Source organism: Haliotis rubra, unplaced genomic scaffold (genome assembly GCF_003918875.1).
Source record: "Haliotis rubra isolate DU_JTF1 unplaced genomic scaffold, ASM391887v1 Scf1536, whole genome shotgun sequence".
NCBI lineage: Eukaryota > Metazoa > Mollusca > Gastropoda > Lepetellida > Haliotidae > Haliotis > Haliotis rubra.
In genome coordinates, this window is record NW_025765488.1 from 24,856 (window position 1) to 157,801 (window position 132,946).

At 40.5% G+C, this 132,946-nt stretch overlaps 1 protein-coding gene and 2 long non-coding RNA genes across 3 annotated transcripts; 1 reads left to right on the forward strand and 2 right to left on the reverse strand.

The window, feature by feature from the left end:
• Positions 1-3,209: 3,209 nt before the first annotated feature.
• LOC124270677 lies at positions 3,210-19,808 on the reverse strand. The gene is made up of 3 exons (XR_006896857.1): positions 19,797-19,808; positions 16,997-17,000; positions 3,210-3,478 (listed from the first exon to the last, which is right to left on the reverse strand). It is a non-coding gene; the product is annotated as an uncharacterized LOC124270677 (long non-coding RNA).
• On the forward strand, positions 6,493-118,171 carry LOC124270676. Its single transcript, XM_046705708.1, has 3 exons — positions 6,493-7,164; positions 52,539-54,588; positions 115,669-118,171. The coding sequence occupies exons 1-3, from the start codon at positions 7,048-7,050 to the stop codon at positions 116,127-116,129; spliced, it is 2,628 nt and encodes an 875-aa protein (XP_046561664.1). The 5' UTR covers positions 6,493-7,047; the 3' UTR covers positions 116,130-118,171.
• On the reverse strand, positions 43,562-55,173 carry LOC124270678. The gene is made up of 3 exons (XR_006896858.1): positions 54,878-55,173; positions 45,108-45,112; positions 43,562-43,573 (listed from the first exon to the last, which is right to left on the reverse strand). It is a non-coding gene; the product is annotated as an uncharacterized LOC124270678 (long non-coding RNA).
• Positions 118,172-132,946: the final 14,775 nt, after the last annotated feature.

A 132,946-nucleotide genomic window follows, 5' to 3' on the forward strand; every position in this document is an offset into this window, starting at 1 on the left:
CAAACAAGAACTTAGTAACTGGCACATGTTGAGCACACATATCGCCGTTCTCTCTACCAACAACGTGACATAAACCTTCGCGTCGTTTGAGCCAAAGGTCATAGGTCACATGACCCAACAAGGCCAAAGTGTCAGCTGACAATTAAATCATCGACTTCCAGTCTGATGTATTGCCTTTAGCGCGTGCTTTCAGTGCAGCGTCTGCACATTTTGATGCACACATACTGGCCTTGACGATAGATTTCTGAATGTTACAAAATCGTAAATCTTTTCTCTTTTCATTATTGATCATCCTTTTCCAGATTTCGATATTCACTTTAGGCACAGTCAATTTCTCACAATTTTTGGGTCGATGGTATTTCTCATTGAGATCTGTTATCTTATCTAATGACAATTTCCCTGAAAAGCGTTTGTCAACTATTCTCGACAGTTCATCACGGATTCCGAGGTAACATTTTCAACGACATAACTTCGACCTATGTCCTCCAAAAAAGAATCACATGTGTCTTCATCTCCCGCGTCGGGAACCAGAGAAGACGACCTACAAGGGTTATTCCTCAATAATTCCGTGACATTGTCATCATCCGACAAAACAACTGAGTCAGTTTTCGGCAACTTATTGGAACCGGTATCTGTATCTATCCTAGCGCGTTTGCCCGGGTTGTCACTATGAGTGGTTGCCGACTGAGAGGCTTCATTCATGTGCGCCATTGAGGCTGCCATCATCGACATACTGTCGCTCATCTTTCCCACGAAACCCATAATGGCTTTATTTTCAGAGGATTTTGAAGTCGGTGAGTCATCCTTCAACAATAAATCCTCATCGGTGGTAACACACATCTCCTCCGCCCCAAGCTCAATGTCCAAATCAACACACGCAGTCGAGGGGCCCGCCATTTTCTAGGCGTGTTCACGTTGTACAAAAACCACGGTTAAACAGTCAACAGTGCTGGCAAAAATACCAAAACTTCACAAATAAAACCATCTTGGTAGTGTCTACCAACGAAGTTACTCGCAGAGTAGCATCTACTGTCTGATTCAAGAGGCTAAGCACGACGGCTAGCTTGACAGCCGTTCAACGCACTCAGGCATGCAGCTGGAATGAGGCTAGCACGCATGCGCTTATCTCACGTGGATACTAATGACGTCAGAGACGTAGTAGAATGGTAAGTTTATTTCATACAGCTCGCAACGGGCTGTTGACCGAACACTGTTAGATCATGAAACAAAATTTATGACATCATTATGGAGCGTGACGTTACCTGCCGTGAAGTTATTTGACAACAGAACTGATAACGGCCCATCGCTGAGGAATCAGCAGGACGTTATCAAAGACATTCCTTCCCAAACTCAGAATGGAACCCAGGAAATGGTCTCAAAAATGCAACCTGATCTCGGAGATGGTACAGTGTTCTCTATGTTTTTCATGCAACTCATGCTGCACGTGCACGTCACAAGGACCAGCCCTATAAAATGCATCCCCATACTTGGTTGAAACATTCACATTACAACGTCAGCAGGATGCCGCGACTCGCGACAGCTCAGAGGAACCAGGCGCTAGGAAGACTTGAAGCTGGCCACACTGCACAAGGCGTTGCCAATCACTTCCAGGTCAACGTTCAGACCATCTACAGGCTGCAGCATCGTTTCCGGGCCACCAACACCACAAATGATCGCACCCGTATTGGCAGACCAAGGGTTACCACAAGACGACAAGACCGCCATGTTATGCGACAGAATGTACAGAATCCCTTCATGCAGGCATCCGAAACAGAACGCCATACAGTGGGAACACACGGAAGACCAATCAGTACTGATACAGTACGCCGACGTCTTAACAGCAGGAACCTCCATTGTCGTAGAGCATACCATCGGCGTGAACATCTACAGTTTACCCTACAACACCAAAACTGGCGATACTGGCAATGGAGAACTGTTCTGTTCACAGATGAGAGTCGGATGCAGATGACAGAACAAGAATATGGCGACGACGTGGCCAGTGTTGTGTTATGGAAAGAGACTCATGGGGAGGTGCAAGCATCATGGTATGGGGTAGAATAGGTCTGAACCAGAGAGTGGATCCTGTGGTTTCCAGAACCTTGGTCCAGGGAGAGGAGGTGACATCACAGCGGTGCGCTACATCGACCAAGCTCTCAGACCCCACGTCATACCACATTTCGCACGTTACCGGAACAACATTTTCCAGCATGATAACGCCCGGGCCCATACTGCCAGAGCTACACGGGACTTCCTACAGCACAACGGTGTCAACATTATGCAGTGGCCAGTCCTTAGTCCTGATTTAAACCCAATTGAACATCTTTGGGATGAAATTCAGAGGAGACTGAATAATGCCATACCAAGGCCGAACACTGCCGATTTCTTTTCGCCAGGCCTTTCTCAGAGTGTGGTTCCAGGTGCCAATGGCCTTCATAAATCGATTGGTGCACTCCATGCATAGACGCTGTGTTGCAGTAAAAATATTGCCGCTTGTGGTGGTCACAGTAGATACTGAAGTCAAGAGTCTGAATGGACTGCAACCATTCACGTAATGTCTTGAAATTCTGCTGAGTTATTTACTGATGTGTCAAGATATTGATCTGAAATAATTTGATTACAGTGCCTACCTCATTTTGAATTCGTACTGACGTGTTTTATTTTTTGCTGCTGAGTACAGTATGATATGGGCACAAATATAATATTCTGTTTATTACCGAAGTCGTCAAATTGAGGAAAATAGAACCAAATCCATTTCAAACAAAGGCTGACTACCCGCCGTCGCCGCATGTAGAACGCAACGTCACAGAAAAAATGTGACGTCATAGCCTTGTTCATGACGTCACGTCACCATGACAAAGTGATATTTTGCCCTGGGGCATCGTAGGAAAAATGTGAACTCCGATATGTTCGCCCTCGTAGGTAATAAATAGAGAACACTACACTCAGTCTCATTACATACGAATAATACGAAACGAGTGTCCTTCCTATGGTATCTGACCGAGCGAAAGCGAGGACACTCGGTCTCATTACTTACGAATTATACGAAACGAGTGTCCTTCCTATGGTATCTGACCGAGCGAAAATACGAAACGAGTGTCCTTCCTATGGTATCTGACCGAGCGAAAGCGAGGTCAGAAACCATAGGAAGGACACGAGTTTCGTATAATTCGTAAGTAATGAGACCGAGTGTGGTATTTTATTATTGTAACAGCGGTACCCATGTCATCTCAAGAAACAAGGGAGTACTTGTAGTGGTTCGAGGGATTTATTTGGACAAATGGAAGTCCAGATCTGCCCTAAAACATACATAATTCAATCATAAACATCATGGCAGTACATAGACACAAGATAACGATATTACTTATAACACTTTTAAGATTTACAGTTCATTTCTGTATACTTTACAAATCCCTTTAGATAAAACATATTACACTTTATATAAAGATCATGCACATGCAATTGGACATCAATATATTACCTCGTCTCAGGGACGCAGGCTGGAATGAGTGATCGATGTGCAGTGATAAGCCCTGCACAAATAAATATACTATATAAATATAGGATAATAGTTATGGTACACTTACGTTAGCATGTACAGAATACATGATACATTCCCAAAATAATATACATACATACATGATACATAGAATACTTCTAAGCCGTTTACACATACAAAATGTACATACATACATGTATATCCCATGAAATACACTTGGCATATACCTCTGTTGAATACATAAGTAAGTTGAATTAAACCTACCTTACAATATAATACACTACTAGCTAAAATACTACATATATATATAACAATGCTTAAAATACATAATAACCAAACCTAAGATTCCGGATACAGTAATAAATGAACTTACCCTATGTGATCTTGTGCAAAGAATGTGCTCACTGGCAGAAAGGAGAAATAGGCTGACTGACCAGCAAAAGTTTGAAGCAGTCACTCCACATGACTAAAACAATCATGTGGCCCCAGAGAACAATAAAACCCTAATAACAGGCCAAGCCTGTGACTGCCCGAGTGACAATACCCATGAACCTATATACAATGAAAAGGCTGAACTATCCAAGCTTACCTATGAGTTAGTAGATTTGTGCAAGTGCTGAAGTTAACACAAGTATTTAAGGAAAGTGAATTTTAAATATCTAGGCTTAGGTTATTAAATATTTAGGTTTAGGTTATTAATTTACTTCATATAAGTGTACTATGATGATGATTAAAATCTAACAATATACTATTTACAAACATACTGCTACATTATTACCCACGTCTTACATGCATTGAATTGACAAAATAGCGTATTTTTGTTATTGTTATGGTTTTAAACCGAAACCGGTTTCATAAAGAGGTTGCGGAAGAATTTTGTTCTGAAGTACACTTTTGCTGACGTCACACTGTATTGACGTCACTACGCCATTCTCGTCTGCCCCCTTGGTAACCGACGTCACGATGCATGTCAGTTATCATCGCCTCTCGTACAGCCTCCTACAGTAAACTACTCCGTAGCACCCCTTGGTTTGCAACTGCTTCACTCGGCTAACCACTCTCCTCCGTGCGGCAAGCATCACTGGTGGAAACATTACGTAGTACCTCTGCCACAGGCCAGAAAAATGTGACGATTCGTCACATCTTGCAATGTCCATTCAATATAATGTACAGATTTCTTAGCTCTTTTATTTTTTACGAGTCTACACATCTAACTAATCATCTTTAATGGAATGGTTTAGTTTCACTGAGAAAATATCCAAAAACGTGTAACACTATTTCGATTTGCGTAGCGATCCTTTATTTACATAGGTTGTACGGCTCAGCCTGCTGTCAGTGAAGCTGATGGAGAGCAAACGATGCAGCCAGTTTGATATCTAAATATGTACTGTCATAGACCTCACTGTCGCAGTTGTGGAAGAATATATATGTACCAATGTAAAACGTTAGGAAGAGAGCGCCGAAAAGCTTTCGTGAGTCCAGTCTCTTCTTATATGAATGTGCGCGTTTGTTTTCAAACAAGAGAAAAGTCCGGTCACGTGATATGCAAATTAGCCTGTGGCAGTGATGTTATGTTAGTCATCACTGTGCCGGAGTGTGTCGGCTAACATCACTGGTGGAAATATTACGTTTATGTTTTTCGACGGATACAAGGTCTCAGTTCGACTCACAATTAAACAGCGACACGGCAACGTTCGCAATGTTTACATTCCCACAATGCATCTCAATCTCCTACCCAGAGTTCCATGCGGCCAGCCAACATAGTAATGTTATGCTAAGTCATCACTGCTCCAGAGTGTGAATGCATCTAAGTTGTAGAATGAATGAATTCACGTGTTTGTTATAAATGAAAAAGTAGTTCTGTCACAACGTGACCTAACTGAGAGGTCATCGGTTATCCAATCAAATCGTTAGAATCTCAGGTCAAGTCATTACGACACAGGTCAACGCGATACGACACTCTTGTGACGTACGAGATTAGTATGCAACTACCCATACGTTGACCACGTGGGTAATAATACAGAATACTCGACTCGCTTCCGTGAAAAACCATTTTTATCAAATTCGCGAACGATTTAGTATCAAACTCGCTTTCGCTCGTTTGATACCAAATCATTAGATCTTACTCGTTTAATAAAAATGGTATTACACGGAAGGTCGTTTATTATCATCTATCTATAACATATCACAGACTTAAAATACGTAATGTTCAGCGAGCAAGTGCTATATAAATATACATTCAATCCTCAACACACCGATTTGAATATTTCCGAATATCTTTGCAGAATAATTCTTAAAAATAGTAAGAATTAATGTGAAAATGAGGATTGTAATCAAGATCAGTGTTCACATCGTGTTTTTACTTGTTTTGTTTCTTAGATTAATTGTCGGTAAGTTTTATCCTTAGATTAAGCTTTGGTTAGTATTATATTTGCCATCTTGGGAAAGAAATACAGTTAACCCTGACCCGTGAAGGTCCGGGTTAGAATTGATCTTTAGTAACCCATGCTTGTCGTAAGAGGCGACTAACGGGATCAGGTGGTCAGGCTTGCTGACTTGGTTGACACATGTCATCGGTCCCAAATTGCGCAGATCGATGCTTCTGCTGTTGATCACTGGATTGTCTGGTCCAGACTCGATTATTTACAGATCGCCGCCATATATAGCTGGAATATTGCTGAGTGCGGCGTAAAACTAAACTCACACACTCACTCATAGTTACCTCTACCTCCATATATTGTGTAATAAAGTACCCTGAACTATAGTTCTTAATTGTACTTAAATAGTGTAATATAGCTTCAATGTTACGTGTGAGCAATGGAGCAACATCGGCGTGTTCACAACATAAGATGGAAATATTATCAAGTAAAAAAGATTTCATCTTTGTTGATCAGTCTATACTTATACTATCAATTGTGCATGAGGGTGGCGCAGCACAGGTAACGAACCAGTCATGAATTCTGGGATATCATCCGGGTACTCACGGGAGAAAAACAATAACAAAAGCAGTAACCAGTCTACGAAATTGCTCTGGATCAGTGCCCCTTTAACTGTTTGTGTGGCTGTTTTTGTCAATCATATGCGGCACCGTTTTGGTAACCAGCTGGTTTAGCAAGACCCCGTTTCGTCCGAGCACATCAAATATGATGTCAACAACTTGTACCCCATACGACTTGACTACGACTTCGAAGTGATAATTTATAGGTCATTTATGTTAATCGGAACTTTGTTTCCAACTCAAGATATCGTGCAAAACATTTCAAGCCAAGGTGGAAATACACGGACATTCGCAGTGAAAAAAGTGGAAGAAGAACATTGGACAGCTCTACTGGCTGATAGTAACACAAGGAGGCAGAAAGATATTGTGTTGAACACAGACTACAGTTAACGTTACTGTTGAAATGTGTTTGTTTACTCTTCTCACTTTGCATGTTTCATCTGGACACGGAGGCGCCATGTGAATAGATCTACTGTGTTAAGAACTAAAAGTAGAGATGCCTGAATCATTCCTTTGACAGTGAACAACTTCAAAATTATACATCGCATTCAGCATGAACTTTCATGGGCTAGTAGAAAAGACTACACAAACAGATCAGACAAAAAGCAAGATTATTTCTGTATGTTTGTTTATTTTGAAGAATGGTGAATTCGATGATGTATCTTACAGGGTGAGTTGATTTTTTATAGTTTTGACAATGAAGGTCAGGCAGAACGACACAAGTAGTAATACAGATTTATTTACATGACCATCATATATATTTATTACCCACGTGGTCAAATATGGGTAGTTGCATACTAATCTAGAACGTCACACGAGTGTCGTATCGCGTTGACCTGTGTCGTAACGACTTGACTTGAGATTCTAACGATTTGATTGGATAACCAGTGACCTCTCAGTTAGGTAACATTCTGACGTAACTATTTTTTCATTCATAACAAATACGTGAATTCATTCATTCTACAACTTAAATGCATTGTGGGAATGTAAACATTGCGAACGTTGCTGTGTCGCTGCTTAATTGTGAGTCAAACTGAGACATTATATCCGTCGAAAAACAAACGCAATGTTTCCATCAGTGATGTTAGCGAATGAAGCAACTGCAAACCAAGAAACGGGGTGCTACGGAGTAGTTTACTGTAGGAGGTTGTATGAAGCGATGACAACTGACATGCATCGTGACATCGGTTACCAAATAACGGTTAGTAAATAAAGACAAAGGCCTAAATTATTTCCCCTCTATGCTAAATAAATCTTAACATAGGCTATTTTTTTAAATATGGGCATCTGGAACATGTAATTGGGCTTATCAACACCATGTCTCAGAAGTTAGTGTTGCTGAGTGCGGCATAAAACTAACCTCACCCACTCAGAAGGTAATATTCAGACACAAATCTGCAAGAATTGCCAGTAACATTTTCTTGTTGAAAAGTTTGAAACATAGACTGCGGGGTATTCACAGTACACATATTTACTGCAATACACCTGTCAAACAATATATCTCATGGGAACTGGTATATTGGGTAAAAAATCTGTATGAAATGTTTTTATTATCTATTTTGTATAATTTGGAACTTCCAGAGACTGACATTCCCAACTGATGTTTCTCTTCTTATTAATTGACAAATTGGCACAATTTATATGTCAGAAATTGTACAAAAATGAAAAAAGAATCCCAAACTATCCAACCTGATTTGGAGATTGCTGTTATCAGAACCATAACATCTATTTTTAGGGCCAGAGTATGTTGGAAAACGGACCTGCAGGCACAATCAGTGTCATTCACTGTCAAACAATTTAGCTCCCAATGTGTCATAAGTATCACAGTGCAGCTACCTGAATCATGATATATTGCAAGACAATATATTTGCTAATACGTAACCTAACATTTGTATACCATCCTAAAATAACATAGAATATATTTCTGGTCCGTATTCCAGAATCATGGACTCGGTGACCTGCCAGAAATTTGGTGTAGGCATTTCACAAAAGAGGAAAACATTCAGATGTCTAAAATGAGGTCATCACTTGCAGTTGGAGTTTGAACAGAGGGTCTGCAAGTTAACAGAACAGAACAGATCATTTCTGACATTAAGGCCACTAAATATGAAACTCAATGTACAATATTTAAAGACATGCATGGTGGTAGGACAATGGGCTATATTTATGTACATACTAACCAACAATCTATTAAGTAGCACTGAAATAAAATACAGCTGAAATTAGAATGGATTTATGTTTAATTCAAAAGAATTGTCATGTTATGTACGAACAACATCTAGTAAGTTGACTAACGGTTATGTTGATTGAACTGAAGCCAAAACTATTTACCTCGTCTGTGGTCTCTATTTCCATTGTCCAATGATGTGCAACACCAGGCAATACAATACCCCATCTTACCAATTATAAAAAACAACAGAATATATAGAGGATATTTTGTTAATATTGTCAAATAACATGTATATTTCATCTCGAGGTCTGACAATGTTGATATGTTCACATGTGGCGCACCAACAATCAACTTTGTCAGACCACAAGATGAAATATACATGTTATTTGACAACATCAACAAAATATTCTATTTATTATATTTTGATCATTGTTTATAAATGATCGAGACATCGAGTAAGTCTGCATTTTATTACGCAACCCAGTTGTAGTTCCAGGCAAAAGTGATATTCTACACAGTGAAATAACATGTTATTCTACTCAGTGAAAATACCATTTTTATTTTCACCAATATTTACAGTATTTCACCCTTAAGAATATAATAAACTGGTTACTATACATAGTTTCACTGTATTATCACACATGAAATATTCGTGTGTGTGAAGTTCCAACTATTCGACAGAATACAATGACTGCGCACCAGATTTATACCATCCACAGGGAATTACTGCATTCTGCGAATTACTAAAGAGAGCAGTGAGGCGCAAGCCAGGCAGCATTATAGTGAGACAGCTTGGTAGATGGCCATGCTGGCTTCTATATATACTGAGTCAAAAAAGAAACTTCACAAAATGTAATTTGAAAAATAATGAATATTTTTTCTCTGATGATACATCTATGTATCCGAAATGGGATCCCTATCTTTCGACTCCAGAAAAACGTTAGCAAAACCCACTCAAACCCATCCATTTGTCGTGCAAATGACGTTAGTGCCAAATCAGGTTTTGTACGTGCAGTCGATCACGTGATCTTCGCATCGAAGTTTTCTTCATATGCACGTGTTTGCATTGGCCTCACGAATTAAAAAAACCCTTTTAAACCACAGTTCTAACGGTACTTGAAATGCCACGATTGTCAAATGTGCAACGTGAACGTGCCGTTGGCATGTTGCAAGCGGGAAGATCAGTTATTGACGTCACAAGAGCAATGGGATGCAGCCGTCGTACTGTGTATGACTTGCAAGGTTGTCTACAACAGACTGGCACCACTTCTGATCGCCCAAGGTCGTGTCATCCACGTGTGACGTCACGAGCAGAAGATCGTCAAATCGTCCTATGTCACCTACATGACAGATTTCTGCCGGCTACAGGAACCAGGGCTGAGATGTTTAGAGGTCGACTGTCCTCACAGACCATTCGAAATCGGTTGCAGGCTGCCAATCTCCATTCTCGACGTCCATATCGTGAGCCAATATTGACGCCGTTTCATCAACGTCAACGTCTGTTGTGGGCCCAACGTCACCTCCGATAGACCCAGAGAGACTGGAATCGAAGTAAGTCTTTAGTGATGAATCCAGGTTTACCCTCAGATTCGCTGGACTGCAGGCATAGAGTCTGGAGACGACGCCGCGTGAACGGTATGCCCAATGTTGTGTACAGGAAGTCGACAGATTCGGGGCAGAAGTTGCATAGTGTGGGGTGCTTTCTGTGGGAACAACCGTTCCGACTTCTTGTCATCCGTGGAAACCTCACAGCTGCTGCTTACCGCGACCAGGTGCTCACCCTGAACTCGTTCCTTTCATGGCGGCTCATGGCCCAGGTTTACAGTTCCAGCATGATAATGCTTTCGCCGCGATACCGCGATGTTGACGAAATTTCCTTCAAAAGCGCTGGAATCAACGTCATGGACTGGCCATCGAGGTCCCCTGACCTTAATCCAATAGAGCACGCGTTTGGGATGCACTTGGGAGAAGGCTTCGTGGTCTTAGGAGCCAACCTCAGAATTTGCAGGAACTGGCGCTGCTGCCTTGCAAGAGCAATGGCTCAGAATCCCCAACCACGTGTTCACAAGCATCAGGCAGTCGATGAGGAGATGGTGTTTGGCAGTGGTGAATGTGCGGGGCGGCCATACACGATATTGAACTGAGAAATTTCGCATTTTTATTCTTGTGACTTGACATTCTGTATACCCATGTTTTGGAACGGCGGTGTAGCCTAATGTAACTGATTATGGCACTGTCAGTGTATCGAGTACATCACACAGATCTCAGCAATGAAATAATAACAATTTAACCATCTTACCATCTCTCGTTCTTTTATTGTGCCCTGAAGAAAGAATGTGAAGTTTCTTTTTTGACTCAGTATAGTTATCCACTGTATATGACATTGAGTATTTGTGTGTATGGAGTTTTGACCACATATTCGACTATGTGCTATGCCTGCGCACCATATCTACAGGGGACTTCTACATTTTGCGAAACAACAAAACAACAAATAGCAGTGAAGCACGAGACAGGCAGTGTTATAGCGAGAGAGCGATCTAGTTTTAGTGCGGCATTCATTTCCCAGTACATTCAGTGGTGGCTCACCGAATCAATGCATCCCTCCTGTGGCAATTACTGTTACAACGGCCAGATTTCAGGCAAACCAAAGAAAATTTTCCCACTGTGCAGTTAAGCCCACATTAATCGTGGAAATAGCAACATAAACATAATACCTCGCTACTGATACAGTAAATCGGCAGCGAAAAACTATGAAACTGCAACATTTTTATATCAGCGAACTTTGGCCTCCACTGCACATGTGCATTACGATCCGGGCTTCTTTCCAATTTCCGAGCAACCATGAATCGCCTCACGTCGAGAAAGTATTAAATATGTCGAAATAATTGCTGTCAGTCATTTCATACAAACAAGTGTGCACACAAGTATCATGATGATATGCCAAATAACACAACAGAAATACTTAAAAAGGGAATGTAACTTTTGTCCAAGCTGGAAAATGTCAACATGCGATCGAGCCTTCCTCTTCCATGTGTGCATGCGCAAAATCGAAGTTGCAGGCTCTTCGTTTTTTTATGTAGTTTTAGCGATATGAAGTTGCTGTTTTTACTGTTTCAGTAGCGAGGTATTATGTTTATGTTGCTATTTCCACGATTAATGTGGGCTCTTCTGCATTTTTCTGCACAGTGGGAAAGTTTTCTTTAGTGGGCCTGAGATTTGCTGGGTTTACTAATGTCAGCCTTAGCTTTCACATCCAGTGGCCGTATGCACATGTCGGGCGTAGCTAACGTCAGGCGTAACACACTACGTCGGGCTTAGCAGCGCCCTCCTCTTACACATCATGCATAACGTCGGTTAAGCCGAGGCGTTACTACGCCCGACTTAACGGATTTACATCGAGGCGCAGTGTGCTATTTTTAGATTTTCGAACGTTTTTAAACCACCGGTAAAAAGCGCGGAACAACTTCGCGGCGCATCCGTTTCAGCCCTAATCATGGAAAACCAAAGAAAACCGAGAAAACACAACTTTACCAATGGATCCTAATGGAGAAATAACATGGACTTTCAAAATATGCTTCATCATAAAAGTCACGATTTTTGACACATTACGAAATCACAATTCACAGCGATATTTGGTTTATGTTTTGAAATGTTCAAATCGGATAATTACTACTAAGAAGTATTGAATTTCAAAAATAGCATATTAATGATCACTGATATCAGGCTTTCATGAAATCACTAATGATAATTCTGAAAATACACTTACACGAATGCCAAAGTGCGAATTCCGCCATAATATTGGATAGTGTTTACAAAATCACGTTTCGCGAAGGCCGGTTTTAGACGCCAATACATCACGTATCATATTCAGCTGCGACAAATGCATCACTGAGCTCCCCATACATTTTAGAATCAATGTCTTTGTCACCAATACCAACTGTCTTGATAAAATGAAACGAAGATATATGGTGTGAAAAGTCCAAACGAACGCTCTGCTAGAAAGGCTGTGCTTGTTTGAAATGTTAACAAAGACAAATTCCGATTTTACACTGCGTAGCATTTTCTGAAATTTTCCAACATTCATCTGTCTATTCATTGCTTGCAATGGCTCAATACCTTTGTAATATGCATGGGAAGAGTATCGTAGCAAGAAATAGGAAATTATAAATAGATACAATGCAATGATTTGATAATTAAAATGAAATTGTCAAAGTTTCTGTGCAGCGTGATGCCATGACTGTCGCAAAATCATGCAGAACGACAACGGTAATTATCTGCTTTTCTGGCTTCTCCTCTTACTTATAATGAAAACGATAAAAACATATCACAATACACAGAAAGTCAGAATCATTCTGATTACTTACATTTCATTTTTATGTACAAACGATAACTGAATCAATGGAAGGGTCCTCGCAAAATCCTTAGTACCCTTGTCACCAAAGCCGCCATTTTGTAAGAAATTGGTCGGCGGTAGCGATGTCATACGTCAACATTGTTGTACATATTAGGCAATTTCTTTGAGGTGAAGGTCGGTTGAAAACACAATCGCCCTATCCTTCCGATTACACTTTCAGATGTATATTTTGCGTATCATTCAGATAATGTTTCATCAAACTAATTTCAGTATATACATTTAGCCTTGTTCAATACCATATTATACGTAGATATAGGGTAGGTGTTTTTTATTCTTTGAAAGTTTTTGATTGTTTGAAAAATATTTACATAAGAAATTGACGCATTTAGTGTAGTACACCATATTTTAAACCTTTACACAAGTATAAGAAGATCCTCCGTAACCATAACTACAAAATATTTAGGTGTTGAGATATTGTTATTTTTCATATGTTAAATTGATGCCAAACAGGTGTGCGTGTTGCTCACAATTAGATACACAATCAAACCGTCAAATTGTTGATATATTCAGGACGCTATTTAAATGGTAAAATCATTCATTTTATGTTTTGTCTAAAGAGTGTGAAATTCTGACATAGAAGCCGAGACCTTTTATACAAATAATGGAAATTAGGTAAGATATATATATACTAATCAGCAAGCCAATGTCGTCTTTTTCCGACGTCGCAAAATGCATAAAACAAGCCATGACGTCAACTAAAATGTTGTATTATTATCAGTAATTTCATTACATCTGCAGATATGGGTAGTACTCAATTAATAACGATTCAAAATTACATCTACACAAACAGAAGAATATGGGAATCTAACAACTAACTTACATATCGGATAGGGCCGTCCAAATCTCTTTTACCTGCTTTCACATGTAGTACGTTGTCATCTTTTCTTATAAATTGTGTAACTACCAAAGCGTATCCGCTCACATTGGGGAACTTTGAGCTGAAATAGTTTGGTTCACAATGAACAAAACATAACGGAAATATAGTGTCCGTATCCACAACAACTTTTCTCCATGTGATCTGACTTATATTGACCTAGTGTTTAGCATAGCGGAGTTATGCCCCCTTATCTTTATACGGGTATGACCTCTCTGTCGTCGGTTGACGTCACAGAAGAAAATCCTTTCTTGACACTTATTGCTAGTCATTTTTAATGTTGAGCGTGTAACATTATGCATTAGCACATAAACCCATTTCATATACACTTATGTCGTTCAGATATCAGGCTGTATTTTCTTCGCTCACACTTTCTGTAAAAATGCCAAATTAAAAAAATCGTAGCAGAGTGCTTTTATCGGTGCACGACAAAAGGCAGAGAAATTGACAGTTTTTCAACGCGTAACACAATTTTTGACAACATTTAGCAAGGTCTATTTCTCAAACCGCCGAGGTAGTCGCACTTATATTTACACCAACGGATAGGAAATGAAATATTTTACATTTCTGTGTAATTTTATAGCCGAACGCAGATCCAGGACCACGCGAGCGCAATTCTCGCACAACGTTCACTTTTCAAACCTTTTGAAACTGTGCGCCTGAAAAAAGATTCGGCATCCAGTGACACCCTTACAAAGCTACGCCTGCTGGGTAGGTGGCGTAAATATAGAGCGCTACGACTGGTGTGACTTTAACTACGTCTAATATGTGCATACCGGTTTAACGTTACATCCGGGCACACATTTTACTTACTCCCGGACTAGAATTTACGCCCGACATATGCATACGGCCACAGAGTTTTACGACGACTACGGATGATCCAGAGGTTTCTACAGCCGTTCCTAAGGATCGCTTATCACCAAGCACCAATCCTTCTACCTTTATTGATTCTTCATCCTGCATTGGTGACTCGACGAATGTCTGCGGGGATTTTTTCTTGACTTGGAACTGGAGTTCAAGGCAGTTATCCCAGCTATAACACTTTGCCTTACTTTCAACCAGTCTTCTCATATGATCAGACAACTCGAGTACTTGGTGGTGGTGTGGAACATCAATCATCTGGTTTCTACATCCAGCGACTTCACCAGTTAGAATGGTTTGTCAATTTTAAGAAGTCGGAACTGATCAGCGCCATGCTCGACACTGGGGCTTGTTTGTTATCCGAGACTGGTTTGTCAACATTCAACGACTTATTCCCCTTGCACTGACTCAACCAAGAACTCTTTGGCAGTGGCAAGAGCTCCTCGGTCTGCTAACTTCAGCCCAATCTCTTACCCTCAAGAGACAACTGCAACTTCGGTTGTTACAACAGTTCCTCAGACCTTGTATCAGGATTGACGATCCCTACACGCCGATCCTACTACCTTCAATGCTCCATCCCCATCTACGATGGTGGCTGGTAGAATCGAACGTTTATGGAGGAGTCTCTTTGAGGCCGTTCGCTCCCTCTCATCACCTTTACATGGACGCTTCTCAGTCCTGTCACATCAATGAACTAGAGTTCTGGATGGTTATATTGGCGATAGCCAATTGGGCTCAACTTCTACGATCAGCCAGTCCACTCGTATGATCGGACAATGCCACAGTGGTGTGGTACATCAACCAGATGGGGTTCTCAGAATCACCGCAACTTCTTCACTGGATTCAGCAGTTCTTCCATCTCATAGACTTTCTGGACATCACAGTCAGAGGCTTGATTCCACACATGCGTACCATGTGTGAAGCCCATTCTGGTGTTCCCCGCCGTGATATTGCTGAAATGTTGACTAAATCGGCGTAAAACTAAACTCACTCAACGTCAGAGAGAATCACTTACCAGTGGTGAAAAATGTCATTGCTGATTCACTGTCCCGATCAGCTCGGCCATCCCTGACAGAGTGGAAGCTACATCCTCAGATATGCATGACTCACTGCTTTCCGATTACGAGCTCAGCGGTGGACTTGTTTGCAACCAGATTCAACACTCAGCTACCCAGGACCATCTGTTAGCATACCCTGGGAGAACCTCAACGTGTATGCATTCCCACCACCGGCGTTACTTCCAAGAGTTCTTCTAAAACTACGATCGACACAAGAGTTCACACTGCTTATGGTCGCGCCTTATTGACCATCAAGAAGTTGGTTTATCGTTCTACTAGAACTATGCATCTTCATAAATCATTGATCGCTAAGGGTTACTCAAGCGAGTGGCTACAGGTATTACTACAGCTCATCGTACCTCTACACAAGCTCTACGATGACAATTGGAACAATTTTTAGGCTTATTGCGAGACGAAGCACATCACTTTCCCTAGTACATCATCACCTCAGATAGTTGCCGAGTATCTGCAGCACTTATGTACTTCCAGGAAACTGAAGGGTTCATTACTTTCAAGACCTTCTTCCTAGTGGCCCTTGTCACCGCTGCAAGCATCCTGGTACTTCATGCCTTGGATGTCAAACGAGTGTGCTTTGAACGGAAGAGGCTTGGCAAAGTCTTTCTTGGCCTGAGATGGGACTTCATCTCAAGACCGACGTAGGCTATGCAAGAGACTTTGTCTACAGACATACAGACTATAATTATTCATATAGCCTCAACTTATTAAATTACATATATGATTGTAAAAAGTTTTGTTTATTTGAACATCAATATGTAAAAAAGATGGAAATCTTGTTGTAGTTAATAATTACATTGCCATTGAATTAGCAACATGCGACTTGATATCTCTGCAGCACAATTAATTTCAAATTAATACCAGTATTTCATACTGGAGAAACAAAGGGGGAAACCTCTCGTCAGCTATGACAGGGTTTACTATAGAATGTGCAAAACCCTTACTTTGACATATAGTCAGGTTTACAAAGTTTATAAACTGTATGAACGCAAAATCCCACCGACGTGTGCAAAAATACAAGATGAGATCAAAGATACAAATGTCTCGAAAACAACACTTATTGTAGCTCTGGTAGAAATGGGGCTCAGGTACACCAAATGGGGAGATGACAGAGCTGTGTTTAGAGAAAAGTACTCAATCCTGTCCATGCGATCAGCTTATCTCAGAACAGTTGAAGAGTACCGCAATTTGGGGTTTCAAATTATATACCTTGATGAAACCTGGTGTAATAAAAATCACTCAACCGATCGGATGTGGCTTCCTTCAGATTGTTCTAAGGCACCAGTGTTACCATCAGGCAAAGGTAGATGCCTGATCATCTTGCATGCTGGTACCCGTAGCAAGGGACTAATTGGGGGTTGTGACTTTGTTTTTGAGGCCAAGAAATCTAATGGTGATTACCATAGAGAAATGAATGGGCAGGTATTTTTGGATTGATTCGAACATCAGCTTTTACCGCAGCTGGACGAACCAAGCGTTATCATTTTGGATAACGTCAGTTACCATAACCTGCGTGTCCCTGGTACCATCACACCCACCATGAACGATCTCAATGCTCAGTTGCAGGATTTTCTCACTTCCTGTAACGTGCCTTACAGGCAATCAGAAACAAAGCCCCAGCTCATGGAAAAAAATCCGGCAGCACAAAAAGCCAATCCTGTACATACATACATACATACATACTAACATTTGTATAGCACCGATATCCAGCTCAACTCAGCTGCTCAAAGGCGCTTTGTTTTTCCCTCGTTCACTGGATGTCAATCTCAACGGCACATCGTATTGTCAACCTCAACTCCCTGGAGAGCATACAACTGACGAACTAGCTGCAAAACAAGGCCACATAGTTCTGTGTACACCAGTACGACACTGTGAGCTCAATCCCATCGAGCTGATCTGGGTAACTGTAAGAATTTTATTGCTCGCAATAATACCACATTCAAGCTTTCAGATGTTTAAGAGCTTGTGTATGCTTCTCTTGTGAGAATTACCCCAGAATTGTGGCAAAAGGCTGAAGACCGTGTTCTCAAAATCGAGGTAGAATATCGTCTGGGGGATGGCGTTAACATCAGCCGAGTTTCACATGTTGTAATCCCGCTAGAGTCCTTGACCAGCAGTGATACTGACACTTGATATTTTGAGACAGTCCCTGAGATGCACTGCCCGTGCGTTACATAACGCTGTCACCCTGTCTCCCTGCCAGGTGGGTCACAGTATAGTTTGTTTTTTTGAAGTGTTTCTACCATGGTTTTTGGATATTTTACAAGTAATCATTATGATTAGGGAATGGTCCATCGTGATTACTCATATGCCATATTAGGTCAAGGTGGTATGAATGATTATGTATTAGTCTTGAATCTGAAATATCAACCATTATCAAATAATTGCCAGAAAGCATTTTCCAAGTATTTTTGGCTTTACTTTAGCTTAGCTGGGGCACTGTAGTACTGTCATATACATGACTCTATGGGCTGTGAGGCCAGTCTTGTACTTCATGCAGAGAGGATAGACACTCGACTTACTGGCCTCTACTCTTGCGAGCAATTACGTCAGTGAAGTGTTGATTTCTGAATTCCTACGGGTTTTCAAAGCGTTCCACTCCCAAGTTCCTTTCTCATCTTATGATGATTGATTTGTACTGAACGTTTAACAAGATGAGCACCAGTGCGTCTTCCCTTTCTCCGCTGTCCTGCGTGTGATAGATGGGGATGGTTTCGAAGCAAGGGCTGTCCAGATTATGGGTCTTAGACTTTAATTCACTGTGGTCTTCTGATAAATTGCAGAGAGGCGGGGTCTACTTGCCAAACTGTGTCCTTTTGTCTTGAATAAATGTTACGGCTGAAAACCACATCGATTCAGGACCGCCCACTTTTTGTAATTGTAGTTATTTTCGCGTGCAATTAATTTTCATGCTTTTAGCGCAAAAAGATTGTGCGTCAATAATCATATCAAGCGAAATATTCATGGTCAAGTCAAGACAAATACTCAAGTAGGAACATTATGCAATTTGTTTATTCTCTCAGATACCAACATCAAAACAATATATAAAGGAATAGAGGCATATATATGTCTGCTCGAAGGTGAGAATTTGCACGAATTTCAACACTTTCACACATGTGCAAAACCATTACCAATAGATGACAACAAATAGCAGTTTAAGACTTTGCAAGAGTTTTAAACGCAGACAATTCTTGTAACTTGAGATTGTTTGTGCTTAAAGGTCACATGCAACGTAAAACACAACTTTGCAGATTCTGATACCTTCGGTATGGACTTACCGAAACAAATCATCAAAAATGCAAATTCAACTTATAAAATTGAAAAATAACGCGATGAAAAAACCCACGCGAAATCGTAGTTCAAACGATTCACTAATTTACCCCCAGCGTTTGGGGGGAATTCAAGTGGTTTCAACAGCTGGGCTGTGCTCATAGCAAGTGCGCAGTGAAATAGGTTCGCGCAACTTGGAAGCGGGTTGTCTGGTGAATACTCGGTGAAGGCTTTGGTGTGAGCTATTTTTCTAATGTTTGGTTGATATCTCACAGGCGCAAGCTTTTTATATGTTATGACAGTAAATTAACTGTTTATATAATTTCATTTGTCTATTTCACCACACGTTCTCCTTACCGAGTCACTTTCTCAGTTCGATACTTAAAAGCAATGTCATTATTTAGCGTTGACAGAATTTCTTACTGTGATATTAATATGTCGTTGTCACAGACAAAACTCAATGTCTTGTTTTATTGACACCTGTGTGTCTGCCTGCCTGTCTGCTAATGACTATATTCAATACACATCTGTGATCACTGACCACATGCAATTTGAACTTAACACCGATCAGGCTATACACCATAAACAAAATGCATTGATTTATGGCCCGAGTTCGGTCTCTGTCACATTGTGAAATTACACAGACAGGCAGGTGTGATACTTGAACACATGACATGTTATGATGTCTGTTGATTGCAAAATGTTATACACAAAAAATGAGCATGTATTTACAAAACCCAACATCTCTATACATACACACGCAATGAGCATTGAGGGCATCTGCAGATGAACCAGCCGTTACACTTGAGTGCACACCCACCCGCTCTGACTGGGTTCGGTATCCCGGCTGCTTCGTTTCTTGGGAAGTATACCCAAGTACACAATATTGCACTTTTGATTTGCGATTGTAGGCTTATAATTTTGTTTATATGTTTTTTCATAACCAGCAATGTATATTATATGTCATGAATAAGTGATAATTATGTTTTAATTATGTTTGATTTTTTGGTTGCATGTGACCTTTAAGGTTTTTAGTCAATACTGGGCATTCAGTTGGTACACCATCAAGCTGAAATGAGACGGGCGAGAAAGCCATCACACAATGTTAACAATCTGACAGCGATCTCATTTCGGTTAGGGTAGACCGAAATAGCAAAACTTGTTACATTAAAGGACAATGTGGTGGATATTGTTGCCTTCGCCCTTAGATATTCTTAAATTTGTCACACATTTTAGGATGTTTTAAAGTTTCAAAAGCCTGAAGGCCTACAGTACAGTATCTGTTATTCGTGCAAAATATTCGAGGAGTAATATTTTTTTTATTCAAACGGAAATATAGTCAGTGTCAGCAGTTGCCTATTATGCAATATCCAAATATCAAAATTAACTGAAATGAGTGTCTATAAAACCATGCTTTAAATATTTCAGAATTTCTGTAAAGAGATATGGGACCTTGAATTGAATTACCTTACTCCATGTGGATCGGAGACAAAAGCTATGTAGTGACTCTCTGGAATATTGGATGGAGTGAAACAAAAGTTTATTTCTTAACTATGAGAACATTATTTGTTTTGATTTTTTTTTACAACATAAATTGTTTACATGTAGGGGAGGTACATTGGTACATTTTAGGAGTAATAACATAACTGTCATGTTAATTATGATTCACTGGAAATAATAGCAAGGTATGTTTTAAGAATCTTGTGTCCTTTAGTAAACATGGAAAAGTAATAAAATAAATAATAATCTAATCAATTATGAATAATTACATGTACTTAATTGACTGACATATCATATTCATGTGAATTTAAGGCAGAACTATGCAAACAAACACTATATACATATCATGGCAGAACAATCACTTGGTACCAACTTATAGTTTGTTGACTCCTGCTTCAAGATATCTTTGGTTTTTTTAAATAATATATTTGCTGATAAGATTATTCTGAAAATGATTGCTGGTATCATAACTCATAATAAGGTTATTTCCGCTTTATATTTTCAACTATACTCAGCAGCAAACAAAACGACAGTACAAATTCAAAATTAGATAGGTACTGTAATCAAATCATTACAGAAATTGACATAATAAGCGGATCAAAAATGTTTTTTGTGTACAGTAGCTTGACACATCAATGAATAACTCAGCACAATTTCAAAACATTACGCGAACGTTTGCAGTCCATTCAGACCCTTGACTTCAGTATCTAGTGTAACCACCACGAGTGGCAATAACTGCAGCACAGCGTCTATGCATGGAGTGCACCAATCGATTCATGAAGGTCATTGGCACCTGGAACCACACTCTGAGAGAAGCCTGGCGCAATATTTCGGCTGTGTTTGGCCTTGGTATGACATTATTCAGTCTCCTCTGAATTTCATCCCAAAGATGTTCAATTGGGTCTAGATCATGCTGAGTAACGCTGGCCACATCGTCGCCATATTCTTGTTCTGTCATCTGCAGTTGATATGCAGTACCGACTCTGATCAGTGAACAGAACAGTTCTCCATTGCCTGTATCGCCAGTTTTGGTGTTGTCGGGCAAACTGTAGACGTTAATGTCGATGACGAGGGTTGCGGATAGGTCCACGGTAAGCTCTACGGCAATGGAGGTTCTCGCTGTTAAGACGTTGGCGTACTGTATCAGTACTGATTGGTCTTCCGTGTGTGCCCACTGTCTGTTGTGCTGTTTCGGATGCCTGCATGAAGGGATTCTGTACATGCTGTCGCACAACATGGCGGTCTTGTCGTCTTGTGGTAACCCTTGGTCTGCCAGTACGGGGGAGCTCATTTGTGGTGTTGGTGGCCCGGAAACGTTGCTGCAGCCTGTAGATGGTCTGAACGTTGACCTGGAAGTGATTGGCAACGCCTTGTGCAGTGTGGCCAGCTTCAAGTCTTCCTAGCGCCTGGTGCCTGTGAGCTGTCGCGAGTCGCGGCATCCTGCTGACGTTGTAATGTGAATGTTTCAACCAGATTTGGGGGTGCATTTTATAGGGCTGGTCCATGTGAACAGCACGTGCAGCATGAGTTGCATGATAAACATGAAGAACACCGTACCATCTCCAAGGTCAGGTTGCATTTTTGAGACCATTTCCTGGGTTCAATTGTGAGTTTGGGAAGGAATGTCTTTGTTCAGGTAAAGTTGGAGATGTTGTCAAAAATATACAGTCAAAACATTAAATGATTTTACAGTTAAACGTTTCTGTGAAGGAAAATTCCAAACTGACGTTACTTTTGCTGCTTAGTATATATCCAGAGAATTTGACAAAGAACAAAGGCTACGTTTTGGTCACACCCTGGTCAGGCATTTTTCAGTCTTGGAACAGATTAACTTACAGAAGTCTCAGATGACTATTCATGTAACTGGAATGGATATTGTAACATATTTTTTGTTGTCTTTCAGTGGCATTTAGAAGTTGTACATTGATGTCCAAGATATTTTTATGGATTAAACGTTTCGAGACCATTCCAGGTCCCTTCATCAGGTGAACAGTTCACCTGATGACGGGACCTGGAATGGTCTCGAAACGTCGTGAGAGAAATTAAAAAAGAAGTTTAATCCATAAAAATATCTTGGATATTTTTTGTTGTAAATATACTTCTTAGAAATCATCAGCTTTTGAGAAGGTTATCAATATTTGAGGACTGAGCCAATGTAGTGTATATTAAGATGTTGGTTTTGGACAAACTGTTCAAGGTTTGTTGATGCTTATTTAAAAAATGAGCTTAAATTCATATTAAATTGCACACTGGATTGCAGGAGGTGAAATCTTCAGGACATTTTCAAGTGTGTTTTCCTAAACTTTTGTTATGACCTTTACCAAATTTTGAAGCAACTTTAATATATTTTTGATGACACTAGTAAGTATCTCAAAATAGGAAATAGATCAAAATTAGTGTTTTGTCCCTTAGGGATAACGTTTCAGATCTAACAAAATGAAGATTATCATGACAAAAAGCTTTAAACTTGGAATATTTTCTTTGCAACCTATTTACATTAGTAGTGAGCAGTTAAATAGTTCTGAAGAAAAAGCAGTATATCTGTATTTTGTGTAAAATTGTATTTCAATCCTAGTTACTTGTTTGGATAACTGTGGATCCTCTGTTAAAAGATTTTGCATCACAGGTTTCCTATTTCTGGAAGAAGGGTCAGTGTACAGATGCAGACTGTATCTTGGATCTTCTTTATGTTACGGTGGTGTGACATACCTGCACATAAATGCAGGCAGTTCATGAGTTCACTCAGCAATATGGCGGCGGTCTGTAAATAATCGGTCTGGACCAGACAATCCAGTGATCAACAGCATGTGCATCGATCTGCGCAATCAGGAACCGATGACATGTGGGTCAACCAAGTCAGCGAGCCTGACCACCCGATCCTGTTAGTCGCCTAGACATAGTCATAGTCACCTTTTGTGGCAAGCATGGGTTGCTGAAGACCTATTCTACCCCCGGATCTTCATGGGTCAGGCAGTTCATGAAGTCCAGCATTGTAGAAGTTTGTAAATTAGCCTTCCCTAACAAAGTACACATAGAAAAATAAATTGGAAATGATTATGAAAACATGAATTTCCTTATATAGTATGACCAGAAATTATTGAGAATTTTAAGAATATGTTTAATTGCATTTCTGGTATAAACAACCTTGACCAGCTATCAAGTGTTTGGTTTCCTTCAAGTTAGACACCTCCGTTAATCCTTTTTCATTAGTTTGTGAAGAGTTATCCCCCTTTGTTTACTTGCTAGCAGACGGCATTTTCAGTGATGCTCAGTATGGATGATTTAGAGAAGAGGAAGTTGATTTTAGAGTTTTATAACAAGGACATCAGATCAGCTAAAGTGATTTCAAGTAGAACAGGCATGCCTTTGTCCACTGTTTATCGTGTTTTGAAAAATATTGCAAATGGATATGACATTGAGCACCAGGGAGGCGCAGGTAGGCCCAGAAAATTGACTATTGGTGACAGGAGGCGGCTTGGTATTCTTGTTTCTAAAAACAAACGAAGGGGTTTAGAAAACTTAAGGCTGGATATGATTGATAGAGGAACTGTGGCTGTCTGTAAGGAGACAATTAGAACTGAGCTGCATGCAATGGAATTCCATCACCGATCATGAAACCTGAACAAAGGGAGCGAAGGTTGAACTGGGGCTTACAGCATAGAAATTTTAACTGGGACAATGTGATTTTCTCAGATGAAAGTTCTGTGTGGCTGTTTCCTAATACACTGAAATTCTGGACCAAACAAACTGAAAAACCTTTGTATCAGCACCCAAAGTACAATCTGAAATTTAACGTGTGGGGTGGCATATCTGTGTTAGGTGCAACGCCCCTCTGTGTATTTGAAGGGAATATGAGCAGTGAGCGGTACACAGACATTCTCGAGGGACATTTACTTCCATCTGCTCTTGTGTTCTTTGGAAGTGTTTGGATTTTCCAGCAGGACAATGACCCAAAACATTGTTCAAAGCATTTACAGGCCTGGTTTCGGACCCAAAATATGACATTATTAGATTGGCCAAGCTATAGCCCTCACCTAAATCCAATAGAAAATGTTTGTGGACTTATGAAAGAAAGTGTCATTAAGAAAAACCTGACAAATATTGCTGAAATGAAAGAAGATGTGGTCCGATATTGGGACAGCATGGACCACGACTTTCTAACTTCTTTGATCAGTAGTATGCCCCGCCACATTGAAGCCTGCATTGCTGCCCATGGTGACTTGACAAAATACTAACTGTTCACCTGTCTTTGAATCTGGAGTTATGTTCTGCTAATATTCACATTTAATACGTGAGTAATGAGTGAAAAAAATTAAAAATTTACAATCTTTAAATTCTCAATTATTTCTGGTTGTACTATATTCAGTGTTATTTTAGGATGGTGTACAGATTTTGAAGAGAGAAGTTTTACTGAGAATTGCTGCAGATTAGCTGCTGAATATTTGCTTCTGGAAATGTCCAGATACATCCATGAAAACATACTGTTTACAAGCCCCATCACCCTTTTCAAGATTCACAAGTAAGATCAAATAGGTTATGCTGTGATTGATTTGTTTACATTAATATATACAGACAAATATGTTGGACGAAGTAGTAGACAGGATATATTTGTTCTGCTTTGCTCATTAAAAGGTAGAAACCCATGTTTTCACATTTTTGCAAATATATAAATATGAACAATGAATAAATAAATAAAGGCGCCACGCACAGTTTTGACAATCTATTTTTAGATACTGAAACGATCTGCAACTTGTTGTCTTCACGGTTTTTATTACGATGGGAATTTTTGAGAAAAAAAACAAACAACATAATTCAGTTACCCTTCCCCTGCTAATATCTTACTAGATGGTCGTGAACTGCCAGATATGTTATTTGGTCTGAAAGAAAATACGCTTCCCACTCTGAGCAGCTGGCCGAGACGATTCTCATCGGGCATGTAACTCCTTTTCACTCGCCAATTACAATCTGTCAACTAAAATATATTAAAAATAAAATACGTATAACTTTCCTCTTTAAATATCATTCACAAACGACGGATATCAAAGTACCACAAGCAGAATTCATCAACAACGTTCACTATCACGTACGTTTTGTCGGCGGTGACGCCATTATGATTAATCAGTGGTTGTCCCCCCTAACGTCAAAAAACGAAGTGGGCGGGGCTTATGGGCTGCGACAATTTTTCGGTACCACTCAGAGGGACCAAACACATTTATGTTTTTTGAAGTGGTTATGGTCTCTACATATGAAAAATGTATGATGGCCATGACAGTTTGGTAGCTGAAACTCAGAATGAGGCTAAATCCAAGATGGCCACCCAAAAAACCCCAAATTTTCAAAAAAATGTCAATTCCAAGCTTTAATCATGAGTAGAATTCAGCAAATAGGTTGAAAATGAAAAAAAGGAGGTAAAATGGTGCTAACACAATTATACAGATTTAATTAACTTTTTCAAAAACTTATCATTTCATTTATACTGAAGATAGCTCTTTAATTTCAAAGGGTGAGAGTACCTTCAATTTCCTTAATTTGCGTAGTGATAGTCACTGTTCTGCATCATAGACATGGGCTTCATCAGTGTCACTCTTCGGCATGTCATGGTCCACGCATACCGTGTTGTCACAAGTCTGGTTCTGACACGTCACAGTGCATTTCAGTCCATTGGGAAGGCACCATCTGTTGCCCGTGGAGTTGGAGATACAGCTTCCAGACATTTGCTCCATATTGCAGCTTGATGGTTTGCTCTCAGGATGTGCATAGATAGACAATCAAAGCAGGGTGGCAATTGTTCTTATTCAGTTGCCCCTTTTCCCACTTCAAATAAGTGGTAGCACGATCGATTGCCATCCCTTATTGAAGAACCTGAGGCATACAGGTGGCATGTGAATGCTTGAAGTGAGTCAATCAAACCTGGTGGCACAGTCCACTCATTCCCAAGTTGATGGAAAGCCTCTTGTTATTCCTTGCTGTTGACAAGAAGTTTGAATGCACTGACCTTCCCTCTGCCTCCAAAGGAACTGACAGAATCACATACAGTGTGTGCGTATAGTCCAGGAAGGGCCTTGCAAACGCTTTGACCAAACGCCGCTACAATTTTCTTCATATCAATGAATCTTTGGCATTTTTTTGCAGCAGCTTTGATGTAAATATTGATTGCAATGTCACTGCTCTTTCCTAAGTACAAGACAAAGACATCTGTGACATCTGAGGAAATGACAACTGATGAGGATTCCAAAGATGCATGTTTAGCATGCAACAGCATCAGCGTGTCTGCGTCTTCTGGCATAGTTGACAAGGATTCAACTTCAGCTGAAGATTCAGAGGTCATTCTGTAGCACTTGCTTCCACATATCACACACCACATTGATGCGGTAGCATCCTGTTCCAAGGGGCAAAGCTAGTCTCTTCACATATCCAATTTCCTGCTTTGAGCGACAAGTAACATATGACCAAATAGCTTGTGATCTTCTTTCATCATTGTTGAAGTATTTGTGCTTGGCAGTTGACATGAGTAAATGTTTTCAGACTTTGTTTTGAAAGATGATTGTAAAACCTCTTTGTCTGGTTCACAGCACTTTCATCAGAAAATTCAAGGTATGTCTCCTCTCCAAGCTGTGTGGCTCGCTGACGATCTTGAGCAACCGTTTCAAGCCATTTGCTGTAGTATCTTACCCGTACCGCTGAACATAGAAGCATAAGTCTTAGCCAGCTGAGCAGACACACAGAGGTTCAGGCACCTGACCTTAGTCACCATGAATTGGAGCATTCAAGGATAGTCATCCATTGTTAATCTGAGGGTAGATGAATGGATCAACCCCTTTGACAGCTGCCCATCTAATCTGAGCAGCATGTAGACAGGGTCGTATGCTTAGACAGATAATGCTCAAGATCTTCAGCAAACCAAACAGCTAGGAGAGGAGGCATACCTTCTATTTTCTGATAACCGACTTGAGAACCAGACAAAGCAGGAAATTAGACATGCGGAAGGTACTAGCTTGGCCCCTCGGACAATTACCATGGGCACTAGCTAACTGCGATGTTTCATCGCTAGAGGTAATTCCTGGAACATCAAAATGCATCATAAATGGAATGAGTCTAGTACAGAAAACCCATGGTGAGAACAAGACGTTCGGCTAACTGTCACAGTCACTTCTAACATCAGCCCTACTTATTGGAACAGGAACCTACCGCACTGATGTGGTATTTGAAGTGTACCATAACAACTCCATCAAGTCAGCATAATGAGTTAGCCGATGATCAGAGAACAGCCTAGTCGACTGTAACATTGCTTCAGGAAACAAGATACGACAGTGGGGACGGCTTCTTACTTCATCAGAAAGCAAAACCCATATCATCCAGTTCATTGTTCAAGACTGGCAGCTTCCTCATTCCAGGGCCAAACTTGAAGACAGAATACTGTATGTGACATGTGGAAACAAGAGCTACAGAATGACCTCGGAATCAATCTTCAGCTGAATTTGTCAACTACAGCAGAAGAAGCTCACATGCGGATGCTTCATGGACTACACGTATACACTGTACGCGATACTGTCAGTTCTTTTGGAGGTAGAGGGAAGGTCAGTGCATTCAAACCTCTTGTCAACAGCAAGGAATAACAAGAGGCTTTCCAACAACTTGGGAATGAGTGGACTGTGCTACCAGGTATGATTGACTCACTTCAAGCATTCACATTCTGCCTCTATGCCACAGGTTCTTCAATAAGGGATGACAATCAATTGTGCTACCACTTACTTAAAGTGGGAAAAGGGACAATTGAATGAGGACAATTGCCACCCTGCTTGATTGTCTATCTATGCACATCCTGAGAGTAAACTATCAAGCTGCAATATGGAGCAAATGTCTGGAAGCTGAATATCCAGCTCCACGAGCAACAGATGGTCATGGATAGGTGGAAGAAACTGGTCACATAGAGATTTGCTGGCTGACAGGATCTCTAGGTCCAGATGCTGTTCTTGAGTTTCTTATTAGTACACAACAGTCTGTAAACTGCCAAGTTGTCAATGCCTTACCAATGGACTGAAAGTGCATTGTGACATGTCGGAACCAGTCTTGTGACAACATCGTTTGCGAAGACCATGACATGCCGAAGAGTGAAACTAATGATGAAGCTGATGTTTATGATGTGACTATCACTGCACAAATTAAGGAACTTGATGGTGCTCTCACCCTTTAAAATTAAAGAGCTGTCTTCAGTATAAATGAAATGATGAGTTTTCGAAAAAGTTCTTTAAAATTTCAATTATGACTCTTACAAAATCAGGTAAAGGTATCAAATAACACAACTTGATATTAATTAAATCTTTATAATCATGTTAGCACCATTTTACCTCCCTTTTTTCATTTCCAACCTATTTGCTGAACTTTACTCATGATTACAACTTGGAATTGACATTTTTTGAAAATGTTAGGTTTTTTTGGTGGCCATCTTGGATTTAGCCTCGTTCTGAGTTTGAGCTATCAAATTGAGATGTCCAAGATACTTTTTTTATATATAGAGACATAAAGGAATATAAAAAGCACAAAAACTGTTGGTCCCTCTAAGTGGTACCAATGTATCAATTTTCAGCTCCTGGCTCATGGCCTAATTCATAGTTGATTAACGATTTCACCATGTGAACAACACGTGTTCATAAACAACAAACACTACTTTATGATTTCTCTGTTTAATTATCGTAAGTACTAGTATACACTCTTCCTTAATTCGTTGTCAGTTGATCTCGCATATGGAACAGGTGTTGTCATGTTGACACAAGTATTATCCCACCTCTCTCTCTGTGATCGTTTTAGTAAACACGATTCAGTTATGGCGGCTAGCTTTGATCATTGCATGTCTATCGGTTGTGAAAACTTTGTGATGGATGCCATCACTCAGGTGTTTGAAATGCGCGAAAAAACAACTGCGCAAACAGGTCTTTTGTGAACTTTCCATGAAAATTGCACCCTCTGAAAATGTATATGATTACAGTATTGGAATATAGCCATAACCTGGAAATTTCCAGGCCTCCTTATGTGTCATCACAGTTGTTATACGTTAGACACAGGGTAATCTGCAGCCCACTGTCCAACTGTGGGATAAATGCATACCGTGAGAAAAATTTGACAATTTTAACTAAAAGTATACAGGGTTCCAGTTAACTTTTGGGGTTTGCGAGTGTACTTACACATCATATTGCAAGTGGAGGTGTACTGAGAATTTTGAAGGAGTACTGACATGTTTTTGTGTGAGCAAGTTGGTGATGTGGTTTGTCTGGACGATTCATCAATCACTATTTCCAACCATGTATTTGTATTTGAAGACCGTGTGATGCGTGAAATTTCAGGTCTGACTGGATATAAATAGGAACAGTGTAGTTTTTAGCCAATCGAAAAATAGTGACGCATATCGTTGCATGGCAAAGCAAGTGATTCCTGCTGTCGGGGTTTCCTCATGTGTCAAATCGTGTTTCGCAAAAGAAACTTGACAAGTATTTATCCGAAATAGATTTCCATTTGCACGATACGCACGGAAATTAAATGTTAGACGTACAGAGGTATTTATGTGCGTACACGATACGCTTGAAATCTTATATTATGTCGTACTTAATTGATTTTGAGGCGTACATTACGCCTGTACGTACGCCCCTTATCTGTAGCCCTGAGTATATTTATAATACTCATCCGATCTCACACGATGGATTCCCACCTGACCTTCCCCACTTTGCAGAGTACTACGGTGCTCCAATACGAGAATGACAAGAGAGTTGTGTCATGTGACCGGCCTGGGCGCCCTGCATGCTTTCCAGGGACTGCTGAGGTGTCTGGGAATGGGAGCAGTTGGGAGTAATTATAGGCGTAAACATTCCCTCTGGGTTGTGTTAGCCTTTTCCTCCGTCACTTGGTGATGTGTTACAGCCTCCCTTAGATAAAAGTTTAATAACTAAGGGAAGTAATCTTTACCTAGATAAAACCTGGTCCTGCTTGATTACCTCCCTCGACTTTCTCTTCTAATAGTGGTATCTTTTATGCCTCATATTTTCCTCTGTACTCACTGGGTGAACATGTGTTGAGACTTCCTTGGATCATCATCGTTTTCTTCTTCAAGTTCAACCTCATTCAGCGACAGACATGGGTTAGTTCTGCTATTTTGGCCACGTGCGTTATCAAGGCACTACTACATAATGTCTCAGAAAAAGTGTATAGGATGCCAAAGGTATCAGTCTGATAAGGACCCTCATTCCTTATGTTTATCTTGTACAACAGACAATCCATGTGCATTATCAGCCAAGACAAGACCGAAGAGTTGAGGTTTGCCGGACCGGGTGTAAACACAACCCTTACAGGTTCAATGGCTCCAGATTCCGCCGTTATCACTAATCCGTCGGACACCACAACTGTGGTTGAACCATCTGGCTTTGAGCATATTGACATTAATAATCAACCGATCATTCCTATATTTCCGGATGTCTTGGACTCGGATCCCCATGGCATTTATCCGGTAACGGATGCTCAAGTCTCTCTCCATGAAGACATTCTTACGGTGCCGTCCATGGATACGGACGCTACAGACTTTACTCCGGGTTTGGCCTATACGGATAAAGTTGCCTTGTTACATGAGTTGAAACCATGTACAATACCGCCGGTTTCCACAGACGTACCCTCGGACCTCCCAGCTGAACTGGGCTCATCGGGATCATTGGCTCCTCAGAGGATACCCATGTTCACCCTACCGCATTCCACGGTAGTGCGCTCTTCTTTGAATTCTTTCAATGAGACTATTGCCAAAGTATCCAATGTGCAATAGCTTCCTAAGACAATGCTTAAGCAGTCATACGGAATACATGATTGGTTGTTCCCATCTGCTACTCCGGATCTAGATAAGGATTTTTCGTCTCTGGATCCAAGGGCCTCACGTTTGACGACTTACAAAGTACCGGTAGCTCACAGAGATTTAAAAGATATTGATCAGGCGGGGAGTTCTTGTGCCTAAGAAAGACACACCAAAGATGAGGATGGTTATTGACCTTAAGGTATTAAACAAACAGTTCTTACTCCGACCTTCGAAATTCACCATGGAATCTCTTCGAAATGTCCGGAAATTGATCCGCCCAGACACCAAATTCACCAGTCTAGACCTCAAGGATGCCTATCTGCACATTCTGATACACGCTCAATCTAAAAAATATCTCCGTTTTGCCGTGAACGGTCGCCGCTTTCAGTTCCACGTCCTCCCATTCGGGATCTTCCATAGCTCCATGGTTGTTTACAGTGGTGATGAACCCCGTGCTCAACTTTCTACATCTCAGACACATACAATCCACGGCTACCTGGATGATTTTTGGCACGTCACATTCGCACTCTGATACTAATGCGGCATACGAACTTGATCATCCATGTGTTCACGCACCTCGGCTTTCTCATTCATCCAGACAAGGCCGAACTTGACCCTGCTCCTGGCATAAAATTTCTCGGAGCCATCCTCGATGCACAGTCATGCCGTATCCTTCCGGATCACAACCGTTGGATCACGGTCAAGGATCATATTCTCTTTCTCATGAACACTCCGCCGGTTTCTCTCCGGACATGGATGTCCGTAGTGGGATCACTCACATCGATGCAGGATTTTACGTGCTGAGGCCGTCTGAATCTTCATTTCACACAGTGTTGGATAAATTTATGCAGGTCAGACGACCTAGATTTGGAAGTTGCACCTCCTCCAGAGGTCAAGCGAGAACTCTCTTGGTGGACAAAGGAACACAATGTTCTCCACGGCGCTCCATTTTGCACTCCCGAACCAGATATCACGATTTATACGAATGCTTCAGCCACAGGATGGGGTGCTCACATGAACCATCTTCAGGCTCACGGATCTTGGACTCAGATGGAGATGACGTATCATATAAATGTACTGGAACTCATGGCCGTTCTACGAGTGTGGACTCTATGGTGGCCCCATCTCCATCACAAATCTGTTATGATTGCGACGGACAACTCGACCGTTGTAGCATACATCAACAAACAGGGCGGAAACTTTATTGACTCGTCGACCTGTACAAGTGTTCTCTCAAATCCAGACACATTCCTGGCAAACTCAATGTGTTGGAGGGGACAACTTCTTCCAACAGAATGGACACTTCACAAGGACGCGTTTCGGCTGATTCAGCAGAAATGGGAAACACCTTGTCTCGATCTCTTTGCCACCAGCTGCAATGCCCAATTAACGGTATTTGTCAGTCCAGTACGCGTGACCCGACCGTTTCGGCCGTCGGCGCTCTATCCATTCCTTGGGACAACATGGTGGCGTATGCGTTTCCTCCATTCAAGGTAATTCCGGATGTCCTCTCCAAACTTCTACAACATCACTGTCTACTATATCTAGTAGCACCGAGGTGGCCAACACGGGCATGGTTCCCTCATCTACTCGACCTTCTAACGGATGAACCTCTCGTTATACATCCTTGGGAGAATCTCCTGGCTCAACCAGGTTCATCAGTATTCCATCCGAACATTCAGGCTCTCAACTTACGCGTGTGGAGACTATCCAGTCATCCTTGCAGGACCAAGGTTTCGCACCTGAGGCTACACAAGCCATCTCTCAGGCCATACGTGCATCCACAGCGCTCCTTTATTACTCTCGATGGAAAAGATTCAACCAATGGCGCTCTCAGCGACAGCTCATCGGACAGCCCATTTCTATCCTTATGATTGCTGATTTCCTACTATTTTTACATACCCAGAGGAAGCTCACAGCAGGTACAATAGAAGGTTATCGTTCCGCCATTGCCTCGGTCTGTAATTTACATGGTCTGCATGTAGGATCCGAGATCTGCTTGCACCGATTGGTCCAATCGTTTCAACTCAAGGATCTATCTTTGCCGTCAAAATTTCCAAAATGGGATTTGTGTCTAGTTCTTCAGGCCCTCCTTAAAGCGCCGTTTGAACCACTTGGATAGATTCCTATCACGTTTTTGACATTTAAGTCTGCATTCCTCTTAGCATTCGCCACTGCAGCCCGCGTTTCAGAATTACACGCTATTGACTTCTCATCTCTCCGGTTCACAGATCATTATTCCAGTCTCACTTGCTGCACCCTACTGGAATTTGTGGTGAAAAATCAGTCGACCGCACATGGACCATTAGGTGCTAGGTCATACACTATTCCGGCGTTACCTTCCTCCTCTTGTCGGATAGAACTCGCCTTTTGTGTCCTCTCCGCGCTCTACGCTGGTACACGGAACACACAAACTCTTTTCGGCCTAAGCATCGTTGACTTTTAATTCCTTGTAAACCCCATATCACAATGGAACTGTGAAAAAATACGCTATCTGCCTGGCTACGCAAAACCATCACTCTTGCATATCAGAACTGCAATCAAGACTATGTCAATGTTCGCTTTTCGCCACATGAAATCAGAGCCTTGGCCTCATCACTCTCGGCTTGGACTTCAGTATCAACTGAACAAATAGTGGCCTCCTGTCAGTGGAAATCACCGAACACCTTCATTAAAACCTATCTACAAGACATTACACCAGTTTTAGATGGCTTACACTCCCTCGGACCTCTCGTTGCCGCTCAACGGGTCTCCCAGGCTTGACCCTACTTCATAAAAAAGGAGGGGGGGAGGGGAAGGGAGGTGGACTAGAGTTCAGCACAAGTTCTTCAAGGAACAAGTTATGATGGAATCTAATATGATTATGACGTGAGACAGTTGTGGAACATCCCTGATCTGGTGAAGGATTCCAGTACTAACATATCCTCCCTTCAGGTGTCGGATCGGGTTCATTAGTTTTATGCCTCACACACACTTTACTACTATATAGTGGGGAATGATGTTGAGAAGGGTTTCTGATGATTATTATCTAACCAAATGAACCGGAAGTGACATCATTAACCGGAAGTGATGTCATCAAACCGGAAGTGACGTCATTAAACTGGAAGTTATGTAATAGAATAACAAATACTGGATATTCCGCTTAACAAACAGAACCTGAAGTTACATCATCACTCCCTACAATCATTCTATCTCACCAGGAAATCCCTTATTGGTGGTGGACTTTTGCACTTAGGTATCAGTAAATTCAATATAGTAAATGAATTACCTAAGTCTCATAAAGGATCATTTATCATATTCCATACCACAGTCAATTATAAAGAATTTGTACATTAATAATTGGAATAGATATTCTCTGTGGAAGGTGTAGCTTGAACAAACCACCAACCATATGTGGGATTCTGGCTAACACAACCCAGAGGGAATGTTTACGCCTATAATTACGAACAATCAAGTATATTGTCTGTAATTATTAGTAAACTTACCTCTGGGTTGTACGCTGTACACCCACCTGCAAAGGCAGTTTCTAACCTCCCCACTGTATGTTTCACAGAATCTACACCAGGGGAAAATATGACGCTTATATGATACCACTATTAGAAGAGCAAGTCGAGGGAGGTAATCAAGCAGGACCAGGTAAGGATTACTTCCCTTAGTTTTATCTAAGGGTGTCTGTAACACATCACCAAGTGATGGAGGAAAAGGCTAACACAGCCCAGATGTAAGTTTACTAATAATTACAGACAAAATACTTGATCGTTCGTGATCAGGCGGGAGAGAGGCCAGAAGATTTGTGAAACTCATAGATTACAGCATGTTTCCACTCCATGATCAAAGTAAGAGAAAGAAGTGCATACCCTTAGATAGGATAAGTATTAAAAATATTCAATTTTTAGTTAAAAAGTTTTCAATGCTACTTAATGGATTGTTAAATGCAGACTACAGGTGCTAACCTCATTTTGGACATCTGTAAGTTTTCCTCTTTTGTGAAATACCTTGTAGTTCACCGAGTCCATTATTCTGGAATTGGAACCAAAGATATATTCTGTGTTGTTTTAGGATGGTATACAAATGTTAGGTTATGTATTGGCAGGCAGCTGTATTGTGATACTTATTGCGATATATTGGGAGCTAATATATACTGAACAGCAAAAGAAATGCAAGTATGGATTTTTGTCAAGTTTTAAAATAGAAGACAAACAAAATTATATCTAGTCACTTATTCTATAGAAAACACTGTCAATTCAACAGCTAAAAGTGTTGACATTGCTTTGCAGTAAGTTCAAATGGATCACAGTCTGTCAAATGGAGATACCCTTGAACACAAAATGTGACAATCTATTCAGTAGCATGTATGGCCCCATTGAACTTGTACACAGGGTGTGCAACATCGCCTCATTGAGTTCACTTGAGTCTGAAAGAATGCCTGAGGCAAGTGGTTCCACTCGAACACTAATCTCTGTGCAAGTGTGAGTGGCTGTCAACCTGGAACAATCCTGCACCCAATTTAGTTCCAGTCATGTTGAATGGGAGTCATATCCGGGGAAAGAGACAGCCATGGAAGAATGTTGATGTTGTTCTGAGCCAGATAATCCATCGACACCCTTGCTGGGCGAGGACGTGCGTTGTCCTGTTGAAAGAACTGTAATTGAGGATGTACAGCAAACAAGGGAACAACATGAGGCTGAAGAACATGATCCCTGTACACAACAGCAGTTACATGCTGCCGGAAGACATGAAGCTGGAACCTGTGTTTGTAACTGAACGGTCCCCAGACCATCACACTACCACTACCCATCTGTTGGCTGTCTGACACAACAATCAGTGCAACGCTCATTACGCCGACGCCAAACACCTAAACGTCCATCAGCATGAAAGATGGTATCGAGACTTGTCTAAAAATACAAGTTACCGCCACTGCACAGGTCGCCAACGTTGAAGTTGCAGAGCCCACTTTTAACGTTGTTGACGATGTTGATGTGTCAAAATTGGCCCCACATATGGCTATCGGCAGTGGATTCCAGCAGCCCTAAGATGATGTCTCATTGTATCGCCGGACACTGCTCCCCTTGGCTCATGAACTAAGGCTGCTGTTACTGTTGCTGTTTGAGTTCAGTTCCTTAGATGAGTGACCCGAATGAACCAATCTTGCACAGGAGTTATGACTCAAGGCCGTCAACCGCCCCCGATTTGCTGATGACGTTGAGCAAGTCGTGTAATGGTGGTGGTAAGATGGCAGCCCAATTGTCTAGCTATAGTATGTTTGACAGTGAATGTCACTGATTGTACATGCGGATCCTTTATGTTGACCACCATTACACGACTTGCTCATGCAATGGTATGCTATCACATGACTTATTTACGTCTAGGTCAAGTATTGATGGTGCATTGTTTGTAAACGTCTAGTGTACGGCATGGTATGCACGATACACATTATTCCAGCATGATCATTTCGCTCATGTGTGAAGCAGTTGTTGTATCATTTGGTCCTGCTTTGTCCCGCTTGAAGCCATGCTATATTTATAGCAGGCATCACCCTTAGTTTCACTGACTTGCTGGGGACCTACAAGAGAACAATCTCTTATAGCAGAAAAGAAAAGGTGCCTATATCACGTGCAGCACTATTACTTCTTGAAGACCAGGAAAAAAATGCAGCAAGAGCATGCCAAAGAAGAAGACGTAAGAAGAAGGAAAAAGCAAATGTTGGTGAGGGAATGGTTGACTATGAAGACTTTACTTCGGACATTATGATCAGTTATTGACAGAGCTCCACAAGAAAGATCCGAGAGGCTACAGAAATTACCTGAGAACTTCCCCTGACTTGTTCCAAGAGATGGTGGACATGAGAAGAAGACCACATTCATTAGAGAACCGCTGGAGGTGGGACAAAAGCTAGCAACCATTCTTTGCTTCCTAGCCACTGGTAATTTCTATGCAAGTCCGCAGCACAGCTTCAGAGTATAATCTGCAAGTTCTTACCAGAGGTCTGCAAAGCCATCATTGAAGACTACAAGGATGAAATACTCTGGTGTCTCAAAACTGAAGAGGAGTGGAAGGAGGTTGCTGAAGGTGTTAGTTCCAGATGGAACTACTACAATTTTCTGGGGGCTGGGGACAGCAAGCACATTGCTATGAAGAATCTACCCAAAGCTTGATCATTCTGCTACAATTATAAGGGCTCATGGCCCATGTAGATGCTGGATACAAGTTCTTGTATGTTGACTTTTGGGCAGAGGGTGGTGCTTCAGATGGAGGAACATGGAAGAACTGTACTTTGCATGAAGCTGTTGAGGACAACCGAGCTGGACTGTCCTGTTCCTCACCAGCCGTTGTCCATAATTGTTTTTTGTGGTGATCTTCAGCCAATCCTTCTGCTTCTTGACGAACAGCTAGGGGTGCTGCTAAACAAATTCGCCCAGCTTCATAGCTCCCTCATCTGTCCATTTGCAGTCCATTTTTTTTTTCTGATTCTTTTTCTCTGCTGGGGCTGTTCTTGGGGCTTGTCTTGGGGCTGTTCTTGGGACTCTCCTGGAGGTACAGAAACCAGCACTTGAGTAGGAGGGGGTAGAACTATCCCTCGCCCTCTCTACAGCCTCTGTCTCTATCTCTTTCTGTCTCTGTTTCTTGTCTGGTCTCTTCTTAAAGTCTTCTATCCACTGCTGGTCTTGCTATTCCTCTGGTTGTCTTCCTCTTCTTGGCAGGCATCTTGTAGATTGTTCGCTGTTGAGTTGAGGAATGTGGGGACTTGCGGTGGGCAAGCTTCTATATATGCACGGCAGAGTGCGTGGTCCTTACTGATTTATGCATCAACAATGTGTGAGGTAGGTGTGCCCATTGTGTATCGATTTCATGACATGAGGAAAGTATTTGTGCCTTGCAAACAATGCGGGAACTCGTCATGCCATGACCACGTGAACAAGTCGTAACAATACACCAGCCCTGCCCGCCCACTTCATGACAAGTTAGCAGGCATGAACGTTGCACAATTTGTCGCGACCATTTCGCAAACAGTTCATGATCAAAGTGGGCCAATTCGTGACACTGTGCACAGGGCCGGAAATTGACATGCTGTGATATGCACTGTCTGCAATGTTCATGAATAGGTTGCACAATGTTCATGACTAGTTCACGCTAGTGGCATGAAGATTATGAGTACCAGAAGGTTTTAACATTTCAAAATTTCCTTCACAGTTCATACACACTTCACAACTGTTTATGGCAAATTTAGTCAATTATAGCGTAAACCTTCCCTCTGGATTATGGTTGCCTTTAATCTGTGGTTCCCACAGTCACATACAGAAAATAAAATGAAAAAATTTAAACCCTAAGTCATAGCTATCCCTATTGGTATGCTTACTCTCTTAACACCAAGAGTTACCTCCCCTTGACATGACGTCATCCTATTGTCTGTTTGAAAACCTCACAATTTTTCTGTATGCACTACAGTCAACACGTACATAAGTGAAGTGAAAAATTTTCAACTTTACACAGCCTTCTGCACTAGATTCATCGTAGTAGGTTAGTGGTGTCGACATTTGGTCCGACGGACAATCGTATTTATATTATTTTATGTTTTATTTTGCTGTATTTTCCCGTCCTTTTTTCCGTAGTTTTTCAGGAAGATATGGCGAAAACAAGTGTGTCCAATGCCAAAAGTTCATGCCCGATCTTGACCCTCATTCCTTATGTGTAGCGTGTTTTTCGGGTATCCCATGCACATTAGTAGATCGCTGTTTATTATGTTCAGATTTATCTGAAATTGAATGGCTCAATATGGATACGGCTTGGTGTCAGTCCAAGAAGCGTAAATCTTCTCCGGGGGCAGAATATAGTAAGTCTAAGAAATCTAATCCTAGTACACCATCTTCCTCTCAAAGATCAGATTCTAAGGCAAGGTCTAAATTGAAATCTAGGTCGAAATCGGACTCAGCTCAAATTGACATGTCGGCCATTGCAGAATTATTCTCCTCCTTTAAATTGGAAATGCAGGCCTCGGTTAGCCAGTCTCTGAAGGATATGGAAGTGAGAAATGAAACACGTATCAACTCTCTGCAGAGGATGTATTCAGAGAGGATTGATCACGGTGACATGGCTAATTACAATACTGATTGTTTGGCGAGGGCTCATGCCAGTCCATTTCTCAGTACCGCAAGGGCTGTAGGTGCTATGCCCGGGAAAGCCGGGTACCACCTACTATCCCAACCGGAGAGCCATTCCCCACTGGGGGATAAGCCTGGGGCTTTAAGTGCCCGATTTATTAACGTCGGCTCGGCCGGCTCCAGCCATGGTTTGGTTGCTGATAGGGCAACTCAAGCCAGGCCTATTGTTTCCAGGAACAATGCCCGCTGTCACACCAAGCCTGCTACCTTTTCCCACGTGGGGAATGGGCTTCAGTCGCATAGCGGTACGGAGCACAGGCTTCCCGCCTTCAACTTCCAACCCACTGGTAACCAGCAAGCCTCCACATGCATGGGTCCTAACGGTGATGGGTCGGGGCTGACGGCCAGCCATGGCCCTAGCGGTACTGCCACGGGCGCCGCGGAATACATCGATACTTACAGGCCACCGATTTTGCCACTGGTCCCTGACTTGTCTGATTCGGAAAGTACCTCTATTTATCCGTTGGCTCAACCTAACTTTATTATGAAGGAAGGGTTGCTCACAGTCCAACCTATGGATACATCGTCGGAAGACTTTTCCCCGGGTTGGTCTTTTAGGGAAAAATTGGAATTGATTCATGATTTATATCCTACCACGGTCCCGCCTCAAATAAATGAAACGGAGCGGGAATCCTTGTAGAACTCGGTGCTTCAGGCTGCCTACCCCTGGAAAGGTTACCTAAATTATCTCTCCCTCATTCTTCGGCCTTGAAATCATCTCTGGATTCTTACAGTGCTAATATGTCCAAGGCGTCTACCATTGTGTCCCTACCCAAGCCGGTTCAGAAAGCGATCTATGCCATCCATGACAGGTTTATTCCAGCTAATACTCCTCAATTGGATAAGGATTTTTCCCAGCTGCAGGATTTTAAACCCAGGGATTCTTCCTTCAACTGCCAGCTTAAGGACCTTAAGGACATTGATGTCTCCTCACGTACATCCATAGACATTTTATCCTATACTAATTGGTTTGCCAGGGGTGTTCGGGCCTTATTGCTGCCACTGTTCCAGAATTATGAGGGTGTTAAGAAGGACACGTTAGTTTCTATGACTGCAGAAGAGGTCGCTATGGCGCATTCTTTTCTGGATGTGGTTCATCAGACAGTGGCGGATGCTACGCATAACCAGATCTGTAATATTGGAAGAATTACAGCTATGGAAAGAACATCCAGGTTGAGTTCAGTTAGGAGTCTACCTGAGTCAGCCAAGGAATTACTTTTTCAACAGCCCCTTAATTCAGAGTCTCTGTTCCATGGAGAATGCAGTCAAGCGATTCAAGCTAAGGACGCTGTTACTTCGCGGAATTTGAATCAAAGATTAGCTTCGGCCTTGTTTTCACAGAACAGAGGCAGACCTCAGACTAGAACTAGGAGGGATCCGCCGGCACAAACTACTCGGTCGTCTTCGTCTATCCGCTGGGAGCGTTTCCAACGTTCAGCCTTTGATAGAGCATCTGATACTAGGTCACGATCTTTGTCTATGTTTGCTAACGCCAGGGGGATTCCCCTCTACTAGGGGCAGAGGTAGAGGTACCAGTTCTTTTCGTGGATCAAGGGCAGGTGCTAGGAAGTTTTAACTCAAGTCCAACAATCCAACTTATTCCACCTTGCGATTTGGAAATGTCCCTCGACTTAGAGACAGATTTCGATTTTGTTCAACTGGTAGCTCAATCCCCAGTGGGAGGTCATCTCGCACAGTATATAGACAATTGGAATCAAATTACTTCAGACAGCTGGATACTGTCAGTCATAGAGAGGGGATTTATCCTTCCGGGGGACAAGTTTCCCCCAGTAACTCATCAGCCGAGGGGAAGGAGATTTTTCCTGCAGGGAGATCGTTTAACGGGAGCGTCGGTAGCCATTCAGCAGTTACTAGACAAGAGAGCTATAGTGGAAATTCCTCAGGAGGATCAATCTTGCGGTTTCTACTCCCCGGTATTTCTTGTGCCCAAAAAAGATACGGACGAAATGAGGATGATAATAGACCTGAAAGTATTGAAAAAAGAATTACTTAAGGAGACCACCCAAGTTCAAGATGGAATCTCTGGCCAACTTGAGAACTCTCATACAACGGGACTCCAAGTTCATCAGCATAGACCTGAAGGACGCTTACCTGCATGTGCCGATTCATCCTCGTTCTCAAAAGTATCTTCGGTTCGCGGTAAACGGTCGGAGGTTCCAGTTTCAAGTTCTACCTTTCGGGATATCGCTGGCTCCTTGGCTCTTCACAGTGGTTATAAATCCCATCATGGCGTTTTTACATCTCCGCCAGATCGCTATTCATGGATACCTGGACGATTTTCTAGCAAGGAATATGATAACTCAAATCCTGATCAAACAATCAAAATTTATCATCCACGTGTTCACACATCTCGGCTTCATAATTCACCCTGTCAAATGGAACTGGAACCTACGTCGAGAATCAAGTATCTGGGAGCATTTCTCGACGCCAAAGCAGACCGAATCTACACACCACGGGATCGATGGGACAAGATTCGGAACAGGATTGTCAGTCTAATGGGGAACAAAGCTGCATCGATTCGTGTATGGATGTCTCTGCTCGGCTCGCTCACGTCCATTCAAGACTTTACTATGAGAGGCAGAATACGCTTGCGGGAACCTCAGATTTGGCTAAACCAATTCTGTAGTTGGGATCTAGAGGAAACGATCTCCCCCCCAACTTAGTACGTCAAGAACTATTATGGTGGACAGTCGACAGCAATGTTCTCCAGGGAGTGTACTTTCGACCTGCTCCTCCAGAGGTCTCAATTTATTCAGACGCCTTGACCACAGGCTGGGGCGCTCATATGGACGCATATCAGGCTCAAGGTATTTGGTCTCGGGAGGAAAGCACTCTTCACATCAACTGTCTCGAGATGTTGGCACTTCGGAAGGCCCTTTCCCACTGGTATTGGAAGCTTCTTTGGAAAAGTATCATGCCTTTTACGGACAACAGTACGGTAGTAGCGTACATAAACGAGCAGGGAGGAACGAAATCGCAGAACCTCCTTCATATTACTCAGGACTTGTTCAGGATAGCAGATATGATGAAGAGCGTAATCAGGGCACGCCTCATACCGGGCAAAGTGAACATTTTAGCAGATTCCCTCTCCAGGCAGGGCAGGGTTGTGACTACGGAGTGGACTCTAAATATGGAGGCTTTCAAACTCATTTCGAACAAGTGGGAGACCCCATCCATAGATCTATTTGCAACATCAAGGAACAACAGACTTCCGATCTTTGTGAGCCCTGTCCCGGATCCAAGGGCCTGGGCAGTAGATGCCCTATCAATATCGTGGGAGAACCTCATAGCTTACGCATTCCCTCCTTTCAAACTAATACCAGACGTTCTGACCAAGATTGTTCAACACAATTGTGTAGTATACCTTGTAGCTCCAGCTTGGCCAACAAGGGCGTGGTTCACAGATCTGCTTCATCTTGTGACAGACAAGCCACTTTGACTACCCCTGTGGGACAAACTGCTCAGTCAACCCAGGTCACACACATTCCACAAGAATGTAAGTCTTCTGTCACTTCACGTTTGGAGGCTATCTGTAGTTCCCTCAAGGAACAGGGGTTTAACGAACAGACTACTATGGCTATCTCCGAATCTATTAGACCATCAACAGCAGCCCTCTATGATGTCAAGTGGAATGCTTTCAACCAGTCGAGAAGACAGCAGCGACTCCTCAGTCTTCCAGTCACCATCCCCATTATAGCGGACTTCTTGTTCTACCTCAGGTCAGTTAAGAGACTGAAACACAATACAATTGAAGGCTATAGATCTGCAATTGCGTCAGTGTTAGATCTACAAGGACTGTCAGTGGGATCGGATCGCTCCTTGCATAAGCTTATCAGATCATTCCAGATTAGGGACATGACTTCCCCATCAAGATTTCCTAAATGGGACCTTTGTCTAGTTTTACAAGCTCTACAGAGATATCCGTTCGAACCTATGCAAAATACCGCTTTGAAATATTTGAGCTTCAAGACGGCATTCCTATTGGCTTTTGCAATGGCGTCAGGAGTGTCGGAACTGCATGCGATTGACGTGAAATCCATTGTCTTTGTGGAAGGATATAAGTCAATGTCTTGTAGGACAGTACCGTAGTTCGCGACTAAGAACCAGACTGCTGCATCAGGTCCACTGGGACACAGATCTTATGTGATACCAGCTCTACCAGCCACTGCTTCAAGATCTGACAGATCAAGATTATTATGTCTAATTCGAGCTCTTAGATGGTACCTACATCGCACATCTAGTTTTAGACGGAGTCGTCGTCGTCTTTTCCTGTCTTGCAAAACAAATGAAAACTATTGCTTCCTGGCTCAGAAAGACTATTGCCTTTGCCTATCAGGGGTTGGATCAAGAGACAGTTTCCACTACAGTCCATTTGAGTCAGAAACGGACTGATGAATTGCAAATGTTATCATTGTACAAAATTGCCACATAAATATAAATAGTACACATGTTTATCATTTACTAATACTCTACAGCTTTCTTATATTTGAAAATTGTCCGGACTCCACCAAAAAAGTTGTTTAAGAAACTATCATCATTGAAAATGCAAAAGTTGTTATCTGTCGCGGCGGGGTGAAACCACAGAAACGGAACAGCCAGTCATGGCAGGGGACATCACAAAATCTATTCCGGGAGACCTGTCGGTTCCTCGTCTGTGGTAGTGTCATAGTCATGACTTAAAGGGATAACAAGTGGTGCCACAGTTGCCTTTTGTAAGCCATCCCGAGACCAGTAACCTTGTTCAATGACGTTAGCTACCTTGTTGACACAGTTTTGCCAAGTTGCAGTCGTGATTTTGTTAAGGGATTCCTTAACCAAAACCTCTACGTCACGTAATCTAAAAGTTGTGTTTGATCTGGCAACATCTCCTTTGACAATACCCCATATCATTTCAATGGGGTTAAGGTCACAGTGATAGGGTGGAAGTCGCAGAATATTGTGACCCTTACTTTTTATGTAACTGTCAACTTTGTAGAAAGGTTCACCTTTGTGGGGTTTTATGATCTCATATAGCTGAGGCTTCGTTGCCTTTGAAGACCGTGCGATCTGAAATTTGTCGAGCCATGATATCATATCACCTTTTTGACTGTTCGATGTCGGGGCTTTATTGTCGGGGTCCTGCACGCTGTGGTATGGAGCATTGTCCAATACGATAAAAGACTTCTCTGGTAGAGCTGGTACCAACTTGTTTTTAACCCAATCGAGGAAAACCGCACCGTTCATCTCGGAATGGTAGTCTCTGTTATCTGTGGACTTTGCCCTGAATACCAAGTCGCAGCCTGGGAGAAAGCCTTTGCTGGAGCAACCAGCATGGAGAATGATTAGTCTCTCTCCTTTCCCTAGAGGCAGCTTTCGTGACCCTGATCACCCCATCGGGTACCCACTGACTGCTGGCAGTGTGCAGGCATTGACCCAGGTCTCGTCCAAGTACACTGGCTCGAACCCTTCCTCGCGACTTCTTCTTTATAACCCTGAGAAAATTATTTCTCAAGTTTAAGCGATATCAGGGCTGTTCACAGAGTACTGACCTATTCTCCCCGAAATTTTGTTATAACGACGATACCGAAAAGAGTGTAAGAGTCGCCAGAGTGTGTACTTTGATATACTGAGGTTGTGTTCTTGCTTCAAATGCTTTTTTAAAAATTTTCAGCGACATGTATTTGTTTTCAGAATAGAGCTTGTTGATAGACTGCCTTACAAGGTTCTTTTGAAAGTTGTCCAAATGTTTTAATTTGTGTGATTTTGACACGACCCCTACCTGCTTTGCATCAACCTCACAATGTTTGTGTTCCAGACCATTTGTCAGTACCCTGGCTGATACTCCTAAAGCTTTTGCTGCCCGCTCACGGAATTTATTAATGGCATCAAATGGTTTGCCCCTTTCGGCTTCAGCACAGAAAAAATCGTACACTTTAATCATCAACTGTTTCACGTCAGCATTCAACTTCATTTGTCATCAGGCATAACGAGATAGTGGCTGTTCCATTTCTGCTGTTTCACCCTGCCGCGACAGATAACAACTTTTGCGTTTTCAATGATGATAGTTTCTTAAACAACTTTTTTGGTGGAGTCCGGAAAATTTTCAAATATAAGAAAGCTGTTGGGGGTCAACTAGGAAACCGGAAGTGACGTCATAGACCTGGAAGACACACACACACCCACCCCACCACCCCCACCCCCTAAACCGGAAGTGACGTCATAGACTGGAAGCGGGTTCCAGATTTGGACCGGAAATGATGTCAGAAATGATGTCAGATATCCGGAAGTGATGTAAAGGGTAACGATGGGTCTTCAAGAAGTTGTAAGGCCAATTTTGGATGAATTATTGATGGTAAATACTTAGTCAAGAAGGAAAGAGACTGCTCACCTAATGATTGAGATTGATCTTCCTTCACAATTAATACAACTCTACGAGTTAATACGGTATAGATACTCCTAAGTCATAGTTATCCTAGAAGGTCTGGGATGTTCTCAGGAATATATATTAGTGGTATGTAGAGGTTTATACTTCTAGGGATAGCCCACCATCCTTATGTGGGGTTCAGGCAACCATAATCCAGAGGGAAGGTTTACACTATAATTAGGAACAATTACATGTATTGTTAGTAATTGTTAGTAAACTTACCTCTGGATTATGGGATTTATATCCCGACCGACCTTCCCTGCCTTATCCTTTAGAAGTTATTGTGAGGTTATCAAACAGACAATAGGATGACGTCATGTCAAGGGGAGGTATAATTCTGCCATAGTCCACATATCTCACTGCCATTATCACTGTTGTTGCATCAATTACATATATGAAAGTTTCTACTGTGCCTGAAAACCAATCCTTGTTGCACTCCTACGAAGGAAGTTCTCCATGGACTTTTCTGTTGATAGTCCTCACTTCACCTCAGCTATTCAGGAAAAAGACTTTGAGGGCATCACCCCAAAGACAATCTTGATGGCCCTTGCTACTGACGCCTTTATGTTGGAACACCATGCATTGGATGTTAAGCGAGAGCAGTTTAATATGAAGAAAGATGGCAAGGTTTTTCTTTGGTCTTCATTGGGAATTTATAGTGCAGTATCAGTTGCCAGAACAGCTGGATAGAGTTTTCACTATTCCACTGTTGTCCACCATTCTCTGGCCTGATAATTATGAAGATCTGTCACTCTTCTGTGCTACAACTTTGAATATCTATATTGCTGCAACACAAGACCATTGCAGGGTGTGCAAGTGCCTGTTTACTGCAGCCTCCACAGCAGAAGTATCTGGTATGACCATAGAATTTTGGATTAGATGAAGCATTCTTCAAGTGTACTCCTTTGCTGGTCTACACCTCCAGTTGCCCCCAACCCGTGAGAACCCCGAGCAGTAGCCATGATCATGCCTCTGCACAGCAACTACTCCTTAACATCAGATAGTGTTGTCCAGTGCAGAAGATCTATCCCTCTCAGTGCAGTCATATTTGGTGACTTCGTTATAGGTTTTGGAGGCCAGCAATCTACAATGATGCTGAGGTGATTGACACTCACACTCACTATCTTCTACTCTTGCAAGCAATCACATTAGTGGAGTATGAATTCTGCGTTCTATGCTTGAGATTGAGCTTATGGAGCAGTTCTGCTTTTCACCTGTATGATGTGGATGATGTGGACAGTTTCAAAGAATTCACCGTCTGGAAGTAAAGACCAAAAGGTATTTTGGAGATTCTGGAGTCTATTGGGACTAAGCTGAAGAAGCACTCCTCTTTCTTAGTTTCGTCATTTGTCCTTTGACAAATGAAATGGTGAGAAATCACATAACATGCAAAAATGAGAATCAAGGAACATCAGGCATCTGTGAAGAAAAAAGACTCCAGCTCAACCATTTCTGACCACACCAAAGCCCATCCAAATCATATCGTCCTTTGGAACAACATCAACATCCTTGCAGCCAACCGATCAGACTACAAGATAAGAAAACTCTTAGAGACAATTAACATCAAATTACTCAACCGACAGTCAACAGAGATCAAGGTTTAACTGTTTGGAGAGGCATTCTAGAAGTTTTAAGTAATAGGAATGACAAGTATTTACATCCCTACAGCTTACCCTCATCTAGTCAAGGCCAATCAAGATGAAGTGGCCCCTAACCTTTGTCCAATTGAATTCATAGCCATTTTCTATAACCACACTGTACATCAAACTTGTTAATTGTATAAACTCAAGTATCCATCATGTACATATTCTCCTTGTCCATAATGTTGTGGATCACTTTCTAGATAATAGGGGTGTCACGATACAGGTGCCTCACAATACGATATGTATCTCGATACTGAGGTCACGATATGATACGTATTGCGATACGACATTTACGACATTCTGTGCATAACAAGCGGCCATTACCTTGATGGTAAGTTGTCTGATGTTGAAACCATAGTTCACTGAAAACCTGTAGACAACTAATCAAAATCACTTCTGTTATAGGCAGAGATTAATAGAGAAAGGACAACTGCCCATCAGCCAAGTACCCATCATGGATCACTCACTCTCAACAAGTCATGTTTGCTGTTCTGTGTAAAAAAATATAAGAGACAAATGTGTTAAGACTCATTGTTTTAATATTCTGCCTGTCTGCATTTAACAAACAAGAAATAGACGAACTTTCTTCCATATCCACTCCAGTATCATAGTCACTGAATTGGGAACATTCGACAACATAGTCCTTCACAGTCAATAATTAACTGTACTATGCACTGGGTGGTGATATGCAGATTACCTGAATGAAGTCAATAACAAACTTTCAAATTGTTTTACCTATTACAACAACTAAGAAAACCTAAGTTGCATATTCTCTTTATTAACATAGACATTACAAAAATTGTCACTGGAGATGTCACTATAGTACAATATTTAACCGATACATAAAGCAAACCTTAAAGTGAACTTGCTGTTCTCTCTAGAATGTAACTTGCTACAAAAAAACCCAACTTTTTCAGGGGTGGAAATAACTTTAAAATTGCTAGTGTACTCTGGTACAGTGGCACATGTAAAATCATTTAATTAGTGCTAGTCACACCTGATTTCCCTGGCAGGTTTCGGGGATCACAGGAAACTGTCTAGTCGTACAAACAAGTCTTGATTGTTTAATTGTGTCGTAAAGATATATGTTGAAAGAAATCAGGTGTGAATACATGTCGTGTATTGCAAGCTTTATGTAATTTTATTGCAAGTTTCTCTTGTAGACCTTTTGTTGGCTTGTATGTTTATATTTTATCCCAATATGCATACACATGTATTCTTTGTATGTAACAGATGAGACACACGTTAACAAATTCTCTCTCTTATATCATTGTGTGAGGTTTAAATTTACAAAACATCTATGACAATGACATACTGTAAAGAAGAATTTACTTTCATACTTTATAATCTTAATTTGAAAATAGCGGTTTTGCCGATACATTTCTAGTGTTTACGAATTATTTTAATGAAAGTACTATAACGCTAGTCTGTGACTAGCACAAAGCACATTCATAGCATTCCACTTTATTTCATACAGATTTAATGCAGAAAACATACGTGACCATACAAATATACATATACAAAATGTATACTACATATTCCTTGCATAGACATAAAATAAAGAGTCACGTGATAGGGCGTCATCAAATTTCCCGAATAGAACGTTCGGTATCTCAACTGTTTAATGTAGTGGCTGGTCATATGTTATCTGCGACCAATTGTATCATGAGATACCTGTCACAGAGGAAAGGACAGGTGATGGGGCGTGGGCGAAATTTCTGAAGAGCACGTTTGGTCACTCAGCAGCTTGGATAGAGATTGGTTATTGGCTATATCTTTGACCAGTCGATATGCTGGGTTTCGGCTTTATCAACTATCATGTAACAGTTTGTGTATTGTAAACATACACACTGGTATCTCAACTGTTCAGTATAGTGGCTGGTCATATGTTATCTGCGACCAATTGTATCATGAGATACCTGTCACAGAGGAAAGGACAGGTGACGGGGCGTGGGTGAAATTTCTGAAGAGCACGTTTGGTCACTCAGCAGCTTGGATAGAGATTGATTATTGGCTATATCGTTGACCAGTCGATATGCTGGGTTTCGGCTTTATCAACTCAAGCTATCATGTAACAGTTTGAGTATTGTAAACATACACACTGGTAACGATGTATGAAATATACACATAAGACAAATAGGAGTAGATACTCACTTTGGCGAGTTTATTTGTCCTCATTTTAGTGTTTTTCGATAAGTAAAACAAAGCGATTGAAATCCAACCACTGAGTAGAGGTAGTATTTATTTTCATAAACATTTTATGCACACAACTAGTACATAAAACATAATGGTTTGCTGTACATGTAAATATAATCTTCACCTTGATACAAATGACTATCCAAACTAGAGTACACGCATTACAGAATTCACGAGGTGACACTATACTGAATTATTATAGTGTATAAACTTGCAGTTGACACCCCCACCCCCAATATTTATGAAGGTGGGCGTGCCTATATCTTTACTGAATGCAAACGAGGTTCATAAGATTACATGGGCACAATGTGTTAAGCCCATTTCTGGTGTCCCCCGCCGTGATATTGCTGGAATATTGCTAAAAGCGGCGTAAAACTCAACTCAGTCAGTCAGTCATAAGATTACAGATGTGCATGCATGTATAAACATCACAGAGAGGGGCGTGACTCCATAAAGCAAGATGTCCAATGATATAACAGTGCATCTGTTTATTTTACACATGTCACAGGACAAACCTTTCAACAAGGACGTAACTACATATGCATTCTACCGGAGGCTGTTATTTCAAGGTTGAAAGAGGCGTTCAATTATCTCATTACTGTAATCTGCTTGAATGATTATACGCATGTGTATCGATACCGTAACTGATATACTATCCAGCTTTTATTGACGATGGATCAATAGAGACTGAGTTGATTGATACACGTGGTAATTGCACGGATTTGATAATTACACAGATCAAATACAAACGCGTTTTACAGAATGCTCATGTAAATTGCATAGAAAACTGACAATTCAAATCAACATGAAACTTTCAACAGCTTGAACAAAAATGCTTGAAATACCTTTGTATGGCTTACATGTAATAACTTATGATATTACTTCTGTCCATGTGTGACAATGTTTTGAATTACCAACTTACTGTCTTTTGTAACAAATGTTGTAAAACATTTCATTGTTGTAATAACACTGACATGTATATATGTATTCGATGCAAAGGCGACTTATCACTTTATATTCGCTTAGGTAACATTACGAACTTTAGATTATGGAAAACAACTAGTTACAATTCAGTAAACTTCAAATTAGTAAGTTCAATTATGTTTAATCTATTCGAACTTGGATGTATAATTACTTGTGTTTATACATTATGTTTCAGTATATGAAACATGACAACGTAATGATGCCTAAAAGTAAATTCAAACTATTCTATTGTGTTTGAATTCTTTGTATGTCCTTGAAATTTCGTATATTGTTTCCTATTTATTAGGTAGTTGAAGGAAATATAATTTTTAGTAACCTCTAAACCATTACATCTAATTCAATCAAGGTGCATACGAAGTATTTTAGTATCCATTCCCAAGGAAGAGTACCAGGCACTTACCTCTGTAAAACATCATAATCCCTTTTCACGACATCCGTTCATTTGCTAAAGCGGCTTTACAAGCCTATGATAATGATTAGCAATTGTTATCAAAACACTTTAAATACTTCTTCTGATTGATACTAAAGGTGGGATCTCTCGTAAGAAAAGCTAACATTTGCTCAGTACTGCTAAATTGGTTGAAATAATAGGTACAGTGCGATTTTTAAAAGTACAACACACATGTGCATCTCTCGCTGAATAAGAGGTGCTTTCTGTTGACGACTGTATGTGGCTCTTGCTGTGAGAAACTGCTAATTACCTGCCCCATAAACACATCACTCGCTGTGAGGAGCTGATTAATTTGTCCCATAAATGCGTCTCTTGGCCTTATTGAGTTAACCTCAACAAATGAACAAAATAATTCAAAATAATACTTGTTAACAGTAAAGCCTGTAAAAAAACAAACTTTGTCACCTATGGAGCTTTCAGCTGACACATGACACACTGCAAACTTTAGATTAAGTAACTTGTATTTCCCGTATACGAAATATAGGTTTGGCACATTACACAAACTGTTTTTTCACGGCAAACTTTGCGCACACCTTCTTCATAATACACTGGAAACTTGAAATATTTCCAAACAGAAGATTTCAATTGCACGTGAGGGTTCTCAAACTCATCCACAGTGAACTCCATGATGCTACCTTAGGTATCTAAGCAAGGACATACGTGTTGACGTTTCTGATTGGCTATTGTCGCCCGTGTGGCCTAGCCTTATCCAATCAGATCTAGCCCAATGTATTAGCATAGTTGGAAATATAAAGCTAGCATGACTTGTTATCTTGGCGGTCTCGTATATGCTCTTGGAAACCAATTTTATACGAGATATGGGTGCAACATCAAAATAGTAATCGATATATGTAAATAAAAACTGAATCGATATAAAATCACATGAATCATGTATCGTATAGTGCAAAGCTTGCCGATGATGCACCGGTGCATCGGTGAATCGTGACATCCCTATTATCTATCCGTAAAATTGTTCCTCTTCATCATACCAACATCTAATGCCTTTCACAGAGGTTATTGAAAATAGTTGCTGTGAATTGGATCCTATGATGGTGCATTAAACTTGTGAACTGTCAACAGAAATAACTGTTACAATGCATGAGGTGACATAAATTGCCTGTCTTCTTTAATTATAGAACAGAATGCATTATTTGTTAATGACATTGTAATAATTTCATTTTTTTTCTGTTTTTGCAGGTCGTTAAACAGACAGAGAAAGAAGAGTGTCTTGTGATGACCTATGACCATTTGTTTGGCATTCTTGGAGAAAACATTGATCCACTATCAATATCCATTTCTCATCGTGGAACTTGCAAAATATTTATTCTATTTAGGCCTGTGAAAATTTATGATCTGGTGATAAATGGATTGTTTGATACCGTCCATTTCTTAAATATTTTGAGACATTTTCACAAAGAAGCCACATTTTGTCCAGGAATATCTTTAAAATTTCTTCAAACTGATATTCACCCAAGTGCTATTGTGCAATATGAACATCCCTTTCCACGCAGCCAGTCTGTTGACTGTCCAGTATATTGGGAAAAGTCAGATGGGTTGCTGTCTTCCAGCCCATGTTTTCCATGTAATTCCTGCAGTTTGCTAATGGTAAAGACATCTGACAAAAATGATTGTAATCAGGATATCAACTTGCCAAGTGATACTGTCTCAAAATTTGCATCAAAAGAACATGATGTTTGTAATCAGAAAAAAACTAACTCAGCCCTCATGTTGCTATCAAACAACCTGATCCAACCCTCTTTCCCAGAAGATTCAAGATTTGACAACAATGATGATGCTGAACCATTGGTAAAACAGATATGTTCATTCAACAAGAAGAATCATACAAGGAGTTCAGTGACAGATAAAAAGAACAGAAAACATCTTGCAATGGTTTCAACCAAAGTTTCTATGAAACATTCTCTCACAGAAAGAAAACATACTTCTGTTTCTGGTGAACCGGCATGCAAGTATGTAAACAAAAACAGTTTGCATACTGCATTAACCTCTGTAAATGACGCAGATGTACAAGTATATCCAAATGTACAAATTGATGGGATGTCAGAAATGAGTATTTGTGAGACTTCAAAAGTAAGGAGTAAAGTAGCTGAAACCATTGCTGAAGAATTGGAAGCTAATTCCACGCATATATCTGAAAGAAATAAAGTCAGTAGAAGTTGCAGAACATGCATTCCAATGATAGAAAGCGAAGTTACCTGTGACCATGCAGTTTCTGTTGAAAGTAATAATCAGATAGAAGTCAGTCCTACCCATGGGCAAATAACTGATTTGTGTACACGGTCAGGGAGGCAAAACATTGATGCAACACAAATTTTACCATCTCAAAAAGGCACGCACTCAAAAAGACTATGTGATTTAAAATATTCAGTGTTACAATTTTCCAATACAGGTGACTGTTGCACAGAAAGGATTGAGAACTCCTCATCAAATATGGAAACAATGCCCTCTGTCACTGCCACTCTGCCAAGTGTTCTGCATCCAGAATCAGCCAGTGAGACCAAACAAAATGATATTCTGAGAACATCCACACAGTTTAGGAATATCAAGCACAAAAGGCCCAGGATGATAAATGCTACCTTAAGACTGGATGATGTGATTGCCCAGTTAAAAAAATCTGTCAGTAAGCCTCAGCTTTCAGTTTTACATCCACAGTTAGATGGAATGCAACCTACCTCACAAGAGACAATTGACTCTGCATCTGGTAAACTCAGCAATGAAGATTCTGAAGTCAATAAAAATATAAAAAAATGGCCCAAAAGAAAGCGAAAACCATCCAAGAAAGGAATGGAATATCTTGAAAGTTTAAAGTGCAAAAGTTATGAAAGAGAAGTACTCAGTATGATAACTAAGAGAAAAACTGGAAAAAATAGCTTCTTAAAATGCAACAGTGTTGCAGTGGAGACTGTGAGTTCTTTTTGTCCTGACTTTCTCAAACGTGGGAAGGCTACAAAGATTAACAAGACAGGGTTGATGTCAGGTCAGAAAATTGTATCGGGAGCCTCAAACAAACAAAGAAGTTCATGCTCAGAACCAATTCTAAATGCTTCTGAAATGTTACAGAAGTCTCAGGAAAGTATACCTTTGAAACCACCACGTAGAGAAACAGAAACGTTAACAAGAAGAAGAAAGGAAAGCTCCAACCATATCCAGGCCAACAATTCTGATGACATGTCAGTTGTGAAAGAAGATGATGTACAGACTGACACAGAGACACAACTAAAAAGAACAGGTACAGTATGCATGAATACCATTTGCACTCCATCAGAATGGCTTTAAATTTAATTCATATATGTCTGTCAAATGTGTTGAGTTACACTGATAAACAGTCCCATGTAAATTGGAATATTTTGACAGTTTTGTTACAATTTCATTGTCAACCAAGCATTTTTGTATTGTAGACTTTCTTCCTTTTTTTTTATTATAAAATAATCTTGAGCCTTGACAAGGGTTGTTCGTAAAGGATAAAACACAACTCCGAGGTCTTGGTTGGGATTGTAAAACCTGAGAGCAGCAGGGACCCTGCTGCTCGAGGGTTTTACAATCCCGACCAAGACCGAGGGGGAGTGTTTTATCCGACTTATGAACCGTCATGAATGTAAAACACAAATATGTATTATTTTCAATATGCTGAGCAGAACAACATTGATGGAACAGCCCCAAATGATGGAACAGCCGGTGTCAACTGGGATGCGACTGGCAGCCAACACCTTGCCTCGGACACGCAATGCACGTGCTCTGCACACGCTACCCGTGTCATGCACGTGCGCTGCCCGCAGTACCCGTCTTGTGAGGATCACATGGTTCATACTGACAAACAATCTCATTACTCACAGCGATCCTTCATAGCGTAGTGGATAAAATCGCCAAGCTAGAGAGCGATGGGTTGCGGGTTCGAAACCAGTTATCGCCACTGAATCTTGGAAGTTTTCAATAATTAGATATTTTACGATCAGTCATAGCAAGACAAAGTTGTATCAGTCATAAATAATGGTATGGGTATGAGGTTTTACAACGACCATTGTAAAACTCATTCGTACCTCGTATGAGGTTTTACAATGGTCATTGTAAAACCTCCTGCGAGGTATTACAATGATCATTGTAAAACCTCCTGCAATGGTAAAACCTCTACCGAGGTTATTCCATAATGCGAAGCAACTGCAAGAACAATAGACAACATTGGCCATAGGTTTATAAGGGGAGCATATTGATAATTGTGATTTTTTTGGATGCTTTGTCGATCTATAACCTCTTTCCATTTCTTGGGAATACTGAGAGGAACATGAGTTAGATCAAGTATCATACCCCTAATATCAAATTTTACTTTTAGTTCTGAAACTGTAAGGAAATCATGGTCATCACAAATATCCTTAATGTGTACTATTCCTTTTTGGAACCAGTTAAATATAATCAAATTAGGGTGGTTACACAGGTGGTTTAACCAAATGGGTTCCATAAGAATTTCATTTATATCCTTGTAGACTAAAGACTCGCTTTCTGCTTCTTGTCGCAGCACCAAAGTCAATTTGTGAAATCTTCACCCTCTCAGCATGTTCAACTCTCAGGTTGCTGACAAAATGGACCTTCTGACTATCCTCTGGTGGGTGATCATGTTCTGTCGTATTCTTTACAACATTGCCAACAGTTGTGACTCTTCCTTTGCATGTTGACTGAACACACGTCCAGTGTACACAAGACTGTCTCTCGACATTCTTAGTGTTAAGATAACCATCAAGTAGGACTTGGGGGCTACCTCTCCGTGACATAACACACTCAACATTACGCAGACCAGCCATGTTGATGCCATGTTAGTTTGTTGTCAACAGCTATATACCAATTGGAACTACCTCAATTTACTTTCTCATCTCACCTTCTCATTTCCCTTCACTTCTCAATATTACTGTGTATCTTTCATCATGGCTCTAAAACAACTTAATTTCAACATTCAACAACCTACACACTATCCAATTTGTAAACTTGTTCTACTCACTAGAGGTTTATCTTTCATCATGAAACTAAAACAACTTTTAGCTAATCCCAAATTTTCTGGACACAAAACACTAACTGATTAATCCCTCCCTTGATCTCCTCTGTATACTCAATGCACTAATCTCTCTTTGGGTCAGTCCATTAGGCCAGACAGGTAAATGCTGTGTGTTGTTTTAACTAATTGTAGGGGTACTGGGGTGTAGGGGTAGTGGCATGTAGGGGTTATGGGGTACAACCATTCATACCCCTTAATATATCTATTCCATGCATCCAGTGTGTCTTTCTAAAACAGGTTTTCGATTTTGTATTGTTTACTAATATTTTAGCCTAATAGAAGAATGTTTTTGAAAGGGAAACCAGCTAAACAATAGCACTTAGAATTTGACACTTATCTCTTTAAGCATGCAACTTTTAGTGAATCAATGAAAGTTTTAATATCAACCATTCTCAGACCACCATCTTCACATTTTCGCATTAAATTAATTCCGCTTTATCTAATGTTTCTTATCATTCCATATGAATTTAAAAAATAAATTATTCAATTTTGTTAAGAAATCTTTCGGAGGATTGGGAAGAGATGTGAGAACATGAACTGTAGTTGATAAAGCTAAACTTTTAATAACGGTTATTTTTCCAATCAGTTTGAAGTTTCGTTTATTCCAGTTCAAAAGAATTCTTTTAATTTGTTCAAGTCTCTTCTTTGTATTGATCACCCACAAGTTTTCTAAATGAGCAGTTAGTTTTATTCCCAAAACATCAAAATTGTCACTGTGCCAGTCGAGCATGAAATCATGGGATAAAGTTATTTTACAACCAGCCATTGTACCAATCCAAACCGCTTTTGTTTTGTCAGTGTTTATCTTCAGACCAGACATATTGTAGAAGGTGATAAGTGTTTTCATTGCTTCATTAAGAGAGGCTTCCAAACCGTCTAAGAATAATTCAGTATCGTCAGCATATTGGCCAATGATATGTTCAGTTTCATTTAACAATATACCTTTAATTTTCTTGTTGTCTCTTATCATTATAAATATGGATAGATTGGATCACCCTGTCTACAACCCCTTTCATTATTGAAAAACGAAGACAAATGCCCATTCTGTATGATACATGATGAAGCATTGGAAATCAATGTATTAACCCATTTCTGTATGTTACAACCAAAGCAGAATTTATCCAAGACCATCATAATAAATTTCTTAGAGTCAGTATCGAAGGCTTTTTCAAAATCTATCAAGATGAAAAGACCTTTCTGGGTTTTTTTAGGTTTCAAACATCATATCGTAAAGAAGTTTGATTTTTTCTGAAATGCACCTTCCAGGGATGAACCCAGTTTGATTATCATTTATAAGGAGATTTAGTGTCTTTTTAATTTTGTTTGTTATACATATACTTATCATTTTGTACAATGCATTTAGGAGTGAGATAGGACGCCAATTCTTCAGAAATCTTCTATCTTTGCCTGGTTAAGGGATACAAGTAATCACACCTCTGTTCATCGTCATAGTCATAGAATTCTGGTAGAAAGTGTCCCTAACATATCTCAGAACCCATATTTTAAGATCCTTCCAGAAAAAGTTAAACAATTCGATGGGGAAACCCACCAATCCGGGGCTTTTGTTGTTTTTCATTGATTTAATAGCATGTGCAATTTCTTCAAGGCTAATTTCATGTTCCAGTGCATCTGATTGGTCTTTATTCAAAGAAGGTGTCACTATCTTTGTAAATATGGCTCTACTCTCATAACAATATCATTTAGAAGATAAAGCTACTCTGTTTTCAATTTTGCGGTCCTTTATCGTTGATTTAAGACCGCTAAATTGAACATTTAGCGGTCTTAAATCAATGATAAAGGACCGTAAAATTGAAAACAGAGTAGCTTTATCTTCATTCTAGCACGACAGAAAAGCGTTTTAAAACCGCACTCCTTGGAGCGCAAGAACACAAGGCGTGAAGTGGCCTTTTTCCTGGAAATTGCTTGGAATCGTCCAGTTGAGGGACAGGTTGTATAATGAACAAAATAAGACATTTTCAACAGCACAATTTGCTTTATTTCAGAAACCAGTATGGTTCCAGTATGTAACAAGTATGTAACAAGTAGCATAAATAGATCACAAAATATACAGTTTATACTGTGAGCAACTACAGTTATTTGATTTTATCAAGTGAATTATTCACCTCCCCTTCTCTATCACAATCGACTCGCCCCATTCAAGTTATTTACTCGCCGCTAACTTTATTCGTGGAAGTAATTGTTAATAACGACGCTACTATTCCCAATCTGGATAAGACCAGCTTTTATGTGGGAAACCTGGACAGTGGAAGTGGAAGTTGAAGGACTGGGCATTACGGCGGGGACGGAAGCAGACAGGTTAGGACGTGTGTTGTTGATGTCATGTCCGCTAGACCCAGTTTGAAGTATGGCGGAATACTGCCGCTTTTGAGCTGCTGACGAATCAGTGTTATATGAGGACAGACTCTGGCAGTTTTTGTGCCCAGTAATCTTAACTATTTCACTTGCTTCCACCCCAGCATGTGAAAGCAGTGTAACGGTGGTGGATCTAACACAGTGATTTGTGTACACCCGACTCAACTCGCAACTGGCCGAGATCCGTTTCATCATCGTTTTCAGTGTGTTGTGACCGAGGGGCTTACTTGTGTACCAAACTTCATCATTCTCACACACATTCTTACGAGGCTGCTGAAAGAGGGCTTCATTTTCTGGATTTAACTTGGACATGTACTTTTCGAAAAGATACAACAGGACAGAGGGGAGTTCCTGTCGGCGTATATAAGTGGCTTTGTGTACTTTCGGAATCGCCGACGCCCCCAGGATGATTTTTCATGGATTCGCTATGTGTCATGGATATGAATTCACAGCCAACATCGTCTGTTTCGACAACAAAGGAATGAACCCTCTGGTTCTCACAGCCCCTTCGTCCAAACCCTAGGGTCAAATCAAACCACACTTTGTTTTGAAGGTCTACAGGGTTTTCCAAATTTTGTTTGTTTCTAATTTTAGCTAAATCACCATCTGAAATGGCATTGTGATGTGCAGGATTATCAAGACCTAACTGCTTTATTTTTTTTAACATTGCTGCAAAAACGGCGTTGGCCGAGTAAAATTCTTTGTCTTGAAGAATGTTCATGTTCATGTTAAATGGTGGCTGTCTAAGGTGTCTGTGGATCGCTGCTCGGATCCCAACATACGATGACTTGGCATAATAATTCCCGTCGGAAGTTAGGACTTCAGCGTAGAGAATCGCTTCAGCAGAGGCGTTCATTTCATCAACTGGAAGTGTCTCAAACTCGGGAGAGAGTTCGTGAAATTGTAGCCACTCTGGAAATATATTTTAATAAAAAATATATTATTTAATGTGCGCTTCAATGTTTTAATATCATTTTGTTAAAAGGTAAGTAACAACTTTATTTAACATGTTCAAGATGATTTACATCACCCTCGTTTATCATAGGATATGTTAGGCCAAATCTTGATAAGTTTGTTGATTTAAAAGGATTGTCTTTGCTCTTACGTTTCAAGATTTTTACTCCCCACGCAGTTGTTTGAAGGGTGGTTTTGCTCCTCGAATCCAAAACAATATGTTCCAGATCATTGTCGGTCACTGTTTTGAAACACTTGGTAGCAGGCTCATTTTTTATATCTAAAATAGTAAAATCGTAAATTTGAGTGAAATATTTACTTATGAATAAATTAAACTGGTGTTAATTTCGCAATAAGTGATTATTTATGCAAGGAAACATTTTGTACAATACATGAGATAAATTGAGGAATATTTTCAGTCCATTTTTTTCTTTCCTTTTCATATGAATAGACATACACCTAGCGTTCGAGTTGACACCTGCTGACTTTTCAATTTAAGAAGAGTGAAACGAATTATCGCTACCTGTAGAATTTTCCAGCTTCGAAGTTTCTTCATTTGCGTTAGGCTCCAGAAATTCTTCGTCGAACCATTCGCTTTTCAGTTCAAACACATCAAAGATGCTGCCGAGGTAGAAGTCTCCGATGTCAGACATGTTTGTTTACAAACAACAGGGTCAACGAGTTCGTTGTATTCATACGCGGTGAATCGGTCACTTTAATTAGCGGTCCTTAAACTGTCATTTAAGTACGGTTTTGATGAGCTCTCAGCCAATCAGAATCGAGTATCACACATTGTCGTGCTAGAATATTGATTTATAGAGGTTTTGTAAAATCGTAATTATAACGTAAACATTCCCTCTGGATTATGGTAGCCTTATTCCTGTGAATTCGCAGAATACATACAGAAAATCAAAAGAAATTTTGACACTAAGTCCTAGTGGTATACCTAATCTACCCCTGAGTTATCTCCCTTGATCCCTGTATTGTTCTCCTAGAATCCTTCATAATTTTTCTGTATGGTCCACACGCATGACGTGCAGATAATCGAGAGAAATTTTCATTTCAAATTAAGTCTTCAATTCTTCATATATAGGTCAGTTACAAATTGCATTCCATTTAATATTCAATCACATTGCTGTTTTGCATCTAAATTATATATATTTCCAACGTACTTAGGATCTAAAGTTTTCCGAAGAAAGTTCAGGGATCTCTGCCTTTATCTATGAAGTCTCGTTCTAGATCTAAATAAAAAAACTCTTCCCAGTTGGATATAGCTGCGTTCTCAGAACTTTTGGCGGGATTTAAATCCGATATCCAAGCGGCCATGGATAAATCTGTACGGGATATGGAGATGAGGAAAGACGAAAAATTTGATCGCCTGTCAAAACATTTGGAAGATCCTGTATTACCCGGCAAGACGGCAGGGGCTTCGTGTAGGGGCTTCGTGATCGATGGCAAGAGCCGGCAACCCAAGTCCCTTCCTACGGAAACCAGGGGTGCTCTGACTAAAAAAAGCGGTTATCACGCCCTGGCGTACGTAAAAAAGGAGGCCAGTCCTCTCAGGGGGAGAAACCTAGGGTTTCAAGCGACGGGGATGGAGTCGGCCCAGCCGGCTCCAGATCCGGGGTGACCGTGGTTCAGGCCACACACCCTGCGTCCTTTGTCCCCGGGAGCCAGTCATCCGTGGCTGCTCCCTGTCGCAAAAAGCCTGCTACCTTCTCCCACGGGGAGACCGGGCGGCTAGGCTTTCATGGCTCTGACTCGCCTCAGCCGGCATGTGATTCCCGCCCTGGCTCAAGCGAGGATAATGGTGGATAACGGTGTATCAACCCAGCAGTCTGATTTGCAGGGGCCTAGCGGTTCAGAGGACACGGCTATGGACCCGCAAGGTTATTTTGACATGGACAATACGCCCTTATTTCCGTTAGTGTCTGATGTGACGGATCAGGAGGATTTATCGGTGTATCCTTTTTCACAACCGGAGTTTTCCATGAAAGAAGGCTTGTTGACGGTACATCCTATGGACATGTCAGCACAAGGTTTTATTACAGGCTGTCATTACCACATTCATCATCACTTAAGAAAGTGTTGGAGAATTACAACTTAGGCCTCTCTAAGGCTACGAACTTGAATTCTTTGCCTACGGTTTCTCATAAACCCATTTATTCTATTCATGATCGTGTTATCCCAGCCAATCAACCAAATTTAGACAAGGACTTTAAACAGTTACAGGATGCTAGAGGCTCTCGTGAATATGCACCGTTCTGTACCTTCAAGAATTGTAAGGAATTGGATACGGCAGCCCGTTCGGCGATTGATACCCTATCTTAGTCAAACTGGTTTTCTGTGGGAGTTCGTGCTTTGCTCCCTCCGGTGTTTCAAGATTATACGGGAGTTAAGAAAGACACTTTGATTTCCATGACCGCTCAAGAGGTGGCGTTAGCACATTCCTTTCTGGATGTAGTGTATCAGTCCTTAGCCGATGCGATGGTGACTCAAGTGAATATATTGGGACGACTTACAGCTATTGAGCGGATACAGCAGCTAGATTCAGTGAGAAATTTACCGGATGTTTCAAGGGATTTTCTATTGCACCAGCCCTTGGCATTGGATAACACCTTTAATAGACAATGTCAACAGGCTATTGAAGCTAGAGATGCCTTGACGTCGAGGAACTTGAAACAATGTTTGGCGTCGGGTCTTTTATTCCAAAATAGAGGAAGGGCTGACACTAGATCTAGAAGAGGTGCCAGTGTTACGTCTCGTTCTGCTCCATCTTCATCAAGTCGTAGTCAGAACTTTCAGAGATCTGCCTTTGATTGGGCTTCGGATTCAAGAGCGCGTTCTACAAATGTGGCTGTTACTAGAGGCACATCCTCATCTAGGGGTAGAGGTAGGGGAGGGTGATCTTTTTGTGGATCAAGATCAACTTCCAAGAAATATTGACTCAAGTCTCACCGTTCAGCGTTCTCTTCCTTACGAATTGGAAACGTCCCTCGAAATGATATTGGATTTGGAATTTGTATTTCCGGTGACACAATCTCCAGTAGGGGGGCAGATTGGCCCAATACTTAGACAATTGGAAACTAATAACATCCGACGAGTGGGTCCTGTCTGTAGTGAGCAGGGGGTTTATTCTTCCTTGGCACAAGCAACCTCCAGTGACTTGATTTCCAGAGGGTCATCGGTTTTGTCTTCAAGGCCAGCGTTTAGCGGGGGCAAACTTAGCAATAAATCAGCTACTGGAGAAACGGGCAATCATAGAACTTCCTCCAGGGGATCAGACATGCGGGTTTTATTCACCGGTATTCCTAGTCTCCAAGAAAGATTCGGACGAAATGCGCATGATAATAGACTTGAAAGTGTTGAACAAGCTATTTTTGAGGAAACCGCCAAAGTTCAGGATGGAATCAATTGCAAACCTACGCACCTTGATTCGTCAGGATTCCAAGTTTATAAGTATAGATATAAAGGATGCGTATCTTCATATCCCTATTCATCCAAGATCTCGCAAATACCTAAGATTTGCGGTGAACGGTCGTAGGTTTCAGTTCAGGGTGCTGCCGTTCGGGATATTTCTAGTGCCGTGGTTGTTCACAAAAATAAACTCCCCGATTCTGGCTTTTTTTCATCAATGAAGGATTGCGATGCACGGCTATCTGGACGATTTCTTGGCAAGGAATGTGGTGACAGCGGTTCTCGTGAAGCAAACCAACTTTATGATCCATGTGTTTACACATCTGGGTCTAATAGTTCATCCTACCAAGTCAGACCTGGTCCCTTCTACGAGAATCAAGTTTCTGGGAGCAATCTTGGACTCAAGAGCAGGCCGTATTTATACTCCTTACGATCATTGGGTGGAAATATCAACCAAGATAACCAATAATGTTACAGACGCCAACTGCATCAGTTCGTTCATGGATGTCCCTTCTAGGATCTCTTACTTCAATCCAGGATTATACTGTAAGAGGAAGACTAAGGTTGAGAATCACGCACATCTGGCTCAACCTGTCTCAGATGGAGGTCTTGGAACTGCTCATAGCCTGTCCAGACAGAGTCCGAAGGGAGATATTATGGTGGACGCTTGTACGGGAAGAGTCTCATGTTAGTGTCGGACAATTCTACGTTAGTTGCATACATCAACAAACAGGGAGGTACCAAATCTCAACAGCTCCTCGGGATCACTCAGGATCTGTATCAAGCAATGGATACTATAAATTGTTTAATCAGAGCGCGCCACATTCCAGGTCTGAAGAATGTCCTAGTGGATTCATTATCTCGACAGGACAGAGTGATCTCGACCGAATGGACTCTCAAGGAAGAGGCATTCCATTTGATAGGACAGAAGTGGGAAATTCCAAACATAGATTTATTTGCGACTTCCAGGAATTTTCGGATAGCAACATTTGTTAGTCCAGTACCAGATCCATTGGCATGGGCAGTCGATGCCCTATCCATGTCATGGGAGGGGATGATAGCCTATGCGTTTCTACCGTTCAAACTAATCCCAGAGGTTCTGTTAAAAATTCAACAAGACGACTGTCTAGTTTATCTAGTGGCACGAGTGTAGCCTGCCAGACCTTGGTTTCCCACCCTACTACAACTATTGGTGGACAAACCTCTACGTCTTCTGTTGTGGCACAATCTAATCAGTCAACCCAAGTCCAACAGAGTTTACAAGAATGTCAGACAACTTGCGCTACACATATGGAAGCTATCTCAAGGTGACTCAGGAATCAGGGATTTACGGTTGAAGCTACCAGAGCTATTTCAGAATCCGTTAGACCTTCCACAGCTGCCTTGTACGACGCTAAGTGGCGACGATTCATCCAGTGGAGACGAGAGTGTGGAATCTTGGATGTACCTGTCACCATTCCAATGATAGCAGATTTTATCTTGTTCCTAAGAGAACAGAAACATTTGAAGCATAATACTATTGAGGGATATCGATCAGCTATTGCTTCAGTCATGGATGTTCAAGGTTTATCTGTGGGCTCGGATACATCGCTTCACAAAATGATCAGATCTTTTCAGATTAAGGATATATCGTCTCCAACGATATTTCCTAAGTGGGATTTAATGTTAGTACTTCAATCTCTTCTGAGCCTGCAGGATGCTTCTCTAAATTATCTGGCATTTAAGACGGCCTTTCTTTTGGCTTTTGCAACAGCTTCCTGAGTGTCGGAATTACATGCTATTGACTTTAAATCCATCACTTTTTCGGAAGGATGTAAACAGATAACTGTTAGAACTGTGCTGGTGTTCATTGCCAAGAATCAAACTTCAGCTTGTGGTCCTTTGGGACATAGGATATACATGTATTGTATACCTCAGCTTCCAACCTCTACCTCTAGATCGGATAGGACTAGACTTTTGTGTCCCATACGTGCCTTGTGCTGGTACATTCAGCGTACTTCGACGTTTAGACGAAATCGTCGCAGACTGTTTGTTTCATGTAAAACAAATGTAGACTCGGAGATATCCAAGAATACCATATCTTCATGGCTCAGAAAGACTATATCTTTTACTTATAGGGATCAGAATCAAGACTTAATTGATCTTAACTTCTCCCCCCATGAAATTAGAGCCTAGCTTCATCCTTAGCGGCTTAGTCGTCAGTTCCATTAGAACAAGTTGTGTCTAGTTGTCAATGGAAATCTCCAAAGACCTTTATCCAATTTTACCTCAGGGTTGTTGCTTCCTCTATTGAAGGTTTACAACCAGGACCTGTAGTAGCGGCTCAGCACCTTGCCTCCGCCTGACTGACCCTTTGTGTGTGTGTGTGTGTGTGTCTGTGTCTGTGTCTGTGTGTGTGTTGACCTGGCATCTACATCTTCAGGAAGGATGACGCAGTGAGAGATGGTGTCTGAGGGTCCACTCGGAAGGATGATGGATGGATACTGGTCAAGGGACAGCATGTAGCAAGACAACTTGACATGGTAAGAGAATTTACATTAGATATATCACCTAACCGAGCACAATATGGACAGAGTTCTAACTTCTGAGCTATGGTTGATGGCTTCACGTTAGAATATGATTATGAGCTCAAGGTGGTTACCTAAGTTTGAGTTGAACACAATTATAGTCTAATGATAGTTAACTGGAAGTGGCGTCATAGAACCGGAAGTGACGTCATAAGAATGGAATCTCTAGGAACCGGAAGTGACGTCATAAGACCGGAAGTGAGGTCATCAAACAGGAAGTGACGTCATAATTACTGGAAGTGACGTTATAAGTTTAAGGAATATTAGGTTTAATGACACAATTCGGGATTCGAATATATTCATGATATATTCATAGGAATCTAACATAATCCGGATTTAAGGAGTCAGGAATTATATTATTCCTACTAATACGGATTAGGATAATCATGATATCTATCATATGAACCATAACTATAGGAAATTAGAAGACTCTCCATCTTTGGGAATGTATTCCCTCACTGCTACTGACCAAACTGGAGATAAATTATTTATCTCTGACTAAGTCATAGTTATTCTTAGGAGGTTGAGTAATCAACTCTCAGTTAGTGGTATAGAGGGTAGTATCTTCCAAGGGTAACCCTCCTTCCTTACTTAGGATTCAGGCTACCATAATCCAGAGGGAATGTTTACGTTATAATTAGGAACAATTACATGTATTGTTAGTAATTGTTAGTAAACTTACCCCTGGATTATGGGGAGTAGTTCCCACCCTGTGTCCTCCCCGCGAATTTATCCTTAGAAGATGTCATTGATGTGTTGTTTTTTAGAAAAATTATGAAGGGTTCTAGGAGAACAATACAGTGACGTCAGGATCAAGGTAGATAACTCAGGGGTAGATAAGGTATACCACTAGGAATGGCTATGACTTAGTGTTAAAATTTCTTTTGATTTTCTGTATGTATTCTGTGAATCCACAGGAATCAGGCTACCATTGTCCAGAGGTAAGTTTACTAACAATTACTAACAATACATGTAATTGTTCCTTTTTGTTCATTTAAGATTGTTTTTCCATCCTTTATTTCATGACCATTATCAATAATGACAGAGTTGATAAGTATATTTGTGTAATTTCAATTCTCTAAATGGCAAAAATAATTTGTTGGTTTCTCTCCCTCTTCATACCATTGTATTCTATTACAAATTTGTATTCCTTTTATTTCTTCTTTTTTCATTTTTTCAAGTTCGATTTTGTTTTAGAAAGATTTGCAAGAAGTGTTTCATCGACATTTTGAAAGTCTTTTCTTAATTCATCTTCCAAAAGACATATGTTATGTTCCAATTCTTTATATTTATTGCTCTTATTTTTCTTTAGATATGAGGAATAAGAAATGGATTTGCCTCTAGCTTTCATTAAAAAGGTTTCTAGGAATGAGGTGTCAATGACAGTTAAAAGTAAGTCTTCATCATTAGTCTTATTCACTTCATCATCTGTATATTTAGGGTCTGCGTATTCACGCTTAGTATCATTTAGTCGGTAACTAATGCTCTATATTCCTCACGTCTAAATAGTGACGTATTAAACTTCCAATAACTGCATCCCTTTTCTTTATTTTTCTGTGTCGATATAGATGGAGTAATAGCGGAATGGTCACTTTTGTAGCCAGGTATAATGGAGATATCAATACTCATATTAAAAAGATCTTCAGTTACTAAAATAAAATCTAACCTAGCTTGTTGGCAAGGATTTTTCTTCCACCAAGTAAATTGTCTTGTATCCAGATTTATTTCTCTCCATGCATCTGTTAGGTTCAGGCTTTCTAATTGCTCCAAAACGATTTCACGGGCCTGTGGGTTGTTAGCCTTCTTATAGTTTTCAAGGTCCATCGACGGGTCTATAACAAGGTTCCAATCTCCTCACATTGCAATAGAATCATTACCCATTTTTACAATCTTTTTAAACAGATCAATATAAAACACAGGACTATTTGGTCCAAGAGTGAATCTAATGCCTCAACAGTTATATCTAAAATGATATAATTTCCATTTTCATCTTTAGATATCTTATGTATTTCATAATCAAAATTATTGTTTAGAAGGATAGCTACCCCTCTTGAGTTTGACTTAAAAGGAGAAATGGTACAGTCTAAACCTCATTTGTTTTTCATAGTATTCTCTAGTTCAACAGATACATGTACATCTTGTAAACATATAATAGAGAATTTCCTTTTTTCTATATAAACGCATAACCTCTTTATGGTTTTTTTATCGGCTAAGCCTCTACAACTCGCTGATACTATACTAATTTTGTGGTCTTTATCCATGATTAATTATTCTAACTGTAAACATGCATTTGACTGAACATTAATGTTGTATCCAAGTGAAGGTTTTATGTTTAGGTATAATAAAGGATAGAAAAGATAAAAACAAAGAAATACCCGCTGCTACCATGGACTATTGTCTGTAGAAGGGTAAAGGCTCTGCCTTCCACTATGGAAAAAGAGAAAATAAGGAAATCATGAATATGGCATACAAGGATGATATTTCCAATCTCCTCAATGACAAATTAAGAATCAACTCAAGACATAATTGGGTAATTCTATCCAGGAGAGTAATTCAATGTCACAACATATGGGTCATGCTTTCTTATCTGCATCGCACACATTGAGCGTATTTTACATGTGCGCCTTAGCGCAGCACACTCAATAGTGAGTAAATCAAATGTCACAACATACGTGTAGGTCTTGCTTTCTGATAAGTACAAGAGATCAAGAACGTGATTCATACATCAAAGGATAACAAATAGGTTACCTACGTTTTGTGAACCAATATCAAACACAAATAATATCCAAATTATCTGAATGGCACATGTGCTCCCTAGCAGCCCACATTAAGTGTATTTCACGTGCGCGCCTTAGGGCAGCACACTCAATAGTGTGTAAATCAAATGTCACAACAGACATGTAGGTCGTGCTTTCTAATAAGTACAAGAGATCAAGAACGTGATTCATACATCAAAGGATAACAAAAAGGTTACTTAAGTTTTGTGAATCCATATCAAACACAAATAGTATCCAAGTTCTTTGAGTCACACACTTTGACCTGCACACATTAGCGTAGTGCACTCAATAACCTGTTATGCCCTAACACACATTGTTGAAAAATGGAACATAAGACAAGAATGTCAACAATAACATGTTTTGATGCTACTGGTTGTCATATCTGACCCAGGTTTCTGGGGGTCGCGTGTCTCCAGGATAACTTCAGTGGACACCAGCCTGACCCGTGCCCAGACACTGGTGTCCTGGCGCAGGGTGGCAGCCTGGTGACCAGCATCGCTCATCTCTTCTTCAAAAGGGATGGCGGATCTGTCTGTATGCTAATAATTGACTTTCTAAGCAATTTTCTGGCGTCATAAACAGTGTCTCAGTCAGGCATATAAGAGAAACAGGCTATGATGCTCCTCACTGCTTTCGGATTGTTTTTCTTTTGGTACTCTGACACTGGTAGTCTGTGTACGGTCTTGAAGAACGTTAGAGAAAAGTGCTCAGAAAAGTTGAGGTTGTTGACAAAGAAATCATGGAGCCTCCTTTCTGTATTTTCTAGGGGAGATTCCGAAATACCGTAAAATAGGAGGTTTTGCTTTCTGTCATGAATGTCCTTCAGGATGTACTGTCTCTCAAGTTAGCTACGTTTCTCTCTTTTGTCGGATAGCTCACTCCGTAGTTTCTTGATCACGGAGCCGTGATTAGCGACATCAACCTCAACTGCCCCCAGCTTATTTCCCATATCGTGAAATTCGCCTTTCACAGAGTCAATTGAGTTTTGCAATTCAGTTTTTGTAGAGATAGTTAGTTCTGTGAGTCTCCTTTCTGAAGCAAGGATCAGTTCATCAACATTTGCTGGCTGAGCTGCCATTGTGCGTGTAACACGTTGATTCTCTGCCATAGTGGAAGTTGGACACTGAAAATTACACTCGAAGTATGTAATATTATTATGAAAAAAGTTTCTTCAAAATTTCATTTGGACGCTGTAATTGTACCTTTCAATACTTTTGTATCAGCAAAAAAGTCTGGTTCCGTGAGGATTACTTGTTTTTTTCCATGGGGGTGTCGGGAGCCAGCAAAACATGTCAGTGCTTGACCATGCGCAACTGGAAGTCATTTTGTACTTGTGGAGTTGTCATTTTACGGATAGGGACTTAACTGTTGGACAAGGTGCAGGTCACTCCAAACATGGTTTCCAATGACATAGTCACTAGGATCATTAGTTCCCTGAGATCAAGAAGACACAGTTGGAAGCATACGATTTTGAAATAAGTCCCCAAACAAGCCATTTCAATTATTAGAGCTATGACAATTTACACTTCTATGTGGTCTAGACTAACAGATGTAGTAGACTTTCATTGGTGTGGAAGCCTTGGTGGTTCAGTTAGTTTTCTGACTTTGTGGGCTGGCAATTATGTCCCTCTGTTAGAGTATTCTTTTGTTTGGTCAGATTGTAGGTGTCAAGTTATGTGAAGGTGGTCAGCAAATAATTTAATCTGGACCACACAATCCAGTGACTGATGAGCATTGATCTATAATATAGGGATATAATGACGTGTCATTATCTGGAGTATCTGATACTGCCAATATTATGACAGTCAGCTATCCAAAGATACAGATGTGTTCTGATGGATATCATGGAGTCTAACAAACTGTCAGAACAGTTATCTGAAAACAAACAACAAGAACACTTCCAACATGTTTGGCATTAGAGTTTGGTTACAAAAGGTCAAATATTGAGATGGGTTATCCAATCTATGAACATAACACTACAGCATCTATAACAAGCATGTTGTGTGTATCTGGAAATTTTTTTTAAAAAGTAGTTCTAAATAATATCCATTTGAGTTTTCCACACGCAAACATTGTCATTGTGTTTTGTGTTTTTTCTGATATGTCCCAGTGTGCTAACATGGTCTGAAATTCGACCAATGAGCACAGAACCACTCAAGCATGATTCAATGGATCGGCACTGCTGACTGTTCAAAATTCGACGGATTAGGCCGTAATCGACTGAATGGCCGCTGTTACACTTACTGAGGAATACTGCATATTCATCAAGTCCTTTGGGGCTATTGTGATGGATCATTGTCCAGTCAAGGGCACGTTTCACAAAGGCATTGGCTAGGATATTATCCTTTCCATATCTCTCATTAGGTTCCTGTAAATGCCAATGCATATCCTACATTAGCGTCAAAGTATGAGAGCTCCTTTACCACTCTCCAAGTTTCACCCACGGTCAATTGCTCCAAATAATGAAACCTTTCATCATCTGTGGTGGAATTTGACACAATCCTTGTTGTAAATTGATGAAGAAATTTCTTGTATTCCAGTGGGTCTCTGGTGAATTTCTGCATTTCAGGCGTTGGCATCCTCAGCTGTTGGAGCACGGCTCCAAGTTCTGAACCCACTGTTTTCACTGCACCTCTCAACTGCAGCTGCTTCAGCAACATCCTATGCCACAACCACCTCTCCACCTTGACCTGGCCTGTAAACATCTAATTCTCCCAGGCTAGAATCAGGCACAGTCCGCATGAACTCACTTTCCCCATGGCCAAGAACCATTTCATGTCTCACACCCACAGCTTTGTGCTCATCCTCGCCCAGCATCCGTCTTTTAGCTGTAGCCAGACTTAGTTGACTTCTTACTGCCAATTCTTCCTCCTTTAGTCTCATATGAAGTTTCTCTATCTCCAATTCTCTAATTTCTTCAAGATATTGCAGTTTTTCTTGGAGTTCCACCTGTTCCTCATTTAATTTAGATTAAAGGCTTGACTCTGCTGAAGCTCTTGATGGTTTGAAGACATCAGACCTTTGTTGACTACCACTATCTAGTGGATCATAATTCTCTGTGAACCATATTTCTTTATACATGTGTAGGAGTGAAAGTTTATCCTCCCTGGATTCATCGAACAAAGGTTTTTGGGCACATATATAATCTTCATACAAGGTTAGCCAACTTTTGCGATCTTCTTTAATTTGACTCGCGTCAGCATTTATTTTCATTCCATCCTCCATCTTTAAGTAACACCTCTTTAGCTCTTTCATTAGGTTATCAAGTTTCTTGTTACAGCTCTCTTCATCGTTGTACTCTTTATCCTTTTCTGTGAGTTCCCTATCTCTCATAGACTTTCTAATTCCTAGCCCACTGTCTTCTTGCTGTTCAGTTTTTTTGTTGTGTCTCCATATTTTGATCCTCAACACGCATCTCCCCCTCAAGTTTTGTCGAACCACTCAGTGGCGCGCTTCAACCATATTTTAGGCAATTAGTCAATTCATGTAATGATTAGATTACAGCTTCGTTTGTGACTGACTCAAGTTTTACTCTTCAATAATCCAAATAAAAATCATACAGCCTTGGCAGGGCAAAACAAGCCGCATTGACACGATTGACTGCAATAAAGAAATGAAATTCTTTTACAATGTTGTTGAGCATCAATAAATTAATCAAATATTATACCTTTGGTATTACGTTTTTACAAAATATATGCTTAGGACATTATGTCATCTTGCGAAACTTTACCTCACATGTTCTACTTTTTTCTACGCAAAGATACAACATAATATACATTAATATTGTGTTCTTTGCATTCTACAATATTTGTTTATGCTACTGATAAAAGTTATACCTAATTGTTTGCCTTCTGTAGCATCCACAAAGTAATTTAAGTGTCTCAGAACCGACCGTAAACACATCAGCCATGTGCTTTCTAACTGAACGTGATGCACCCTAAAAATATTTACCCACTAGAGTTATCACAACTAACCATTACTCAAACAAAGAAACAAGCTTGAGATATTAGCCCATGAGCCAGATGAGATTTGACTACCAAACTGAGGGGCAAACTATGATTTTCATTTAGCTTAAGGTATGTACTTTATGAAATCACGTGATGGACACCTCCCATGCCCAGCTAAATAGGTTTTTGGCAGCCATTTTCTTGAACCGATCATCTGTCTACAAAAACAATGCTACAGCTAAAACTGTAAGCATTAAACATAGAAATGTGGGTGAAATATGTTCAGTATTCAATTTCCCACATTTTGATATGTAATTTGTGGGGGTTAAGCATGATTAGTTTTTACAATTTGGAAAAAATAAATAGGATTTCCCCCCCAAAATGCAGATATTTTGTTATTTTCTGGGGAAAATAATGATCACTAACAGGAGATTTTACACAAATTAGAAAGCCTATGTCTCTAAGTATACATTTGTTTCCATTTAATATTCAAATCTAAATTAAAATAAATCAGGTTTATAACGCAGGTCCCATTTTTCACTAAATGGCGTCCGTTTACCAAAACTGACTATCACCCCCTGAAAACAATGACCCAGTTCAAACTGAAAGCTTGAAGGTGCTTATGTTAGAGTAAAATGTGTTCAGTATTGAATTTCACACATTTTTATATCTAATTGCAAGGATATGTACATCATTGCATATATTTATGTTTGAAAAACTGTTAAAAAAATAGACATAAGAATAACTTTCTTGGACATGCAGAATTTATTTCTGTACATTACAGATTCTGTACATTCAAACATTATGGTTCTGTCTTAAGGTTTAAATGTTCATGTTTTTCAATTGATTGTGCTTCCTTCCAAATACGGCCTAGTGGTTAAAGTGTTCACTTGTTACAGCAAAGGCCTTGGTTCAATTCCCCATATGGATACAATATGTGAAGCCCATTTCTGGTGTTCCCCGCCCTGCTAAAAGCGGTGTAAAGTATACTCCTTCACTCACTCCTACGAAATACCTTTCTCTAAATACCAAATATTCACAAAATCTCAACAAGTGGTATCATTGAAAGAGATGTTGATATGTAGATATGGAATAACTTCATGAGTGTTGAGGTTTACAATGTAATAAGGCTTACACATTAATTTTAAGGATTCTTTGCTGATTGCCATGGGTGGTTACTGACTATCATCATGATCATCATCGTCATCATCATCATCGTTGTCGTCATTATCATCATGGTAAACATTACAATTTGCCATATTGGAGCAGTCTACCAACTTGCATGCTGCTGAACACTTCATACCATTCAACAGACATGCACAATCCGATGGTCGACAGCTTCTTGAACATTCCAATGAGTTTCAAAACAATTTTTGGAGCTGGAGGTCCTGTCATCTGCTTCAGTAAATTCCCACTGGTATCTTTCTCCCAGTCATGTCCATCTGTGACGTCTGGAATGCTAGGAGAGTCAACAAACAACATACTGTATCTATCTTGTTCGATTTAGAAAAAGCATACGATACAACGTGGAAACATGGTATCTTAAAAGATTTACATGAATTTGGATTGAGGGGCATATTACCTCAGTTCATATCTCAGTTCTTAAACAACAGACAAATTTCAAGTACGGGTAGGTTCCACATTGTCTGATTATTTCCACCAAGATCAGGGCGTCCCTCAAGGCAGCATCCTGTCTGTCACCCTTTTTAGCATCAAAATTAACAGCCTCATTAACGTCCTGAACAGTTGTGTTGATGGGTCCCTTTTCGTGGACGATTTCTATATTTCATGTCGTGGTAAGAACATGCACGCAATAGAAAGGCAGCTACAACTCTGCCTTAACAAAATCCAAAAATGGGCCAATGAAAATGGCTTTAAGTTTTCAAAATCCAAAACAAATTGTATTCACTTTTGTCGTAAATACAGACCACACAAGGATCCAGACCTATCTTTAGATGGTACTCCCATCAAGGTAGTAGAAGAGGCCAAATTCCTGGGACTCATATTTGACCGCCACCTGACATTCTTGCCACATATTTGAAAACTAAGTGCTTGAAGGCTCTGGACTTACTAAAAGTCGTTTCAAATACAGAGTGGGGAGGGGATCAGATTACCCTCCTTCACTTGTACAGATCTTTGGTTCGCTCTAAACTAGACTACGGCTCCATTGTTTATGGTGGAGCCTGCAAAAGCAATTTAGAAAAATTAGATTCTATCCACCACCAAGGCCTGAGGCTCAGCCTGGGAGCTTTTAGGACCTCTCCGGTAGACAGTCTATATGCAGAGGCTAACGAACCTTCCCTTGAACAACGTCGCATTAAACTTTCACTGCAGTATATCACTAAACTACGTTCAAATCAGTCCAATCCAGCATACAATTGTGTTTTCAACCCTCTCTATGAAAACTTGTTTCCTAAACTGCCAAGCCTGGTTCCACCACTTGGAAACAGAATTCAACCACATATATCTGCAGCTAAAATTGATCTTAATAGCATAGCACCTTACCGACTCCTGTCTTCACCACCCTGGCAGATGGTGAAACCACAGGTCGATCTTACCCTCACTAAATTCAAAAAGTCTGAAACAAATCCCTTGGTGTTCCAGCAGGAATACATCCAGTTACGTTCCAAGTATGACACCCATAGATCCATTTTCACAGACGGATCCAAGGATGAGGGCCAAGTTGCCAGTGCTACAGTCATTGGCTCTAAGACTGTCTCCTCTAGGATTCCTGACAACAGTTCCATTTTCACTGCCGAGGCCAAAGCTATCTTTTCAGCTTTGACCTATATTGAACAGCAGAATCATTCCAAAAACTTCATCGTTTTCACAGATTCATTATCTTGCCTTCAAGCACTTCAAAATGTTACTTCAAGTCACCCAATCATTCTGGACATTTTAGAACTTTACAACGACCTCTCTACTGGCCAATGTGACGTCGTCCTCTGCTGGTTGCCGGGTCACGTCGGCATAGCAGGTAATACAGAAGCCGATGCTGCAGCAAAAGCAGCTCTTGACAAGCCCTTATCTCCACTGCTGATCCCGTACAGTGATTTCAAACCCTCTCTCAAAAGCTATACTCGGGACCTAATTGGTTATACCTACTTGGGTTGTCAGTCAAGACGTGATGAGGTAATTTTACGACGATGTCGTATTGGCCACAGTCGGTTTACTCATGACTATCTGCTGAAAACGGATGGGGATGGACCCCCCATGTGTGTCTCTTGCGATGAGGTTTTCACCATCAAGCATATTCTGCTCGAATGCGTGGACTTATCGTCTGCAAGGGACTCACATTATGATGCAAGAAACCTAAAAGATCTGTTCTCCCGCGTGAGCGCTCATCTGATAGTGAACTACATGAGGGAAGTTGATCTGTATCATAAATTGTAACTGTGAAATGTGACTATCATAAATTGTAACTGTGAAATGTGACTAACAAATTGCCTGCCATTAAATTTGGTGCTATGACCTTTCTGCTTTTAAATGACAATGTAATGAATATATATGTTTTTGAAATAAAACTCATTCCGAGTATGTACTTACAATGTTTATTAATGCAAACTTGTTCTCGTCACTATATGGCTGGAATAATGCCAATGTGACGCAAAACCCAATTCAACTCAAAAGTATGGTAGTCGCCATGAAGACTCAGGAGGATCAAGGAGGGCAGTACTTTGTTTTGGAGTGGTTTCAGCTAAAGACACTTTGCTTTCAAGATTCCTTGATAGCATGGCTTTGTTTGTCTTTTTTAAGTGTTCCATCACCATTTGCCAGTGACCATGACAACGGTCCCAGAGGATGACAGAGGATATTTCTCATGTCCAATTTTCGGTTTGGGGCAATGAGCACCATATTTCGAAATAAACTTTTGTCTGCCTTCCACACAATGTGTTTGTCAGGAACTTTTTATGATTTCTTGTTTTATGTCAGTGAATGTTTTCAATTTGAGTTTCTTAGTGTGTTATGAAAGCCTTCCCCCATTCCCTAACTTTTCCTGGAATTAGTTGTATGCCTCTAGTCCTTTCTGGTGTGCAGTCAAAAGATCCAATGATACTTGAGATGTAGCTGCAGTCCCTGATGATATACAAATCATTTCTTTATGATTTCCAACAAATGGATTGGTCCAAATACTACAGAGAATGTGAACAAGTGTTTGGACATCACATTCGTCCTTCTGTATTTATGTTTTTTCCAGGTCAGCATGGCACAGGTTTTGCGATTTGAAAGACATTTGATGACGAAGTTGCCGCAGGGCTGTAGCTTTGTGCTCTGCTGTCAGATAGTATCGCGACACAGTTCCTTATTTCATGCTGAAGCCTCGAGCTCTACCGGCCGTTTGTGTATCTTTGTTGACGGTTTCCTCTATGGCTTGGTCAACAGCAAATTGTCCAAAAGGATTTGTATTGCTAAGCTGAACTGAAAATCCTCTGTTATGGAAATGGTTGTGCAATTCTGGAGATGTTTCTTGGAGCAGAGTCATCTGTGCATAGTAAACAGGAAGGTATCTTGCATAGTTTGTTTTGTTCATCGCAAAGCACTAACGTATCTTGTCATGAATACAAGCGAGGTGGAGGTACCAATTGCCTTCTCTATCTACATGTATAAGCCCAAGCAAGATTTCTACCAAATCGATATTTGTTATCCAAAAGGCTGCTAGGTGTTCCCTTTCGTGGCGCAAAACATTGAGATAGGTTGTGAACAATTTTCAGATTTCCATCCCATCCAGGAACTTCTCTCAAAGATTTCTCTTTGGGTTTCATGACTCATACATTGATGAAGCTCACCTATGTTTCAAAGGACAAGTTCAAGTTGTTGAACATTAGGGCGTGTTTGCTGAAGCCATTCCACGAATTCCAGACTAATCAATCTCATCATTGCTTCATGAGTAAGTTTGTGAAGACGAACAGCTCGGTTGTAGTGCTTGCCTTCTTATACTCTTGATCGATCCTTCAGCAACTATTCCTGACTCTACAATAAGGTCCTGAAGTCCAGCATCTTTCCAATAATGGACATCAAATTGCAAAGTGTGTGGAAGCTGTGTCATCATTACCAATACCACAACATTTCTGAAGCGTTTATTGTTTCTCCATACTTTCTCAGTTGCCTTTGCAAATAGGACTTGATCCAAAACACTGCAGCTTTCTGGAACTCAAACGATGTTTGAATAGCAATGGACTGTCAAAGAATCTCTTACACTGTCGACATTTCTGTTGCTGGAGCATTGATTGTACGTAAATAGCCTAAATTGTCAGTTTTCAGGTTCTTCTCTTGACAGTATATTGTCCATGACTACCTGATCAGATGGTTCAAGGTTTCTAGCGAGGATCCATAACAGATTGTGTTGTTGTACTGAGATGGTTGAGTCATGGGGAGTTTGAGAAAGATTGAGATCAGGTTTCACAGGAGGGGGACACTTCTTTTTTCCAACAGTGTAGATGGTTAAAAGCTTGTTAGAAGGCTCAATACCATGGCTTTTCTCTCTGTTGAAAGTGACTGGTACAGGTCTTGGAGGTGTGCATGACATAGATGGTGGCTGGACAATTATCCCATTCACGCGATGTGTTGTTTCTGCTCCAGATGGAACTTCTTCTTGTCTATCAATGTTGTCAAAACTGTCCTAAAAATTGTTTCGTATTTCTTCTCTCATGAACAAAGCTATATCTGTCATCTTCTTTTTGATATTCTGTTGTTCGGTTTTGGAATCAAGTTGGTTCTTCAGGTTGACATTATCAGATGCCAGTGTTTCAGGCAATAATTTATCTGACATATACACATCTACCTACTGTAAAGGAATGTAGTGATTCAAGAAACTCTGCCTCCAGGTTTCTCTGTTGATGATTCTTTGTGGAATCTTTGACAAATTCTGTTTCATTGTATTTAAGCAGAAAACAATGACATAAAAGCAAGAAAATATTTTTTGCAGTTTTAAAGTCCAAACTCTTTGATACTGTAACGAAAATACTCCACATGGTGCAAACTGGAAGAACTGTGAACATATAATTAAACATTGTTGAAAATTGAAACAATATTAACAAGTCCAAGATATTTTTATGGATTAAACTTCTTTTTTAGTTTCTCTCACAACGTTTCGAGACCATTCCAGGTCCCTTCATCAGGTGAACTGGCAGTTAGGACTATGACGTCGTCACTATGACGTCATAACTGAGTTATGACGTCACAATGCAAGTGACATCACAGTACACTAGGGAGAGTACTGTACAAGTGAGTTTGAAGAGTTAATTACATAATGATGAAATTCATGCTAATACACAACAACTGCTAATAACACAAAGGTTCCTTGATAGCAGGCTTTCCAAAAAGAATAGTAGACTCGTTTTTTCTTGTATCTAAAGTTCATCAAAAGTTCATCAAAAGTTAATCAAGAGGTCCCATGCACTTGGCAGGTATACACCTTGATCACGATTAATTGCTGGTTTATGTCTCCTTATCTCGACAGCTTCCTGTAGTTTTCTCCGACGCCAGTCATTGTTATTTCTCGAAATCACCCTAATATCGTTCCACATGATTACATGACTTGGGTTATTTGCCTTGTGCTCCGATATAGCTGACTTATCATTTTGTTTGCATACTGATGACTTGTGTTCAGCAACCCGGGTGTTAATGGGCCTGAGAGTCTCGCCAATATATTGATCACCACAGCTGCATGGTATTTGGTATACACATCCTCTAGGGTTGGGGCTTCCATTACTAGATCCTCTTCCATTTGCCGGAGGAGTGTCTTAATTGCTGTACCGCTAGAGAAAGTTACATCAAAGCCCGCTTTGCTCTTGATTAGTCAGGCTATCTGATGGCTGACTGGTCCCACGTAGGGTATTGTGATCCTGATCGGGATGGTTCAGGCTTGAGGCTAGCGGTTCTGATGGTTCAAGCGTTTTGGTGATAGTCCTGGAGACAAGACGGGCTGGGTAGCCATTGAGGACAGTAAAGGTTCTCTTGAGGTAATCAATTTCACTGTTTAAATTATCTGGGTGACAGATCGACTTGGCTCTTCTAGTGAGAGTAGCAATAATTGCTTGTTTGATCTGTGGGTGGTGACAGGAGTTGTAATTGATATACTGATCCGTGTGAGTTGGCTTCCTGTACACAGAAGTGACAAGACCTTTGTCTGTAGATTGGAGGGCAACATCTAGGAAAGGAAGTTGCCGGTTCTGCTCAGTCTCCATTGTAAACTTTATCCTCGGATGCTGGTTGTTGAGGTGTTGTTCTCCGGAACAAGCTCCAGACTCGAATCAAAGAACTTGATACCACTCTCACGATAAATAGCATCATTAACCTCGCTACAACTTGTTTTGATTTCTCTTATTTCACATTTAATGACAAGATATATAGACAGGTACATGGCCTGCCTATGGGCTCACCATTGTCACCACCTATCACTGAAATATATATGACCTCCTTTGAAGAATCTGCTCTCTCCACAGCACCCTTTCAACCTTTGTGCTGGTATCGCAAAGTAGATGAGCCAAGCAAAGTAGATGATTACCTACCTTTACTGTCCTCACTACCATAGACAAGCAAGATGACCCAGCACAGCTACTGCAGCACCTCAACAACCAGCATCCGAGGATAAAGTTTACAATGGAGACTGAGCAGAACCGGCAACTTCCTTTCCTAGATGTCTACTATTCTTTTTGGAAAGCCTGCTATCAAGGAACCTTTGTGTTATTAGCAGTTGTTGTGTATTAGCATGAATTTCATCATTATGTAATTAACTCTTCAAACTCACTTATACAGTACTCTCCCTAGTGTACTGTGATGTCACTTGCATTGTGACGTCATAACTCAGTTATGACGTCATAGTGACGACGTCATAGTCCTAACTGCCAGTTCACCTGATGAAGGGACCTGGAATGGTCTCGAAACGTTGTGAGAGAAATTAAAAAAGAAGTTTAATCCATAAAAATATCTTGGACATCAATGTACAACTTCTAAATGCCACTGAAAGACATCAATATTAACAAGTGCGAACTAAATATATGTGAAATTCAAACACATATAAAGAAAAATAGGACTTGCGTTATAAACCTGAGTAAAAGTCGATTTAAATTTAGATTTGAATATAAAATGAACCAAATGTATACTTAGGGATGAAGGCTTTCCAATTTATGTAAGATCTCCTCTCTGTGATCATTATTTGTCTCAGAAAATCACAAAATGTCTGCATTTTTAATGGAAATCGTATTGTGTCATACATTTTCCCCAATTTTTTAAAAACCTAATCATGCTGAACCCCCACAAATTACATGTCAAAATGTGGGAAATTCAATACTGAACACATTTTATCCAAACATAACCTACTTCAAGCTTACAATTTGAGCTGGGTCATTGTTTTCAGAGGGTGATGGTCATTTTTTACTGAAAGGCTGCCATTTAGTGAAAAATGGGACCTGCGTTATAAACCTGATTAAAAGTCCATTTTAATTTAGATTTGCATATCAAATGGAAACAAATGTACACTTAGGGACATAGGCTTTCTAACTTATGTAAGTTCTCCTCTCAGTGATCATTATTTTCCCCAGAAAATAACAAAATGTCTGCATTTTGGGGGGAAATCCTATTTTTTCATACATTTTTTCCCCAATTTGTAAAAACTAGTCATGCTGAACCCCCACAAATTACATATCAAAATGTGGGAATTTGAATACTGAACAAATTTCACCACATTTTTTATGTCTAATGCTTATAGTTTGTTTTTTATAGACAGATGGTCCGGTTCAAGAAAATGGCCGCCAAAAACCTATTTAGCTGGGCATGGGAGGTGTCTATCCCGTGATTTCATAAAGTACATACCTTAAGCTAAATGAAAATCATAGTGACTGTTTGCCCCTCAATTTGGTAGTCAAATCAATTTTTTCAAGGTCTGGCTCAAGGGCTATAGTGGACGCAGAGGTGTCTTCTTGCTGTGGTAGTTCATCTTGGTCTGTTGACATGCCTCACATGTCTGTACATACGTTGCTAAATTATTAGCGTAAACTGTGTTAGCCATTTTCTCTTCACCTGGTGATGTGTTACAGACTATCCTTAAGGATAAAAATATTTTTCAAAGAAAAAAGATCGTATGTTGCCTACCTGTAAGTAAACCGTAAGTACTCGGTTACCTCCCCTGATCTGTTCTACCAATAATCCTCCGGAAGGAACTCTTCATATTTTCCTCTGTAACCACGATGGAAACACGTGTTGAGACTGTCCTTTTGGTTTGCTTCACAAGGAGTGTTTTTTTGTCGACTTCTTCTGCCTTACATGCATCTTTGGACTTTGAGGTCAGTACCAGTCGCATTTTTTGTTAGACAATCGTATTTCTTTGTTTTTTGTCGGATATTTATGTGCTATTATCACTTGTGACTCTGCTGTGTTTTTTCAGTATAACTTTTCAGTTATGTCACAACGTAAGTGTGTGGGATGTCAAAAATTCCGCTCGGAAAGGGACCCTCATTCCTTGTGCGTTTCATGTTCCCCGGACCTGCCCTGTTCCCTTACGTCTCGGTGTCTCTTATGCCAGGATCTTTCCGAGATAGATTGGAAATCTATGAATGAGGCTCGTATCAAGGCCAAAACATAAACTGTCCATGCCAGCTGAGACTGTGAAAAAAACTAAAGTTGATAAAACCTCACCTTCTGAGAGTCTGTCATCATCTCCATGGATTGATTTTTCCACTTTTTCGAACATGTTGACCTCTCTCAAGTATGACCTCAGTTCTTTTGGATCAGCCTTAAAAGATTTGGAACAGCGTAGCATGTCCAAGATGAGGGAAATTAAACGTTCCTTGACTAGTAGTAATACTCATGTGGCTTCTCCACCTTTTCATGGCTCTGTAGTCCGTGGTCCCCATGGCGATCGTCTCATGGCCACGGCTACTCAGTCTGTTAATCTGTCGGCGTCCACAGGACAAACACTGACACAGCTGGCAATACCTACAACCGTCCCAGATGAGACCATGGGGTCGAGATCTGTGGGTCCGGTTCATACTGGCGTCAGGGATGGTGCCACGGCTTGGGGCCATCCCGTCCAGCCACCCCCTGCTGCTGGGAACCCTTCAGCCATGGGTCCTCCAGCCATGGGTCCTCCAGCCATGGGAGCTTCAGCCATGGGTCCTTCAGCCATGGGTCCTTCAGCCGCGGACCTGCCGGCCACAGGCACTCTTATTGATGTGGAAAATCCACAGATCATTCCTCCTTTTCCAGATCTCTCGGAGCCTGATGCTCAAGGTGTCTATCCCCTTACAGATGCCAAATTAACTGTACATGAAGGCATTTTGACAGTTCCTTCCATGGACTTAGACACTGCTGATTTTGTTCCTGGATGGTCTTATTCGGAGAAAGTGGGGTTCATCCATCAACTCAAACCCTGTACGGTACCGCCTCCTTCAGCTATGGTAGACATGGATTTACCAGCTGAACTTGGATCCTCGGGTTCTCTGCCACCGCAACGCCTACCGAGACTATCCCTACCACACTCTACAGTGGTTCGTTCGGCATTTAACACTTTTAATGAGACTTTGGCTAAATTTTCTCTTCAGCAATCCTTACCGAGAGTTGTTCCCAAGCTGTCTTATGTGATTCATGATCGTGCTTTTCCGTCGTCCGCCCCTGAATTGGATAAGGATTTTCTAAGCCTCGATCCTAGGACCTCACGTACCATGTCCCTCAAGGTCCCTGTATCTCAATGTGAACTTAAAGATCTTGACCAAACTGCTCGTTCCTCTGTGGACTCTCTCTCTTACATCAACTGATTTGCGACAGGTGTCCGTCAACTACTACCTCCCGCGTTTACTGATTATGTAGGTGTTAAGGAAGACACTATGGTGGCGATGTCTGCTCACGAGGCGGCTTTGGCACACTCATTTTTGGACGTCATCTACCAAGCTGTTGCGGACATTACACAAGCACAGGTATCCATTATGGGTAGATTTACAGCTCTGGAACGTACCCATTTGTTGTCTGGAGTTAGGAATATTCCAGACTCTACCAAGGATGAGCTCTTTCACCAGCCCGTGGATTCATCAACTCTCTTCAATGGCAAATGTAATCAGGCAATCACATCTCAGGATGCACAGTTGTCACGCAATCTTAGTCAGTGACTTGCTTCAGCCTTGCTTGCGCAATCTCGACCAGCACGACCTCCCCTCCGACCAAGAAGAGGTTCTTCCACTGTCTCCTCCCGCCCCCCTCCTCCACGCTTTCAACGATCTGCCTTTGATAGAGCTTCATCTTCCCCGGCTCCTCCCCGTTCCTCTTCCCAGCGTGGTAGCTGTTCCACACCATCCAGAGCTAGAGGTCAGCGGAGTTTTCGAGCCTCCCGCTCGTATTCTCGGAGATCTTGACTCATCCTGTCCCGAAATCGCACCCTTCGCACCTTACGACCTAGATATGTCCCTGGACGAGAATTTGATCATGGACTTCAACGTACCAATTGCGATCTCTCCTGTCGGGGGCAGGTTATCTCATTATCTGGACAATTGGCGTCAAATCACCACCGATCCGTGGCTTCTCTCAGTAATTTGCCACAGCTCTCGGCTCCAGTTCCACTCAGGTCCTTCTATGTCACACTCAGTTTATTCTCCACGTGTTTACTCACTTGGGATTTCTCGTACACCCGACCAAATCGGAGCTTGTCCCTGTGTCTCGGATCAAGTTCCTGGGTGCCATCCTGGACGCACAAACTTGTTTTATTCTTCCGGACCCTTGTCGTTGGCTAACCATCAAGGACCGCATTCTTCTCCTATTAGAACTACCGGCTGTGTCAATTCGAACTTGGATGTCGGTGTTAGGATCCCTCACGTCCATGCAGAACTTTACTCGACGGGGCCGTCTCAATCTCAGGCATGTACAATGCTGGCTCAACCAGTACCGCTCTCTCGACCTCAATTCGGAAATATCAGTCATTCCCAAGGTCAGACGGGAACTCAGCTGGTGGACGCGAGACCACAATGTTCTTCCAGGTGCTCCTTTTCGCCTCCCACTCCCGGATCTCACCATTATACGGATGCGTCGACCAAAGGTTGGGGAGCCCACATGGCTCATTGGACTACTCACGGACCTTGGTCTCCTCACGAGACCAAATATCACATCAATGTACTAGAGATGTTGGCGGTTATTCGTGTTCTGAATCGGTGGTGGCGTCAGATTCACCACAAATCTCTCATGACTGCTACGGACAATGCGACGGTTGTTGCCTACATCAACAAACAAGGGGGCACTCACCCCTCCATCTTGATGCACATGACTCATCTCCTTTATCAACTAGTAGATCTGTACAAGTGTTCAATCCGTGCCCGACACATCCCCGGCAAGATAAATCTCCTGGCGGACTCCCTCTCCAGGCAGGGTCAATCGTTACCAACCGAGTGGACCCTCCACTGCGACGCTTTTCGTCTCACCCGGGACAGATGGGAAACTCCCCACATCGATCTATTTGCCACCAGCAGGAATTCTCAGCTCCCGGTGTATGTCAGCCCGGTCCCCGATCCTTCCGCCTGGGCCGTTGACGCACTTTCCATTCCGTGGGACGACATGATTGCGTACACTTTTCCACCGATAAAACTGATTCCAGATGTTTTGGCGAAACTCCTACAACATCAATGTGTGCTTTATCTTGTGGGTCTGGATTGGCCGACTCGAACTTGGTATCCGTTACTGTTGGATCTTCTAGTGGACGAACCATTGATTCTACCTCCTTGGCACAATCGACTGGCTCAACCCTGATCGTCAGTCTATCACAAGAACATTCCGGCCCTAAATCTACGCGTGTGGAAGCTATCATGTCTTCCTTAGAGAAACAGGGATTTACCCCATCTACAACAGACGCCATCTCTCAGTCTATTCGACCCTCGACAGCTCTCTTGTACGATTCGAGATGGAAACGGTTCTGACAGTGGCGCCGACAGCGACAGCTCCTCCGAAATACCATTTCCATACCTATGATCGCTGACTTCCTCCTTTATCTTTGTGAACACAGGAAACTTAAGTCTGGAACTATTGAAGGTTATCATTCGGCCATCTCCTCTGTTTGTAATCTGCAAGGTCTCGCTGTTGGTTCAGGGAGTTCGGAACTCAAGTTCTTCAAGGTCATGATATCTCAACAATGCTTCAGATCAGGAGGTGAGATAGTTCGGAGTCATTTGTGTTGGTATGGTCATGGTACTAACATCTTCCGATTACTTCCTGTTGTGGGTCAGGTATAACATACTTATTATTTATCCCCAAGCACTGACATTGACTTTATTCAAGTGAGGAATAACGACACTTGTTACAAGATTATAAAGGGGAAATATCTCAGAATCTTCAAATACCGGAAGTGACGTTACATGACCGGAAGTGACGTCACATGACCGGAAGTGACGTCATTCAACCGGAAGTGACGTCATTCATCGGGAAGTGACGTAAATATTTATAAGGTTCATGTCTTTGACGACTAAGACATAGATATATACGTCCAGTCATGTCCTCATTCCACACAAGAATCATAACTATCTCATCCTCACCAAATAATCTCTTCTTGGTGAAGTTATTGTCAATGAATGTAATTATGGATATTCTGTATGCATACATTGTTGTGAACCAGAGGTAGAATAATCACTTGTCGTCAGGTTTTATTATGAGGCATCATGTGATTATTTGGGTTATCAAACATTTTCTCATGGGTTGTGGCTTCAGGTTATACCCACCTACCTTATGTGGGATTCTGGCTAACACAACCCAGAGGGAATGTTTACGCTAATAATTATGAACAAACAAGATGTTGTATGTAATTATTAGTAAACTTACCTCTGGGTTGTGCACGGAACACCCTTCCCAGATATTCTATCTAACCTCCCCGCTATATAATTCCAGAAGCCAGATGTTTGGAAAATATGAAGAGTTCCTTCCGGAGGATTATGGGTAGAACAGATCAGGGGAGGTAACCCAGTACTTCCGGTTTACTTACAGGTAGGCAACATACGATCTTTTTTCTTTAAAAAATATTTTTATCCTTAAGGATAGTCTGTAACACATCACCAGGTGAAGAGAAAATGGATAACACAACCCAGAGGTAAGTTTACTAATAATTACATACAACATCTTGTTTGTTCGTTATCTGTGTACATCTTGGGCCAATAGTATTTTGGTCCCATGGTGTTGTGCATCCTTTCCTTTCCATGGTGACAACCGCCGAACTCAGAATTGTGGTAAGATCTCAGGACCTGGGGCCCGTTGTACAAAACAGCCTTAGCTCTAAGACTACCTTAAGTCTATGTTAAGGTATGGTACAGTCATCCCTCGCAATAACGCTCTTCGCGATACCGCGGATTCGGTTAAACCGCGGGGTAATCCGTGGCTCCCATAAAAAGAAGTTGCCCAGTGATCACACATATTCACGTCATCGAAAATAGCACATCAACAAATCCACTGTTGAGCTCTGGTTAATCACGTAGTAAACTAGTGAAATTCAGTGCGGATTGCAATTAACAGTGTTTATCGTATATATCCATGTTTTTTCAGATGCTTAAAACATGCAGGATCTTTTTCAATAATAATTGATGAACAGCGAAACATCGTAATAACTTTATCATAAATATATGTCGATCATCAGCTGAGTACTTACAACGTTTGCTGTGATGCAACACGCGGCGTTAATTGCGCGGGTAAACACCGCCTTCCGAGAATGTATGATGTCAGAAAACACATTTTATTTGATTAAATTCAAACCCATTTTCATTCATTAAAACTGTTTACAATAACAACGGAGAAACTGTGAGTGAAATGGCATTACCTCATTCAATACAACACCCGCTTACCACATTCGTGAGAGGTCCGTTTTTCGCGTCTACCGTGATAGCACCAATTTCACATTTTTCTCAGCAATCACGAACAGATTACAGCCTTGTCATCCATTGACCCCAAGACCCGCGTTATTGACTCGTTGAAGTCATATTTGACCATTAATTGCTAACATTTTGTTTTTACAATCAAAGTAGCACGTACCGCGAGAAGTCAGCGGTGACTTGTCAAACTGTCTTCTACGTGAAATGTATCCAGCCAGGTAACCCAAAGTGCTTAGCAATGCTTATTATTATGTTAAATATGTTCGTAGAAAACATGCATTATACTTATACGATAGCATTATATAAGATCTCTGTTAGAATAACTGCTTGACATAATAATTATTCTGATAATGGAATAGAAATTCTTGAATGTTATATTTTCGGATCGTTTTTAGCTGAATCACCGGTACATTGGACCAAAACATCGATGTGTGCCCAGCTGATTGCTATTTCCGGCTTAGTTGAATAACAGGTAGCGTGACAGGAACAACAATTGAATTATCATGTCTTGTGATGTTTGATTGCAAGTTTCATGTACATACATCTATTTTTTATTTACAAAGTTTTGGTGTTTTTCACCTCCAACAATACGATATAGTTTTGACTGGGCACAATACACGAAATAGCAGTTTTGTTGTGTCCATGGAAAATACGATTTTCCTTGGCCTTTGTTCCGCGTTATGTAATCGTTACTTATAACGCGGGTGTCTAATAACGCGTGGGGTCATCCATGGACCCCAAGACCCGCGTTATGGCGAGGGATGACTGTAGTTACGGTAACAACGGCACCCTGGTTCCTGAGAGTTCTTGGAACTGCCAGCTGTTTAATGAATTTGTCAGCATTGCCCTTCTGTCTCTGTGGGACGAATCTGTATAAAATTCCTTCATCAATTTCAAAGGTAGTGGCTTCAATAAGGATCTTTTGGCGATCCTGTTCATGTTGTGGAAGGACATCATCTTCTTTGTAGTAAAAAATCTGTGTGAAATCTGGACAAATCCTTTGTAGATGACATAAGTTGGGATGTGCATGGGATGTGTCACTTGTAGCGTGTAATGCTGCAAAACATTCGCTGGAACTGTTTGGTAATCCTTTTCATATTCAAAGGTGATGGACCAATGAGTTGTCTGTGATTCAGTATCTAACTGATTAATACTTGGTATGCAATCATCCTCAGTCTGAGTGGACTGGGTGACCTGTGAGGATAAATGTGGGCCTGCCGACATTTTGGTATTGCATCTTTGCCCAAGTGAATCAGTTGATTCTGACAGTTAGTATTTTGTTCATATTCCCTGCGTGAGAGTGCATCGGCGTTCCGTTTGCTTTGCCACTGCGATGAACAATATCAAAAGTATAGGTAGACAGTTCTAAAGATCATCGCCCTAACCTACCTGTGGCATCCTTGATGGATTTGAGCCATTTCAATGCGATGTGGTCTGTGTAGGCAGTGAATTTGGAATTTGCAAGGTATGGACGAAATGATCTAATGGCTTCAACTAACATTAAATCTTCTTTTTCTGTTATGCTCCAGTTCTTCTCACTGCCGTGAAGAGCTCTTCCACCAAAAGCTATAGGATGTTCATTATTCTTCTTTTTGACTCAAGACAAACCCTATGCTCATATCGCTGGCATCTGTTGCGAGAAAAAAAGTCTTTGTCAAAGTCTGGATAAGCCAGAACAGGTGTGTAACACATAGCATGTATGAGTGTATTGAAAGCCTGATCACACTCAAGTGACCACTGGAACTTTGGCTTCTTACCAGTTTCTGCCTCTGAATGCTTTTTAACAATGCATTCAATGGCAGTGCTATTTTAGCATAATCTTTCACATACTTTCTGTAAAAGTTTGTGAGGCCTAAAAATGAACGAACCTGTTTTTGTGATTTGGGTACTGGGAAGGTTTTAATTGCCTCGACTTTTTTGTCATCGACTTGGACACCTCCACATGATAAACATGACTGAGAAATGAAACCTTATCTGTTGCAAAATTGCATTTTGATGGCTTCAGTGTTAATTATGCCTGTTTGAGATAGTAGAAGACTTGCTCCAAATGTTGGAGATTCTCTTCAAAGTTTATGCTGTAGATATGTAAATCAATGTAAATCAATGCAACTTTAAAAAGTAATAATTTATAGCGTAAACATTCCCTCTGGATTATCGTAGCCTTATTCAAGTGTCTCAATTGCCAAATGTTTATGGCGGACGTTGATCCCCACTCCCTATGTGCTTCATGCTTTAAAGGATTGCTGTGCTCCTTATCAGATTGATGTCTATTGTGTCAGGAAGTGTCTGAAGAGAGTTTGATTATTATGGAGAAATCTCGTTCCTTGGCTAGGAAGCGTAAGAACTCTTCATCATCTGAATGTTCTAAATCTAAGAAAGTCAACACGGGATCACTGTCTTTAGTCTATTAAATCCGAACCTAAATCCCGATGTAGGTCCAAATCTAAATCCTCTACCCATGTGGATATGACTGCTATTTCGGAATTACTAGACGGATTCAAGTTAGATATTCAGGCCGCTATGGATAAGTCTGTACGTGACATGGAGCTCAGAAACGAGGTCAAGTTTAGTCGGCTATCTAAGCACCTGGTGGAGACATATTTACCTGGCAAGATGGGAGATAGCTGCAACGATTTGGTGGCCGATGGCACGAGCCGGGAGCCAAAGTTGTTTCCTGCGGAAATCAGGGGTGCTATGACCGGGAAAGCCGGTAACCATGCCCTGATGTACGCAGGAGGCGGGTCCCCGGTAGAAGCCTAGGGCTTCAGGCAACGGAACGGGTCGGCTTAGTCAGCGCTGGGTCCTGAGGTTTATATATGTTGGGTCGCCTTATGGCTATTGAATGAATCCAGATATTGGACTCAGTAAGGAACCTTCCGGATGGGTCAAAGGAAACTCTATTTCAACAACCTTTGTAATCTGAGTGCACGTTAAATGGACAATGTCAACAGGCTATTGAGGCCTGGGATGCCATGACTTCCAGGAATCTGAATCAGCGTTTGGCTTCCAGATCTAGTAAGGGGTCCAGTGCCATGTCTTGATCTACCTCAGCTACATCGTGGCTTCCTCAGAATTTTCAAAGATCGGCGTTTGAACGAGCCTCAGATTCTAGATCTCGTTCCGCAAGCAACTGTATTTCCAGAGGCTCAACCTCGTCTGGGGGTAGAGGTAGGGGAGGTAGGTCTTTTCGAGGATCCAGATCAACCTCCAGGAAATATTGACTCAGGTCTCACTGTATGGCTTTCTCCCTTGATGTGGATTTGACTTGAGATTTTGTACGTCTGGTAACTCTGTCTCCAGTTGGGGGCAGATTGGCCCAGTACTCGGACAATTGGAAGTTGATAACAACAGACAAGTGGATACTTTTAGTCGTGAGCAGAGGATTTATACTTCCCTGGGACAACCGGCCTCCAGTGACTTGTTTTCCAGAGGGTTGTCGTTTTTTTCCTGCAAGGTCAATGCTTAGCGGGAGCAAACCTAGCAATAGATCAGCTACTGGAGAAACGGGCGTTCATAGAACTTCCTCCTTTGGACCTGACATGCAGATTTTATTCACCGGTATTTCTAGTCCCCAAAAAGGACACAAACGAAATGCGCATTATAATAGACTTAAAGGTTTTGAACAAGCAACATTTGAGAAAACCTCCAAAGTTCAAGATGGAGTCTCTAGCAAATCTACGCACTTTGATATGCAAGGATTCCATGTTCATAAGTATAGATCTCAAGGATGCATACCTTTATATCCCTATTCATCCGAGATCACAGAAATACCTCAGATTTGCTGTGAACGGCCACAGATTTCAATTCTGAGTACTGCTGTTCAGAATATTGCTAGCACCATGGCTTTTTACGAAAGTACTCTCCCCGATTTTGGCCTTTCTGCATCAACGGGGGATTGCAATTCACGGATACCTGGACGATTTTTTGGCAAGGCATGTGGTGACCGCAGTTCTCATGAGACAAACAAACTTTATAATCCATGTGTTTACTCATCCTGTATTAATAGTGCATCCAGTAAAGTCGAAGTTGATACCTTCCACTCGAATCAAGTTCCTGGGAGCAATCTTGGACTCGAGAGTATGTCGCATTTACACTCCTCAGGATTGTTGGTTGGAAATTTGTACAAAGATAACCAACATGTTGGAGAAGCCAACTGTGTCGGTCTGCTCCTGGATGTCCCTTCTAGGATCTCTCACTTCAATCCAGGATTAAACTGTAAGAGGAAGGCTAAGGTTGAGGATTCCACAGGTCTGGCTCAACCAGCTTTGGATGGAGGATTTGGATTTTCTCATTGCTCCACCAGACAGGGTTCGTCGGGAGATAACTATCAATGATCACTCAGGAGCTCTTTCAGGTAGCAGATGCCACAAGATGTATGATCAGGGAGCGCGCCACATTCCAGGTCAGATAAATTTATTGGAGAACTCTCTATCCTGACAGGACAGAGTGATTGTGTTACACGTGTGGAAGCTATCTCAAGTTCACTCAAGAAGCAAGGGTTTACAGTGGGAGCTACCAAAGCTATTGCAGAATCCATTAGACCTTCCACGGCTGCCTTGTACGACACAATTTATCCAGTGGAGAAGAGACCGTGGAATCTTGGACACCCCTGTCACCATTCCCGTTATAGCAGACATTATTATGTACTTAAGAGAGCAGAAGCATTTGAAGCACAATACTATTGAGGGGTATCGCTTTGATATTGCCTCAGTTATGGACGTTCAAGGGTTATCTGTAGGTTTCGCTGCCTCTCTTTACAAGATTATTAGATCTTTTCAGATTAGGGATATATAGTCTCCTACAATATTTCCTGTGAGACTTAACCTTGGTGTGTAGACCTAGCGTCTAGGAGTTACAAGATTGGATCAGCAGGAATCACTGGAAGTGACGTAATAGAATCTAAGGAGATTCTGGATTTAATGAAATATTACGATAGATAAGATAGAATCAGTCTGAGAGTTTGGAGAGCTATCGTAGACCAAGCTGAGTCGTCAGAGTTTAAAGTAAACATCATAAGTTAAAGATTAAGATTATCAGTTATCAAGGTTGTCAACCATATTTAGAATGGAAGTTAGAGGACTCACCAACACCGGGAATTTATTCCCTCACTACTACTGACCCATTCTCTTCCCACAGAGGTTACTTGTCATATCTTCCTACGAACCTCTGTTCTAATACGGCCATATTTCCCGGTTCTCGTAAAATCCCCTAGTGGCAAATGATTGCAACACGAATTATCTCCCTTCTTTCTATCCAATCAGAACACGTGTTACATCGACTTAGATTCAACTTGACTAACACAAGCAAATGTGAGGCCACAAATATCCCACATCTGCCGGGGACTTGTGTTGATGTTACACACAAGACGTTTAATGGCTAGCTTGTCCGTTGTCAACGAGGGCGATGGAGACGCCACTGATCCGCCATAACATGACTGAGTTCTGTCTAGCAGAAACGTTTGCGCATCGCGCAGGGGAAGAGGTTTAGTTTTCTCGAAGTATACGGAAATTACCGAGGCCTTGCGAATGATCACTTTTGAAACAACGTCGCTGATTGCACAACTAAATCTGATTGCCTCCAATCACGAGTCTTGAACGCTCACACCATGAAAGGGCCGTATTAGAACAGAGGTAACGTAGGAAGATATGACAGGAGTAACCTCTGTGGGAAGAGAATGCTACTGACCCAATCTAGAGATAATTATATTTATATCTGACTAAGTCATAGTTATTCTTAGGAGGTTGAGTCATCAACTATCATCTAGTGGTATAAAGGGTATTATCTTCTAAGGGTAGCCCTCCTTCCTTACTTGGGATTCAGGCTACCACAATCCAGAGGGAATGTTTACGTTATAATTAGGAACAATTACATTTGTTAGTAATTGTCAGTAAACTTACCTCTGGATTATGGGGAGTAGTTCCCTCCCATTATCCTCCCTGTGTTTTATCCTTAGAAGATGACATGTGTATGTTGGTTTCAGAAATATTTTGAAGGGTTGGAGATCAACAATACAGTGACGTCAGGATCAAGGGAGATAACTCATGGATAGGTTAGGCATACCACTAGGTATAGCTATAAATTTCATTTGGTTTTCTGTATGTGTCTGTGGAACCTCAGGAATAAGGCTACCATAATCCAGAGGTATGTTTACTAACAATTACTAAAAATAAATGTAATTGTTCCTTTTCTTAGCACTTTGCTCATGAGTTGCTGAAAACAAAGTGGAGAACTAGACAAACCCGGTAGCAAATGTTTAAATTTATAAAGGCCTTAATGGGTGACAAAAGAAGTCTTATGCTTTGAGTCTTCGTGTAATGACACTTAGAAGAAGCCATTGGCAAGATCTAAAGTGGAGAAAATTGTACCTTGGCCATTGACGATGTGATCAACAACATCGTCAAAAACATGGAGTGGCCATGACATTGGTTATGTGACGGAATATAATTTTCTGTAGTCACAAACAAATCTATATGAGCCATCATGTTTCTTAACTAAGATGATGGGGGCTGAATACATTGAAGTGGATTCCTGAATTAAATCATATTTGAGAAAATCTTCTACAAGTTCTTCAGTGACTTTTTGGAGATGAGGAGATTGAGGATAAGGCCTACACTTGACAGCATACCAGAAGTTCAAGCTGGTTTTAGAAAAAATTATTCAACCATAGATCACATTTTTACTTTATATGCTGTAGTTCAGAAATGTTTATCACGTCGTAAACACAAATTATACGTTGCTTTTATTGATTTTTAAAAAGCATTTGATTAAGTTGTTATGGTGTTGTTTGAGAAAAGCTGGGCTACAAGGGAAGGTGTTTAATATACTAAAATCAATGTTTTCAAATATCAAATCATGTGTACGTAGTGATTATGGTGTTACTGATTTTTTCGATTGCCCGTCCGGCTTACGTCAGGGATGTATATTGAGTCCTCTGTTATTTTCGTTTTTCATTAGCGAATTGTATTATGAAATTTCAAGCAATGGTAAGCATGGTTTACAGATGTATCCTGACATCCTAGAAATCCTTATGCTCCTTTTTGCCGATGACACAGTTATTGGTCTACAGAATCAGGTGAATGTATTAGATAAATACACTAAGGAATGGAATTTATCTGTAAATTTAGATAAGACAGAAATTACAGTTTTCAGAAAAGGAGGCCCTTTCAATTTTAAGGAGAGATAGAACTTCAATGGACAACAAATTAATGTAGTTAATGATTATAAGTATCTTGGTATAATGTTTAATTCAACACTAAATATGGACAAATGTGTTTCTGACCTATCACTGCGAGGGAAACGAGCTTTACTTAATATGATGTCGGTTTCGCATAAACTTGGAGTTATTACACCTCATGTATTTTTCAAATTATTTGATACCCAAATATAGCCAATTCTATTGTATGGATCCGAAGTGTGGGGTTACCAAAGATTTGAATGTTTAGAAAGAATTCACCTACTGGCATGTAAAAAGTTTCTTTGTGTTGGATTAGCAACTCCAAATAATATGATATATGGAGAATGTGGAAGATACTCAGTTTACATTAATTCGCAAATAAAGTGTTTAAAATATTGGTTTAATATCATCCATATGCCAGAACATCGGCTTCCCGAAAATAGCTTATAACATGCTCTTTAATCGTGATAGTATCGGTAAGGTTACATGGGTATCGCATATAAGGACACTATTTTTCTCACATGGATATGGGTTTGTATGGTTTAATCAATCTGTTGACGATCTATATCTATTTCTAAATGATTTTCGTAAAGTAGCAATAAATATGTTCTATCAAGGATGGCAATCCAACTTAGACAACAGTTCACATTATGATCTTTACAAAACGTTTAAAACTTTATTACAGCCAGAAAAATATTTATTAGTTTTAACAAATAGTAACCTAAGAAATATATATATTAAATACAGACTTGGCTTGTCAAAACTAATGATTAATTATGGACGGAATATATCACTTGAAAGAATACAAAGAATTTGTCCATTGTGTAACTCTGCTATAGAAGACGAAATACATTTTACCTTTGAATGTCCTTATTATGCAGAAATACGAACTAAATATATGCCAGAACGTTTCTCATCTAAGTTGAGTAGAATAGGGTTTGTTTTGTTTTGTTTGTTTTGTCATCGAATGATGCTGATGTAATATTTAAATTATTTCTATTTGTAAAGCATGGAATGGACCTAAGAAATAACTTGTTGAATGGGATTTCAGATTTAACTTACTCTAAAAAGTCCTGATTACCACCAATTGTTAAATGAATGTTATATTTTTGTCTTTTCCATTGTATCTACTAATCGGTATATTCTCAACCAGTGAATTTATGTAAACTTGTATATGGGCTGATGGCCTTTGATACAATAAAACACCTTTGACTTGACTTGACAGGGGGATGGTTGCCTGTGTCAATGACAGTCAATTTAAAAAACAGAGTGCCTCTCAATGTAACTAATTTTGCCTACAACTGTACCCTTGTCTAAAACCTTTTCTTCTTAGGAAGGATTCGTAAGCCTAAATGTAGCAGTTTACTTATGGGCTTTCGGGAGGGTCCTACCACCTGCTACTTCAGAATGAGCAGTGAGGGAGGCAATTGATTCAATGAGGACGAGGGAATCATCTTTTGCCTCAGACAGTCTTACCTTGAAATTAATTTCACTCTGAGGGGGGATATAAATTTGATCTATTGTTTTTGCTAATCCACAAATTTCTTGATCTGAAGTGGCAATGAAGTTGATGTATTGCCTATCTGAGGTGCTGTTGCCTATTATGAGGGAGTAGCAGCTATAATCTAAAACTGCATGTCATTGAGGAAGTTTTCACCTAGTAGGACTGACTGTGGTAATGAAGGCAGGACATAGAATTGTTGTGAAAATTCCTGATCTTCAATGACAAAATCTAACACTGCTGAACCCAACACTTTGTGCAATTCACTGCCAACACCTTGAACCTGTGGAAAGGGTGAGTTTCCAAGTACAGGGTTGTTGAAAGCTTTGTCCAGAAAAACAGACAAAATATGGATGCCCCTGTATCTATTAAACAAGTTGTTGTTTCAGTGCCAAATGTTACCTGAATCACACTTTTGCCAAGGGGTGTAACTAAGGACACAGTTGGAATTTCACTTCCAAAGTTACTTTCCATACTCCATATTGGCCATGACACCTTATAGTATGTACCATACAATAATTAAGAAAAGACAAGAAATCAACAATGTAAAGTAGTACTTACAATTTTTACTTACTTTTTCTTCCTTGGTTGGTGACTTTACAGGAGTTGGTGGTCCTTAATCCAGTGCTGAGATCATAGGTGGATGCAGTCTCTTGTTATTCCTCCACATGTTCTTGTAACTGGTTGTAGTTAGTTCCTGGGCTCGAAGTTCCGAAAATCGTTGATTCTCTGCCAACTGTTAAGATAACGGTCTTGGGTCCCAGTGAGGGTTCGGATGAAACCCCTTTCTTAACTCATTAAGGCCGAGAGACGCATATATGGGGCAAATTAATCAGCTCCTCACAGCGAGTGACGTGTTTCTGAGGCATGTAATTGGCAGTTTCTCACAGCGAGAGCCACATATATTCGTCAACAGAAAGCACCTCTTATTCAGCGAGAGATGCACATGTGTGTTGTACTTTTTAAAATCGCTCTGTACCTATTATTTCAACCAATTTATTAGTACTGAGCAAATATTAGCTTTTCTTACGAGAGATGCTACCTTTAGTGCCAATCAGAAGAAGTATTTAAAGTGTTTTGATAGCAATTGCTAATCATTCATAGGCTTGTACAGCTCACTCACTCATGTCGGAAACGGAGTCATCTACTGGCAACAAGTCAAAGGTGTTCGGGCACCTGCCATACAAATAGACATGCCTCCGTACACACTATATCATTCTTTCTGCTGGCATGCTGACTTTTTGCATTTACACGATGTCAGTTCAACCAATCCTCGGGGAGCAGGATCTCTCGACATCAGAATAGGGATAGCTGACCATCACAAATGCTCCAACCATGGTCAACTGGTGAAGGAATGTTCATGATTGGTTGCAGAGACTGTTTCCAAACATGGACTTCAATGTGATGTTTGGGACTGTTGGATGTTGGTGGGAGGTTTTCATTCAATATCTTGTGTCATCTACAGACATCACTGGATCATTTGATACATACATAGAACTCACAAACTGGCCACAAGATGTAATGAGTGTTTCTTGAACATCTAGATTGTCACCCAATTGTGTCAATGTTTGTTGGTGATTTTCAGAGGACTTCTGTAAGTTAATTCCCCATGTCGAACGTTCTGCACGTTCTAAAATGGGACGGAGTAATAATGTACTTAAAATGAGATTACCATATTAAGAACGGAATTGCCATACTACTGAACGGAATCGGCGCTTCAATCTTACTGGGTACGCATGTGCGGATGTAGTGCCGTCCGGCATCAATTGCAATACGTTTGTACACAGTTTCCAGCTGTCCCATCCCGTTTGCAGAACTCTACTGAACTCTAGTTAGTCGCTATTCCAAGCAAATATGTTCAAAACAAAATGAATTGTTCTGAAGAAGCTTGTAGTACACGGTTCTAACAGTTTGCAATAGGTTTTCATTACGTTCTACTCGTTGTTAGTATGTTTATGTAGTTCTCACGCAGTTCTTACTATGTCAACTCTGTGTGCATTACGATATGACAAGGTAGGTTCGAGCTCACTTTACAATTATTGTTTAGACGAGTGAGGACATCCTAAGAACTACCTTGGTGTGACTCAGGCTTTACCAACAGGTAGCATGGCTGGTTCAACAGAACACCATCGTTCGTTCATAAATGCTACAAGACTAGACTTGTTGACAGGACTGCTGATGTGTTTGTCCCATTGTCTTGGCAGTGGTTTGTTTTTGCCAACAATCTTGACTTCTAGCGCCGTTGGCGATCCTCTTTTTGATTTGCTCCCCTGCTTTGATTGACTCTCGTCAGGCATACCTGTCCCAAACAACATCAACTCTAAGTGAAGTTGTCCCAATGCATATCAGCCAAGTCTCCAAATGTGGAAGCAGTTCCCTTTCTGAACATTTTTGCCATTCCATCAACTATATGAACTGGCAACATTCTCTCTTCTTCTAGTATAAGCAGCGAAGGACCAAAAACTTCCTTTTAAAGTTCATTTAACAAACCGCTTTTGATGTTCTTTCTTAATGTGCCATCTGAATGAGCCATTGTAAAATGAACACTAGAAATGTCCATGTTCACATCAAGGTTGAAGACAAATCCATTCAATCTTCCAAATGAATGATGTCTGCATCTTGTGAACATTGAAAGTGGAGTTGTTGTCCCAAAGGATTTGTTGAACTGACATCGTGTAAATGCAAAAGGTCAGAATGCCAGCAGAAAGAATGATATAGTGTGTACAGAGGCATGTCTTTTTGTATGGCAGATGATTGTTGCCCCACAAACACCTTTGACTTGTTGCCAGTAGATGACTCCGATTCTGACATGAGTGAGTGAGTTTAGTTTTACACCGCACTCAGCAATATTCCAGCTCTATGGCGGCAGTCTGTAAATAATCGTGTCTGGACCAGACAATCCAGGGATCAACAGCATGAACATCAATCTGTGCAATTGGGATACGATGACATGTGTCAACCCAGTCAGCGAGCCTGACAACCAGATCCTGTTAGTCGCCTCTTACGACAAGCATGGGTTATTGAAGATCAATTCTAACCCGGATCTTTACAGGTCCGATTCTGACATGAAGTAACATATGAAATGAAAGAAAGTGAAAAGGAGGGTTAATTGCAAGCTTATGGATGTATCAAATGTGATTAAGAGTTATCTGATAGAACAATCTGAATACCTACAACCAAAGCTGTAGTTATCGGCCATGAAGCATAAGTAGTATATACAATGATTGTCCGAGACCAAGTCCAACAAAAGCCTCTGTAAAGCTTTATTTCATTAATAAAGCTTTTGTCAGGCCCTTAGATGCCGCCATTGTATATACTACTTTTGAATCCCCAGTTAACTTCCCGGTCACTATGGCCACGAACTAGCACTTTCCTGATCACTTGTCACTATGCCGTTACAGGATACTATTGGGATCACTCAACGTTTGACAGCCATGGAGATCCCACCTCGCAAGCCTTTCTCAATGAACAGGTGCATGTCGTAATCGGTGAGCAATTCCAGCTTAACTCCGGTTTTCTTCAGCAAGGCATCCCAAGATAGACCTGGGCTGGTGTAGTACCATGTGGGGTCGAGTTGGTACTGCTTAAAACACGTCCTCCTAAACGTTTCGAACACGTCGGCTAGCAGACGAACGTTTTCCCCTCAGACATTATGTATATGATATAAAAATATATATTTATAACATGATATGTGGGTTGACCTCTAATTGTGGTTGTGGTTCTGGGGGTGGTTGTTTATTATATAACAATAATGAGAGACCCGCGGCAGCAGTTGCGCCTGCAATCCACAGGAGTGGAGTGTAGTTACTCTTATGTTGCTTGGCTAAGCCTCCTTTTCTACCGGCGGCGACTCTCTTAGGGTTCTTCTTCCTGGTGACTTCTTCCGGAGGATTCCCCATTGGGGTTTCCTCTATTGGGGTCTCCCCTATCGAGGTAGGAGTCACCTCTTGATCCATCTTGTATACCATTACTATTATTTTTTCCCTCCTTAACTTGGCAATGCTTTGCTGTGATGATAGCCGCCGTCACCGGGGCTAAAAACATACCGTATTTGTGGTACAGCACGCAGCTGACAGAGCTCAAGGCGTGTTCAATAAACGGGTCTTTCTCATGGTCCTCCCACAGGTAAAGTCTACGTTCCTGGGGAATGGGAAGGAAGTACGACGCTATACCAGTGTAGATCTGGGTCATAGCCTATCCTATAGTCTTTGTCATCTCGGCCCCGAGTCTAGCCTCGTATCTCGCGTACAGCTTATCGATTTCTTCGGCTGACATTTTGTGAATTTTATCGGGAGTGTTGTCCCCAAAGTATTGTTTGGCTTTACCACCAACAGCCAGCGCTACCAGTCTCTCTCGCTTGTCGTCACTCTGATCCTGCGGCACCAACAGTTGTTCGAGCAGTTCATCACACTCCATCTTATAATGTAATAAGCAAGTTTTAGTTATAATAATATAATACTCGATGCAGGTGAAACATAGTGAGATAAAGGTTAAGTTGCACACGATGAACACTTCAAACAAAGTCATAACTATAACTGCTAAACGCTAAGTTTTACTTAGCATTTGCTAAGCATTTGCTGAGCTAAAACACCCTATAGGCCACGGGTTGGTCGGTCTTGAGCACGAGCTTAGCATGCTTAGTTTCAGCGAGCTGTTTCTTCACACGTTCACGTTCTAGTTTGCTCATCACATCGTTCTCTCTCAAACACTTCTCGAACGAATCCCTGTCCTTGCAGTGGAATAAGGCCACCCATCGCCTCGCTCCCTGAGGTCTTTCAACACCGAGTTGAACTTCTGCGTTAGCACCCAGACGCTGTGCTTTGCGTGCCGGCCGGAGAAGGTTTGCACGAATCTCCCATTCTCTATATTATGTGGCGTCGTGAACAACGGAACCCTGCTCGTGGCTTACGTCCCGACGCAGAGACGTAGCGTAGTCATCAGCCCAGTCTCGAGTGCTACAGCCCACATGCTGTCGAGCAAGCCCGGATGCAAAACGTGGCATTGCAGGTGGTGTCTGAATTCGAAGGCATGGTCAACATCCTGGCGAGCCTACCGGCGAACTCCACGCTGGTCATCCAAGTCTACCTAGGGGAACCATCGCAGGATGAAGTCGAAATTGTGAAGGGGATCAAACTCTGGTGGGTGAAACGGCACCAGTATCAGGTTTGCACTGTTTACGTGCGGGTGGGTGTCAACTCCCACACCAATCTGCAGGGGGTCACCGTGACCGTGGAAGACACGATATCACTCACCAAGATCTTCCTACCCGACAACATACACTTCATGGGGGTGAAGTGCACCCCTGAGAAATTATCAGAAAAACAATTGGAAACTATCTCGTAATAGTATTATAGCAATGTCCAATCGTCATCTAGGAGACACAGAGGGATTCGATCTCTGGCAGACGACTTTAGAGAGCCCAAATGGTTGATCAACATAACCCTCACCGCACCTTATATCTCGTTAAACAAAGATAGGTATGTCTCCGAAATTAGGAACAACGGTATCTTGCTCGGGGCTTTCATTCCGTGGTCTAATATAAGTGCTCAGCTAACACCAGATCACATGAGCAACATGGTAGTTTCAGATCAATTCCCAATTGGGGTTTATCACTATGAGACCAGGCTCCACACTCATCATAGAAGTCCATCTCGGGATAACCCCTTATAGTACAGAACTACAACTTTTACCCGGGGTGACAATACGCTGGAGTCTCATGAACAGTAACCAAAGTTACCGTATCGTCATACGACCAGACACCTCAACGGGTTTTGTAGTCCCCTTAGTACTCCCTATTGGGGTTCATGTGAACGTAGAGTTACCTATTAACCTCTCACCTATTTCCCTGGACAAGAATCTAAACCTTATAAGCCTCAAATATAGTCCTCAAAAATTAAACAAAACCCAATTAAAATATCTCTTGTAGTATATATTATACGCACAGGATGGGTCTGTACCCAGTCATAGAGGAAGTAGCGAAGACACTGGAAACCGTAGACGGGTTTAGGTTGAAACAGTTATGTGACGTAAAACGCCAACTAGAACAAGACCGCGACACACGGGCAGCATTGTACAAGAAGTACCATAGAGCTTTCAATACTGTGGATGGGGTTGATACCGCCCTTATGACAACCAGCATGGGACTAGGGGCGGCAGGTGTTGGGTTGTTAGCCACCATCGTGGCCGCACCTATAGTGCTTTGCATTGAAATAACAGCTGGGGTTGTAGGGGTGGCAGGGTTGGTGTTTAAGTTTGCATCCCGCAGACTGCATCGTAAAGCGTTGAAACACGACTAGATCAGGGTTCTGGCCGAAGCAAAGCTGAACACGGTAAGTGAGCGTATTTCCACAGCTCTCACTGACAGTAAGATCTCAAAGGATGAATTTCGTTCAATCCTCTCTGAACTCGACAAGTACCGTAAGATGAAACAAGAAATCCGGTCCAAGTCTCGTAAGTCTGCTATCAGTGAAGACGAGAAAAAAAAGTACATAGGACAAGGGGTACGAAAAGCCCAGCAAGCCTTTATTACGAACACCAAAGAGATCATAGGCGATTCACATTAAACTGTTTCATTGAGGTCAACACGACATAAGGCGATCACAATAGTGTCACGTGATCAGGAAAGTGCTAGTTCGCGGTCATAGTGACCGGGAAGTTAACTGGGGATTCAAAAGTAGTATATAAAATGGCGGCGAGGTCTAAGGGCCTGACAAAAGCTTTATTAATGAAATAAAGCTTTACAGAGGCTTTTGTTGGACTTGGTCTCGGACAATCATTGTATATACTACTAGCATAGTTTTCACACCCTTTTGGATAATGTTATTTCATCAAATATTTTAGTAGTGTGAAGCTTTGATTGACCATTATCATTGAAATTTAGCATTATTCCTATACTGTATTAAACATTAGACACCAAATGAGTTGTTTGGATTTCATATCAGTACAAATTTAGTCCTCCACTAAGTATATGTATATATAGCCATTTTGGCAGCCATTTTGAATTCTGGGTAATATGTAAACATTCCTAATAATATGCCGTCACTCTAGAAGTAAAGAGAAAACAAAAACAACTTGTTTTAGTAACAAAAATAATGTTAACTGCCATTAAATAAATCACCATCACACATTTCCATGAAAAGTAGGAGAATCGCTAAAATACCCCTGTCTCAAAGAATAAGCTGTAAAACATTCACTTACCACGATATGACCATACAAAATGACTTGTTTTGTGCCCAAGCCATCACTCTAGGAGAAACAAGTGTCAAAAAACATCAAAAGTATCAACTTTGGATGTAAATGGACACATTCTGTGTTCATTTTTATGTAAATTTAAGTGCTGAGAAGGCAAAACACGACAAAACAAAACGGCGGCAAAAATGGCGACCATTTTGATTTTTTTATCAAAACAAATTTATGTCAAATAATTTCTACATCCTTTAGCAGTACACAGAAGTCAAAATGAAAGTGATCAGATTTATAGTAGTAAAACTATTAATGATTAACTTTGAGGTATTGTCGGGCAGCAAACTAAATGTGACAAAAAAGCTCGCAGACCCCCACCACATATAATGGCCTGTAAAAAAAACCTGATACCACAATCTTAGAGTATTACAGGCCTTTTCATGAGCCCAAGACATCATACTAACTGAAAATAGTGTCAAACCAAATCAGTACTGGGGAGGCTACGAAATCCTATTTCTAGGCCCCTTTTGAGATTCTCCTCCTGGCCTAGATGAAGTGGAACACTTTTTATGGATAGACACTGCAACAAAGAAGTTGTCTATCCATAAAAAGTGTTCCACTTTATCTCTACTCAATGGTTGGATTTCAATTGCTTTGTTTTACTTATCGGAAAAACACTAAAATGAGGACAAATTAACTCGCCAAAGTGTCTATCTACTCCTATTTGTCTTATGTGTATATTTCATACATCGTTACCAGTGTGTATGTTTACAATACTCAAACTGTTACATGATAGCTTGAGTTGATAAAGCCGAAACCCAGCATATCGACTGGTCAACGATATAGCCAATAATCAATCTCTATCCAAGCTGTTGAGTGACCAAACGTGCTCTTCAGAAATTTCGCCCACGCCCCATCACCTGTCCTTTCCTCTGTGACAGGTATCTCATAATACGATTGGTCACAGAGAACATATGACCAGCCACTATATTGAACAGTTGAGATACTGAACGTTCTATTCGGGAAATTTGATGACGCCTTATCACGTGACTCTTTGTTTTATGTCTATGCAAGGAATATGTAACATACATTTTTTATATGTATGTTTGTAAGGTCACGTATGTTTTCTGCATTAAATCTAGATGAAACAAAGTGCCAAGCTATGAATGTGCTCTATGTTAGTCACAGACTAGCGTAATATTACTTTCATTAAAATAATTCGTATACACTAGAAATGTATTGGCAAAAACGCTTTTTTCGTCAAAGATTATATAGTATGTAAGTAAATTCTTCTTTACAGTATGTCATTGTCATAGATGTTTTGTAAAACTTAACCTCACACAGTGGTATGAGAGAGAGAATTTGTTTATGTGTGTCTCATCTCTTACATACAAAGAATACATGCATATTGTGATAAAATATAAATGTACAAGCCACCAAAGGACCACCACAAGAGAAACTTGCAATAAAATTACATAAAACCTTGCAATACACGATATGTATTCACACCTGCTTTCTTTCAACATATATCCTTAGGACACAATTAAACAATCAGGACTTGTTTGTACAACTAGACAGTTTCCTGTCATCCTCGAAACCTGCCAGGGAAATCAGGTGTGATAAGCACTAATTAGTCCCGGCACAGCGAGTGGGCAATCAGCGAGGGGTTCCAGGTGTTGAGTAGTGAGGTGGCTCTCGGGCTTAATGAGTTAACTGCCATGCTGGTCTGCTTGGGGAATTAACTCAGCAAAGAGTCTGAAGTCACAAGAAACTAATTACAATTTATTTACAAGAATGGAATAACATGGGCTGGCCACAGAGGCTGAGGGCAAGAGCTGACCTGTGTTGGGAGTCTAAACCCTACTGACAAACAATTGGAATTGGTGACTATTTATGTAAAATTGAAACAATAAAAAGATTATGATTCGTTGAATGATACAAAATGGGTGTGCCCTAAAATAACCAATGAAATACAGAATATACAGAATGGGGTGTGTCCTACAAGAACAACTTAAATGACCAGACAGGGGGAGTACTTAATCCTGCTAATCCTATTTTAACTGGCTCTAATCTTGTTGGCACATTTACTGGACATAACTGGATCTTAATGAGCCTAATTTGATGTGTCAATTATAGTTGATGACATGTTTACTTTATAATATAAATAAATCAAAGCAATTATTTAACAGTGTAGACCTAGCTTTCGTCTTACTGAAAGGTGTGACTAAATACCTTAGGCTAGGATTTATCTGGAGACATCTATGAAATTGTGCAGTCATAACTTATACCTTTTTCAAAAGTATGTCTGTGAGATGAGTTTCACTACTTTTGACTGGAGTCTTTCTCTAAGCTGTTACTGATATATGATGAAACTAATATTCTATGTTTATATTTTCCTAATATCTGAATCCTAATATATTGCGTGTTGTAGTAATAATGAATAATGAATCTTGTATGAATTATTATTCCACGAGACAACCATAATCCAGAGGGAACGTCCACACATCAATCAATCAATAGTTTATTTGCTTTAAGGCCACCGGCCCATAACAAAAGTTGTACAGTAATAAATAAATCGCATGATGCACATAAGCGTTATGAACATCATAAAGATTTCCTTAATACAGTTGGATGATATATATAATAGGCTACATTCTTAATTATTCATCATTATTAGAGGTCATTAGTGATATAAAATTATGTCTTAATGGTAGTTTCAGAAATGTTTCCGGTATGTATTTCTGCCTGATATTATTAAGAGAATTACATTCTAACATAAAGTGCATTTCATCTTCTATTTTGCCATTTTTACAGAGTTGACAATACCTCCCTGGTAATACCCTTAGCCCTCCCGGCTTTGATTTCTAAATGTAAAACTCCACACCTTAAACTTGCTAATAATCTTCTATACTAACATGGAATTGGTAACACTTTTGTATTGAACATTTTAAAAAACACCTTATTGTGACTACTAATATTACGTTGTATGGATTTAACTATATTACCTAGTGCCTTCTTTGCATAAAACCCCCTTTGGTTTCTTGTTGTTCTCCAGGATAACTGAGGGGTAAACATAACTCCAAGATATTTATATTTGGGCACTATCTCTAGTTCTTTTCCAACATAAAACCATTTCTCCTTTTTAGCAATCAGTCCCCCTTTCCTAAAAACCATAATCTTAGATTTATCCTATAAACCGCCAGTGACATCACTCTTTTGTTCTTGCAAGGCAAGGCAGTATTTCTAGCCATATCCCAATGAGCCGTTGATTAGGGGGCATTACCTAAATATTGTCCCTCTGCCTCGGGATATTACTTCAATATTGTCCTTCTGCCCCGGATATGACTTCAATATTACTTGTTTTGAAGATTGATATAACTTTGTCTTGCTGTCACTGAATGCGATCGTAAAACATCACAATATTGAAAACTTCCAACATATAGTGCCAATATCTGGTTTCGAACCTGCAACCCTTCGCTTAGGGACCATTCATAATTTATGGCTAGGGGGTGATGATGATTGTTAAGGGGTCCATCCATTTTGTTCTGGGGCTGTAGGGGTCATCAATTTTGTACACATCTACTAGGGGCAGCAATTTTGTACATACAAATTATTAAAAATTATGCCTAAAAATTATGGAGGGGGCAATGATTTTGTTTATGACATGCAGGGGTCACTTATTTTGTACATAAAGTTTAGGGGGGTCATTCACATCGTACATCGTATATCCTTGTGTTAGACCATTAAAACAATCAAACATATCTGAGTAGTGGTAACCATTCATAATCATCTTGAATATCTTTCTCTCAACTCCTGTTCTATTTAATATTTCCCACATCTTGTGGCTATTAACAGTGTCAAAAGCTTTCCTAAAATCTATAAATGCTGTATATAATTTACCATTTTTCTTTTTGGTACATTTCCCAACAACTGTGTTTAAAATAAATACATTATCAATTGTAGAATAGCCTTGTCTAAAACCTGTCTGTGATTCCACTACTGTAGCGTAAATCTGTACCCACATACTAATTCTGTTGCATATTATTGAGGTATATAATAAACTAGTTAGAGAAATACCTCTATAATTATTCCAATCATCTTTACTACCACACTTATGCAGTGGAATAATTATTGACTTTGACCATCCATCTGGAAAATGACCAATTTCTAGTATTCTGTTAAATAATGTAATCAATGTCAAAGAAAGGAAGAATTCTGGTAATAAGTTATCTCTCCGTGGGGACTTATTTCGCTTCAAGTTTGAAATGGCCTTTCTTAATTCTTCTTCAGTTATTTTACCATTTAAGATTAAGCCTGAAATGTCATCAATTTCCTCACCGTTGTTAGTATAGTTTATGTCATTGGAATCTCTTAAAATAAGTTCTCAAAGTGGTCTTTCCAAACTTCCATGGATATTGGACTAGATGTACTTTTTCTAGGATTTAAAATTGTTTTCACAGTTTTCCAAAATACTGTATTATCAGAAATAGATTCAAACAATTTATCTATGTTTTTGGTTTCCCTGAGCATTTTCTTTTCTTTACAGAGTAATTTAAACTTGTTCCTGTTCTTAATATATGTAACAAGATCTTCCCTATTATTTGAACTTCGAAATTTATGTAGACTTGAATATTTAGTTTGTTTAGCTTCTCTACTTTCTTTATCAAACAACACTTTTTGAGTGTTATTTCTAAAAGATATTTATTTTCTGATAGACTCAGTAGACTAGTATAGCATTGTTAATCAAATGTACAGCCTCTGTTATCTCCCCATTTTCAATGAAACCTTGAAGTAAACTCCTCACTACATGAGTTACGCCATATATATCTATAAGTTGGCGGTTGCACATCAGTAGGATAAGGTGGCACATAACCGTGAATATTACTACACATCTCCATATGCAGTGGAAGATGATCAGACTCAGTAGGATAAGGTGGTACATAACCAAGAATATTACTACACATCTCCATATGCAGTGGAAGATGATCAGACTCAGTAGGATAAGGTGGTACATAACCATGAATATTACTACACATCTCCATATGCAGTGGAAGATGATCAGACTCAGTAGGATAAGGTGGTACATAACCGTGAATATTACTACACATCTCCATATGCAGTGGAAGATGATCAGACTCAGTAGGATAAGGTGGTACATAAACATGAATATTACTACACATCTCCATCTGCAGTGGAAGATGATCAGACTCAGTAGGATAAGGTGGTACATAACCATGAATATTACTACACATCTCCATATGCAGTGGAAGATGATCAGACTCAGTAGGATAAGGTGGTACATAACCAAGAATATTACTACACATCTCCATATGCAGTGGAAGATGATCAGACTCAGTAGGATAAGGTGGTACATAACCGTGAATATTACTACACATCTCCATATGCAGTGGAAGATGATCAGACTCAGTAGGATAAGGTGGTACATAAACATGAATATTACTACACATCTCCATATGCAGTGGAAGATGATCAGACTCAGTAGGATAAGGTGGTACATAACCAAGAATATTACTACACATCTCCATATGCAGTGGAAGATGATCAGACTCAGTAGGATAAGGTGGTACATAACCATGAATATTACTACACATCTCCATATGCAGTGGAAGATGATCAGACTCAGTAGGATAAGGTGGTACATAACCGTGAATATTACTACACATCTCCATATGCAGTGGAAGATGATCAGACTCAGTAGGATAAGGTGGTACATAAACATGAATATTACTACATCTCCATCATCTGCAGTGGAAGATGATCAGACTCAGTAGGATAAGGTGGTACATAACCATGAATATTACTACACATCTCCATATGCAGTGGAAGATGATCAGACTCAGTAGGATAAGGTGGTACATAACCAAGAATATTACTACACATCTCCATATGCAGTGGAAGATGATCAGACTCAGTAGGATAAGGTGGTACATAACCGTGAATATTACTACACATCTCCATATGCAGTGGAAGATGATCAGACTCAGTAGGATAAGGTGGTACATAAACATGAATATTACTACACATCTCCATCTGCAGTGGAAGATGATCAGACTCAGTAGGATAAGGTGGTACATAACCATGAATATTACTACACATCTCCATATGCAGTGGAAGATGATCAGACTCAGTAGGATAAGGTGGTACATAACCGTGAATATTACTACACATCTCCATATGCAGTGGAAGATGATCAGACTCAGTAGGATAAGGTGGTACATAAACATGAATATTACTACACATCTCCATCTGCAGTGGAAGATGATCAGACTCAGTAGGATAAGGTGGTACATAACCGTGAATATAACTACACATCTCCATACACAGTGGAAGATAATCAGACTCAGTATGACAATCCACAGCAAAATCCGAAACAAGATTAAACAGATTTGATGAAACAATGAAATAATCGATAACACTATTTCTCAAAATAAGAAATACAGTTCGCTCTTCCACCATGCATAGTGTAATAAAGCACACTTTCGCCCTGAACTATTATAGTTAAGGCACGAGGACGCTTGTGAACTGTATTTCTTACTGGCGCGCTGTTCTATTTATGTGTCTGCCCCCCTACGTTAAGACGAACGTTACCAGAAAAACAAATGATAAACAGTTTATGATCAGACTAAATATCTTCTCTAAATTGTTTTAATTACATCTGTGATTAATGTAAACCATATGGGGCAATATGAACGTCGCATTTCTACTACCAACATATTTTGAGATCAGTGATGTTAGCTGCGTGAAGCAACTGCAAACCAAGAAACGGGATGCAACAAAGTAGTTTACTGTAGGAGGCTGTATGAGGCGATGACAACTGATATGCATCGTGACGTCGCTTACATTGTGACGTACCGGTAATGCAAAATTGTTCGATTACGAGGGGGAAGACTAGAATGGCGCAGTGACGCCAATACATTGTGACGTAATGCAAAAAGTTCACATTATCGTCTGATAAAGTACTGTCGGTGCCTTTGATCTTTCACTGAAGCATCTTAGAAATATAGGTATATTCACCCTTGGTACGATCAGAGCCATATCGACCATTAATAAAGTGCATATCATTACCAATGCAAAAATCTAACAACTTCTTTCCATACGTATTTACTGTTTTATCTTTTGATACTCGGGTTAAACAAAAATCTTTTTTTTTAAATCTGGTAGAGATGTGTCTTTATCATCAGTTTCGGAAAAATCCTGTTCCTGTCCTGTGCGTGCATTAAAATCACCACAAAGAAAACAATCACTTATGTCATGTTTCGTATATATGTCTGATAACTCTGTGTCCAGTTCATCTATACTACCCATCATAAGTTTAGACTCACTAGTGTAAATATAGCCACTTACTACAGGCAACTGTTTTAAACTAAAGTTTGCAAAATATTGCATACTGTTTAAAGGTACTGTTTACACATGAACTGATGTATTGTAAAACAAATTCTTAACGTTGAAAAGATTATTGTCATGAGTTCAATAAATGATAAAAAATAGTGAAAATTGGCGAATTCATAACAAAACTTTACACCAAAATGCAGCTGTTCACATGCACGATATTTGCACATGCTTTTCAGAAATTTAATGCATGATCCTGTTGCAATTCATCTGCGTAAGGTTTGCAGTCGGTTCCCCCAAGTTAGTGGAGAAATCAATCTTTGATGTAACCATATATACTGAACCACAAAAGAAATGTTGCAGTGATAGGGGTTTCTTAAAGCACACACTTTAAATTCACTCTAATTAACAATCAAGTAGGAGAACTAAGTTCAAACTTCACATTTCTGGTTAACACATTTTCAGGAATCACATTTAGAGTTGACACAAACAAATCACCAAAAATGGTACCATTAAGATACCCCAAAGTCAGTATCGTGTGTGGCCTCTATGGGCATTGATGAAATCATTGCATTGTCTGTACATGGAATGAATTAGCAGGTCAATGAAGGCCATATGCACTTGGGTCCATACTCTGCGAAATGCCTGTCACAGTTATTGGCCTTGGTTGGAGGCCATTCAATCTTCTTTGAATCTCGTGCCAAAGGTGTTCTACTGGACTTAAATTCGGACTGAGTACAGGCTATAGTAGGGTTTGGATGCCATGTTGTCTTAGAAAGTCCAATGTTGCTCTGGCAGTGTGGGCACGACCGTTGTCTTGCTGGAAGATGTGATTTCTGTAACGTCCAAAATGTGGTACAACGTGGGGTCTTATGATTTAATCAATATAGCGAGCATCTGTCATGTCATTTCCTCATCCTGGACCAAGATTCTGGAACACCACAGTGTCAACTAACTGTTCAGACTGATTGCACCCCACACTATGATGCTTGGACCACCCCACGAGTCTCTTTCAACAATACACTCATTGGAAAACATTTCACCACGCCCTCGCCATACTCTCACTCTGCCATCGACTGTCAAAACACAATATCGGCTTTCATGAGATAACAGCTATATGATCTGTGACAGCAGAGGTTTCTTCCTCGCAAATGTCGACGCACTGTATCGGCACTGATGGGTCTGTTTTGAGTCAGAAATGGTCTGGTTTGCTGTTTCCATCGCTCTGGGGAAGCGATCCTGCAATTGGTTGCGCACATCCTGTCATTCTTGATGTTGTGATGTTACTGAAGGTCGCCCACTGCGTTGACGGTCTTGAATGTTCTTAGTGACCTGAAACCACTCCTGCTGTCCTAACAAGAACATTAAAATGATTGGCTACCCTTCATGCAGTCTGGACAACTTGCAATCGTCCCACAACTTGGTTCCTCTGATCTCTCGTAAGACGTGGCATGGTGGTTGTGTCAAAACAAAAATGATTTCAGGTGAGCTTGGGGCCCGCTTTCATTGGTAGGGTTGTCATGACATGCACATGCATTTTCATTTTCACGAATGTCATACTGAACCTTTTACCATGTCTGCCTTTTTCGGTGCATTTGGTCGATATGCATTTTCATCAGAAAACACACTGATGTTGGTAATAACTGTCAATTTGAATTGAAAAACATGTTAAGAAAATGGTACAAACATAATAAAAACACCACCTTGCAAAAACAAAATTTTGCATTTGGTTTTGCAAGTTGACGTTTCTTTTGTGGTTCAGTATATATATACATAACATATAGTGAGTGTTTTAAGTGAGTCTAAACTTTTTATGGGAAGTATATATTACCGCACAGGTCATGTTGCTGGTGCATAGATGAATTTATACACCTCCAAGTAAAATATCTGGCGAAAGTCTGTATAACTGTTTGTTTAATGTTAGGAATACAAAGTTTGAATAATTGGAGGGTACTCTGTGGACATAGTCAGAAATACTTTTCCGTATCATAACACATATACCTCCCATACATCTCCCAAAACGGGCAATTAGCGTTCCAAGCGAATGTAAACAAACAAAATCGTCCACAAGTTGATCAGTATCAACAGATGCAATCCATGTTTCTAAACAAATTTGGTTTTGTTGCAATTATTAGATTTTGTGTACGTGAGCAACCAAACATATGTCTAAAATGACGTCGAATGGACTACATCTTGTACAAACTGGTCACTGATATTAGCACTCGCACCATCCTGGCTCACACTGTTCCTAGCAGGCAACGCCTTGTCATGTTGGCCTGTCCCTTCTACGAGTGAAGACGCACTAACCATGAATTCTATGTCATTTAGTAGAGTGTTGCTATTCTTTGATCTCGCATAACTGGTCAAACAAAAACTAAATGGGTTCCTATCCCAGTCTACTGTAGGCTGGCTCTCACCTCTGAACTCATAGACACCTGGCCTCTCTGAAGCGTCCTAAACTACCAGCTTGCTTGCCTCGACTGTAGTCGACGACCATACCATCCTTACGTGCAGTGTTCATCTCTGTCCACTGGCATCTTGTCATATCTGCAGCAATCCGAACATCTCTAGCCCTGAGATACTTCTTTGCTCCAAACACTCTTTCCACATCGTCAGTGTGGGCGAATCTGGCGATAACTGCTCTGGGCCGCCCATCCTCATAGCGACGACTAACCTTGTCAGTCACTCATTCGTTACGAATAGACAAGATTTTGTGCCGACTTCTAAAGGGAGCCTCGTCATCTTCTGGTATTACAAACGTCGACGACATAATTAGGAACAGTTACATTTATTGTTAGTAATTTTAGTTAACTTACCTCTAGATAATGTGATCTAGTTCAAACCCTATCTCCCTGCTATGTATTGCAGAAGATGGTTCAGAAAAATCATGAGGGTATTCAAACAGCTGAGCTGTGATGTCACAGCCAAGGGAGATTATCTCTTAACTACATAGGCATACCACTAAGGATAGCTATGACTTTGTTTAAATTTTCATTTCCTTTTGTGTATGTCAAAGTTGTACCCTCAAATAAAAGACAACCATAATCCAGAGGTAAGTTTACTAACAATTACTGACAATACATGTAATTGTTCCTTTCATGCTAACGACGCTCTGTTGTACCTAACATGATAGGGAGGATCATGTGATACTGAGAAAGGATCATCTGACAATACAGACAATTACTGAGACAATTACTGACAATACATGTAATTGTTCCTTTCATGCTAACGACGCTCTGTTGTACCTAACATGATAGGGAGGATCATGTGATACTGAGAAAGGATCGTCTGATCCCATCTACATGTTTGTATCACAAGATTGTCACCTTTCCTCCAATGATATACAGTCCACGGTGCATGTTATCTCTACAGGTCTTCAGGGTTGGTGGTTATGACCAGATAACCTCTCTATTCAACAGCTACAGTCCCCACTGCTAAATCACCATTGCTTATAATTGTTTCCTGGGATCTGGTCCTTAGGCAGAAAGTATTCATCCTCTGAGTGTGCTTAAGATACCACTCATCATCCAGAATTTAAAAACAGTTTCATGTTTAACATTCTTAGATTTCAAAACATGAAAGTGGAGATCCTCAAGACTGTGCTCTTTTCAAGGATTAGAATTTAGTCAGGTTGCTTCCTCTTTTAATCTGTACATATTCATTCACCGCAGTGCTATTTTATGTGAAAAAAGGGAAGCCAAACAGGCTGCTCTTGCGCCATGGAGCTTAATGTGGATAGAACAGTTTGAAGAACTCAACATGCCAGACCTTAAGTGAATGGGTGTGTTGTCGGCTGTGAGCCTCTTCTTGTTATGGCAATCTCAATCACTGTAGTTGTGTTTGATAGTCTTGATGAAGACTCCCCTTGCACCCTAGGGCACATTTGGGCAACAACAGTTTAAAGAACTCCACTAAGAAAACCTTATATTCCAGAGGTGGGTGGTCAATTGTTGATGTCTTACCAACTAATCCTCTTCTTGTGGCACACTCAGTCCCTGTATTCATGATTTATTCTCTTAATGAAGCGTCCAAGAGCTCATAAACCAGAATTCATTGTCTTCAAGTGGGTAAGAAGTCATGATACAACTGACCTCACCCAGTCCTTTTTCATGCATTAATTTCTTTGTTAAGTAGCTGTGCATTACCCTAGCTTATAGTAAGTAAATGGGTAATTCTACCAATTGTCAAGTACACAGGACAATGTGATGAATAGTTATTGTCTTGGTCCAGCTTCCTCATAGGTTTCTCACAATAATATCAACCAAGCTTGGAATCTGTGCCCCACCTTGGATATGTTTTTATGAAAAACAAACGTGCTATAATAAATTGTATATGTATTGAGAATTGTCTCATCTCAGACAAAAAACTCCCACCCTTTCATCATCACTGTCACTAAGGTCTTATTGTTCCTCATTAAAGTGAATGATTGACAGATGACAGGGAAGCAATATGTGCACATAATTCAAGAGCTGGTTGAAAAACTAGTGCAACAGAGGTCTCCATGGCAATGTGTCAGTGTGAGGTTTTTTTTATCATCAAACATAGATGGGGATATAGGAACTGAGTTTGTCTGTCCTCCTGTCTGTCCTGCCTTTCTGTTTCCCCACTTCTTCATGGGAATATCTTTCTTGTCAAAACAGTTGTTTTTTTGTTTTGTTTCAAACTTTACACATTGTTGTCACTTGTCAGGAACTAAAATAATTCAGAAAAAGTGGTGCAATGAATTCTGTTTTCCAGAGTTATTTCCCTTGGTAGATGCTTTTTTATATGTTGAACACTAACAGCTATGGCCCTTCACTGTTGTCATTTTAGTCAGTGCATATTGTATGAATTGGGACAAGACTTATAATTCTCAGAAACTACTGAAGTTACATGAAGCTGCTCAAGACTCGGAAACTAGTGCCATAATCTTTTCCGAAGATGGACCTTTTGTGTGTATTTATTTCACATTTAGTTTGATAAGACTGTAAGCAATTTAAGTAGAATGTCTTCTTAGGATTTAATGTGACTAAGGTTTTGGTAAACATTTTGTTTCATATTAATCATTACTGAACTCACAAACATAATTCCAATGTGCCCTAACACTGTTAGACATTGTTACCACAAGGAGACCAATAAAAGAATATGAAACTGACAATGTGGCATAGGATAAATATTCATAAACGTACAATATATTGTAAAATTTTCAATTTTCTTTTCAGTCAAAGGGGAAGAAAAGCATAAGCCTACTCAATGTCCAGTGTGTTATGAATTCTACAGCAATGAAAGAACCCTTGGCAGGCACATGAGGATTCACAATCTAGTAAGGCCTTTTAAATGTCCTGTTTGTGAGAAGTCATTTGTTCAGAAGATCACCATGAAAGTTCATATGCGTTTACATTCTGGGGAAAAACCACATCAGTGCATCATTTGTGGGAGATCATTTGCTCAGAAGAGTAATATGGAGACTCATGTCAGAAGACATCTTGGTGTCAGACCATACCAGTGTGATATGTGTAGCAAGGGATTTAGTGACAAAGGTAGCTTAGGAGAGCACAAGAAGATACACACTGGTGAGCAACCTTATGTCTGCACTGTTTGTGGTAAATCATTTAGTCAAAGAGCAAATATGCGCACACATCTTCATCGACATCAAGAAGAAAAAAGTTTGATGAAAGCGTAACCCACAGATAAGCCGACCCCCTTCTACAGACTGCTTTGTTTGGTCCTCAAAATTCGGCTTATCTATGATAATAAACGGTACTCTTGTCTTCAGTGCAAAGAGTCTTTTAATAAAAAGGAATGTTTATTGAAACATACTAAAACACATGATACATCCATGCAAGGAACAAGGGAGAAAGCAGATCAGCTCACCAATGCTCCTATTTAGTACACCTGAATAAAATTCAATACCTCTGTGCATCAGCTATGAAAGTCAAGGCTGAGAAACATCTGAGTGACAATTTCATTTCCCAGGTATTGTTTTTCATGTGTAAATTCAGTTAGTTTGAAATATAAGCCTCATTAGCAGTCCTGAGGACAAGGACTGACAAGAAGGTCTGCTGGTGATTATTTGTACCATACAATGATTGCTGATATTAGAAATTATTCTTTGAAAGAAATCAAGGTCAATTTCACTGAAACATTTTGGTTGCACTTTCCTAAAAAAGTAGAAATGCTTCCACCTTTTAACTTTTATTTACCTTCCCTTGATTAAGAACACACTTTGGAAAAGGCTTTATCCAAGATCAGTTGAAAGTGAATATAATATAGCACACCATGATTATGTCACTTTCTTTCTTATCTGAAGTATAGTTATCTTTACATCATGATTTTTATTTTTGCATGTATTTTTGTAATCCTACCCCATCAAGTGTTGGTGGCATGTCTGTCAAAGGGTCAAGGTAATCTTTGAGGCAATTGTGAAATGTGATTACTTATTTAATTCCAGATACATGTTGCATTGTCTGGATGACCTGTTGACAGATGGTAACAGCATGTCAGTATGTACAGATTTGAATGAAACATCTTGGTCACTGGGTCAATATTTATAGGTACGAGGCAAGGCCATTGCAAAAATATACTTTTTAGTACACATTACATGATACATCTGTCCGTGCAGTCCACAAAGTATCATGTGCAGATTTTTGAGTCGGTAGCGAACTATAGGCCACTTCACATCTCATTCAGTAAGTTATCACTTTTTTCCTGATTTTTTGTCATATCGCCTAAGGTGGTAGTTTTCACACTATAATTAACTTAGATCTTCAATTTTACATAGGTTATAGGTATCATGAAACCCGCTATTACCGTGGTAGTTAATGCTGTCGCTATGGGGATTAATGTTAAATCTTTATTTCTGGCTTCTTTGAGTGGCATTTTAGAAGTTATGTAGTACAATATTGACCAAACTTTATGGATAACGACTTCTTTTATTTCATGAATGTGACGTTTCGATATGGATTCCGCCGATACATTCCTGCTTGACAATGGTGCAAAAATCCTTATCGAAAGTCACACTCACGAAATAACAGAAGTTGTTAGATCCTTGATGGGCATTTTAGAAGATGCTATTTGATGGACATCAAGAATTTCCTGGATTTCATCTTCTTTGTATTCTGTTTGATACAACTTTTCAAATTAATGAACAGTACAATACAGTACAGTACAGTTACTGTTCATTAGTTTTACCTGATGATGGGTCCGGAACACGCCCCGAAACGTTGCATCAAAGAATAAAAATAAAATAAAATCCAGGAAATTCTTTATGTTCAACAGAAGTTGTTATCCATAAAGTTTTGTCAATATTCATTTCTGTCGTAAATAGAGTGGCATTTAGTCGCTACTCATTCAATTGCCTCATTTGACCTAGAAATTGAAGTTACTCTCTATTATCATGGTATTGCATGTAGTACAGGTATGTAACCACTTTAAGATGCACTAAAATATTTTTTAGCCTTAGAGTGTGCCATACAATTTGCTGCTGTGTTCAGTGTGAAGTTGAGCAATACGTCACTTCCGGGTTTTCTTTAAAGATGGTAACTATGCAAATGATCTTATAGTTGTTACAAGATTACTCTTAATGGAATAAGTTTTTATTCCCGCAAGATGCAATGGCAATGGGAGTGAAACCGGTTTCATAATATTCTAGAACTTATAGCAAAGATGAATACTTAACTATACCTACTGACATTCTACTGAAATAAATCCATTTTACAAGAGTGATAAATAGGTTGACATAATTTGCATATGTAAACAGTTGATGTGGGGCATGGTGTTTCTGCCTTTCCTGATGCTGTAAAATAACACCACCAATCATGTTATCTTTTTAGGTTAAAAAATGGCATGACATGATTTGTGGTGTTTTCCTTAATCACTGTTTAACTGTTAACAGGATAATATAGAAATCTGTATGAATTGACACAAGGCCTTTGAAGAGATGTGGTGTCAAAAGTCAGTTCACAAATTCAGTATTGTGTGTGTCCACCATTTGTGTTGATGCCAGCTTGACAACGACGTGATGCATAGATGACACTAAGCAATTGAAGAAAGCTGTCCACGTTGAAAAATGCACTCATCATCATACCGTTCATCTCGCTGTCTGCACACCCTTGCCCTGCCATCTGAGCTGTCCAGATAAAATCTGGAGTCATCAGTGAACAAAACACCATCCCAAGCTTGTCTCCTTTACCGTAGATGCTGTCTGCACCAGGCAAGACATGACGTTAGACGTATTGCAGGCCATTTGTCCGGATGTTGTGCTCCCTCAACTGGTTCCATACAGTACTGGAACTGATATGATTTAAGCCAGAAATGGTCCAACAGTCAAACTGACAGTCTGGAATCGATTCCTTAGATGGGCCAGCCGAATGTGGTTGTCTTGCTGACGTGACGTCACTTGTGAATGGCCGGTCTGAGGCAAATCTCAAGCTTTAAGTTCATGTTTCAATGGACATCAAATTGTCTAGGCATTTAAATTTGGGCTATTCCAATCTCCAGCATACTCATGGCATGGAGACACTGATTTCTGTAAGCTGTGGCATGACGTTCGTGCAGTTTAGGCTGAAAGTTACTTTTTTCTGTAAGTTTTCATAATTATATTAACAAAAATAATATTTAGTGCGGAAAGAACATTAAACTTTACAAGAATTGTACAAAAACTATACCATGCCATGCTCTCCTTTGTTCAAACAAGGGGCGGTGGGGTAACCTATTGGTTAAAGCTTTGGCTTGTCACGTGTGAAGCCCATTTCTGGTGTCCCCCACCGTGATGTTGCTGGAATATTGCTAAAAGCGGCGTAAAACCAAACTCAGTCAGTCAGTTGTTCTCTACTCTGTAGAATTATTCTGATTCTTTTTATTCTGAAAATGAACAATATTTTTCATCTTTCGTTGTATAATTATGAAGAGAAATAGCCACAAAATAATGAACAAAGAAAAGTTCTATCCTGAAAATATATTTGCATGTTTTGAAATAATCTTTTTTATTTATGTTAGACTCATGCCAAAGAAGTGCATGTTTTGTCCACCTTAAAGCTTACATGCAACGCAAAACACAACTTTGCAGATACAGTAACAAATTATCAACAATGCAAATTCAACTTATAAACCTGAAAACTAACGCGATGAAAAACATCCCGCGAAATCAGAGTTCAAACTCTTCACTAAAGAAACCCAGCTGGGGTGAAAAGTGGTTTCAACAGCTGTGCTGCACTGTGCACATAGCGTTAGTATTGTCAGAATTTCTAACTGTACTAATTTCATTGTTAAAACTTGCTCAGCTTGTAAACTGAAACATTTTAATTCATGTCTATGGAAACATAGAAAAAAAAACATGTTGATTGTGATAAGCAGCAATTATAGGCGTAAACACTCCTTCTGGGTTGTGATAGCCTTTTCCTCTGTCATTTGGTGATGTGTTACAAACTCCCTTACTAAGGGAAGTAATCCTTACCTAGATAAAACCTGATCCTGTGTGATTACCTCCCTTAACTTGCTCTTCTGATAGTGTTAACTGATAAGGCTTCATATTTTCCTCTATACTCATGGAATGAACACGTGTTGCCCTGGGTATCAGCTTACTTTTCAAGTTCAACATTACTTCAGCTACTCAAACACGTTAATTTTGTCGCATTGGTCATTGGACAATCGTATTATTGACTATTGAATTTATTTGCTATATTTTTTATTGACTTTGGACTTGCATAAATTTTCCGGCCATTTTTCACCTTACGTAGTTACAAGGCATTACGGCAGCATGTCTCAGAAAAGTGTGTAGAATAATAGGCGTAAACATTCCCTCTTGATTATGATTGCCTTATTCCTGTGGATTCCACAGACACATACAGAATGGAAATGAAAATATTAACTAAGTCAGAGCTATCCCTAGTGGTATGCTTTAAAAAGTTATGCAGTTATCCCCCTTAGCTGTGACGTCACAACGTAGTTGTTGGAAACCTCTCATAATTTTTCTGTATGGACAACACAGAAGATGTGTTTACAGAGTGGAAGTGTTTCAAATTTTCAAGAACTACAAGACTCCTCATCAGTAGTGTCGCATTGGTTGATGTTTCGGACAATCGCATTCTATATATTGTGCATATTGCTTGCTTTTCATCTCATTTTCCCGCCAAAAATCATAATGTCACAGGCACGTGTCTGTTATGTAAAAAATTCATGGCCAATTTGTGTCCCTATTTTCTATGTGCCTCCTGCCTCACAGGTCCTCCCTACTCTTTTTATAACCAATTTTCTTTGTGTCAAGAATTTTTTAATATGATTGGATTAAATGGACAATATACAGCATTATTTTCATCCCTTACGGGGGACATTCATTCCTCCATTTATCTATTCTTTTGCAAATTCAATCAAAAATGAGGCTAAAAATTAATATCTGCAGAGGCAGTTGAATAAGGCTGATAGCCTGTCGGCCATGTGCAGACTCAAGAGACTACGGTCCAGACCAAGGTCTAGAGTCTATACCCGTAGTTTGTTGCGGTGCTCTACTCAGGAAAGCCGGGGTATCACCCGCGAACTGAAGCAGATGAGCAATCCCGACGGCGGGAAAAGCCAAGGTTTCGAGAGGGAGGGACTATGTCAACGGTTTGACATTAGGCAGGATTTGCCCATGGTGCAAGCTGCACGGGCCCTGCCTTCAGTCCCAGGGTTTCAACCGGCAACGGTTACAACCCATAAAAAAGCCCTCTCAGCCGGCCACCCTTTCCTACACAGGTGGATTGGCGCCGCGCGAGCATAATGGGGCTGATCCCGTGGACCACTTGCAGCCCACACGTATGGGATCGTCACAGTCAACCGTACCGGTTACGGGAGTCACGGGCTTCACAGCTGTCCACCAGCTGCCGTCTCCCGTAGCCACGGATAGTCCGGCTGATCGGTGACATGGCATAATGGGATATGTCTCGCATCAGGTTGACACAAACTATGTCGACGAAGGTCGACCGCCGGCAGCTTATGCCCATGACACAAGCCACACGGGGTCCTGCTGCCAGTCCCGGGGGTTCAACCGCTTGCGTTTGACCCTACTATGAGTAAGCCCGCTTGGCAGGCACTCGTTTATTTCCGCATGGTGGGGTCGGAGTCGCAAAGCCCAATGGCACTGACCGTAGTAACTCGTATGACGCCGACAGGAGCCATAGTTTAGTGTCTATACCCGTAGGCAGCTGAGATACTCTTTAGTCTATACATGGGTAGTCGAGTATCAACCACTGAGTGAGCTAGGTAAGTTTTCCGTTTCACTCGGCAATATTCCATCTGTAATTAATCGAGTCTGGACCAGACAATCAAGTGTTCAACACATGAGCATCGATCTACGCAATTGGGATACAATGACTTATTGTGTTAACCAAGTCAGCGAGCCTGACCACCTGATCCTATTAGTCGCCCTTTATGTCAAGCAGAAGGACCTCCCAAGACATCTCTTCCCCATTCATCACTTGTGAAACGGCATTTGAATTTCTACCTTCAGGGGGATAGATATAAGGGAGTCAGCAGTGTTTGTCATGACGCAATTAACCTGCGTGTTTGACATACAATTATCTCAAGTAGGCAGTGGATTTAGAAGCTTGCGTCATTGTTGACGAACTGCTACTGGGCCCTTAGTTCAGATAATCTGAATTTGGTTTCTATGCGATGACTGTTTTTTTGACTGCTCGGCGCTGCTTAAATACCTGACTGGTCTTACTTTGTTTTGTTTGTCGTTATTAAACCATCAACATTTGATGTCTTGATGAAAGTTCCAAACTGACGTTGACTCCCAAAACATGTCCATGACTCCTTCTCATATGACATTAGAGAGTCATTATGACTCCTAAATTTTTTATGCCTACGACAAACACTGAGTCAGGGAGTTGTCGATCTCGTCTCCACTCGACAATCCTTTCCACTTGGCATGGTACTAAAGGCTTTAAATTTTCGTCATCTGAGCCTATTACTTCGGCTACTACTTCGGCTATTCACCCGTTCCATTGGAATCTACCTACGGCCACGGATTCCAAACAACCCGGTACAGTTGTTTAACATACTCTGTATCACATACAAGAGTCTAAATGGCATGGCACCAGAATATCTAATCATATAAGTGAATTGCTAACCCCCTTCAACCACCCAGACAACTGCGATCTGGAAGCAATTCTTATTGCATACTCCTTCTTACAGACTGCCTTGGCCTCTTATTGAGAGTGTTCTTTCAGTGGTTGCGCGCCATCACTGTGGAATAGACTGTTCATCGCTATAAACTGTTTCCATCTTTTATTGCGTTCAAATCACATCTTTCAACGCACCTCTTTCACTGTACTATTAACTGAAACCTTACTTTGGAGCGTTTGAGCATCCACTTTGTGTTTGGATTTCACAATATATAACTTTTCAGTATTATTATTACTATTACTGAATTAAAAACATCATGGCTAGATTCGAGGCCACGGTTCAAAATCAATCCGCTGACCCACGAGGCAATGGCAGTTCAGGTAGCACATGAGTCGGACCAGGTTACGGTCAGGTGAATGAATCAGATAATGGGGATGACACATGAGTTTTCTTGCCAGAATGCACAGTCAGCTGAGCCCTCCACGGGAGGCACGGGCGAAATACCGTTAGGTTGAAAACAAGACCGATATGCAGTCACTGAATACAGGCAAGTGAGTTTATTCACATTGCCTCTATATAACCCAGCTGTGGGTACCTGGTAAGTGGGTACCTGGTGGGAAAAATCATGTGGCTATTCAACTTTCTAGCGCTTCTTGGCAGCATGGGTTATCAGGGGTAATAAAAGGTAAGATGTCAACACCTTGAGCATGTGCTTTGTACATGGACAAGGCGTGTTATAGGGCACATTTATTATTCTAACAAGAGCCTATTATCCCTCTGCATTCTGACGGATCTTGGAAGGTGTATTCTGTCGTTAGTTTCCTTTTTCATCATCCCCCATCTCCCTAAAACACGCTAATGGCATCTTCCGTTTGGTTTACCTGCTTCTGCTATGCTTTATGACCATGTGTTAAGCTGGGCCCCCTCTCGCTTATCGCAATATACTCAATGTGGCACGAGTTAGCGAGAGCAAAGAGAGCCGGGAACCAGCTTGGGAACCAGCTTAGACCTTGTGTAAGTTAAAATATTGCGAATTATTTCATTGGCTGATAAATAGTATTTACTGCGGACTGAATGAAGCTGATTGGCCGAGAGCTAATACAGCTAATACAGTGTAAACATCGTGTTGCTAGGTTGTTGAGTGTTACAGGCGGATATGAGTTTAATCACGGGTTTAATCAATGGCGCATTGATTACTGTTATTTTTTTCTATGACGGTAGGTTTCTTTAGAAATATGACGCGCCATTGGAGATGCACTGTAAGAATTTCATGCCCCAAGTGGGAAATTATTCCGTGATTTCGTGTCTGCATTCACTGCACAACGTGGCTGGACAATTCAGTCGCAATATTGCAAATACGAAGGCTTAGTATCCTCGGCTAGGGGTATGAATAGACAAGCCCATGTCAACCTGGATAGGATGGGGTTTTCCCCTGCCAGTGCTTCAAATTGATAGGGATTTTTCACACCTGTACATGAAATTATCCCAAACTTTCGTTCACAAATCATGTTACTCAAAGGGAGTTTTGGGTTTTAGACCATGCATACTAGATCAATATCTTTTCATATGGCGGTTGCCTTGTCTTGGGAAGCGGGTAGCTTCCTCACCCACGTTTTGAGGATTATATGGCAGTTAATCAAGATACCATGCTGGCACACTCCTCTTTGGACATCGTTTTCAGTTTTCCTATGCCAATCACACTCAAGTGATTGTGTTAGACCATTCGGCAGCTATAGAACCATCTCACCTCTTGACTGGAGATGAGAATCTTCCAGAACATTCCAATGAGGAAATTGTTTCAACAATCTGTGGATATTTTTCATTGTTATGATATTGATCCTCCATTTTTTATGTTGAGGGGAATTCAGATTCAGGACTATCTCAATAATTTCTTAGTGGATTTCTACTTTATCTTAGAGACGTTAAGCCACTGAAACACAGTGCTATAGTGGGCTACAGATCAGCAATCGCTTCTGTTTGAGATATACAAGGACTAGCAGTGGTTCTAACAGCTTGCTCTACAAGCCGATTAGATCATTCCAGTTAAGAATTTAAAAAAAAAAAATTCGGCTACTAGTCCTACAATATTCCCCTAGTTGCCTTTATGTCTAATTCTGTAGTCTCTCCAGAAGTCTTCCAAACCTATGCAGGAAATTTCATTGACATTTCTTCTCCTTAAAACATGGGTTTTCTACTTGTCATTGCTACAGTTTCCAGTTCCAGAATATCAGAATTTTTTGCCATAGACTTTAGTCAATCACCTTTACAGAAGAATATAGATGGCTGTCATGTAGAACTTTACCAGCTTTTTTCTTGCCAAGAATCAGGCTTCTGCTAGCGGTCTCTTGGACACAGAATATACCAGATACAAGTATTCCCTACCTCTGCCTCTAGATCAGACAGAACTACACTCCTATGACCTATTCGAGCTCTGAGATGGTATATCCAGCATACTCTCCAATTCAGACGTAGTTACCGCTTTCTTTTTATCTCATGCAAGACAACTGTTGATTTTGAGATCTTGAAGGAATATTATATCGTCTTGGCTTAGGAAGACAATCACTTTTGTTTACCAGGACTGTGAACCCAACTTAGTGAACAATAGTTTTCCCTGCATGAGACAAGGGCCTGGATGTCGTCACTTGGGGGTCCATTTCAATAGATCAGATAGTTGCTGGATATGCCAGTGGAAAATATCTAATCCCTACACCATTTTGCTTTTGCAAAAAGTCACTCCATCCTTAGAGAGCTTACAGACTACAGACTGAGGGAGGAAACAGGTTAACAGTAAACGGAAGGATAAGGATCTTTGAAGAACCTTATCTACTAATATTTATCACCAGTAAGTGGAATTATTATATACCCGCTGCAGTTTATTACTCCAGTTAAATAATCCACGAGAAGACTTGAAATCACCTACCGGAAGTGACGTCATCAAACAGGAAGTGACATCACATAAACCGGTAAAAATGAGAATCTGTCAAATAGACTATTACAGAACCGGATATGACGTCTTGGACCGGAAGTGACGTCACAGTCTTCTCCAAACACCAAATATTTCTCCCTCACGAGTATGATCCTTCCCTTTAGGTTATTGAGTACTGGAATATCCAGGGAATGATCTAGGTAATCCATATATATTATATTTCATCAACTAAGTCATAGTTATCCTAGTTGTTATGTCATAGACTATAATGGGATAATTAGTGGTATTGCTATATTCATCATCTGCATAAACCCTCCTTCCTTATGTGTGATTCTGGCAACGATAATCGATAGGGGATGTTTACGCCTATAATAAGGAACAATTACATGTATTGTTAGTAATTATTAGTAAACTTAACTCTGGATTATGGGATCTAGTGCCCACCCTACCTCCCCACATTAGATGCATTAGGTGTCAGTTTTCTTCAGAAAAATCATGAGAGGTTTTCAACAACTACATTGTCACAGCTAAGGGATATAACTGTATAACTCTTTTAATCATACCACTAGGGATAGCTATGACTTAGTTAAAATTTCATTTCCATTCTGTATGTGTCTGTGGAATCCACAGGAATAAGGCAACCATAATCCAGAGGTAAGTCTTAATCCATGAAAGCTTTCTCACGGTTCCGTCCTTGGATACGGAAGCCGTGTATTTTTACTTATATGGATAAGATTGGTCTACTCCATGAATTGTAACCATGTACGATTCCTCCCGTCTCTACGGCTTTGAACTCAGACTTACCGGCTGAACTTGGGTCCTCGGGATCACTGGCACCGCAAAAGATTCCCAAATTATCTTTACCGCATTCCACAGTCGTCCGCTCAGCCATGAATTCTTTTAATGAAACTTTTTCCAAATTTTCTAGTGTTCAGTCATTACCCAAGACTACACTTAGGCGACAATACGTCATCCATGTTCGTATGATTCTTTCGGCTACTCCCGATCTGGATAAGAACTTGACTGCTCTGGCCCTAGGGCTTCCCGTTTGTTGTCTTTTAAAATTCCTGTGGCCCAAAGGGATTTGAAAGATATAGACCATCAATATTCTTTCCTATGTCAATTGGTTCGCGGCGGGTGTTCGGCAACTCCTACCACCAGTCTTTGAGGATTATTCCGGTATTAAAGAAGATACCCTAGTGGCCATGTCAGCTCAAGAGACTGCCTTAGCCCATTCGTGTTTGGATGTTGTCTATCAGGCTGTAGCGGATGTCCCAGCTACTCAGTAAATATCATGGGTCGTCTCCTAGCTCTATCTGGCTTTTCATGGTAATTATGAATCTGGTCCTAAACTTTCTACATCTTTGACACATAACGATTCACGGTTATCTGGACGGTTTTGGGGCACACCACCTTTGCACCAGGTTACTGAAACGTCATACTCACTTCCATCATTCATGTCTTCACACACCTGGGTTTCCTTATTCATCCGGAAAAGTCTGAACTTGTTTCAGCTCCTCGCATCAAGTTTCTAGGGGCTATACTATTCTACTGGATCAGGACTGTTGGCTCACGATCAGCAATCGCATTCTACTCCTACTGAATTCTCCAGCGGTTTCACTTGGGACAGGGATGTCTCTTCTCGGCTCACTCACACCGATACAGGATTTCACGTGTCAGGGCCGCCTGAATCTCAGATTCACCCAGTGTTGGATCAATCTGTGCAGGTCAGACGACCTGGATTTGGAAGTGTCACCTTCTCCCGGCTTCAAACACGAACTATTCTGGTGGACAAAGGAACACAATGTTCTCCAAGGAGCTCCTTTTCGTCTTCCCGAACCAGACCTCACTATTTATACGGATGCCTCAGCTATGGGTTGGGGTGCTCACATGAATCATCTTCAAGCTCGTTGGTTTTCAAGCTCGAAATGACTTACCACATCAATGTATTGGAATTCATGGCCATTCTTCGGGTGTGGAATCTATGGTGGCCTCATCTCCACCACAAATCGGTAATGATTGTGACAGACAACTCGACAGTTGTCGCATACATAAACAAACAAGGAGGGGACTCATTCAACAATGTTGATGGACTTGACTCGGAGACATGGTCGACATGTACAAATGCTCTCTCAGGGCCAGACACCTTCCCAGCAAGCAAAACTTGTTGGCAGACTCACTCTCTCGGACAGGCCAATTACTTCCAACAGAATGGACACTGCACAAGGACGCGTTTCGTCTGATTCAGAAGAAATGGGAGACCCCTTGCATAGACCTTTTTGTCACCAGCCGCAATGCACAATTACCGGTATTTGTCAGCCCTGTGCCCGACCCGACTGCTTGGGCCGTCGACGCTCTCTCCATTCCATGGGACAATATGATGGCATATGCGTTTCCCCCCTTCAAGGTAATCCCAGATGTTCTATCCAAACTTCTGCAACATCAGCGTGTTCTGTATCTAGTGGCCCCGGAATGGCCAACATTGACATGGTTTCCTCTTCTGCTCGATCTCCTGATGGATGAACCACTCATTCCTCCTCCTTGGGAGAATCTCTTGGCACAACCAGGATAGTCAGATTTTCATCCGAACATTCCAGCACTGAACTTACGCATGTGGAAACTATCCAGTCATCCTTGCAGAAACAAGGTTTTGCACCCGAGACCTCGCAAGCCATATCTCAGGCCATTCGAACATCGGCAGCTCTCCTTTACGACTAATGATGGAAACGATTTTCTACTATTTTTACTTACGCACAGGACGTCATTAAACCGGACGTGACATAATTTAATGAAAATGATGTCAATAAATATCGGAAATGACGTCATAACAACCAAAAATCACTTAAATTATATGTTTTCCGATTTATAACCCTGAATAGCATCATCCCTCATTAGAATCATTCCTATCTCACCAGAAAATCTCCTATTAATAGTGGACTTATAGCACTTAGGTAACAACAAATTCAATATAATAGGTAATTACCTAAGCCTTGTAATTTATCAATTACCATATAAATCCACACAACAGTAAATTATATGGGAATTGTTCGTATATTAGGTATAATCATTCTCTCTGGAAGTGTAGCTCCTGAAGTCCCACCAACCTTATGTGGGATTCTGGCTATCACAAGCCAGAGGGAATGTTTATGCCTATAATTACAAACAATCAAGTATATTGTCTGTAATTATTAGTAAACTTACCTCTGGGTTGTACACGGTACACCCACCCAGAAATACAATTTCTCACCTCCCCACTGTATGTTTTTCACAGGATGTACACCAGGGAAAATATGAAGCCTTATCAGTTAACACTATCAGAAGAGCAAGTCAAGGAAGGTAATCACACAGGATCAGGTTTTATCTAGGTAAAGATTACTTCCCTTAGTTTTCTTTAAATTTTTATCTAGGGGAGTCTGTAACACATCACCAAGTGACGGAGGAAAAGGCTATCACAACCCAGAGGTACGTTTACTAGTAATTACAGACAATATACTTGATTGTTCGTATCTGTCACAGACAAAACTCAATGTCTGTTTTATTGATAACTATGTGTCTGCCTGCCTGCCTGCCTGTCTGCTATTGACAATATGCAATACACAACTTCAATCATTGACCACATGCAATTTGACCACAAACACCTATCAGGCTATAAACCATAAACAAAGAGCCCTGAGAGTATCGGCAAGTGAACCAGCCAATGAAAGGCTTCTTTACACTTAAGTGCTTGCCCACCCACTTTGACTGGGTTCAGTATCCCGGGTGCTTCGTTCCGAGGGTAGTAAACCCAAGTACAAAATATTGCACTTTTGATTTGCGATTGTTCGCTTATAATTTTTCTTTATTTTTTTTTTTTCATTATTAGCAATTTTTATTATGCGTCATGAATAAATGATAATTGTGTTTAAATTATGTTTATTTTGTTGGTTGCATCTAAGCTTTAAGATACATGGTCAAACTATCTAACTGTTTATCTATTCCAAACATTATTCAAATAATATAATCAGTCATTTCATGTTTTGTCAAAAGAGTGTCAAATTCTGACTGACAAATATACATGTACTTTGAACAGAAAGTAGGTGAGATATGTACTAATCAGCAGACCACTGTCGTCTTTCACCCACGTAGCAAAACACATGAAACAAGCCATGACTTCAACTAAAATGGTGTAATTTTTCAGCAATTACATTACATTTGAAAATACAATGTATGGCTAATACTCTATTTATGAAAGGTGCAAAATTAGTCAAAATACACACAAACAGGAGAATATGGGAATCTAAGTACTAATTTACATATTGTATATTGGCTTCTAATTCAATGTTACGTGCTTTCTCATGAAATACAACGTCATCATTTCCTATAGATTGTTATATATCCAAAATTGTCTCCATGTGGTCTGAGTTACAATGACCTAGTGTTATGGCCCCTTATCTTTATATGTGTGTGACCTCTCTGTCACCATTTGACATCATAGAGTAGAGGAAAATCTATTTTCTTCATTTATTACAGGTTATTTATCTTTTATGTTGCGTGTATACCGTTATACATAAGCACACAAACCAATTTCATATATATTTCTGTCATTCAGATATCAGGCAATATTTTGTTCACTCACTTTTTCCGTAAAGATCCCAAATAAAAAATCATCGCACTTTGCTTTTATCGGTGTACGATAAAAAGCGGAGAGATTTTCTGTTCTTTTGTATGCATATCAAAATTTGGGGCAACATTGAGCAGTATTTGCACTTAAGATTACACTATTTAATACTCTACTTGGAGGCTGAAGAGGATTTTTAAGGAGGGACAACAATAAGGTGGTAATTCTAAATATACCACGTGGGATGATTATCGGGTCAATATCTGGGGTTATTAATTTTTGTGAACGACCTCTCAAGGGGTTGGTTATCAGATAACCAAAAAGTTCCCCAGAGGTTGGTTCCAAAATTAAGGTATTCAAGCTGATTTTGACATCCTCGTATCCGGGCCAAAACGTACAGAATGCTGGTTATGTAGAAACTGTTCAAATTATTGGCGAGACCCCTGTATTCCGAGCTGTCTGGTTCTTGCAAATACTACCCGAAATTGTCATAAATTGATATTTAGGTAGAAAACATTGCGGTCGTTAGATACAAACCCGACTTTTACAAAAATTGAGGTATTTAAGCTGAATTTTGCATCCTCGTATCCCTGGCAAAATCGTAGCGAACGCAGGTAATGTAGAAACTGTTCAAATAATTGGCAAGACCCCAGTATTCCGAGCTGTCTGGTTCTTACAAATACTACCCGAAATGGTCATAAAGTGACATTTAGGTAGAAAACATTGCGGTCTACAGATACGTAAACACGATTTTTTTTAAAATTGAGGGATACAAGCTGGTTTTTGCATCCTCGTATCCCAGGCAAAAACGTACCGAACGCTGGTAATGTAGAAACTGTTCAAATTATTGGCGAGATCCCTGTATTCCGAGCTGTCTGGTTCTTGTAAATGGTACCCGAAATGGTCATAAACGTATCGAACGCTGGTAATGTAGAAACTGTTCAAATTATTGGCGAGACCCCTGTATTCCGAGCTGTCTTGTTCTTGCAAATACTACCCGAAATGGTCATAAAGTGATATTTAGGTAGAAAACATTGCGGTCTAAAGATACAAACACGATTTTTACAAAAATTGAGGTATTCAAGCTGGTTTTGACATCCTCATATCCCGGGCCAAAACGTAGAACCTCTGGTAATGTAGAAACTGTTCAAATTATTGGTGAGACCCCTGTATTCCGAGCTGTCTTGTTCTTGCAAATACTACCCGAAATGATCATCAAGTGATAATTAAGTAGAAAACATTGCGGTCTTTAGATACAAACCCGACTTTTACAAAGATTGAGGTATTCAAGGTGGTTTTTGCATCCTTGTATCTCGGGCCAAATCGTACCGATGCCTGGTAATGTAGAAACTGTTCAAATTATTGGTGAGACCCCTGTATTCCGAGCTGTCTGGTTCTTGCAAATACTACCCGAAGTGTTCATAAATTGATATTTAGGTAGAAAACATTGCGGTCTAAAGATACAAACACGATTTTTGCAAAAATTGAGGTATTCAAGGTGGTTTTTGCATCCTCGTATCCCGGGCCAAATCGTACCGATGCCTGGTAATGTACAAACTGTTCAAATTATTGGTGAGACCCCTTTATTCCGAGCTGTCTGGTTCTTGCAAATACTACCCGAAGTGTTCATAAATTGATATCTAGGTAGAAAACATTGCGGTCTAAAGATACAAACACGATTTTTGCAAAAATTGAGGTATTCAAGGTGGTTTTTGCATCCTCGTATCCCTGGCCAAATCGTCCCGATGCCTGGTAATGTACAAACTGTTCAAATTATTGGCGAGACCCCTTTATTCTGAGGTGTCTGGTTCTTGCAAATACTACCGAAAGTGTTCATAAATTGATATTTAGGTAGAAAACATTGCGGTTTTTAGATACAAACACGATTTTGCAGAAATTAAGGTATTCAAACTGATTTTGACATCCTCGTATCTCAGGCCAAAATGTACCGAACGCTGGTAATGTAGAAACTGTTCAAATTATTGGCGAGACCCCTGTATTCCGAGCTGTCTTGTTCTTGCAAATACTACCCGAAATGATCAAGCTGGTTTTGATATTTAGGTAGAAAACATTGCGGTCTAAAGATGGTTCTTAAACCCGACTTTTACAAAAATTGAGGTATTCAAGCTGGTTTTGCATCCTCGTATCCTCGGGCCAAATCGTACCGAACGCTGGTAATGTACAAACTGTTCAAATTATTGGTGAGACCCCTTTATTCTGAGCTGTCTGGTTCTTGCAAATACTACCCGAAGTGTTCATAAATTGATATTTAGGTAGAAAACATTGCGGTTTTTAGATACAAACACGATTTTGAAGAAATTAAGGTATTCAAGCTGATTTTGACATCCTCGTATCTCAGGCCAAAATGTACCGAACGCTGGTAATGTAGAAACTGTTCGAATTATTGGCAAGACCATTGTATTCCAAGCTGTCTTGTTCTTGTAAATACTACCCGAAATGGTCATAAAGTGATCTTTAGGTAGAAAACATTGCGGTCTATAGATACAAACCCGACTTTTACAAAAATTGAGGTATTCCAGCTGATTTTGACATCCTCATATCCCGGGCCATAACGTAGAAACTCTGGTAATGTAGAAACTGTTCAAATTATTGGAGAGACCCCTGTATTCCGAGCTATCTGGTTCTTACAAATACTACCCGAAATGGTCACACAGTGATATTTAGGTAGAAACATTGCGGTCTACAGATAGTTAAACACGATTTTTTCCAAAATTGAGGTATTCAAGCTGATTTTGACATACTCGTACCTCGGGCCAAAACGTACCGAACGCTGGCAATGTAGAAACTGTTCAAATTATTGGCGAGACCCCTGTATTCCGAGCTGTCTTGTTCTTGCAAATACCCTCAAATA

Coding starts and splice junctions, on each gene's coding strand:
- LOC124270676 (XM_046705708.1), top strand. CDS start 7,048: ATGAACTTTCATGGGCTAGTAGAAAAGACTACACAAACAGATCAGACA. Junction 7,165..52,538: donor TCGATGATGTATCTTACAGG/GTGAGTTGATTT, acceptor CTGTTTTTGCAG/GTCGTTAAACAGACAGAGAA. Junction 54,589..115,668: donor GACACAACTAAAAAGAACAG/GTACAGTATGCA, acceptor TTTTCTTTTCAG/TCAAAGGGGAAGAAAAGCAT.